Genomic DNA, 144,179 nt, shown 5'->3' with positions numbered 1-144,179 from the left:
ATTCATATGATGATTTGGTGCAAAGTATTAGGCAGATCAATTTATATGTCCAGCAGGGAGAATTCCTTGAATCTGATGTTCAGCCTTTGTTAAAAATTCTACACACTCTTGAATTTATGAAGTCTCCCACCACCTACCAAATTTATCAAGCCTCTGTAAACAAATCCTTGCCAGTTCCTCTTCCCTGCAAAATTCCCACAGCAGTATTAAACCAGAGCAAACCAAATAATGTTCCAGCCACCTCCATGCAGACCGTTCACCTTAAAACTTATGCTCTGGATAATGAATCTGCCGATAACAAGAGTTCATGGGATCCTCCTTTTGAAAAATGGGAAATAGAGGCCTTAGTTTTTGAGATGGAATGTGACGAGGAATCATTTATTGATTATTACTTTGATACCAGTGAAAACTTTTTGACTGAATGCATAGATTCTGCATCCACTTTAGTTGATATGGGGGTTTGTATGAATGACTTCGTGTTCCCTTAATTGATATTTGGAAAGATCTATTGCATGAAAATTTCCCTCCTTCTGATGATTCTGGCAATCAGTTTATGCCGTACTCAGTAATCAATCATAGTTCAGTCAGATCCAGTAAATTTTCTAGTGTTAAAAGTGACAGGGATTGTGTTCTTGATTTTTCTTCTGAGCCTGTTAAACCGCATGCTGATGCATACCTGAGTGGTTTGAATGACTCCATTGATCAAGGTATCTGCAAAAGTCAAGCCTGTTTTGATATGACTGCTGAAGAGATTGATGCTTATTACTGGTATTTAAATGATGACAGGACAAGTTTTATGGAATTTTATTGCAAACAAAGTGAGGAATTGGTAACCAAGTGTTTGCTAAGTGTTAAATCCATGTGTGCGAATGGACTTTGTAAGCCTGAAGCTGCTTCTGCCTTAATAATCGCTTGGCAAAGGGTTCTGTCTTCTCATTTTCATGTTTCTCCTTCCTCTGTTAACTCTGTACTCACCTCTGGCCAGAACTCACAATCTGCAGCAGTTAAAGTCACACCTGTTACTAAGGGAGACCCAACGTGTCCGTTGCCCTTAGCAACCAGTTATAAAGACTCTGTCTTGTCAGGTTCCAACCGTCAAAGGAAACCTACTTCCTTGCAAACTGCAGTCAGAACTACACCTTGGTCCTGGCAAAAATCATTAGAAAATAAGTTGTCATCCAAAAAGAAAAAGGAAAAAATTATTTCCTACCAACTCCGATTCCAGTCGTGTGCAGCCTCCAGCCGATTCCAGTCGTGTGCACCCTCCAGCCGATTCCAGTCGTGTGCAGCCTCCATCCAAGTCGGTGCAGACTCCATGCAGCTCCATACAGACTCCAGTTGATTTGTGTCCTCAGCAATCTCCAGTCAGTCCTGAGCAGTCCCTCGTCTTTCTTTGTGGACTTTTTCATGGACTAGATTTGCTGACAGTGGGTCAGCCTGACAGGCCTGCAAAACTTTGCTCCCTGCCTGCAGAACTTTGCTCCCTGCCTGCAGAACTTTGCTCCCTGCCTGCAGAACTTTGCTCCCTGCCTGCAGAACATTGCTCCCTGCCTGCAGAACATTGCTCCCTGCCTGCAGAACATTGCTCCCTGCCTGCAGAACTTTGCTCCCTGCCTGCAGAACTTTGCTCCCTGCCTGCAGAACTTTGCTCCCTGCCTGCAGAACTTTGCTCCCTGCCTGCAGAACTTTGCTCCCTGCCTGCAGAACTTTGCTCCCTGCCTGCAGAACTTTGCTCCCTGCCTGCAGAACTTTGCTCCCTGCCTGCAGAACTTTGCTCCCTGCCTGCAGAACTTTGCTCCTTGCCTGCAGAACTTTTCTGCCAGTCCGCACAGACTGTATTGGGATCTCAGCCAACGGTCCAGCCAAGCGCTCAGCCAGCGGTCCAGCCAAGCGCTCAGCCAGCGGTCCAGCCAAGCGCTCAGCCAACGGTCCAGCCAAGCGCTCAGCCAACGGTCCAGCCAAGCGCTCAGCCAACGGTCCAGCCAAGCGCTCAGCCAACGGTCCAGCCAAGCGCTCAGCCAACGGTCCAGCCAAGCGCTCAGCCAACGGTCCAGCCAAGCGCTCAGCCAACGGCCCAGCCAAGTGCTCAACCGAAGGTCCAGATCCATGAGGTTACACAGTCTGCTGTCCTGTCTGAAGCGTCCCAACCTGTTAACTTGCCTAAAGTTATCCCGTCTTCTGTTTTGCTTGAGGTTATGCAAGCTGCTGCCCAGCCTTCACAGACTTTTGTTGCTACCCTGTCCAAGACTATTCAGTCTGTCGCTAATCCGCCTGCAGCACTACCTGAAGTTTTCCAGTTTACTGCTCAGATGTCACAGACCTCTGCTGCTGCTTCCAAGTCTGGTGACTCTGTTGCTGCTTCTGAATGTACCCAGTCTGCTGCGGCTGCCGCTTCTGAGGGTATCCAGTCTGCTGCCGCTTCTGAGGGTATCCAGTCTGCTGCCGCTTCTGAGGGTATCCAGTCTGCTGCCGCTTCTGAGGATATCCAGTCTGCTGCCGCTTCTGAGGATATCCAGTCTGCTGCCGCTTCTGAGGATATCCAGTCTGCTGCCGCTTCTGAGGATATCCAGTCTGCTGCCGCTTCTGAGGATATCCAGTCTGCTGCCGCTCTTGAGGGCATTCTGCCTGTTGCCGCTCCTGAGGGCATCCTGCCTGTTGCCGCTCCTGAGGGCATCCTGCCTGTTGCCGCTCCTGAGGGCATCCTGCCTGTTGCCTCTCCTGAGGGCATCCTGCCTGTTGCCTCTCCTGAGGGCATCCTGCCTGTTGCCTCTCCTGAGGGCATCCTGCCTGTTGCCTCTCCTGAGGGCATCCTGCCTGTTGCCTCTCCTGAGGGCATCCTGCCTGCTGCCGCTTCTGAGGGCATTCTGCTTGCTGCTTCTTCCGTGGGCATCCTGTCTGCTACCCCTGATGGTATCCCCCCTTGATAGTGCCAAGGCTTCTGCTCAGGCTAATCCTGCCAAGCCGTTTGATCCTACTGTTCCTGTCAAGTTGGGGGTTCCTGTGGCTGCTCCCCAATCTGATGTTTCCGCAGTGGCTTCCAAGTCTGCTTTTGTTCCTGTTATGGCCTTCAACTCTGTTGTTCCTGTTAGTGCTACCACTTCCAAGTCTGCTGTTGATCCTGTTGTGACCTCCAAGCCTGCTGATCCTGTTGTTCCTGCCAAATTGGTTGTTTCTGCTACTGCTTCCAAATCTGCTGGTGATCCTGTTGTGGCCTCCAAGCCTGTTGTTCCTGCTGCTGCTCCCGAGTCTGGTGTTCCTGCCGATGTTGAGTCTATTATGCTACCTGAAGTTTGCACATCCTGGAGTCCTATGGATGTCTGGCCTGTTGCTTCTGCACATGGATCTTGGGCTGTTGCACTGCCTAAAGGTCTCCAGTTTGATCTTCAACATTATTTGTTACCTGATGACCCTGAATCTACTCAGCCCATCATTTTGCCTGTTACCTTGTTTATGTTTGTACACTTTTTCGCCCATGCCCTCCTTGGCCTTGCCTTTCTGCCCAGTATGTCCTGGGATCCTGGTGGACGTGAGTTCATATGGAGCGTTCGGAGACCGCTCCTTGAGGAGGGGATAATGTCACAAAATGCATCTGCTGGCGAATTTCCTGAACTATTGATGAACTTCCTCCATTTCGCCAGCAGATGTCATCTGTGTCCTCAGAGTTTGAAACTGCTGGAAGTATCCTCTGCCACCAGCAGAGGTCTCACTCACAAGGACTGTTATGGCAGATTTAATGATCACCTGGACTCTGTCATCTGACTTTTTGGACACTATTTAAGCTGCCTTTACAGACCACTCTGTGCTAGCTCATCAAAGTCAGTTCCTGATCCTGAGTCCTAGCCTTCCTGTCTTGCTCAGCTTTGTATCTGTAATTATCGTGTTTGACCTGTTTTCTGTATTTGACTAACCCTTTGCCTAGCGATTGTATCTTGTTTGTATCTCTGGTTTGACCCTGCATGTATGACGTTCCGTTGCCTGCCGATTATAATTCTGATGCTCTGCCTTTGTATATAATTCTCATGTGTATATAGTAGTCAGGTCTGGGGTTCAGTGTGCACACTATTGTTATGCTTGGATACCTTTGCATATTATCCTATATGCAGGGGGTCCATAGCATCTGCAATACCTGATAGATTCTGCTTATGTGTTAGATTCCAGTTGCACCATTGCTTATATTACTGGCCTGACGTCTGCATGATTCTCTGCATAAACTTAATGCTAATTGTGCACGCATTCTGATGGTCAGATTCTCTGCATAAACTTATCTTGTTTATGCGTCCTGTTTGTTTGATTCTCTGCATGATCTTAATGCTAATTGTTTGTTTGTAAGCTGTGTAAGGGCTGGAACCCACAAGAGCGTTTTTTTGAGCATTTTGGCAGCGCTGCGATACGCTAGCGTTTTGCCAAAACGCTCAGCTGATGTTAATGGATGGGGCAACTTCCACAGGAGCGTTTGCGTTTCCCAGAAACGCAAACGCAGGACATGCAGCATTTTGGGAGCGTTAGCGCTTCAATGTAAAGTATTGAAACGCTAGCAGAAACGCTCAGCAAAACCTAAACTGAGCGGTTCTGCTAGCGTTTTGCGGTTCAGCACACTGTAACAAAATGAAAAATAATTCACAGGACCAATCAGGATAAAAACGCAAAACGCAAAACGCTAGGCACCCGCTGGGGAAAAAAATACAATGTTGCAAAACACAACCCAAAACGCGCATGAATCCGCTTGCAAACCGCTCAGACAAAACGCTAGCGGTTGCGTTTTGCGTTTGCGTATTTCAGTGGGTTCCAGGCCTAACTGTTTTGTTGCATAACTCTGTGCATGAACTTAATGTGCAACATTTATGCTGATTACAATAAATCTTTATGTTTATTCCTTTAATTCCAGTCTCAGTGTTTCTTGCATACTGACAGAGCAATCTTCCTTGCGATTCCCTTGCATTGCACACCAATGCAACAGAATCATGACAGTACCTAACTAAAACAGCAAACATGAGGAAGACGGACAGATTATTCGTTATCCCGGAGGGGCATAGGAAGGGCCAGGCAGCGACTACAAGAACCATAGCGGCATGGTTAGTCAGAGTCATCAGCCTGGCCTATAGGAAGGTGGGCATAACAGTCCCTACGGAAATTACAGCACATTCGACGAGGGCCGTATCGTCATCCTGGGCTGCACTCTCAAAAGTATCGGTAGACACAATCTGCAAGGCGGCCAATTGGTCGTCAACAAATACCTCATCCAACATTACAGGGTAGACCCAGCAGCTCTGTCCACAAGAAGCTTTGGAATAGCAGTACTAAACTCAGTTAATAGGACTTAAGGTCATAACTGTGACTGTGATGAATGATACATTAAATATACACTATTAATTATAAACGGTTGTTATGATTGAAGATGGTGTATGTAAATAAATATTGTGTTCTAAGCATCATAGATTGTTGTCCCGCCCTATTCTTCTGTGGTAGGGTGATAGTTAAATCCCAATCGTATGCTGCCATGGATATAGCAGGAAAACGGAAAATTGTATGCTTACCTGCCGGTAATTTTCCTTTCCTGCTGTAGACATGGCAGCATAGGGATTTCCCACCGCAAATATCATAAGTGGTAATTCGTGTACTAGAAACAAAAGCACGGAGCATGGGGGGAGGTGTCAATTTATAGATACATAGACCTGTGTAAGGGTAGGGTGTACCCAATCGTATACTGCCATGTCTACAGCAGGAAAGGAAAATTACCGGCAGGTAAGTATAACATTTTCCGTTATATATATATATATATATATATATATATATATATATATATGTGTGTGTACAGTGGCTTGCAAAAGTATTCAGTCCTCTTGAAGGTTTTTTATTTTTTGTTCACATTACTGCCACAAACATGAATCAATTTTATTGGAATTCCACGTGAAAGACCAATGCAAAGTGGTATACATGTGAGAAGTGAAACGAAAATCATACATTATTCCACATTTGTTTTACAAATCAATAACTGCAAAGTGGGGTGTGCGTAATTATTCAGCCCCCTTTGGTCTGAGTGCAGTCCGTTGCCCATAGACATTGCCTGATGAGTGCTAATGACTAAATAGAGTGCACCTGTGTGTAATCTAATGTCAGTACAAATACAGCTGCTCTGTGACGGCCTCAGAGGTTGTCTAAGAGAATATTGGGAGCAACACCATGAAGTCCAAAGAACACACCAGACAGGTAAGGGATAAAGTTATTGAGAAATTTAAAGCAGGCTTAGGCTGCAAAAAGATTTCCAAAGCCTTAAACATCCCACGGAGCACTGTTCAAGCGATCATTCAGAAATGGAAGGAGAATGGCACAACTGTAAACCTACCAAGACAAGGCCATCCACCTAAACTCACAGGCCAAACAAGGAGAGCGCTGATCAGAAATGCAGTCAAGAGGCCCATGGTAACTCTGGACGAGCTGCAGAGATCTACAGCTCAGATGGGGGAATCTGTCCATAGGACAACTATTAGTCGTGCACTACACAAAGTTGGCCTTTATGGAAGAGTGGCAAGAAGAAAGGCATTGTTAAAAGAAAAGCATAAGAAGTCCCGTTTGCAAGCCATGTGGGGACACAGCAAACATGCGGAAGAAGGTGCTCTGGTCAGATGAGACCAAAATGGAACTTTTTGGCCAAAATGCAAAACACTATGTGTGGCGGAAAACTAATACTGCACATCACTCTGAACACACCATCCCCACTGTCAAATATGGTGGTGGCAGCATCATGCTGGGGGGGTGCATCCCTTCAGCAGGGACAGGAAAGCTGGTCAGAGTTGATGGGAAGATGGATGGAGCCAAATACAGGGCTCCATATTTTTTTTTTTTTTTAACAAAACCTCATTGCTCCAGTGTGCACAGACACATAGGATAACATTTTTTTTTAGATATCCCTGTTTTATTTTATAATTAAATTTTAGTTTTTAAGTTTTTACTGTTTTATTGTCTCTGCTCAATGACACCTTCATTGAAGTTTACCAGAGCCCAAGTCTATGAATTATTGACTCTTTATCCCTTTCCTGCTCTCAGAAGCCATTTACTGACAGGAAAGTGTTTTATGGCTGTAATTACTTATCTGTGAGGGTATGCTATAGTCTGACCCAGTCCTACCCGGTCCTGAAACTATCACTTGCATACCTGATTTCAAACTCTTTCAGGCAGAGAAAGAAAAAAAAAAAAGGAACACAGCCTAATCATTTGTGTGCTTGGCACTGTACATACACATGTCTATCTCAACATGTCACATCGGTTGTCATGTTTGAGACAATTTTAGATTTTTTACATGGAGAATGTTTGCTTCTCATAAGGAATATATATAGAATATACACCCACCGATAAGCTCTACTATATAGGCTAATGACATGTCGATTCATCAACCCCCCCAATGTTCTGCCCTCACCCCCTCCCTCCTCCATGCAGTGTGTGCATGGAAGCATGCCAGCAGGTGCAGACAGAGTGCACTGTGGGGCGTGCTTCAGCAAGTATAGCTACCCGTCCTAACTGCGGCTTGCATCCTCCAGTGTCCCCTGAAGCTTCTGACCTGGCTGCTAGAGCTCCAGGCACACTGCAAAGTGACCGCTGTGAGCCTGGAGCACTAATGGCAGGTTCGGACAGCTGCTGGGAGCACTAGAGCAATGATCTGCAAACTTGGCTCTCCAGCTGTTGAGGAACTACAAGTCCCACAATGCATTTGCCCTTATGAATCATGACTGTGACTGTCAGACTCCCACACTGCATTGTGGGACTTGTAGTTCCTTAACAGCTGGAGAGCCAAGTTTGCAGATCACTGCACTAGAGGATGTAAGCTGGAGTGAAGAGAGGTAGCTATACAACCTGAAACATGCTATGCAGTGCACTCTGCATACCCCTCCCCCCCCCCCCCCCCAACATGTCACCAGTGGGATGTCACCTACCCACTTTACATTAAAATGTTGGTGTCAAAACGTCTATTCAGGTGATATACAGTTTATAGCTAAGTTCTGCATAATAACAAAAATAGGACAATTTGAAACTGGTAAACATTTATTTTAGGTACAAAGCAAAAACTATAAATTAACATTTCAAACATGTATCTCTGAAGAGAAAAATAAATAATAGATAACAAAATCTTTATTCCATAAAATATAAAACACATTTCCATCCAGTGTATAAGAAACTTGAAAATGCTGTGTGGCAGCTCATAGTAACCAAACAGATTTTAATTTTGATAAAAAGCAGGCCAGTGAAACTTAATTTCTGATTGGTTACTGGAATTCAACTACACTGTACAGGGCAGTTGTTGTGTTCCATCTATCGGCGTGACCAATACAAAGTTAGACAAAATTAATCAAACTTTATTAGAAACACTATACTAATACTGGGCATTTGCCCTCAAAACAGCCTAAGTTCCACAAACCATGTGGAAACATTCTTTTGCATGTTGGAATTGTAACCAAAACCTAAATTTTGGAACATGTTTCAGCTAAATCTTCATGCTACAATTCTCCAATTTTACACACTGCAAACCACCTCCAATCAGACCTTCTGGCACAGCATATTCTGACCCTACCACCTCTATGCCTACACCAATATCAAGACTCATCAGACCAGTCTTCAGCAGTCCAGTTTCTGTAGGCTTGCATTGCATTCTTAGCTTTCTGTTCTTTGCCAAAAGGAATGAAACCAGACATGGTTCAAGGTTTTGTTCATAATACTTTTCTTCGCCGTTATGAAGTTATTTGTATTACTGTAGCCTTTTTGTCAACTCGAACCAGTCTGACCATTGTCCTCTGAGCTCTCTAATCCATAATACTTTCTTTCTGTAGTCACTGGATGTTTTCTGTACCATTCTCTGTGAACGCTAAACACTGTTCCACATGAAAATGCAAAGATAAGCAGTTACAGAAAACCTCTAGACCTACAAACATACCACACTCAAAATTCACTGACAACGTTTTTTCCCCATGTTAGGGCCAGTGCACACCAAAAACCTCTAGCAGATCCGCAAAACGCAAGAGGTTTTTGAAGCAGATTTTCAGAGCGATACTGGGCATGTTTAGATAGATTTTCTAAACATGCCTAGCGGTTTTTGGAGCGTTTTTGTGTAACAGATTTCATATATTGTTACAGTAAAGCTGTTACTGAACAGCTACTGTAACAAAACACTTGGAAAACTGCTCTGATCTAGCGGTTTTCCACTTTCCTATACTTAACATTGAGGCAGAAACGCCTCAGAAATCTAAAAAATGCTGCAGCCCACGAGTTTGCATTTGTGGGAAAAAACGAACCGCTTTGGTGTGCACCAGCCCATTGAAATACATTACCCAAGCGTTTTTCAAACTGCTAGCATTTTCAAAAACGCTCACGAACCGCTCTGGTGTGCACCAGCCCTTAGGCCCCATTCACACTTACAAAACACTAGTGATTTTGCTAGCGTTTTGCTCTGGCATTTTTTGCCGATTAACCCTCCTGGCGGTATGAAACATTCCGCCAGGAGGCATCACAGCAGTTTTTTTTTTTTTTTTTATAAATCATGTAGCGAGCCCAGGGCTCGCTACATGATAGCCGCTGCTCAGCGGCATCCCCCCGCCCGCTTCGATCAGGAAATCCCGTTCAAAGAACGGGATTTCCTGGAGGGCTTCCCCCGTCGCCATGGCGACGGGGCGGGATGACGCCACAGACGTCAACGACGTCATTGGGAGTCCCGATCCACCCCTCGGCGCTGCCTGGCACTGATTGGCCAGGCAGCGCACGGGGTCTGGGGGGGGGGGGCCGCGCACGCCGCAACGGATAGCGGCGATCAGGCGCGGGGCGGCGGCGATCAGTGTGCTGGCGAAGCTAGCAAAGTGCTAGCTGCGTCCAGCAAAAAAACAATTATGTAAATCGGCCCAGCAGGGCCTGAGCGGCACCCTCCGGCGGCTTACCCCGTGTCACACACGGGGTTACCGCTAAGGAGGTTAATGCCCAAAAAATTCACCATTCACACCTGGAGATTTTTTAGCGATCGCGTTTTGCGCTTCTATAACACTGAGACGCGATCACAGGGAAATCGCCTGAAAATATTGCAGGCTATGCGTTTGCGTTTAGCGGTTTGGGGCGATTTGTGGCAAATAGAGCAAATCACCCAAATGAGAACGGGTCCATAGACTTTTATTGCCCTAGCACTTTGAAAAGTGCTAACGTTTGAGCATTTTGCCGAAATCGCCGGCAAAACGCTCTAGAGTAAATGGGCCCTTAGTGTTTGTTGTGTACAATAACTCAAGCTCCTGACCAGTATCTTAATGACTTTATGCTGTCACAAGATTGGCTGATAAGATATTTGCATGCATAAAGTACTATGTGAGCATACAATACCTTTTCAGAACCTAACAAGAAAAACACATTGAAAATAAATTGTCTCTGATTAGCTAAGGTTATGTGTTTTTTTTACATGCTAAATGCAGAAAATACATTATATAAATAGGGTGAGAATAAAAATAAAGGTGAAATAATCGATATGTAAACTGCTTTGGACTTCACATGCCTTGACATGTTATTCCCGAGTAAAATGCTTGTCCTTTGTATAATGCAGAAGTACTATATACTTACCCTGTACTGTTACTAATTTTGGTTTTCAATAAACTTTAATTGTGAAAAAAAATAAAAAATAAAGGTGAAATAACTAGTGAGAGAGCATTTATGGACTAGTGGCCCTAGGGCGAGTTCACAGTACTCCATTAATTGCAGGATAATTCTGCATGTCAACGCACTGTCCATACAATTCTATGGGCCTGTTCACAGTACTGCGTTGCAACAAATTCTAACTCGCTGCATGCAGGCTTTGTATTAGTCTATGTCCAGTCTCCATTGCAGTTCATACTCATAACGTGTATGTTATGCCGCTGACCACTGTGAATCCAGCCTTATATTTTTTTCCTCACCTCATATACATAATTCCTTTTTAACCACCTAGCTAGTGAAAGTACTAAAAATTAGTTTAGAACCAAGATTAATTTAATCAAGGCAGTTATTAAACTGGACCTGAACTCTTACACAGGACAAAAGGAAAACCTAGTTACAGAGAGTGACTAATGACAACTGCAATTTGATCTCTCAGCTGTGTGTCAGCTGGCTGCCTCATCAGAGCAGCTAATTTGTAAACACAGGATGTTAACCCTATGTCTGCTTCCATAAAAGCAGGAAGTAGGCACATTGCAGATTTATTGCAGGATTTGTATCAGCTGTAACAACCAAATGTTTTTCTTTAAATGTTATTATGCTGTTGCTTATCCTTTAGCGTAGAGAGGAAGTTCTGAGTTCTGGTCTGCTTTAAGTACTGTTTTTAGTTTCCTAGGTGCTGTAAGGTATTATAAAGGAAGAGTGAGCAAGAGAGAACTCATGAGGGAAGATCACTGAATCAAGCACACTGGTAAGATAACAATCAATTAAAATGTACATTTTTAGAATCAAGAAATCAGAAGTTATTTGTGGTCTAATTGTTATTGTTGCAGCAGTACCACTGATCTGTTCAGGCTGTAAGGAAGGGAAGGAGGGGGAGGGGTGGGCAAGAGTGAGGGGTCTAGGAAACAAATTATGGCAGAACATTTCCAGTAGGGGGCAAATCCTCTCCTTCCCCCTCCCTGCAGCCACCCATGCATACAAGGTCTAGTAATTACATAGGTAACATGGTTAAAATTTCCACATAGGAAAAATAAAACTTAATTTAAGGTCCTGTGCTATGAAAACTGTAATAATATTGTTAGAAAACTTTTAAAGCAGCATATTTCACAGAGGTAAATGGAGCTTTGACGAGGCAAACAGAGCTGGACCATTCCCACTGTGTCCATATGGATGACCAAGGAGGCATCATACTCGCTCTTCATATGCAGAGGTTAGTCCATATTTCTGCTACCGTCTTCGGATAGGTTTGTATACGCAAACTGCTAGGATGATCATGGCAAGGAACAGGATGCTTAGGATACTTCCCAGAAGTACTGCAAAACAACCAGAGGAACACCATCAGCCTTCATTTATAACAAAGCTGTTTTTAAATGCCTAGTTCAGGTTTGTTACTGTTGCATTGTGTTAAAAAATTAGTGAAAAAGTTAAAAAATGATCTTGCAAAAATGTTTTTTTTTTTAAGAAGAAAATTGTGAAAACAGCCTGGGACCAGGCCGCAGTCCTCCTCCCTCCATTGGGCTTTGGCAGCTAGTACAAAGGAAGAAAGACACATGCTGACTATGGCCGGTTTTACACCAGGAGGTTGCGGTGCGATGTGCTGCCCCCATGGCATCTCACCGCAGTGCAGAAAACGTCAGTCATGTGACCCTGGGGCAGGGTACACCAACAAGGTCATATGCATAGTGCCGCCCCCAGCACGCCCTTCACCCAGTGACGTACTCCCTGCACAGGAAGTACATCACTGGGACTTCTGGGTTTCCTTGACCTATTCACGTCGTTCCCCACATGCGCGCCTCCACTAACGTAGTTACATTTTCTCTCCTCATCCTCCAGGACAGCTCACCTGAGATTATCATTGATCCCCTCCCCTATGGAAACACATGCAAATGTCAATTAATTAAACAAATTAGCTCCCACTACATAGCCAGTTACCTCCTGTGCTTCCCCAGTTCTTCATTGTTTCCAGCTCACCCATGGCTCACTGCAGTTTGTTTGTTGTTTTGACTATAGGGGAGCTTGTTTGCACCTATAGTGGAAAGATAGGATATATTTTCCTCATGTGGGGGCAGTTCCTGCTTGGTATGCGGAGCGGACAGAGAGTGTGATATGACAGGTGTTTTTCATTCACTCCCGGTCGATCTAACATGCTCTGGAGTGAGTGTGTTCTATCCTCCCTCATGGCTGCCCCTGATATGGTGTCCTCTGAACACATGTAAGCGGCTGACAGCTCCTCCGCATGGCTGCCTAGGGTCGGCAGACGGAAGCTCCGCCAGTCCAGGGCGTCTATTGGTGGTGCCAGCAGGAAGGGTTCCTTTGACCGTAGGGGCAGCGCTGAGCACACGAGGACGGCATTTTAAGCCGTTGAGCACATGTGGGGCACCAGAGGCTGTCAGAAGCAGATGGAGATGAAGTAGTCTGATTCCTCTACTGTGGACAGTGATAAGGTACAGGCTGCAGACCCTGAGTAAGCAAGCACTCCGCTACAGGTACCTCTCTATCTCCTGTCTCTCACTCAGATGTGTATTCTGGTTGTGATGAACAGGATTTCTAAGCTGCACTGTGTTATGCAGCGTAGCGTTTAAAAGGAGGTTCCCTTTTAAACAGTGAGATCAGGAGCATCCCTCTCAGAGGGGATCCCAGGCGACCGTCTCAGCTGTCAGGCAGCAGGTCTCCTGGCGGAGCTCCACTCCACCGCGGTGGTTGCGGAAGTTCATCCGCCTTGAAATGGTTGCACTGATGCAAACTCATGGGGGCGTGCGTTCCATGGGAGCTCCCGGTGGAAGTCGCTACTCTGTAACTTCCGCTGGCTGTGCGGCGTCTATTCCAATAGACATACCGAGAGGCAGCAGCAGCTACTAGCAGCCCCAGGCTGACACTGCTCCAGGAGCTGCTGCTCCCTCTGCCATCATGGAGCTTTCAGGGTGTGAGCCCAGCCGCACAAGCCAGTACAAGCCAGAGCTACAGGCCTTCTATCCTGATAGATCTGAGTCTAGACTGGTGGGATTTGCTTTGCAGTACCCTATCTGAAACCTTGAGGTAATGCTTATACTTGTCAGGGGTAAAGCATGAAGGTAATAACCAGTTCAATGTTTGTCCAAATTTCAATGACCACTTTCTGGGAAGTATTTAATTTGTTAAAGAGCTTCCATTAGAGGTAATCCAGTCTAATCGGGCTGAGAGACCTCAGGTGTTTCATCATCCAATGGTTTCAGATTCCTCCTTGAGGGGAAACAGAGGCTGGGGGATGGGCACTCCCTATAGCTTTGCTAAAGGATTGCATGTAATGCATTTGGAACAGTCAATTTTGAGATTGCTGGTTTGGGCCCCATCTGCGCTGCACAGTTTTTTTTTGGTGCGCTGCAGTTTGATTCGATTTATTGGGTTGCATGGACCATAAATACATGATTAACTTCATTGGAAATGAGTATAAAATACTTTACAAGATAATGTCTTTAAATCTTTTCTAAAATGAGGTATCCCTTGCAGGATACAAGAACCTTTATAGCAGGTAAGTGGTTCCTCAATGGAAATTACTCAATGTATTTCAACTTTGACTACAGAGTTTCCTACTGAAGTACTGGTCACAGTACAAGGATTTATTAATCCTGTATTCCTGTGGATGGCAGGTCTGTCAGCTAGTTTGCTTTTCAGTTTTATACACATAATTAATCTGTTTGCAATGCTAATCGTATGCAATGATTATATGCATAGATTTTCTGACACGAGTGCATCTCAGATAAGATTAGGTGCAGTGATTATGCACATTGATTGCAATACTGCTTTTTCAGATACTTACCGTATATGCAAAGCTTATGCATAGGCATTTCAAATAGCAAGTTTGCTTTTCCGGAAAAGGGGCTGTAGCTAGTATGGTGACAAAGGCTTTGCCTCTGACGTTGGTAACTATGGTTTACACCTCAGCTCTTCCTGTTCAGAGAGCCTGCACCTATTGTATAAGTAGTTCTTAGGGCAAGACTCCCTAAGGTTGCTACTGCCTAATGAGCATGCCCTAATGGTTGCAGCTTGGATGCCTTGAATCTGGCTGGACAAAAGCGCATTAACCACCCTGGCGTTCTGATTAAATCGCCAGGGTGGCTGCGGGAGGGTTTTTTTTAAATTAAAAAAAAAACTATTTCATGCAGCCAACTGAAAGTTGGCTGCATGAAAGCCCACTAGAGGGCGCTCCGGAGGCGATCTTCCGATCGCCTCCGGCGCCCAGAATAAACAAGGAAGGCCGCAATGAGCGGCCTTCCTTGTTTTGCTTATATCGTCGCCATAGCGACGAGCGGAGTGACGTCATCGACGTCAGCCGACGTCCTGACGTCAGCCACCTCCGATCCAGCCCTTAGCGCTGGCCGGAACTTTTTGTTCCGGCTACGCTGGGCTCAGGCGGCTGGGGGGACCCTCTTTCGCCGCTGCTCGCGGCGGATCGCCGCAGAGCGGCGGCGATCAGGCAGCACACGCGGCTGGCAAAGTGCCGGCTGCGTGTGCTGCTTTTTATTTGATGAAAATCGGCCCAGCAGGGCCTGAGCGGCGACCTCCGGCGGTGTTGGACGAGCTGGGCTCGTCCAGACCGCTCAGGTGGTTAAAAGAGTTTAAGCAGCTTTAGCTGCAGTCTAAAGCATTTCCTTTAGGGCTCTTCCACACGAGGACTTCGCGTTTGATGCGTTATATTGCACTGCGTTGTGTCTTGCGGTGCGCCGTTTTCGTTGCTTACTGGTAGAACGAAAATGGCGCATGCATCACATTTATATAAATAGAAAGGAAAGAAAAAAAAAAAAATAATAATTAAGAAACATTACTGAGCATGTGCAAATAGTCCAGTGGAGCTAGTAACCAAAAGAACGCACAGCATGTAGCACTTTCTAAATGTTGCTGCACGTTACAAACAACGCAACATGAGCACTGTGAATGTCACACATACGTTGGGGCCGTTCACATTACAAACGCGGATGACCACGCATACGGAACGCATGCCACGGAACACATGCGAACGCACGCCATCTTCGTTTGTATGCGTTGCATGGCTGATCCCAGCACTGAAAGGTGAATGGGACAGCCACGCATTTTTTGCCAAGACCGCGTGCAGCATGCGTTCCCAGACCGCACAGGTCCGGAATGCATGCAGTGTGAACATCAGACAGTGCACTCTATGCACTGTCTGTCGTGCGTGTCTGCCTCCTGCACGCGTTTCCAAAACGCAGCTGGAAACGTGGGCAGTGTGAATGGGCCTTAGTCTGCGTTATTACTTTTTATAACGTGCAACCTTAGCGTCGCACTGTGAAGGAGCCCTTATGGGTTACCTAGTGTTCCCAGGATCTGTATGAAAGATCATGATAACAATAGCAGCTTTTTCTATCAATACCGAAGATTTTTGTTTTTTGTATTTTTCTAGCTATTTTCTAGACAATCTTTTGATAAGCAGCAAAAAGGAAGGAAGCTCCTAAGACCATATTGAGTTTGTCTTACAACGCTGAAGCACTTTAAGGAAGATTCTGAATCTGCAGATATCTGAAATAGTTTTCTGGGTAGGTCACTAGTTGTGACTCGACAGATCTCTTGTTGCCGATAAAAAATATGGATTCTCAAATCGAAGGTACACATACACTGCTGGGAGTAAAATCTGTCACGGTAAGACAAGATATGTGGCTCCTGGGAAGATGTTCATCCTGTCTCCCAACTGTAGCTTGGGCAATATACAGAGTATTTTCTACAGTGTGTGCATCAAACACCAAGTTAAACCTGTCAGGGCTTGCTTTGTGGGTTTGACCTAATTGGCTGATCACGAGGCATTGCTCATGCAAATATGGGAAGCCAACCTACTAACGCAGGGTGACCTGGTCCATCCAGACCCAGGCTTTCTCAATCTTACAGCCTAGATCCTGAGGGGCAACCCTTAAGTAATATACGATTTTCAGACAGCTACAACTACTTTGCTGAAATGTAGAAGGGAGAATACTAGAAAGATTTATAACCAGGTCAGGAAAACTTTTTGCTTATGGAAAGAAAGGGAGAATATTGCTTCAAATGATATTCAATTTATTTTGGAATTTTTTTTTTTTTGTAGGATGGCGTAGTTCTAGGTTTAGCAGTCCGCACCCTGCGCATGCAGGGTTCAGCATCATCAGTTTTTTGAATAGACAATTATCTACTGAACTGCATGGGGAAAAAAAAAAAAAAAAAAAAAATTGAAATTCTATGGCCAGATCCCAGCCGGTTTCCAGCAGGGTTGCTCCACCGTGGGATTTGTCACTAGTCCTAGATGTTCTGATGTCACATTTTTTTATTTAATTTTAATTTATTTTTTTGGAACCAGCAGAGGAAATGCTGATTAAGATTTTTGACCTTAAAGGTAGCTTTCCTGATAGCCATTACAACGGCTAGAAGGGTGGGGGTTATACAGGCACTGTTCATGGAGGACCCCTATATGATCATCCATCCAGATTGAATAGTCTTCAAACCTGATCCCACATATTACCCAAGGTAGATACAGCTTTCCATAGGTCTCAGGAAATCATTCTACCATTCTTTTCCACTAACCCTAAGAACGAAGGAGAGAAAAGATTGGCCAGACTAGATGTAAGACAAGCAGTTATCACACATCTAGAGAGCACTCGACACTGGAGAAGGTCAAGCCATCTTTTTCAGCTATTTTGCAGGTAGTTGGAAGGGCCTACATGCTTCCAAGAACTTAATAGCTAGATGGATTAGGGAGGTGATTACGTTAAAAAAACTCAGTAGGCAGTAATACACCCTCAGATATTAGAGCACACTCGACTAGATCCTTGGCAACCTCTTGGGCAGAGAGATCGGGAGCTTCACTAGACCAGATATGTAAAGCGGCAACATGGTCAGGACACTCAACATTTGTGAAGCATTACTGAGTCGAATTACTCTCCAGCCAGGATCAGGCATTTGGTCACAAAGTGCTCCAGGAAGTTATCCCACCCTAAGGTAACGGTTTCTCGCTGGTCTCAGGTGAGCTGTCCTGGAGGATGAGGAGAGAAAGGCCGAGCTACTTACTGGTAGTAGTGTTTCGGCGAATCCTCCAGGACAGCTGCCTTAGTTCCCAGCCCTATTTCCACTTAAGAGTTGTATATGTTTTAAATGAATATAATAACATGCTATGAGAATAAGGGATGAGCTAAGTACTCTTTTTAGAACTGGGGAAGCACAGGAGGTAACTGGCTATGTAGTGGGAGCTAATTTGTTTAATTAATTGACATTTGCATGTGTTTCCATAGGGGAGGGGATCAATGATAATCTCAGGTGAGCTGTCCTAGAGGATTCGCCGAAACACTACTACCAGTAAGTAGCTCGGCCTTTCTGCGCTGCCCACCCACTATCATTACTTTCCCTGCTGTTTCGTTGCCGCGAAAGTCTGACGGTAACGCGCTGTTGACTTTGCGGCAGCTTGGTGGCCGATCACGCGCTTCCCACGCAACGCAACGTAATTAGTATGCTAGGCCCCATTGCCTTGCATTGTCATTGCATTACCTTGCAGTAAAACAGTAGCGCAATGTACACTTGCAAGGCCTTAAAGAGGAACTATAGTGAAAATAACATAGTGAATACAATTACTGTACTTATATTTTTACAATAGTCATTTATAAATGATATACTCATTGTTTTCCCACTGTAAAAACATTCCTCTCCCTGATTTAAATTCTAAAATTGACCACAGTTGGCAAAATGGTTAGTCCTGGCAGGTAAACTCTGCAGAATGTTTGTTTACTGAGAGTTCTGTGTACAGAGGGAGATACAGGTTGCTTTGGCAGTTGAAAACATCTGTAACTTCCCACAGTGCAATGAGATTCACGGACAGGAAACTGTCAGCGATACAGGTTTCTTTGGCAGCTGGAAACAGTCCTAGTGCCAGAATAGTGGCATGCAAGTTATGCCCTTTCTAGGAACTGCTTTGGCTAATTATTTTACACATGTTGTGTCCAGGTACTCTCCCCTACCACAGCGTGTTGCAGTGGCAATTAGTCTCTATCAGACAGGCCACAGTACCCTTGGTGCAATGCGATAGAAATGCTTGAATTGATGCAGGCTCTGCAGCATATTGCTGAGCAGTAAGTTTATAGACTGTTGCAGTTCCAGTGCGCATGAGCATAGTGAAATTATGTCACACACTTCCTGCCTGGTGTGCAGGTGACTGAGGGGTTAGATGCAAGTGACATCACTTCCGTACAAGTTCAGGGGATGTAGTCATGCAGATTTCCCTGTCAGTGCCATCTGCTGCAGGGACAAATCTGCATGCAATAATGATGCGCTGTGGTAGGCTCTTCTGCCACTCGCACCTCGCACACCACCATGTGTGAAACGAGCCTTAAAATGAGTAAAGGAAACTTTGTGAATTAAGAGTTTTGGAGCTGTCAGATTAGTCATGCCTACTATTTGTGACATATGAAAAAAGAAATGTATAATGCATTTTACTCTCATGTATGTATGTATGTATATACATGTACTGTATTTTACATTTTACAATTTTTGTGGTCTTTTTAATTCAATCAGAACAGAACAATGGGGACCATATGATGTTTCAGACACCATTACACATACACATTGAGACAGTTCTAAAAATAATCCAAAAAAGCAGTGCACTCTTCTGAGAGCCCGTTTCCACTATCGCGAATTCGCATGCGGTTGCTGCATGCGAATTCGCATAGCCAATACAAGTGGATGGGACTGTTTCCACTTGTCAGGATTCCTTTGCATTTTTTCTGTGCAGAAAAAATCTGCACGGCAGAGCCATCAGAATTCGCATACCGCTATGTGAATCGCATACAATGTATTTAATAGGGAATTCGCATGCGGTATTGGTATGCAAATTTTCATGTGAATTCGCATACGATTTCGCATGGAATCAATGGAAAAGCACACAGGCACTGCCATGGTTAAATTCGCATACATCGTCATCCATGCGAAATCGTATGTGAATTCGCATGAAAATTCACATATAACCGCATGCGAAATTCGCATCCGCATGCAAATTTTTATCGCGGCGATTCCCACCACACAAGTGGAAACGGGTCCAAACACAAACCACAGCACAATACCAAAGAGCCTTCCCGATCCATCATTCCTGCACCATCCTTGAGTTGTTACAAAAGAGAAGGCATGGGTAGTACGGATGCGCTCGTCTTCTGAACAACTTGTGGATACCACTAATTCTGAAGGCTACTCAAGGAGTAGCAAAGACCTAACAGGTTAAATAACATCAACTTGGGGTAGCGCAAGAATGAAGGGGTGGAGCCAGGACCAGGAAGGTTCTATGGTAGCCGGAGCCTTCCCTCTATTTAGAAGGGCCCATTCTCGCTTAGGTGATTAGTGGCCATTTACCGCTAATCGCCAAACCACTAGAGCTTCTGAAAGGGTTGGCACAATACAAAGTATATGGCAATGATCTCACTGCCTCGATTGCTGCTGATCACGGGCGGTTCGCAATTAGTGGCAATCTAAAAACATGGTGCATGCAACATTTTTCAGCGATTGAAGAGCGAACGCAATTAGCATGCTATAGAAGCACTAATCGCGATCGCTCATAAAACGCAAAAGTGTCCAGTGATTTTTACGCATTAATTGCGTAAAAATCACCCACGCTAGGCGCTAACGTTTACAAGTGTGAATGGGCCCGAACTCCGGAGTGAGTCCCTCACTTCAGGTTTGCTAGGCCTTATTTACAAAATGTACATTACTTTGTGCACATGAACACACTGCCCCTACAACTCAGTGGGCTTGTACATGTCTCACCGCTACAGACTGTTATTGTTATGTGCTCTCTACAGCACACTTCTGCATAAGTTTCATATTGTACCTAATTTGCCTAATCTCCATGCTGCCATCCAGTGACTGAGTAAGCATTACCTTGCACTCATACTGTGCTGCGTGATCTGGTTTTCTTGTATTCCTGTATTGTCGTATTGCTGTAAATCACCCCTAAATATTGTCTGTAACCTAAACTAATTATTATTATTATTATTATTATTTATTGTATTTATAAAGCGCCAACATATTACGCAGCGCTGAACATTAATTTAGGTTACAGACAATATTTAGGGGTGACATACAGCAATATGACAATACAGGAATAATAGAAAACCAGATCACACAGCACAGTATGAGTACAAGGTAATGCTTAGTCAGTCACTGGATTGAGCATGGAGATTAGGCAAGTTAGGTTCACTCCGATGCATAGCATGGGTTCACAGTAATGGAGGTGCATGATCAGGTAGGACACAAAAGGAGGAGGACCCTGCCCAAAGGCTTACAATCTAGAGGGAGAGGTAAGGACACGAACGGTAGGGGACCAGAGTTCAGCTGTAGGTTTAGAGCACTTGTGAGGGGTAGTAGGCCAGAGTGAAAAGGTGAGTTTTGAGGGCTTTCTTGAAGATGTTGAAGGAGGGGGCTGCCCTAATGGGTGGAGGTAGGGAGTTCCATAGTGTTGGAGCAGCTCTTGAGAAGTCCTGGAGGCGTGCATGGGACTGGGTGATGCGGGGGGCGGTTAGGCGAAGTTCATTGGAAGAGCGGAGTGAGCGGCTAGGTGTGTACCTCTGAGTTAGATCGGAAATGTAGGTTGGACAGGTTTTGTGGACAGATTTGTAGGTCAGACACAGTATCTTGAATTTGATTCTGGACTGGATAGGAAGCCAGTGGAGGGATTCTAGGAGGGGATCTGCCGTGGTGGAGCGATGGGAGCAGTGGATAATTCTGGCTGCCGCATTCATGATGGACTGCAGTGGGGCTGTTCGGGTCATAGGGAGACCAGACAGCAGGGCATTGCAGTAGTCAAGGCGGGAAATTATGAGGGCATGGATGAGGAGTTTGGTGGTGGCAGAGGTCAGGAAAGGGCGAATCTTACAGATGTTACGAAGGTGTAAGTTGCAGGACTTTGTGAGGATTTGGATGTGGGAAGTGAAGGAGAGTGCGGAGTCCAGGGTGACACCCAGACAACGGGCTTGAGAGGTAGGGCGAATGGTAGTGTGGTTAACAGTGACATGCACATCTGGGAGGTTCGTGGATGGCCGGGGTGGGAAGATCATAAATTCCGTTTTGTCTAGATTTAGTTTCAGGAACCTAGCGGACATCCAGGAGGAGATGGCTGATAGGCAGGAGGAGACCTTGTCCATGGTAGTGGTGGATATGTCAGGGGTGTGGAGGTAGATCTGGGTGTCATCTGCATACAGATGATAGTTAAAACCCATGGAGGAGATAACCTTGCCAATGGAGGATGTGTATAGGGTGAACAGTAGGGGGCCAAGGACCGAACCTTGGGGGACTCCCACCGAGAGGTGGTTGGGGGTGGACGAGGACTCATTGAAGGCGGTCGTGAAGGATCGGTTGGAGAGGTAGGATGAAAGCCAGGACAGGGCGAGATCGTGAATGCCCAAGGACTGGAGGGACTGGAGGAGTAGGGGATGATCTACTGTGTCAAAAGCTGCTGAAAGGTCAAGGAGGAGGAGAATGGAGTATTTACCTTCAGCTTTAGCTAAGGCAAGGTCATTGACCACTTTGGTGAGAGCAGTTTCGGTTGAGTGGGCAGGCCGAAATCCAGATTGCAGTGGGTCTAGGATTGAGTTGGCATTGAGGTACTGGGTCAGGCGTTTGTGAACCAGACGCTCCAGGAGTTTTGAGGCAAAGGGGAGGAGGGAGATAGGACGGTAGTTGGAGGGTAGCGAGGGGTCGAGGGAGGATTTCTTGAGCAGGGGTAGTACAGTGGCCTGCTTGAAGTCTGAGGGGAAGTTGCCTGTGGATAGGGAGAGGTTGAACAGGGTAGTGAGGACTGGGGCCAATTCCGTGAAGTGAGGCTGGAGTAAATCAGAAGGGATGGGGTCAAGGGGCGAAGTAGTGGTATGGGAAGTCTGCAGTAGGTGGTTGACTTCCTCGGTGGTAGTAGGAGTGAAGGTTGTGAGGGGAGGATAGGGTGGAGGAGGAGCTGGTTGGGAGGGGGTGGGAGGTGAAGATCGGAGATTGGATATTTCTTGGCGGATGGAGACTATTTTGTTGGTGAAGTGGGTGGCTAAATCTGTGGCAGAGAGGGAGGAAACTGAGGGTGGGGGGTGAGTTTAAGCAGGGAGTTGAAAGTGGCAAAAAGACGCCGGGGATTGGAAGCTTGTGCTCCGATGAGCTTTGTAAAGTATTCCTGCTTCGCATGAGCAAGGGCAGTGTGGAACTGCAGCAGGTTGGTCTTGTATTGTAGGAAATCCTGGTTAAGTCTAGTTTTTCTCCATTTCCTCTGGAGGTTGCGAGTATGGGTAGTGCGCCAGGGCTGGAGGTTAGGGGGTCGGTGGCGGCGAAATATTGGTGGAGCAGCTTTCTCTAGGGCTGATGAGAGAGTTTGGCGATACTGAGCTGCAGCAAGATTAGAACAGGTTAGGGTGGGGAGAGTGGAGGAGAGGGCATGGAGGGGGTCAGCAAGGACACTAGGGTTGAGCTTGCGTAGGTCTCGCTGCCATCGACCAGGTGGGTGGGTGGGTAATTTGGAGGTGCTTTCCGTGAGGAGGTTGAAGGTGAGAAGGTGATGGTCTGAGGGTGGAAAGGGTTCCATGTCAAGGTCTGCAATGGTGGTGGATTTAGTGAATATAAGGTCGAGAGTATGACCTGCAGTGTGAGTGGGGGTGTTGGCGTGTTGTACTAGTCCAAGTGAGTTGGCAATGGTGAGTAGCCGGGTCACAGCGGAGCTCTGGGCTTCATCGATGGGAATATTGAAATCCCCAAGGATGATGGTGGGGAGGTCAGAGGAGAGGATGTGAGGGAGCCAGGAGGCAAGGTCATCGAGAAATTGTGGGATGGAGCCCGGAGGGCGGTATAAGACCGCAACAATGGCAGGGAGGGGGTGGTAGAGGCGGATGGTGTGGGCCTCAAATGATGTGAATTGTAGAGAGGTAGGTGGGGTGAGGACACGGAAGGTGCAGGATGGTGAGAGGAGCAGACCCACCCCTCCCCCGGTCCTATTGTCTGGTCTGGGGGTGTGACTGAGGTGAAGCCCCCCGTAGGAAAGGGCAGCCTCTGCGGCAGAGTCAGAGGAGGTGAGCCATAGTCAGAGGAGGTGAGCCATGTCCAGCGCTGCGTAATATGTTGGCGCTTTATAAATACAATAAATAAATAAATAATTGTAACAAATCTGTCTATTAACATTATGCATACATTGTGACTTGTGAAGTGCACATTGCATTATTTAGGGGCTACAATTTATATAGTGTGGAGGTGGCTGTGGACCAAGAAAGTGGCATGGAAAGTGTCAGTATCCCAGTTTAGTGAAGTGAGCCATTTGCAGAGAACCAATTGAGTTTATTTAACAGGTCACTTGTGACATTGACTTTCACAAGTTCCAAAGGTTAAGGGCTTGTTGCCATTACGTGTTAAGATGCAGTTTTTTCGCATTGCACGTCTGAAAATTCTGTAAGGTCATCGAAACTGGATATACAGTAGAGTAGGCCTGACATTTCCACTGTATGTGTTGCAGGACATCATTCCATGTACTGCATGCAGGGCCGGATTTACCATAAGGCACCGTAGACTTGTCCCTACAGGCGCCTGGTGATGGAAAGGCAGCTCACTCCCCTTCTTGGGTGCCTCCCTCCTTCACAACCCAAGTGGAGCATGAATGAGAGGTTACTCACCAAGCTCTCAGGCCTGGTTCACACTTGGCAATTTGGTACTTTTCCGTTAGCCGGGCGCATCCACTAGGTGGAGTTAATTACTATTACCCCTCCAGGCCGCCATGGATAGTAGGAAAAGATGTAATGCTGGTGGAGTTTTATCGCCACCTAGTGGATGCGCCCAGCTAACGGAAAAGTACTGGCAATTTTTCAGCGTTTTGCTGAGCTAATGTATCCCAATGGATACATTTACAAGCGCAAACGCGTGGCATGCAGCATTTCAGGGGCGACTGCACTGTGATTCTTGTTCTATTGAACGGGAACCACAAGTGCAAATTATGCTGAAAGAATCGCAGGATTTTGCCCGCCAGCAAGCGGCACTACAAGCACTGAGTGTGAACTAGCCCTCAGCATTCCACTGACAAGATCTCCCTCCAGTCAGGGGTACCTCTAGCTACTTAATACCTGGGAGCATCTCTAGCTACTTAGCATTAGGTAGCCAGAGGTACACTCAGTATTAGAGGACACTTGTAGCTACCTACACTGGGCAGGGGAAGTAAGAGAGAAGTGATAGTGGGGCTGGGGCCAGTCCGAACACTTGCAGTTTGGTGGGGGTTATTAGGTTCATGGAGGGCGAAGTGTAGGGTGCCTGAACATCTGTGCCTATATGCTCCTCCTGTGATGTAAATCCCTGCCTGACTGCAAGTATTTCTATATGATCCTGTGCACTGCCATCTCAATAATCTGTGCTGTATATGTTTTAGTATTTAGTCCAGCAAACATATGTATCCATAATACTGCTCTGGAGGCAACAGGCAAGGCTCTGACACAATCCAGTGACAAACCCCCTCGCTCACAGCTCACCATGCTGCATTGATTTCATTCACATCCATTCGCCAGTCATTATCACCATGCGATGAGAAAGCATGCTCGGGAGTCTATTCTTTCCTTCAGCCGCTGTAGCATTTGTATGCTATTGTGATGGGTCTGCTGAAATCTTGGAACACCGGTACCTTTCTTTCCACTCTATAAAGGTCCCTAATCATCATTACATAGCAGGTGGAATTCCCCCGCCCCGATGACCCCCTGCTGTGCCCTGGTACCCGGGATGTATGCGGCGTCTCACCCATGTTCTGCTTCAGCAGCACGTTGTAGGGTCGGCTGGGGCTCGGCGTACTGTCAGTCTGTGCACGGCTGCTGGCCACACATAGGGACAGGCTGAGGGTGACAAGGATGCATGCCCGCTCCATCCTTCTCTCCTGCGGGCCTCTCCGCAGCATCTCCCGGGCCACTCACTTCCTGGAGGAGGGGGAGGATCGGGGGCTCCACTCTGATGATGACTCTGGGAGGAGACATGCGGTGGGGTGATCCGCTTACGTGCAGCATCAGCAGAATAGTCATCATTTCTGCCTTTGTGCGCTTATTTACTGCTTACCAGATTCTGAAGGAAGGAAATGTATAGCAGTATGATCTATGTAAAACATATTTATAAAATAAAGTGTTCAGCAATGGAATAAGGCACCAGCGTGGTTAGTAATATATATTGAGAGCATGAGACCTGGACTTAGGGTTGCCAGGTCGGCTGATGGAGAAAACCGGACAGGGGGTGGAGTTAGGGTCGGAGTCAGAAGCACACTTTTATGTAGAGTGGGGCTAAGCGATGGGCTTTTTTTAAAAAAAATTTTATAGTATTTATATCGCACTGACATCTTCTGCAGCACATTACAGAGTACATAGCCATGTCACTAACTGTCCTCACCAGTAGTACTGGTCCAGTGCACATAAGAGACAGTTTTTCACCAGTAACTGCACATAAGAGACAGCTTTTCACCAGTAAATGTACATTATAAGAGACACCTTTTCGCCAGTAAATGCACATAATAAGAGACAGCTTTTCCCCAGTAAATGCACAAGAGACAGCTTTTCACCAGTAAATGCACATAATAAGACACAGCTTTTCACCAGTAAATGCACATAATAAGAGACAGCTTTTCACCAGTAAATGCACAAAAGAGACAGCTTTTCACCACTAAATGCACATAATGACAAACAGCCAGTGTTCCCAGTATATGTAGCCAGGGATATATGTGCCCAGTATATGTAGCCAGGGGGTATATATGTCCCAGTATATGTAGGCAGGGGTGTAAATGTCCCAGTATACGTAGGCAGGGGTATATATGTCCCAGTATATGTAGCCAGGGGGTATATGTGCCCAGAATAGGTAGCCAGGGGGTATATGTGCCCAGAATAGGTAGCCAGGAGCTATATGTGCCCAGAATAGGTAGCCAGGGGCTATATGTGCCCAGAATAGGTAGCCAGGGGCTATATGTGCCCGGAATAGGTAGCCAGGAGCTATATGTGCCCGGAATAGGTAGCCAGGGGGTATATGTGCCCAGAATAGGTAGCCAGCCCAGGGGGTATATGTGCCCGGAATAGGTAGCCAGGGGCTATATGTGCCCAGAATAGGTAGCCAGGTGCCCCCCGCCCCCCCCCCCCCCAGGAGGAGAACAGCGCAGCAGAGAGAGAGCTGGGAGCAGCGGTGGAGAAGGGGGGCAATCTCCCCCCCCTTCCCTCACCTTAGGGTGCTCTCTCTCCCCCGCTGTCTCCTCCAATATGATGTGCAGGCTGGCGGGTGGCTGCGGGCGGAACTTACCTCTGTGTCGCAGGCGCCGGAAGTTCGGGTCCCGCAGCCGCTGAGATTCGACTCAAAAAAGATCCGGATCAAAGATTCGAATCATTCATGAGCCGGACAACACTATTCAGACTGATTAGTGTTGTCCGGCTCATGAATGATTCGGATCTTTGATCCGGATCTTTTTTGAGTCGAATCTCAGCGGCTGCGGGACCCGAACTTCCGGCGCTGGAGAGACACAGAGGTAAGTTCCGCCTGCAGCCACTCGCCAGCCTGCACATCATATTGGAGGAGACAGCGGGGGAGAGAGAGCACCCTAAGGTGAGGGAAGGGGGGGGGAGATTGCCCCCCTTCTCCACCGCTGCTCCCAGCTCTCTCTCTGCTGCGCTGTTCTCCTCCTGCGCTGCGGGGGGGGGGCTCTAAACCGGACAACTTAATTGTCCGGTTTAGCATGCCTTTTTGCACCGGACACAGCGCACAAAAACCGGACTGTCCGGTGTAAAACCGGACACCTGGCAACCCTAGACCTGGTGAAGATGCCGAACCTTTGCTGTGATTGACTTTATAGTTTCACCAATCATTAGCAAGCTTTGGTACCCAGAAGCGAGCCAAATGCGGCCTGAATCTGCACCGAATGCGCAGCGTTTCCCCACAGGCGAGTCGCACTAGGAAACACTGCCTATTGCTTGCTGACCTAATCGCATTGTGGTGCGATTCTGTACCTGAGGGCCGCTTCCACTAGTGCGGAAATCGTACCAAATACTCAGCATTTCCCCGCAGGCGAGTCGAACGGGGAAACACTGCCTATAGTTTGCTGTCCCAATTGCATTTCTGGACGGCATGCAGGGCCGGATTTAGGCCAAAGCCACCTAGACCATGGCCTAGGGCACCACAGTAGCAAGGGCACCGAAGCAGCAGGCTGAACTTGCAAATGCTGCAATGCAGAAAGATCAGGCGACCTCCTGAGCATGGTACTCTGCTGCCAGCAGCCACCTTGCTCTATGTGCACGCTTGCATTGTGGCGGGTGGCAACGGACTTGAGCAGCATTGGAAACAGAGGGGAAATGGAAGCTTCGGCACTGGAGACGAGCTGAGAAATGAGTGACACTGATGGCTGCAGCAGTGTGAAGGCGAGCTGGCTACCTATACTGAAAGGTTGGAAGTGGGAAAAGGAGGGATTAAGGTAGTCATCTGGCTACCTATACTGGAGGGAAAGGGGGGAGGAGTCATCTGGCTACCTATACTGGAGGGAAAGGGGGGAGGAGTCATCTGGCTACCTATACTGGAGGGGCGTCATCAGGTTACCTATACGAGAGGGAAGGGGGAGGGGTCATCTGGCTACCTATACTGAAGGGAGGGCGGCTGGTGACAGCGGCCTTGGGCGGTAAAGAGTACAAATCTGGCCCTGATGGCATGAAGGCTTCCAATGCTAGGTACACACGATACAATTTTCTGACAGATTTACTGTCAGATCGATTATTTCCAACATGTCCAATCCGATCTCCAATCGATTTTCAGTTCACTTCTATGAAAATCAATCTAAAAATTGATAGGAAATCAGATTGGAAATGTTGGAAATAGTCGATCTGCAGGAAATCTGTCAGAAAATTGCATCGCGTGTACCTAGCATTAGGCTGCTTACACACTAAGACGTTACAGGAGCACGTTAGTGCGCCTGTAACGCTCCCCCAACGCACAGCAATGTAACACAAGTGGGCTGTTCACACAGCCCACGTTGCGTTACATGTAACGCTGCACGTTCTGTGCAAAGTGCAGCATGCTACAGCGTTGGAGCGGCTATAGCCGCGTTAGACTGTTTGCACATGCGCAGTGGGGGGCGGAGAGGAGGCGGGGAGAGCCAGCTACAGTAGCCGCGCACATGGCTACTTAATATTCACTGCACTGGCGGCCGCTGATTGGCCGGCGGGACCACGTGATGCGGAGTGTCTCGCTCCGCATCACGTGGTCCCGCTGGCCAATCAGCGCCACTCTGGGAGACATTATAGGACTCGAGCCGCCTAACGCGGCTCACTCTACCGTCGGCTCTTGCCGCACCATACTTTGTGTTAGGTGCACGTTATGCGACCTTAACGTGCCACCTAATGCAACGTCTTGGTGTGCAAGAAGCCTTAGTGTTGGCTACTAATGATCCAATCTTTTTTGTCCAATCTTAACATTTCTATGTAATATAAGGGACTGCCTAAATTATCCATTCACTTAAAGAGACACTGAAGCGAAAAAAAATGATGATATTATGATTTGTATGTGTAGTACAGCTAAGAAATAAAACATTAAGATCAGATACATCAGTCTAATTGTTTCCAGTACAGGAAGAGTTAAGAAACTCCAGTTGTTATCTCTATGCAAAAAAGCCATTCATTTCTATGACTTTCAAAAGTCGTAGAGAGGGCTGTTATCTGACTTTTATTATCTCAACTATTTACGTTTCCTCTGGCAGAGGAGAGGTCATTAGTTCACAGACTGCTCTGAAAGACTCATTTTGAATGCTGAGTGTTGTGTAATCTGCACATATTATAGAGTGATGCAATGTTAGAAAAAACACTATATACCTGAAAATAAAAATATGAGAATATTTTCTTTGCTGCTAATCTTCTAGTAATTATTCATAGTACACAACCAATTCATTATATCATATATATTTTTTTCGCTTCAGTGTCTCTTTAAAGGGGCACTATGGCTAAAATTTGTGTTTTTTTAGTCACTGTAATATGTATGGCTGTATGTAGAGCATAGTATGTAACATGTGTTGAGGCAGAGGAATTTTTTTTTTTACACTGACATCTGCTTTGATTACTTTCACAGTCACGTCGGCAGATTTACCTTACTGACGCGACTCAGCATAATCCATTTACTTGTAGGAGGCATCTTTCCCTGGTGATGTTTCTGCCGTTTTAGGTTTCCCCCTCTGTGCTGCCCTTGAAGGTTTCTTCTATATTTCAACTGCACAATCGTGCCGTTATACTGTTTATTCGTCCGTCGTAAAGTGCAGCAATTTATCTGCTGCGCAGAGTAAGACACATCCTCCCTCTTTGATGGCACGCAACTGCCGTCTGAGTGGAACGCATCATCACTGATGACGCTGCCCGGCAAGGACCCCTGTAGCGAAGCTGGCATTGAAACGGACATCTATTGTTGTCCGTTTCTATGGCTACCAGCCTTCGCATAGTGTAGTACGCAGAGCAGCGGCGGATTAATAGTGCAGACACAAGCGCTGTAGCTGTGTCCTGCTAATTATTGTGTAATTGCTGTTATTTTTTTGGTTTTTAACCCAATGTGTTTTTAGGAAGTTCCTACCTGAATGCTAATCTATGTAATTCCTGCTAGGTATGGTACAGCAGGCAAAGGGTGTATGACAGTGCACCTGATTGGCTGACTGGCGTCTGCTGGCTAGTGTTGGGCGAACATCTAGATGTTCGGGTTCGGGCCGAACAGGCCGAACATGGCCGCGATGTTCGGGTGTTCGACCCGAACTCCGAACATAATGGAAGTCAATGGGGACCCGAACTTTTGTGGTTTGTAAAGCCTCCTTACATGCTACATACCCCAAATTTACAGGGTATGTGCACCTTGGGAGTGGGTACAAGAGGAAAAAAAAATTTAGCAAAAAGAGCTTATAGTTTTTGAGAAAATCGATTTTAAAGTTTCAAAGGGAAAACTGTCTTTTAAATGCGGGAAATGTCTGTTTTCTTTGCACAGGTAACATGCTTTTTGTCGGCATGCAGTCATAAATGTAATACATATAAGAGGTTCCAGGAAAAGGGACCGGTAATGCTAACCCAGCAGCAGCACACGTGATGGAACAGGAGAAGGGTGGCGCAGGAGGAGAAGGCCACGCTTTGAGACACAACAACCCAGGCCTTGCATGAGGACAAGAAGCGTGCGGATAGCATGCTTTGTACCACCATGCAGTCATAAATGTAATAAAGATAAGTGGTTCAATAAACAGGGACCACGCGGCAACGCTAACCCAGCAGCAGCACACGTGATGGAACAGGAGGAGGCGCAGGAGGAGAAGGCCACGCTTTGTGAGACACAACAACCCAGGCCTTGCATGAGGACAAAAAGCGTGCGGATAGCATGCTTTGTACCGCCATGTAGTCATAAATGTAATAAAGATAAGAGGTTCAATAAACAGGGACCACGCGGCAACGCTAACCCAGCAGCAGCAGCAGCACACGTGATGGAACAGGAGGAGGCGCAGGAGGAGAAGGCCACGCTTTGTGAGACACAACAACCCAGGCCTTGCATGAGGACAAAAAGCGTGCGGATAGCATGCTTTGTACCGCCATGTAGTCATAAATGTAATAAAGATAAGAGGTTCCATAAACAGGGACCGGCAACGGTAACCCAGCAGCAGCAGCAGCAGCACACGTGATGGAACAGGAGGAGGCGCAGGAGGAGAAGGCCACGCTTTGTGAGACACAACAACCCAGGCCTTGCATGAGGACAAAAAGCGTGCGGATAGCATGCTTTGTACCGCCATGTAGTCATAAATGTAATAAAGATAAGAGGTTCCATAAACAGGGACCGGCAACGGTAACCCAGCAGCAGCAGCAGCAGCACACGTGATGGAACAGGAGGAGGCGCAGGAGGAGAAGGCCACGCTTTGTGAGACACAACAACCCAGGCCTTGCATGAGGACAAAAAGCGTGCGGATAGCATGCTTTGTACCGCCATGTAGTCATAAATGTAATAAAGATAAGAGGTTCCATAAACAGGGACCGGCAACGGTAACCCAGCAGCAGCAGCAGCAGCAGCAGCACACGTGATGGAACAGGAGGAGGCGCAGGAGGAGAAGGCCACGCTTTGTGAGACACAACAACCCAGGCCTTGCATGAGGACAAAAAGCGTGCGGATATAGCAGCAATGCTTTTTGCCGCCATGCAGTCATAAATGTAATACAGATGAGAGGTTCAATAAACAGGGACCGGAAACGCTAAACCATCCCAGATGTTCATCGGTCATGTTACTTGGTTGGGGTCCAGGAGTGTTGCGTAGTCGTTTCCAATCCAGGATTGATTCATTTTAATTTGAGTCAGACGGTCTGCATTTTCTGTGGAGAGGCGGATACGCCGATCTGTGATGATGCCTCCGGCAGCACTGAAACAGCGTTCCGACATAACGCTGGCTGCCGGGCAAGCCAGCACCTCTATTGCGTACATTGCCAGTTCGTGCCAGGTGTCTAGCTTCATGCCCGGTTTCAGGTCCAGCGGTGCCAGCCACAAATCCGTCTGTTCCTTTATTCCCCTCCAAATTTCCTCCCCTGTGTGCTGCTTATCCCCAAGGCAGATCAGCTTCAGCAACGCTTGCTGACGCATGCCAACAGCTGTGCTGCACTGCTTCCACGATCCTACTGCTGCTGGTGCTGGGTTAGCATTTCCGGATGAGGTACAGCTTTGAGATGCGTTGGAGGAGAAGGAGTCAGAGAGGTAGGTGCTGCTGTTGTTATCCAGCTGTTTGCGGCGTGGGCAACACCCGCGCCGTAGCAGGTGAGGAATCGCTGCCAGGCTCCACAAGGTTCACCCAGTGCGCGGTAAGGGAGATGTATCGACCCTGGCCGAACGCACTCGTCCAGGTGTCAGTGGTGAGGTGAACCTTGCAGGCAACGGCATTCTTCAAGCTTCGGGTTATTTAGCTGACCACGTGCTCATGCAACTCAGGCACTGCAGAGCGCGCAAAGTGGTAGCGGCTGGGAACCACGTAACGTGGGATGGCCACTGACATCATGCCCTTGAAGCTGTTTGTCTCCACCACTCGATATGGCAGCATTTCGCAGGCCAGAAGCTTGGCTATGCTGGCTGGCTGTTACTGCCACGGCCCGGGGGTCATTTGCTGGCAATTTCCTCTTGTGCTCAAACATCTCAGAGACAGACAACTCAACCGTAGCGCTGCACACCGAAGGGCTGTTGGTTGTTGTGTTTGATGAACACTGGGAGACCTCAAGAGCACTAGTCCGGAAAGTGACAGTGTCAGCATCGTCTGATGTTTGTGAATGTTGTGAACCACGCAATGGCTGGGCTACTGCTGCTGCTGAGGCGGGTCTGGTGGTGAGTCTGGTGAACCCAAGGGAGGCAGTGTTGCTGGTGGTACCCTGTCCTGCCGCGTTTGCCCACAGAGTGGGATGTTTGGATAGAATGTGGCGGCTCATGCTGGTGGTGGAGAGGTTGTTAATACTTTTCCCCCTGCTCAGGCGGGTCTTGCACACCTTGCAAATCGCCATGGTAACATCCTCAGTGCAGTCTTCAAAGAAAGCCCAGACTTTAACTGGCTGAGGACTCGGACCTCGTGCGTGATGTGCTGGTGCTGCTTAACCCACTGCTGGACGCTTGAGAGGTCATCCAAGTAATTATCTGGTCCTGTTCTTTTGGATCTGTGAGGGTTGTTGTCCTGGACAACATGGGCAGTATTGAGTGGGTTTTCTTGGGTGCTCCCCTGTGGCCTGTACGTGAACCGTCAGGGGAAACACCTCTTCCCTTGCCCCTCCCTCTTTCACCGGATTTCTTCCTCATTTCACTTATCCTTAAAGTACACGCTGACTGGCAGCAGTACAGTGGCAGTACAGAAATGCTATACAGTGGTGGGTGAGCGGTGTACCACTATTGTCAGCAGTGACACAGAGCACAATGCTATACAGTGGCGGGTGAGCGGTGTACTACTGTTCCCAGCAGACACAGAGTGGAAGTAAACACAATGCTATATAGTGTGGCTGAGCCGTGTACACAGAGTGGCATTAAACACAATGCTATATAGTCTGCTATATAGTCACCCCGAACAGGGTGATGTTCTGCAGAACCCGAACAGTGGCAAACACTGTTCGCCCAACACTACTGGGAGGGAACGCAGATTTTAGTACCTAAACACACGATACAACATGTTTTCCGGGGTCGGACTCTGAGGCACATACAGATGGTCCCGATCATCATCCTCATCATACAACTCTTCTCCTGAGTCTGACCCACCCACCACCTCTGCCACCCCAACATCCCCAGACACAGACCCCTCATCGTCCTCAACATTAACTTGGGATGCTGGCCTGAGCCAGACCTCCTCCTCCACATCAGGCCCCATCATCTCCTCAATGGCAGCCCTCATTAATCGCTCTGGCGACGGACTGATGGACACAACGTTCTCCTCCGGGGAGGGCTGCTGCTGACCACTGGCTGCTGGGGTGGATGTTATAGCTTGCGTGGGGCGTTGGCTGTTGCTGTTGTTGGGAGTGCTGCTCACAGCGGAGGTCTCTGGGGAACTCATGTTGAGCTCATATAGTGGTTGACGGTGAGTGGAGTATTACTGATCCCAGCAATATACACACTGACTGGCAGAGTACGCAATGCTATATAGTGTGGCTGAGCGGTGTACACAGAGTGGCAGTAAACACAATGCTATATAGTCTGGCTGAGCGAGCGGTGTACTACTGTTCCCAGCAGAATCAGAGTGGCAGTAAACAATGGTATATAGTCTGGCTGAGCGGTGTACACAGAGTGTCAGTAAACAATGGTATATAGTCTGGCTGAGCGAGCGGTGTACTACTGTTCCCAGCAGAATCAGAGTGGCAGTAAACAATGGTATATAGTCTGGCTGAGCGGTGTACACAGAGTGTCAGTAAACAATGGTATATAGTCTGGCTGAGCGGTGTACACACAATGCTATATAGTCTGCTATATAGTGTCAGTAAACAATGGTATATAGTCTGGCTGAGCGAGCGGTGTACTACTGTTCCCAGCAGAATCAGAGTGGCAGTAAACAATGGTATATAGTCTGGCTGAGCGGTGTACACAGAGTGTCAGTAAACAATGGTATATAGTCTGGCTGAGCGAGCGGTGTACTACTGTTCCCAGCAGAATCAGAGTGGCAGTAAACAATGGTATATAGTCTGGCTGAGCGGTGTACACAGAGTGTCAGTAAACAATGGTATATAGTCTGGCTGAGCGGTGTACACACAATGCTATATAGTCTGCTATATAGTGTCAGTAAACAATGGTATATAGTCTGGCTGAGCGAGCGGTGTACTACTGTTCCCAGCAGAATCAGAGTGGCAGTAAACAATGGTATATAGTCTGGCTGAGCGGTGTACACAGAGTTTCAGTAAACAATGGTATATAGTCTGGCTGAGCGGTGTACACAGAGTGTCAGTAAACAATGGTATATAGTCTGGCTGAGCGGTGTACACAGAGTGGCAGTAAACACAATGCTATATAGTCTGGCTGAGCGAGCGGTGTACTACTGTTCCCAGCAGAATCAGAGTGGCAGTAAACAATGGTATATAGTCTGGCTGAGCGGTGTACACAGAGTGTCAGTAAACAATGGTATATAGTCTGGCTGAGCGGTGTACACAGAGTGTCAGTAAACAATGGTATATAGTCTGGCTGAGCGGTGTACACAGAGTGGCAGTAAACACAATGCTATATACTCTGGCTGAGCGAGCGGTGTACTACTGTTCCCAGCAGACACAGAACAGTAAACAGAATGCTATATAGTGTGGCTGAGCGAGCGGTGTACCACTATTCCCAGCAGACACAGAATAGTAAACAGAATGCTATATAGTGTGGCTGAGCGAGCGGTGTACCACTATTCCCAGCAGACACAGAACAGTAAACAGAATGCTATATAGTGTGGCTGAGCGAGCGGTGTACCACTATTCCCAGCAGACACAGAACAGTGAACAGAATGCTATATAGTGTGGCTGAGCGAGCGGTGTACCACTATTCCCAGCAGACACAGAACAGTGAACAGAATGCTATATAGTGTGGCTGAGCGAGCGGTGTACCACTATTCCCAGCAGACACAGAACAGTGAACAGAATGCTATATAGTGTGGATGAGCGAGCGGTGTACCACTATTCCCAGCAGACACAGAACAGTAAACAGAATGCTATATAGTGTGGCTGAGCGAGCGGTGTACCACTATTCCCAGCAGACACAGAACAGTGAACAGAATGCTATATAGTGTGGCTGAGCGAGCGGTGTACCACTATTCCCAGCAGACACAGAACAGTGAACAGAATGCTATATAGTGTGGCTGAGCGAGCGGTGTACCACTATTCCCAGCAGACACAGAACAGTAAACAGAATGCTATATAGTGTGGCTGAGCGAGCGGTGTACCACTATTCCCAGCAGACACAGAACAGTAAACAGAATGCTATATAGTGTGGCTGAGCGAGCGGTGTACCACTATTCCAAGCAGACACAGAACAGTGAACAGAATGCTATATAGTGTGGCTGAGCGAGCGGTGTACCACTATTCCCAGCAGACACAGAGTGGCAGTAAACAGAATGCTATATAGTGTGGCTGAGCGAGGTACACAGAGTGGCAGTAAACAGAATGCTATATAGTGTGGCTGAGCAAGCGGTGTACTACTATTCCCAGCAGACACAGAGTGGCAGTAAACAGAATGCTATATAGTGTGGCTGAGCGAGGTACACAGAGTGGCAGTAAACAGAATGCTATATAGTGTGGCTGAGCAAGCGGTGTACTACTGTTCCCAGCAGTGACACAATGACAGGGGGGACCCTGGCTAGCGTGGCTGGAGCGCGAACTACCCTGCCTGCCTACCCAAAGCTAAACCCACAGACAAATGGCGGAGATATGCTGTGGTTCGGGTATTTATTTACCCGAACCACATGACCGTTCGGCCAATCAGAGCGCGTTCGGGTCCGAACCACGTGACCCGTTCGGCCAATCACAGCGCTAGCCGAACGTTCGGGGAACGTTCGGCCATGCGCTCTTAGTTCGGCCATATGGCCGAACGGTTTGGCCGAGCACCGTCAGGTGTTCGGCCGAACTCGAACATCACCCGAACAGGGTGATGTTCTGCAGAACCCGAACAGTGGCGAACACTGTTCGCCCAACACTACTGCTGGCCAGATAGAGGCAGGATATTGCTCTGGCTGGAAGTTAGCAATTGTGTTTGTTGCAGTTGGCATTCAGTTTAGAGGTGGTGGGGTGAGTTCCCTGGAGGTGAGAGGTCCAGGGCTTGCCCGCACTTCCCTCTAGGTGTCGCATGGTGGTTTGGGGGCCCCAGTGAGTGAGAGAGACCTGGGGCCCCTGGGCTGTCATGTGGACCAGTGTTTGTGATTTTAAATTTATTTTTTGCAGCTTCTAGGATGCGGTTGACAGGTGAGTGGTTAGGGAGAGGACCGTGTGGGAGATGTGCCTACACGGGGCGTCCCTGTAAACGACGCAATTCACGATTGCGTCCAACCGAAGCCTCCCACCTGAATGCTAATCTATGTAATTCCTGCTAGGTATGGTACAGCAAGCAAAGGGTGTATGACAGTGCACCTGATTGGCTGACTGGCGTCTGCTGGCCAGATAGAGGCAGGATATTGCTCTGGCTGGAAGTTAGCAATTGTGTTTGTTGCAGTTGGCATTCAGTTTAGAGGTGGTGGGGTGAGTTCCCTGGAGGTGAGAGGTCCAGTGCTTGCCCGCACTTCCCTCTAGGTGTCGCATGGTGGTTTGGGGGCCCCAGTGAGTGAGAGAGACCTGGGGCCCCTGGGCTGTCATGTGGACCAGTGTTTGTAGTTTTGGTGAGCTCCCGGCTGTCATCGGCTCACCTCTTCCTCTGCTGTAAGCAGAGCTGCGCACAGAAGCACTGGCCCTGCATTCTCTCATCTTGCCCCACCCGGCTACTTTTTCATGCCACCCGGCTACTATTTCATGCCACCCTGCTGGAAAAAATTCTGGGGCGAACACTGAGCATGCAGGACTTTTTTAATCGCATCAAAAATTGGTATTGCATGTAACATGGCATAGAAATCGGAATCGCATGTAGTAAAAGAGCCCACAGCAGATTTAAGCAGCACGCACCCAAATCCTTAGCATGGCTAAAGGTGTCCACACACAATTTTACCCTAATTTTATTAAAATGATAGGTTGTTCTGAGAAATAGAAAGTTTTTTTTTTTAATTGATTGAGACATCTGATCAAATTTACAGTTTTTCTTGATTTTTGAGATTGTACATGCAGACCAACTTTACCAAGAATTGTACGGTGTGTGTTGATTGTCAAATTGTGTTCAATCAGAGATTACATTGTATATAACTATTCAGTACAAACCAAACTTTGTTGTCTGTAGCTACTCTTTACAGTTAGATGCTGACTTCAAGGGACCCTGAGCAGTGGGCTAAAATGAAAATCTGGACTTACCTGTGGCTTCCTCCAGCCCCCGTAGCCCGTGAGGTCCACTGGCATCCTCTTCCTCCCTTCCGTGGTCCCGCTATTGGCACCGGTAATCAGGCAACTTCTACTGAAGTCACACGTGCGTGCACCCAGCACGTCATCACGCAGTTTGCTGTAAGGGTCCTGCACATGCGAGGTTCAGTCTTTAGAGACTGACCACCACTTCTCAGAGTCCCTTTAACCATTTCAGCCCACAGGTTGTTTCTACCTTATGGACAAGAGGAGTTTTCACATTTCATTGCTTCTCCCTTTCATTCCCCAATAACTTTATCACTACTTATCACAACAAAATTATCTATACCTTGGTTTTTTTTTCGCCACCAATTAGGAATTCTTTATGTGATACATTATGCTAAGTATTATTTTATTCTAAATGCATTTTAATGGGAATAATAAGAAAATGGAAAAAAAATATTATTTCTCAGTTTTTGGCCATTATAGTTTAACCCATTCAGGTTCCGTCGTTTTCACGCGAGAAATGTTCACCTCCCATTCATTAGCCTATAACTTTATCACTACTTACCACAATGCACTGATCTATATCTTGTTTTTTCCGCCACCAATTAGGCTTTGTTTGGGGGGTACATTTTGCTAAGAGCCACTTTACTGTAAATGCATTTTAACAGGAAGAATAAGAAAAAAATGGAAAAATTCATTATTTCTCAGTTTTCAGCCATTATAGTTTTAAAATAATACATGCCTCCATAATTAAAACTCGCGTATTGTATTTGTCCATATGTCCCGGTTATTACACCGTTAAAATTATGTCCCTATCACAATGTATGGCGACAATATTTTATTTGGAAATAAAGGTGCATTTTTTTCCATTTTGCATCTATCACTATTTACAAGTTTAAAATAAAAAAAAAATATAGAAATATTTCATCTTTACATTGATATTTAAAAAGTTTAGACCCATAGGTAAATATTTACATGTTGTTTTTTTTTATTGTAATGGTTTTTTTTTTTTTATACTAAACATTTTATTTGGGTACTTTTGGGAGGGTGGGAGGTAAGCAATAGATTTATAATGTAAATGTGTGTTAATTTTTTTTTTTTCAGGTGTAATATTACTTTTTGGCCACAAGATGGCGGCCATGAGTTTGTTTACATGACGTCACTCTAAGCGTAGCACGCGCTTAGAGTGACGCATCGGGAAGGAGACGGCCAGAAAAAGCTCAGCTTCCGAGAGAAGCTGTCGCTTTTTCAGCGGGGGAGAGGAATCAGTGATCGGGCTCCATAGCCCGATACATTGATTCCTTGGCTACCGAATCCGCGGCCGGGAGTGTGCGTGCACGCGCACGATCGGCCCCGGGGGCGCGCGGTAGCGCACATAGTTCCTGGACGTAGAAACTACGTCCAGGAACCAAAATAGGTTAAAAAAAATGTAAAACTGTGGATAAAAGCCACACATTTTATTTGCCCATTTGTCTTGGTTATTGCAACTTTTAAATTATATCCCTAGTACAATGTATGGTGACAATATTTTATTTAGAAATAAAGGTGCATTTTTTTAGTTTTACAACTATCACTAATTACAAGCTCATAATTTGATAATAATCAACCCTCTTAAGATGCATATTAAAAACATTTTAGTCCCTAATGTCTGTAGGTGTAATTTTACTATTTGGCCACAAGATGTCCTCGCGCATTACTTTCTATTAGCGTACTATAAGTATGCAAATAGGAAGTGTTACTTGGGAAGTGACGCAGACATCTCTTTGATTCGGGGATTACGGGGACCTAGAGTGGAGATGAATGAATGGGAACAAAGTTCCCATTCATTAATCTAACGATCGGCGGCAGGAACGGGCGAGTGGGAGGGAGTGCGGCGGCACGATTACCACCAAATCTGAGAATGATCACTGTTTTTGTGATCGTTCAAAAACAGTGATCATTCTCTCGCTGTACAAGAACAGATTAACTTCCAATCTTCCTGTCTCCGGGACCATCAAGCACGCAGCCCTGCAAAGTGCATGGACGTGAGTTTAATGTCCCTGCAGCTGGAGCATCAGCAGCCACGGATGTGAGACTTGCGTCTGTGCGGCTGAAATGGTTAAAGAGGAACTTTAACCAGTGATTGAAATCCCAATCAGTAGCTGATACCCCCTTTCCCACAAGAAATATATACCTTTTCTCATCAGGGACATCTGTGTGGTTGATACTGTGGTGAAACCCCTCCCACAGACTGATGTCATAACCATGGTCCTGAACATTTTCTGTCTTGAACAATGTTGCATTGTGGGAAATAACGGCCTTTTTCCAACTGCCAAGCAAGCAATATCTTCCTCTGTGCATAGAACTCTCAGAAACGAACATTCCATACAGATCACCTGGTAGAACTAGAGATGTCACCACCAGTGATACATTTTAGAATGTAAATCAGGGAGAGGAGAGATTTTACAATGGGCAAACACTGACTAAATATTCTATGAGGGCTCATTCACATCTAGGGCATTTTTGCACCGGCGATTTTGAAAATCACCCTAAAAAGCTTGTGCAATAATTCCCTATGAGAGTGTGCTCATCTGAGCGGTTCGCTTCCGATCCGCCTAGCAAAGTGCTGCCTGTACCATTTTCTGAGCGTTTTCGCTCAATAGTAGGTATAGGGAGATCGCAAAGCGCATGAAAAAGTTCTTTGTGTAGTGATTTCCCCAGCGCTTTGAGGAATAAATACATTGCATTTATTCATTTCCGGGTCAAAAGTTCACATCCTGACTTGCGTCAGGAAAAAATCCCGCAGGGCTCACCTGAGCGCCGGGAGGGGGGGAAAAAATCGCTGGCATCAGTGATTGCAGTTTTAGATGTAAACAAAGCCTAAATGAATACTGTAAAAAAAAAAAAAGCAATTGTATTCATTATGTTATTTTCACTTCAGTTCCTAAGACTATTGGGGGCAGAATAACTGCAAGGGAAAGATTTTGATTACAGCTGTGGATGTAAGAAGGAAGGCGTTTGGGACGGGTAACACTCCCTATATGAATATTCAGTTTTAGAGCAGCAATAATTAGACAGTCCATGTCTTTTAGTCCCTGTAGTTAGCCAAAACCTGGAGTGTAGAGGATTAACAATCTAATATGTTGCTCTTCGAGGTGTGACTCCCTCCTAGCACATGATATCTGGAATATAATTGCAAATTCAGTGCAGGACAGGCACTGAAGATATGAAATCTTTATTGATCACATTGGATAAGAGATTTTGCATCTTCATTAGTGGTGCCTGTCCTGCACTTAATTTGTGACCCTGGAGTCCCTGAGGTGTGACGACTTGGGCACATGACTCTCCCATACATGGGTGCTTCTTTTACTCTCTATTGCTTGAAATATAATTGCCACATGGTGTGGCCTGTGGTATTCATTATGTAGAAAATCCATGGACTTCCTACACAAGGCTCCTAAGACAGGATATCACAGTTGTTATTATGTATTGTATTTGTAACACGGCAACATATTACACAATACTGGACAATAAACAGAGATATATAATGGCAGACAGACATAACGTATCACAAGGTTATAGAACAAAAAATATATGAAACATGATCATGCGGCTTGGGAGCTGGTTGCAGAGAACAGTAATTCAAGTCTGAAATTGTCCCTAGGAAGGTGCAAGTGACGAGGGTGCACAGTTACAATGTCTTACAATCACCATAACAGTTAGGGCCGGTTCACACTTGTTTAAAAAACGTATCCGTGGCTCCATTTTTGGCCCGGACAAAACTGGAGCCATGGATACCAATGTTAAAAATAGCAGCCGTCTTCACTCACTCCAAAAAACGGATCCACTGGATCCGTGAAGAAAAACTGAACGGAGAGTCCGGACTTGTCGGGACTTTACGGGCCCCGGATACAGAGAGGGGTAGTGAAAGGCAATACAGAAATGGATCTCCCTCTACACAGGCTATTTTGCACACAGAAAACGGAGGGAGATCCGGATTGCCTATTGCCTGCTTCTCCCCTCAACGTCACCCCCATAGATGTCCCTAGGTAGCCTGAGGGGGTAGCAGCCAGGAAGGGGAGCAGCAGGCACAGTGGTGGGGAGGGGGGTCGGACCCCCCTCCCTCACCTTGGTTCCTCCGTCTCGCTCCCCCTCCAGCTATGTGCGTTATAGTAATCGGCAAAAGTAATCAGCGAGCAGGGAAGCAATTACCTTCCTTCCTCTGCTCGTGCGTGACTTCCTGCAATGCCGCCCTCTCCCTGCAATGCCAACCCCTTCCTTGCTGCAACCCCCTTCAGCATGGTGGCCCCCACCCATGGCTATTAAGGGACACAGACACGTTTTTTAAAACATAAACGGACTGGAGACGTGCTGCAAAAAGGCAGCACGGATCCGTTTACGCTACGGTTTAGAAAACAAGATCCCGGACAGCGGATTTAATTCTGCAACCATATGAAGTGTGAACCGAGCCTAAGTGGAAGCTGTTGAATTCTGGGCAATCCTCCTCTTTTATTATAGTTCCAGTCATCTTGGGCTTGTTTGATCACCTAGCTCTGACAGTTCATTTCTTCATTTGCTTTGATTTATATTTGTGTTATGTAATATTGGTGTATATTGTTTAATGCCCACTAGTTAGTGAGTTTTTGGTGCTTGCTGGTTTACTTTTTCACTTTAGGTTGACATGTTTTAGCTTGTACAGCACACTGTTCTCAATAAAAAAAACTCCTTCATAATAATCCTGTGTTGCATCTTCAGTATGATGCTGCTAAATACATGTGAGGCCAGTGACACGTTCACTTAGCCAGTATCAACAGAAAACATGCATAACGCACATAAGAGTTTGATTTGTTTATTTTGTTTGTATTCGATACAATATATGATTGTTTTCAGGAATATAAAACATGTAGGATAAACAAATGGAAGGAATTTGATTAAAAGTAACAGATTAAGAGATCAGTGAACGTTTGTCAATATATCCGCAAAACGTTTTGAGTGCTACAGAGAGAAACGGATGTGTTTTAAAGGCAGGAATCCCACTTGAGCTGTGTAAAATGGCCGAGATTTTCTCCGGATGATTCTTTGTGTTTTCTGCACAAGTCGTTTGACAGTCAGACTGTAGCTGACTGTCGGCAATGGGGATCTCACACAGTGGCAAAACAAAGGTATCAAAACCAATATTTTTTTTCCTACACAAGGTAAAAAAAGGCTAATTTTAATACCTGGCCCCAAATGTCCATAGGAAATCATTACTTGCGTTTTCCCATTGCGGGAAAAATGCATGTGATTCCAGTGTAATCACTGCTTTACAGTTTATTTTATTTAAGTATTGATATAGTACCAACATATTACGCAGTGTTGTACAGAGAATATTGTCTTGTCACTAACTGTCCCTCAGAGGGGCTCACAATCTAGTCCCTACCATAGTCATATGTCTATGTATGTATGTATCATGTAATGTATGTATCATAGTCTACGGCCAATTTAGGGGGAAGCCATTTAACTTATCTGTATGTTTTTGGGATGTGTGAGGAACCCGGGGTGCCCAGAGGAAACCCACGCAGACACAAAATACAAACTCCTTGCAGATGTTGACCTTGCTGGGATTCAAACCAGGGACTCAGCGCTGCAAGGCGAGAGCGCTAACCACTGTGCTGCCCATATTACAGTTACAGTTTAATATACCTTAAAACAATTTAAAAATGACAACAGAATTAGCCAAACTGCAGTAGGATTGCCGTATGCAGGTAGCGCCTCACAGTGGTACTGGTAGTAGCACTGGAGGTGCCGTGCTCATTAACCTATTAGTGCCACATGCATTATTGAGGTAACACACACATTATGTGGTAAGAAGCGACATAATAGGTTAATGGGCGGTGCTCTCCTAGCGCTAGAGCCAGTAATATAGTCATGTGCTGCCTGCTCATGGCAATTTTACCACAGTTTGATGAATTGGTGGCATCTCAAAATAAATATTTACAGGCTAAAGATACTCATCTTCTTCTAGTAATAATGATATTATATTTGTCTATAACAGTCAAAGAGGAAGGAGCAATTCATTATATATTATTCTGTTTCTTTGATGCTACAGAAACATAAAACATAACATATAGTCCAGGCATCCAGTGTTAAAGTTCAGATCCTGGGCAACAAAAAATGAGATCGTTTCATCCCCTTTGCTGCCCAGGTCAAATTTTACTTTTTTTGCCCCAGGACAATTTTCTTTTGGTTCCTCTTCTATGTGCAGCAGCCCATTCCTATTCTTTGTGCAGCCCCCTCCACCATGTCACATCCATGTACATTAGCCTCTCTTTTTCACGTACAGCTCCCTTGGGTGGCATGCTCCCACTTTCATGCGTTGCTCCCTAGCCTCTCTTTTCAATTTGTAACCTTCTCTTTCATATACAGTAACCCCTTTCTCATGTCCAGCCACTCCCTTGGGCAGCAGCTGCCTTAGGCCTTGGCTTGTGAGACCTTTCCAGAAATCCAGCCCTGTGTGCCGGCCAGAGTAAACATTAGTGTACTTGCACTTCCTGACGTTTTTTTTATAGAGAAGCGGAACACATGACTAGAGCCCCTCCACTGAGGAAGTGCACTGCACTTTCTCATCCTTTTAATGTAGGGTTTATTCACAATTCACCTGAATAGTGGAGGCAGTGCCTCTGTTCGGCCGCAATCAGCCCTGGTAATCTGGCTCGGGCACTTGGGAGGACAGCGAGGGACGCATCGGTGTTCATGAGGCTGGAGGCAGCCCAGGGTGAGTTTATTCTGCAATCTCAGTTACTTTAAATTATGACCTAGCACCTGCAATTTATCGGGCGCCATAATTTGACTTCATCGCCTAATCTCAACTTTTACAAATGCCGCCTATGGCAGCAGGGGGTAGTTTAGAGAGCTAAGGCTAAGTTGGTGGGGAGGGGAGGGGGGGGGTTAAGATTAGACAGGGGAGTGGAGTGATTAAGTTAGGAAGCGGGGGGAGTGTTTATGTTTAGGCACAGGGGTGGATTGGTTAAGGATTAGGCAAAAGGTGGGGTCTTAGGGTTAGGCATAGGTAGAGGGATGGGTCAGTGTGAGAGTAGGCATGGGTGTAGTTTTACAGTACCTGGTCCCAGCGGTTGTGTCTCCTCCACTTCCTGGTTAGTTTGCATGTGTCCTGCAGCCAGCCAATCACCATGCAGTTTCAGTACCCGGCTGACTGCAGGGCACCTGCAAACTAACCAGGAATTAGAGAAGACGCGATCTTCAGGAACAGGTAATATATAATGATGGTAGTAATGACATCTTGTTACTCAAGTTATTTAAAGAGACTCCGTAACAAAAATTGCATCCTGTTTTTTATCATCCTACAAGTTCCAAAAGCTATTCTAATGTGTTCTGGCTTACTGCAGCACTTTCTACTATCACAGTCTCTGTAATAAATCAATGTATCTTTCCCCTGTCAGACTTGTCAGCCTGTGCCTGGAAGGCTGCCAAGTTCTTCAGTGTTGTGGTTCTGCTAGGAACTCCCCTTTCCAGGCCCCTCTGTGCACACTTATTTAGATTAGGGCAGCTTCTCTCTTCTCTCTTATCTTTTACAAGCTGGATAAATCGTCCTCTGAGCTGGCTGGGCTTTCACATACTGAGGAATTATAGACAAGGGCAAAGCTGTTTGCAGGAAGAAAAAAGCAGCCTGAAACTTCAGTGCATGAGATCTGCAGGGGGAAAGAAACACACAAATGATCTCTTGAGATTCAAAAGGAAGGGTGTATACAGCCTGCTTGTGTATGGATGTATTTTCTATGTGTGGACATACTGTACATCAACCTACTTCCTGTTTTGGTGGCCATTTTGTTTGTTTATAAACAAACTTTTTAAAACTGTTTTTAACCACTTTTAATGCGGCGAGGAGCGGCGAAATTGTGACAGAGGGTAATAGGAGATGTCCCCTAACGCACTGGTATGTTTACTTTTGTGCGATTTTAACAATACAGATTCTCTTTAACATTTTAGAAATGCCTAAAATGTTAAATAAAGCTAGTAACAAGATGTCATTACTGGCATCACCCTGAGCCATAATTTTGCGGCGCTATTTTTATATGTCATTGCCAGCTATGTTTGAATTGTGTTTATCAAACGTCTTGCCAAAATCAACATGTACCAACATCCACAGTAGCCAGTAAGGACATCACTGGGGTGCAAATAATTTTGAGAGAATTGAAAATTATACTATTATTATGAAAATCTATTGTAGAATGGACTAATCAAATCTGACAGTGAAAGCATTTCATTGGTCCATTTTCAAGCTGTATAGATCTACAGTAACACTTGCATAATCCTGCATTCACTTACAATTATTTGCATAGTTCAAGTAAAGTAGAAAGTTGGCATTGATTCAAAACTTTGTGTTAAACGTCCATAGCACAGTAGTATGAGGACACAAAAATGTCTATAGACATCTGCTGCAATTTAGAGGTCCATGTCGTATGGATGCGGAAACACAAAACAGCTATAGATGTCCGAAGTCTAAGGCTTAAAATACCAACACTTCATGTTTCAAAGTTTGAAAGTGTACATCTAACTAGTGGTGCTCAGCAGAGCTCGAATATTCGAGTAGCTCGAATATTCGAGCTCTTTTTCAGCTATCCGAGCTCGGTATTCGAGCTCCGAATAGCTGTAGCTATTCGAATGGGCTATCCGAGTACACTCGAATAGCCCATTCACTATTCGAGCTATTCGAGCAAACGGCGCTATTCGAGCTCGGTACCGAGCTCGAATAGCGTCATAGCCCAGATTGATGTCCTTAGAGCCAATCAGAGGGCTCCCAGGCCCTCTGACGGCAGCCAATCACAGAGGGGGACCCTGGCCAGCCCCTACCCTATAAATAGCGGCCGCCATGTTCCGTTTCTCCATGCTTGCCTGAGACTTGTACAGAGAGAGAGTTGCTCCTTTGTGCTTTGGCTTAGCAAGTGCTCTATTGTGATCATTTACCTAGCGTTTTTGCTCACCTACACCTGCCATATACACCTATATTGTTGTTAGTTAGATAGACATTGTATTTTAGTTAGTAGCTTGTGTGTTACATTAGAGACAGCCAGGCAGCTGCTGCAAGCTTACAGGTTTAGGCCTCAGGGGGGCCTTGCCTCTGTGGGCAGCTGTCCTCTGTTTATTTCTCTCATCTATACCAGTATTTCTGCTGTCCTTTACTAATAGTATTGTAGTTATACTGTACTAGGAGTAGGACACTCACTGACTGTCACTGTTTATAGGCTACTAGCTAGCTCCTGCGTGTGTGCACTCACTCACTGTGTGTACATACTACACACACTCTATTTCCTTCTGATTACTGATAGATTATTGTTAGTTAGTTGTACTTACTGTTACTACTTACTCTTACTGTACTAGGAGTCTAGGACACTCAGTCAGACAGTCACTGTGTTCATAGGCTACTAGCTCCTGCGTGCGGTCACTCACTGTCTGAGTGTACACACACCACCCACACTCCATTTCCTTCTGATCGCTGATTGATTATTGTAATTAGTTAGTTCTACTTACTGTTACTACTTACTCTTACTGTACTAGGAGTCTAGGACACTCAGTCACTGTGTGTTCATAGGCTACTAGCTCCTGCGTGCGGTCACTCACTGTCTGAGTGTACACACACCACCCACACTCCATTTCCTTCTGATCGCTGATTGATTATTGTAATTAGTTAGTTCTACTTACTGTTACTACTTACTCTTACTGTACTAGGAGTCTAGGACACTCAGTCACTGTGTTCATAGGCTACTAGCTCCTGCGTGCGGTCACTCACTGTCTGAGTGTACACACACCACCCACACTCCATTTCCTTCTGATCGCTGATTGATTATTGTAATTAGTTAGTTCTACTTACTGTTACTACTTACTCTTACTGTACTAGGAGTCTAGGACACTCAGTCACTGTGTGTTCATAGGCTACTAGCTCCTGCGTGCGGTCACTCACTGTCTGAGTGTACACACACCACCCACACTCCATTTCCTTCTGATCGCTGATTGATTATTGTAATTAGTTAGTTCTACTTACTGTTACTACTTACTCTTACTGTACTAGGAGTCTAGGACACTCAGTCACTGTGTTCATAGGCTACTAGCTCCTGCGTGCGGTCACTCACTGTCTGAGTGTACACACACCACCCACACTCCATTTCCTTCTGATCGCTGATTGATTATTGTAATTAGTTAGTTCTACTTACTGTTACTACTTACTCTTACTGTACTAGGAGTCTAGGACACTCAGTCACTGTGTGTTCATAGGCTACTAGCTCCTGCGTGCGGTCACTCACTGTCTGAGTGTACACACACCACCCACACTCCATTTCCTTCTGATCGCTGATTGATTATTGTAATTAGTTAGTTCTACTTACTGTTACTACTTACTCTTACTGTACTAGGAGTCTAGGACACTCAGTCACTGTGTTCATAGGCTACTAGCTCCTGCGTGCGGTCACTCACTGTCTGAGTGTACACACACCACCCACACTCCATTTCCTTCTGATCGCTGATTGATTATTGTAATTAGTTAGTTCTACTTACTGTTACTACTTACTCTTACTGTACTAGGAGTCTAGGACACTCAGTCACTGTGTGTTCATAGGCTACTAGCTCCTGCGTGCGGTCACTCACTGTCTGAGTGTACACACACCACCCACACTCCATTTCCTTCTGATCGCTGATTGATTATTGTAATTAGTTAGTTCTACTTACTGTTACTACTTACTCTTACTGTACTAGGAGTCTAGGACACTCAGTCACTGTGTGTTCATAGGCTACTAGCTCCTGCGTGCGGTCACTCACTGTCTGAGTGTACACACACCACCCACACTCCATTTCCTTCTGATCGCTGATTGATTATTGTAATTAGTTAGTTCTACTTACTGTTACTACTTACTCTTACTGTACTAGGAGTCTAGGACACTCAGTCACTGTGTGTTCATAGGCTACTAGCTCCTGCGTGCGGTCACTCACTGTCTGAGTGTACACACACCACCCACACTCCATTTCCTTCTGATCGCTGATTGATTATTGTAATTAGTTAGTTCTACTTACTGTTACTACTTACTCTTACTGTACTAGGAGTCTAGGACACTCAGTCACTGTGTTCATAGGCTACTAGCTCCTGCGTGCGGGCACTCACTGTCTGAGTGTACACACACCACCCACACTCCATTTCCTTCTGATCGCTGATTGATTATTGTAATTAGTTAGTTCTACTTACTGTTACTACTTACTCTTACTGTACTAGGAGTCTAGGACACTCAGTCACTGTGTGTTCATAGGCTACTAGCTCCTGCGTGCGGTCACTCACTGTCTGAGTGTACACACACCACCCACACTCCATTTCCTTCTGATCGCTGATTGATTATTGTAATTAGTTAGTTCTACTTACTGTTACTACTTACGCTTACTGTACTAGGAGTCTAGGACACTCAGTCACTGTGTTCATAGGCTACTAGCTCCTGCGTGCGGGCACTCACTGTCTGAGTGTACACACACCACCCACACTCCATTTCCTTCTGATCGCTGATTGATTATTGTAATTAGTTAGTTCTACTTACTGTTACTACTTACTCTTACTGTACTAGGAGTCTAGGACACTCAGTCACTGTGTGTTCATAGGCTACTAGCTCCTGCGTGCGGTCACTCACTGTCTGAGTGTACACACACCACCCACACTCCATTTCCTTCTGATCGCTGATTGATTATTGTAATTAGTTAGTTCTACTTACTGTTACTACTTACTCTTACTGTACTAGGAGTCTAGGACACTCAGTCACTGTGTTCATAGGCTACTAGCTCCTGCGTGCGGGCACTCACTGTCTGAGTGTACACACACTAAATTTACTTGTGATTACTACTGATTATTGTAACTGCTAGTTGTACTTCCTGACTGTTACTACTTACTTACTGTACTAGGGGACACTCACTCAGTCACCTCACCAACCAACCCACTCCATTAAAGTACCCCACTTTTCACCCGCCCTTTTAAAAAACTTTTGTCTATACGCCCAAAACATTGAAGATGTCTGGAAGTGGCAGCCAGCGCGGTTTGGGCAAGGGGAAGGGCAGCAAGGGAATCAGGAGGAGAGGGAGCAGCATTGTGGCAAGCCGCGGCCGCGGGCGCGCCACCATGCACAGTTCCGCAGCAGCAGCAGCAGCGTCAGTGGCTAACATTCCTCCCATAGCCACTGGCCGTGGACGCCTTGGGCGCCGCCCAGCAGGAGCATCTGCAACTCACGCTGCAGAGACACAGCAGCAGCAGCGTGTAGCACCTGCTCCCATTTTCCTCCAGCCGGGTCGGAAACGTCCCATTGAGGAAAAGGATGCAGACACTGTGGTGCAACTCATGACGGAGGATGAGCAGCCCGCCATCAGCTCTGCATCCGAGGCCTCCACCCTCACCACCACCACCACCCCTGTTCGCAGCAGCCGCCCAGCAGGGTCTGGGGAGGAGGCCAGTTCACCGTCACTCGCCGACCTGTCATTCAGCAGTCTTTTGACCCCAGGCATCATGAGTAAATTGTCTGCTGTTGTTGGCGATCTTGAGGAGGAGATGCTGATGGGCACTTTGGGGGATGAGGGATTGGACAGCAAGACTGTGGCGACAGTCAAGCAGCCCATCCATGCATCAGGAGAGGAGTTTGGGGGGTCCTCATCCCAGCAGGACATGTTTCAGGAGGGGGAGGATGATAATGACCCGGTGACAGACAGAGACTGGGTGCCACCACCTCCAGGGGATGTCGTCCTCAGCAGCTCTGAGGAGGAGGAGGAGGATGCGCTTGTGGGCCTTGCAAGGAGGCGCATCATTGCAAGCATTGGCAGCGTCCCACACCCTGCTGGTGTCTCAGGCTCAGCAGCAGCAGCATCAGCCAGTACCAGCACCAGCCGCACCCAAGCCCCCCCCCCCCAACCACCACAGGGAGACAGGCAGCAGCGCTTCCATGCCGTAGGGGGATGTTTAAGTCACCAATCTGGCGATATTTCACCATGCCCACTGTGTACAGCAAGTACGCCACTTGCAACCACTGTCAGCGGAAGTTGAGCAGAGGTGCAGACCCCTTAAAGTTCTGCACCAGCTCGCTCATCAACCACCTTGCGGCTAAACATTTCCACCAGCATGAGGAGTTCCAGAGGCTGAAGGCATCTGGTGCTGGCAGTGGCACCACACCCATCACTGCACAGCCTTCAGCAGCAGCAGCAGCAACAGCAGCCACCCGCCCTCCTGCTCCTCCAGCAGCACCAGCAGGAGTGCGGAAACGCACTGCTCCTCCCCCCTCTGCAACTCCTGCCGCCGACACTGAGGCCTGTTCTGGCAGCCAGTCCTCAGTGGCCTCCTCTGCTGTGTCTGCTGATTCCTGTGTCAGCAAAAGGCCACGCCAGAGCCTTTTGAGCGAGTCCTTCCAGGGGGTGGTTAGGGCTCTGCCTCCCAGCAGCCGTCGCGTGCGGCAGCTGAACGGCTTGCTGGCACGGGCCATGTGCTCCCAACTCCTGCCGTACACGCTCGTGCAGGAGGGGAGCGACATTCGTGCGCTGCTTGCTTGCGCAGCCCCAGACTGGCAGCTCCCCAGCAGACACTTTTTCTCCCGCAAGGCCATTCCTGCACTGCACCGCTTTGTGATGGCCAATGTGGAGCGAGGGCTGGAGCACGCGGTTGGTGAAAGGGTCCACGTCACCATGGACTCCTGGAGCAGCCGCTTCGGGACAGGCCGCTACCTGTCCTTCACTGTCCACTGGGTCAGCTTGGTGGAAGGGGGTGAGGATGGGAGAGCAGCAGCGGGCACAGCAGCAGCAGCAACACAGTGGGTGGTGCCACCCCGCAGGCTCAGGGGAACTGCAGCAGGTTCCTCCGATCCTCTGCCATCCTCCGGCACACCTGGCCAAACCCCCCGCCTCAGCAGCAGCGTGAAGGCCCGCCACTGCCAAGCGCTGCTGCACTTGGTCAGCCTTGGGAAGACCAAGCTGACGGCAACCCATGTGTTGGCCAAACTCCAGGAGCAGGAGAGGATTTGGCTGACCCCCAGAGGCCTCAGAGTCGGAGAGGTGGTGGCCGACAATGGGGCCAATCTGGTTGCCGCAATACACAGGGGAAACCTGACCCACATCCCCTGTCTTGCCCACGTGCTGAACCTGGTGGTGCAGAAGTTCCTGCGCACCTACCAGGGGATGGGCGAACTGCTGGAAACGGCAAGGAATGTTGTGCGTCACTTCCGGCGCTCGGCTGCAGCCTGTGCGAGCCTGGAAGACGTGCAAAAGGAGCTGGATCTGCCACGCCATCGGCTGATCCTTGACGTTCCGACTCGCTGGAACTCCACCCTGGCGATGTTGGAGCGTCTGGTTGAACAGAGGCACGCTGTCAAACAGTACCTTGCCCTGGCCACTGTTTCCGCAGCTCTGAGAAGGGACAAGACCAGCAACTTCCCGTCCATCGTCCCCGATGATGACTGGAGGCACATGCAGCAGGTGTGCTTAGTGCTGGCTCCCTTCCTGCAGGCCACAAACATGGTGAGCAGGGACCATGCTATGGTCTGCGAGTGGGTGCCCCTGGTTTCTCTGCTGAACAGGGCCCTCGATGCTTTGCTGGAACAGGGAGCGGCAGCCTTGGACCAGCAGGAGCGGCAACCAGCTGCGCAGTCCACCTCTGAGGGGGAGGAGGAGGAGGACTTGGTGGAGGTCCCTGACCTGGCTGCTGATGAGGGGGATCAGCACAGCGCAGCTGAGTTGGTGCGGGGGTGGAGAGAGGATGAGGCAGCAGAGGAGGAGGATGAGGACAGCACTGACGTCGATGTGCCAGCAGACGTGGCCCGCCTCTTCCCAATGGCAGCGCACATGCTGACGTGCCTGCGCAGGGACCCCAGGGTGATCCAGATGAAGCAGAGGGAGGACATCTGGATCAGCATGATGTTGGACCCACGCCTCAAGGGGAAGTTGAGCCAGTTCCTGCCGCCTGCAGGAGGAGACCCAGCGCAACAAATAAGGAGCTTGCAGCAGGCCCTTGTTGAGCGCTTGGAGGAAGCCTTCCCCCAGCCTTCCACCCCCACTGTCCAGCAGCCAGCACAGAGGCAGCAGCAGGTGCCTGCATCCAGCAGCAGCAAGCGCCCCACAGACCTGCTGTCTCTCAGCCACGAGCTCTACAGGACTGTAGAGGCTCCGGCAGCAGTGACTAGAGAGGAGATGCATGCAGCAGCATCCTCCTCCGGTCACAGCCAGCGCCTGACCCGCATGGTGGCTGACTACATGGGGTCGTACAGCGGGCTTGACAGCGATGCCCCTGTTGATCCCATGGAGTATTGGGTCAAGCGCATGGAGATCTGGAGCGAGCTGGCGCAGTACGCCCTGGAAGTGCTGTCCTGCCCCCCTTCCAGCGTGCTGTCCGAGCGCTGCTTCAGTGCAGCTGGTGGCGTGGTCACCGAGAAACGCTCACGTCTGTCTCACAAGTCTGTGGACAGACTGACGTTTCTCAAGATGAACCAGGCGTGGGTGGAAGGCGAGTTCCTGGCCCCTGTTGTCGGCGAGAGGGGGACATGAACTGGCTGCCGGAACCATCGTTAATGTGCCTTACCACCCTTTACCACCTCCTGGCTCCTGCTCACTAAGCCAGCCTGGTTCACTTTGACTATTACGTCGCCTGCAGCCACACATTTTACACCTACAGTGGGCTGCTGTGTACTGCCCTTCTGCTGTCTGTCTGTGTTTCCCACTGCCAGGGTACACAGATGATTTACCTTCTGCTGCCACTCTGCCACCAGCTATTACGTCAAACAATAGCTGCTCGCCTACTCCTCCATTCCTCCTCCTGCTGCTGCTGTCTGTCTGTGTTTCCCACTGCCAGGGTACACAGATGATTTACCTTCTGCTGCCACTCTGCCACCAGCTATTACGTCAAACAATAGCTATATTGGTTGCAAAACCAAAAACCAAAAAACCATAAAAAAAAAAAAAAAAAGGTTTAATTTTTCTGAGGTGCCCGGGTTGAAAACTGTGTTGTCCCAGTTGTGTATTGGACACAATGTGGGCTGCACGACCGCTGTCTGGGACCTCCTGTTGTGTTTATTTACAGCCCTGGTATCACCGCTAGGTACCAGGGCTATTATGTCACGCTGCCTACCTGCTGCCACACTCACACTGCTCCTCCATACCTCCTCCTGCTGCTGCTGCTGCTGTCTGTCTGTGTTTCCCTCTGCCAGGGTACACAGATGATTTACCTTCTGCTGCCACTCTGCCACCAGCTATTACGTCAAACAATAGCTGCTCGCCTACTCCTCCATTCCTCCTCCTGCTGCTGCTGTCTGTCTGTGTTTCCCACTGCCAGGGTACACAGATGATTTACCTTCTGCTGCCACTCTGCCACCAGCTATTACGTCAAACAATAGCTATATTGGTTGCAAAACCAAAAACCAAAAAACCATAAAAAAAAAAAAAGGTTTAATTTTTCTGAGGTGCCCGGGTTGAAAACTGTGTTGTCCCAGTTGTGTATTGGACACAATGTGGGCTGCACGACCGCTGTCTGGGACCTCCTGTTGTGTTTATTTACAGCCCTGGTATCACCGCTAGGTACCAGGGCTATTATGTCACGGCGAGCTGCCTGCCTCATTGACTGCCTGCTGCCACACACTCATCCTCCTCCTCCTGCTGCTGAATTTACCTCCTGCTGTCTTTGTGTTTCCACTGCCAGGGAGCACATACAATGGCGCTTCCAACATGCGTGCGCCCACCAGCTATTTGTTACGCTCAAAAATAGATGCATTTCTTTAAAAAAAAAATTGAAAAGAGAAATACGTGAAGAAGAATAAGACTATATTGAAAAGGAAGGAGGAGGAGGAGGAGGAGGAGGAGGAGGAGGAGGAGGAGGAGGAGGAGGAGGAGGAGGAGGAGGAGGAGGAGGAGGAGGAGGAGGAGGAGGAGGAGGAGGAGGAGGAGGAGGAGGAGGAGGAGGAGGAGGAGGAGGAGGAGGAGGAGGAGGAGGAGGAGGAGGAGGAGGAGAAGGAGGAGGAGAAGGAGGAGGAGAAGGAGGAGGAGAAGGAGGAGGAGAAGGAGAAGGAGAAGGAGAAGGAGAAGGAGAAGGAGAAGGAGAAGAAGTATATACAGTAACACTACTGAACAAAATTAAGGACACAACTTCTCTTTCCACATTTTTTTTTAAAGGAACATCCCCACATAATCACTTGCTGTTGTTACTTGGAAAAAAAGAGGTTTCTTGCATCATTCACCCTCAAAACAAGTGTTGGAAGCTATTTAAGGCCAATTCGAATAGTCAGCTCGAATAGTTAGCTCGAATACCGACTCGAATAGTGAGCTCGAAGTCCGAGGTCGAATCGAATAGTAAAAATTATTCGACTCGAATATTCGAATGACCTCGAATAATTTACTATTCGAATTCGACCAAACTCGAATTTTAAAAAGGGGTATTTGAGCACCACTACATCTAACTACTTCCGTACCGGCAGTCTCTGGTCCCTTAAAGCGGTATAAAACCCTGACATAATATTCAATAGAAACATGTTTTCCTAATTCTTATATGCCATATGGTTAGCATACTTGCTTTTGTGCATAAGTATTATTATTCATTTAGAAATGATACATTCCCAAAGTTCACTTTTTTTACTCTGAGAGCTGACTTTGCATTTTATTCATAACTGCTTTATTCATGGTCTAACTTAAAGTGAACCTAAAGGCAAAAAAAAAAAAAATGAGATGAACTCACCTGGGGCTTCCCTCAGCCCCCTGCAGCCGATCGGTGCCCTCGCAGCTCCGCTCCGATGCCTCTGCACCCGCCGGCGAACACTTCCGGTTTCGCCGTCACCAGCCGACAGGCATGGGAACGCGAGTGATTGTTCGCGTTCCCAGCCTGTATATCGCCCCCTATGCTGCTATTGCGGCCTCCTGGCATCGGAGCGGAGCTGCGAGGGCACCGATCGGCTGCAGGGGGCTGAGGGAAGCCCTAGGTGAGTTCATCTCATTTTTTTTTTTGACTTTAGGTTATCTTTAAGCATAAATGCTTTCTGATGCTTTCTGATTATCTCACTGTCTTTAGGAGACCTGGCACTGTCAGAGAAGGCTTTGTTTACATTCCTCACTTGATACAATTAAACACAAGATAACATTATCTGCAAGTTCGGATGCGTCCAGCTTTGCTGACAGGGAAGCTTCTAAGGCCTGTGTTAACCCTTTGAATACTGTTCTAGTAAAAAAAAATGCTGGTTGTATATAATATTCTGTAAATAATCTATTAGAGCAAAGTAGAAATGCTGGGTTATATTCTGCTTTAAAGGACTTACGAGGCCAGATTTGCAAAAAAAACATAAAAAAAGTTAGATACCTGTGCGTGTTTGCAAGGCACGGAGGACGCCGTCCGCGCCCTCCGTGCCGTTCTGCCTGGTCCCCGCTGCTTAATATGCCCCCGAACGACCCCCGACCGCACGGCCCGGGCTCTCTAGCCTTCACAAAGATGGCGGCCGGTGCTGGCCGCGGCTGCGCAGTCCGCATAGCCACGAGTGCGGCTGCGCAGTTCTAAGGCCACCTCCCCGATCCACGCTACTGTTACGTGGATCGGGGGGTTGGCCTTAGAGCTGCGCAGCCGCACTCGCGGCTATGCGGACTGCGCAGCCGCGGCCAGCTCCGGCGGCCATCTTGGTACAGGCTGGGGAGCACGACCCGGGCCGCGCGGTCGGGGACCGTTCGGGGGCATATTAAGCAGCGGGGACCAGGCGGAACGGCACGGAGGGCGCGGACGGCGTCCTCCGTGCCTTGCAAACACGCACAGGTATCTAACTTTTTTTATGTTTTTTTTGCAAATCTGGCCTCGTAAGTCCTTTAAGGACCAGAGACTGCTGGCACTGTAAAATGCTGTCTCCCAACGAATCGCCGCACATACCCGCAGCTCTTGCCGGTCACGTTGCTCTTCCATCGCCGCAGGTCCCTCTCTCTGCCGTCTCTATGATGGCAGAGCTCTGTGCAACAATCAGCTCCTGAACCTGTCCAACAATGTAAGCCAATGGAATTGGCTTACAGTGATGACAGGGTCATACTGACAGCAGGGCGAGTGGGTTGCGGCGAGGACAGAGCAGCAGGACCACAACGATTGTTGAAATCTACTGTCAGAGCCACACAGCCAGAAGCAGAGCGTAGATTTCAACTGCGTTGGTCCAGAAGTGGTTAAAGTAAAGCTCCAGATAAGCAGCTAAACTTTCAACTAAAGGGTGAAGCCGAAAGACAGCTCACCCCTATATCTGGCTGTACTTCTGTCCAAGTATTCCCCTGACAACCTATTTATTTGGACTTGTAATTCAGTCTGTGAATATTGCCTGAGCCCCAATTACACCGTTTTTATTGTAATTTGGGCTCCAGCTATTGCCGGAACCCACATTATTCAGTAAGCGCCGCTATAGCCGTATTTCACATTACAGCCTATGGTGGCATCCAAATCCTGTCCGCTGCACTGAGCCCAAATTAGCTGTCTCATAAAATTATGTCTTTCTAATCAGCAAAACACAAGATTTAGAAAGTAGCAAAATGAAAGTATTATGCAGGGCCGGATTTACAACTCAGAGGCCTGTAGGCAAACCCGCCCCTAAACACAGGCCACACCCCCAAGGAAAAATATGCTGAACTCTTATTCCTGCCTTATTTCACTAACTTTCCTGAGAATCTTACATTTTAATTCCTGTCCCATATCCTCCTTAGTGAAATGAGACAAGGATTAGGATGTAAGCTCCTGAGGTCAGTGATCTGAGGAGGGGGGGCTGCCTCTCCCACGTGCCTTACGGAAAATCCAGCCCTGGTTTTATGTTTTGAGAGCATAATGCGTCCAAAAACTCCTTTGGTACTCCATAAATATGGCTCATTAGTCAGGACTTGGAAGTAGCATGTTCCATATTGATTGCTGGATCAATACTGGACCATAATTGGCACTCCTGCGATCCCTCTAATGTAGCTGCCCTCTGGATGGTGCTGAATGTTCAGTTGTTGCCTAGTTATATTCTGAAGTTGTTGTTTAGAAGTACATAATGTTTGAGATTAGCTCACAAAAGTGCAACAAAGAGAACCGTAAAAAGTTATATTCTGATTGGCCATTGTCTCTGACAACCATTTTTTTAAAAAAATTTGTATCTATTTTTTTTTTTACATCCCAGGGTACTAAGGCCCCATTTCCACTGCCTCCAATTCCCTGCACAAGAATTGGGAAAAGGAGTTGCAGCCTATTGAAATCAATAGGGTGCTTCTGATTTGCATGCAGGGGAGGAGGGGGGGGGGGGGGCACAAGTGCAACCTGATGCAATCCTTGCACATGACATCCAAATTGGCATTGGCACGGCAGGGCGATTCAGATGTGTATGAGTACCTCGCCAGTCTCAGAGATGCCAGCACTCAGTGGGAAGAGAGCCTAAGGGCCCTTTTACACTTAATGCGTTGGTATGCATTAGTGTACGTTAGTATGCGTTTTTTCCATAGCAGTGCATTGTGAAAAAGCTTTTAGTTAAAATACGTATAGTGGGAACTGTGCCATAGGAAAACATGGACATTACTTGAAAATTAGTTTTCTTTCAGTTATAACTGAGAGCAACTGATTAAGTGTAAAAGGGGCCTTAGGCCCCGTTTACACTTAATCAGTTGGTATGCGTTAGTGTGCGTTAATACGCGTTAGTGCGCGTTGGTACCTATTTTTTCCATAGCAGTGCATTGGGAAGAAGATTTCAGTTAAAAAGCGTTAAGTGTGAAAGGTGCCATAGGAAAACATGGGCATTACTTTGAAAATCAGTTTTCTTTCAGTTATAACTGAGAGCAACTAATTAAGTGTGAAGGGGCCTAGGCTCCTTTTACACTATATCAGTTGCTGTCAGTTGTAAATGAAAGGAAACTGATGTGTGCAGTCCAGTGTCTATGGTTCCCTATTTTGTGTTTCTCTGGATGTATAAAAAAGGTGCACTACGTGAGTATGGCCACTAGGGAGCGAAAGCAACTCATGATCATACATTGGAAAGAGGCCAGTCACGGTCTGTGTCCCATTGAATATTTTACTTTATGCACAGCACTTGAGGAAACGCTTGGACCATGACATTTTTCCTCTAAATTGCACTTTTTAAAGAGACTCTGAAGCAAATAAAATTTGCCATTTTTACCTTGTATTTCACTTTAGAAGTCTCAGCAGAGGTAAAGTGCCGCATCCCTGCCACAAAACGAAGGCTTTAGACCCCCCAAATTTCCGGAGGGCAATACGGGCATCGCTTCTTGAAAGAGGCAGAGCTTTCTGCGGTAGCTCTGACTCTACTGATGTCAATCTCCGCTGATCGCCGCCTCTTCCCGCCCCTCACTCTTCCTTCACTGAGAGGGGCGGGGAGAGGCGGAGATCCGCACGGCGATTGACGTCAGGAGAGGCAGAGCTGCAGCTGAAAGCTCTGCCTCTCAGGGAAGCACAATGCACGACCAAGATGGTCGTGGATGTTTGCCCAGTGATTTGGGGGGTCTAAATCCCTCGTTTTGCTGCGGGGACGTGGTGGTTTACCTCTGCCGAGACTTCTGAAGCGAACTACAAGGTAAAAATGGCAAAATTTATTCGCTTCAGAGTCTCTTTAAGCAAAAATTAATTTCAATGAATTTGGTTGCCTTCCCTAACTACAACACTGGAGGCAGAGAATTACAAACCCTTTTACTGATAATAACAACATACATACAGTAATTGTGGTTATGGTTTGTCTTTAGCTATTTACTTGGTGTTCAACTTTAATTGCCCATTTATGACAGCTGAGGAAGGGAAACTTAACTGGGGCTAAACAGGAAAAACCAGAAGAACTAGTGAAATATTTAACAGAACGAAATTAGGCAGTGTTTCCTATATAACGTCTTTATGGCAATTTTGAAAGGATGCATCGTCTTTTGAAGGCTTGAAAGTGTATAATAATGTGACTGTATACTTTCTTCCAGCGACTTCCTATTAGGACTGTGCTGACTGAACTTCCTCAGTGAGAAGTGAAGCCTGTATAAAGCACCATAGACTGACTCTGTTGCTCTGTAGATGAGTCTGCCATGCACTGGGGCAGGATGGGCGTGGCTAGGGGGCCATCGTCATGCACTGGGAATTAGACTGCTGGTCTCTTGCTGAGTTTTCTGGCCGGATACACACTGCGAGTCTCTGTAAAGAAAACAATGAGCTCAAAGATTATTGCATTCAAACACAAGGCACAGCTACCAATGCAGTGCCATAGTTCAGATCATGTTATGTGGCCTAGGATGGTTGTGATTAGTGGTACCAATGATTCCAGGTTGCATGCATCCAATCAAAACTTCAGGAAGCCCTTGTGATTTGCCAAATTCCAATCTGCAAACAATTTTTATTAAATTTGCATGCAAGCCAGAATTATTAGCATTTTATAGTCTATCTATAGTTGTTGTGAGAGCAGGCCTTTATTGTGCCTCAACTTTAATAATTAAACTTTCTTTATTTTCACATAGAGCTCCCTCTCCACTATGCTTACCCCTAACCAACCCCCCGATGCCTAAACCTAACGATTCCCCCTTGCCTGACCGCAACACCCCCCCCCCCCCCCCGCAATGCCTAAGACCAACAACCCCCCCTTGGATACCTAACCCTAACAAACCCCCTACCCTAATGACCCCCCTCCCCACCAATGCCTAGCCTTAACCATCCTAGTAATGAAAACAATTTCTAGTAATAATAGTTTTGGATTCCAAGCTGGATATTGCTAATTGAAAAAACAAATCAACTAACGGTCAAGTATGAGGGCCCTCTAGGCTGCAATCCGCTTCAAAAGGTAGATCACAGCCTTTTTGCCGATCGCAACAGCACAGTGCTATTTTTCCACTAGCACGATTCATTTTCCTAAAATCCTGCTCAATTTTCATTGCGGTTGTGATCATATACCCGTCGGATTGCGGCAAAATTGCCAAAGTGGAAATGGAAGGTACAACAATTGCAATGCAGCGCAATTGCGCTTGTGATCACGTTACCTAGTGGAAAAGGGTTCTAAGCTATCATTCATAGCTGGCAAATCCTTGCTGTGGTGTACCTCTAGAAAGCTATTTTACTATAGCCCATGTGACGAATGAAGAGCATATTTTAGCCATTGTCATGGTAAACTCTTTATGACTCTACCACCAACTTATTTCTACTTTACCATAAATCATAGCTTCCGTTACCTTTAAATTCCTGCTGATTTATTTACATACGTTATATCTTATTGAATATAACTCACAGAAGTATTCACCTGTTTGAGGGACCCTGGAGTCCAGACTAATTTGTAAACCATATAAACTGGAATCCAGATGAAGGATGAAGCTGCAATAAGGTATCCAACAGAAATGGTCCATTGTGGATATTGGTAATCAAATAGCACCAATGGTGGCTGATCCATGAAAGAGCTCACTATAATGAACTGATGAGAAAGAAAATAGAGTTACCTTATGTCAATTCATGTTGCCATTTCTTCCATTATTACCGGTATTTGAATTGCTAACAAGTCTAATGGAGGTCATACATGGTACAGTCATAATAAACCATTGTTCTGAATGATCTATTATGTTGATTACATTAGCAAAAACTGGATGTGGATGTTTCAGCTTATATTATTGATCAATTTCAAGAGCCTTTTTATTAATCAGCCAGGACAGCATCATTACTTACCTATGAGGGGCTGGTCCTCCAGCTTACCATCCGTATGGAGTTTACCATGTTCCCCAGGGAGCGAGTGCAGATTGAAGCTTCTGGCAGTGTTGCACTCTCCCGGCCGCTGCATGGCATGCTAGGAGAAGGCGGTCATCCAGCCGTACTCACATCAATGTACAACATCTCTTGGCACCCATTGTGGTGGCCGGGAGAGAGCATCACCACCCACAGGAGTTTCAAACTGCGGTTGACCTCTGGGGAACATGGTGAGCACCATACAGAGGGTAGGTTAGAGGAGCAGCGTAGGTAAGTAGGGACTGTTTCCTCAACCCTGCCCCACCAACGGAACACTCTATTATGATTCTCTCTTATACGGAAGTTCATTTTATAATTTTTCAAGTACAGGTGCCTAGGTTGCTTTTAAGGTGTATTTTTAACACTTTGGGCTTGATTCACTAAGATAAATAGCATGCCTTATCAAAGTTAACACACCTTATCAGAGTAGCATAATGAGCGCTACGAACCCGCAGGGGCTCGGCAGGACGAGTGGAGCTCTCGTCATTGCCAATTAGCACGCATAAGTTTGCCATGCTACTCTGATAAGGTGTGTTAACTTTGATAAGGCATGCTATTTGTCTTAGTGAATCAAGCCCTTAAGGTGCGAACACACAAAACTGTTGCATGTTGTTGGCACTCAACTCCTCAAGCAACTGTCTGTACAGGCCGTTGCATTTATACTTGTTTATATTTTGTTTATATTTGTGTATTCTTGCTTGTACAAATGAACATGGAACCTTCAGGTATGTATTCATTGTTATTAAGGATGACCCAGATTTGTTGACGTCCATCATTTTTTTTCTGAAGTCTTAACAAACTCCTTCTCATTTTCCCACTATGGGCAGAGACACACCGCAGAGCAATTTTTGATCTGTTTTTGTTTAAAAAAAAAAATTCTCCCATTGACTTGCATTAAAATTGCCACAACCGTGATTTTTTGAAAAATCGCAATCCCTGCAATTTTGCTGCGATCTTACCATGATTTAAATGCAGGTCAATGACAACGTGTTTTTAAAAATGAAAACGTATCAAAAAGCGCTCTGCAGTGTGTCTCTGCCCATAGTCAAGTAAGGAAGCAATGAATTTGGTGAATCCTTACCATACATTCATACATTGACTCCAAATAGGTTAACTATCTATCAGACGCCTTACTGCCTAAAGGCTTGACACCATATACTACTAGAACTTTAAAAACTGTCTAAGACACAGTCAATAGATAGAGTGTAAACTTGTGACCCAATGGAATTGTAATATTGATTAACCACAGAAGCAAAACATGTTTATAAAGTAAATATACTCACAGCTAAAAATGCTGGGCTGATTGCTACCCAGCAAATTCTCCAATACAGACCAGGGGAGAAACCCAGCATTGACTTGACATCATTACAGAACCTTTGTATGCCTTTGAAAAGGATGACATAAAGCACCTTAATTATTATTATAAATTGTATTTATAAAGCAGCAACATATTACCCAGCGCTGGACAATTAATACATACAATGATACAAAGGATTACAAGGTTATACAACATAGGACAAAACTATACAGGGTAAACAGTGTTCAAAATACATGTTTGTGCAATTTTGGGCTGGTTAGGAAGGCCCACTAATACAAGTACGAGGCTTTCATAGGAAAGAAGCACATGCTCATGAAGGAATACACTAGAGAAGATAAGACCCTGCCAAAAGCTTACAATCTTAGGGATTATATCTAAATTATTACAAAATATACTTTGTTTGCCTTATCAATGTTATTGTAGGAAGGAATAGGTGTAAATAATGAAGATTTTAAGATAAACAAAAGATATAATAGTGAGCAAAACAATACACATGTGGATTGTCTGCAACTGAAGTGATGTGTTCATGGAGTTCTAATGTTGGCGTCCTGTCATCAGAGAAAAGGAAAATGGGGATGTGGCTTACAGATCCCAGGTCAGTATACTCCTATGTTACAAAAGTGTTTATATAACTATCAATTAATTATTAGTGAGGAATGAATAGGAATACACATCAAGTAGGTGAATCACATTGCTAAAAACTGAGTGTGGATTGATTAGAGTTTTGATGATTCAGAAAAATACTTATTGTTAGCAACACTATTCACTATTGTTGTTTGGAGTTCTGGCCAGTTTGCTACACTCGTTAGTCCTTAGTGTTCCTTATGGTGGCCATACATGGTACAATAAAAACGTTTGATTATCCTGTTTATTCGATCTAAATGATCGAATGAAAGTTGAAAATATTTTTTTTTAATCAAGAATTTGAACGATTATCCCGTTTTTTCGAGAAAATCAGATCGGACATGCTGGAAAAATCTTTATATTCAATCTAACGGAATAATTGAACTTAATTTTCTAATCGAAAAAAATAAAAAATTGTACCATGTATGGCCACCTTTAGTGTTCATTTTCAAACTATTAGCAGAAAAGACATTCTAGGAATTAATTTAGGCTAGGTTCACAGAGGGACGTTGCGTTGTAATGCGATGTTAAAGTCGCAAGGCAGCAATACAACCCAATACAAAAAAGGTGGTAACACACATTAATGCTGCATTGCTGTAGCATACAGTAGGTACAGTAAAGCATATAGGCAATAAAAAGTATGCTTTCCTGTACCTAGTAACGCGTGCGTTTAGAGAATTTAGTCTGTCTAATTCCCCCTCATCTGTGACTAATCACAGCTGTAATTTGATCTCAGCTGCTTCCATGAAAACAGGAGGTAGACACACTGCAGATTTATTTGAGGATCTGTATCAGCTGCAACAAAGAAATGTTTTTCTTTAAAAGTTAGTATGTTGTTGCCTATCTTTTAGAGCAGTGAGGAAGTTCTGAATTCAGGTCCGCTTTAACGTTTAAAGCGGATCCGAGGTTAAAAACTCACTATAACAAGTAACTTGTCTATATATCTTATCTAAAGTTTAGATAGTTTACACAGCAAATCTAGCTGCAAACAGCTTCAACAGTTTATGATTATTTATTCCTGTGACACAATGAGAGCGGCCATGTTCTGTTTGTCACATTATACACAAGCAAGCTGATCTGTATCTCCAGCCCTCAGCCTGTGAAAACTTCACTTGCCTCTCCTCCTCCCTCTTCACTTCTGCCTCTGAAATCTGTAGCTAGTAACCTCCTCCTCCTCCTCCTGCCCAGACTAAGCTCCCATACAGTGGCGTACCTAGGGCATTTGACACCCGGTGCTAAGTATTATAAGACCCCCCCCCCCCAAAAGTAATGGGGCAAAAAATAGGTGGCGCTATAACATGCGGCGCGCCGCGGCAAAAAAATGGGCGTGGCCATGACTGGATGAGGGCGGAGCTAACTGTAATTTGACGTGAACCCGGGTGAGAGTGATATGGAGGCTGCCATATTTATTTCCTTTTAAACAATACTAGTTGCCCTGCTGATCTATTTGGCTGCAGTAGTGAACTGAATCACACCAGAAACAAGCATGCTTGTTCAGGGTCTGTGGTTGAAAGAATTGGAGGCAGAGGACCAGCACGGCAGCCAGGCAACTGGTATTGCTTAAAAGGAGATAAATATGGCAGCCTCAATATTATTCTCACCTCGGGTTCCCTTTAAAAGTGCAATGCAAAGACAGTGGACCCAAGTTTTGGTGACCCTTTCCCCAGAAAATTCACATAATTGTGCAGGTTTTCTGAAGAAAATACACGTAATGTGTGCAGATTTGCCCAGAGAATACGTTCAATCATGTCGGCAGATTTGCCCAGAAAATACATGCAATCATGTCTGCAGATTAGCCCAGAGAATACGTTCAATCATGTCGGCAGATTTGCCCAGAAAATACATGCAATCATGTCGGCAGATTTGCCCAGAAAATACATGCAATCATGTCTGCAGATTTGCCCAGAAAATACATGCAATCATGTCGGCAGATTTGCCCAGAAAATACATGCAATCATGTCTGCAGATTTGCCCAGAGAATACGTTCAATCATGTCGGCAGATTTGCCCAGAAAATACATGCAATCATGTCGGCAGATTTGCCCAGAAAATACATGCAATCATGTCGGCAGATTTGCCCAGAAAATACATGCAATCATGTCGGCAGATTTGCCCAGAAAATACATGCAATCATGTCGGCAGATTTGCCCAGAAAATACATGCAATCATGTCGGCAGATTTGCCCAGAAAATACATGCAATCATGTCTGCAGATTTGCCCAGAGAATACGTTCAATCATGTTGGCAGATTTGCCCAGAAAATACATGCAATCATGTCGGCAGATTTGCCCAGAAAATACATGCAATCATGTCGGCAGATTTGCCCAGAAAATACATGCAATCATGTCGGCAGATTTGCCCAGGAAATACATGCAATCATGTCGGCAGATTTGCCCAGAAAATATATGCAATCATGTCGGCAGATTTGCCCAGAAAATACATGCAATCATGTAGCAGATATGACCAGAAAATACATGCAATCGTGTGGCAGACCTGTCCACAAAACACTTCAATCGTCAATAGTTGCCCCCAGTATAGCTAGTATAGTTGCCCCCTGTATAGCTAGTATATTTGCCCCCTGTATAGCTAGTATATTTGCCCCCTGTATAGCTGCCCCCAGTATAGCTAGTATAGCTGCCCCCAGTATAGCTAGTATATCTGCCCCCAGTATAGCTGCCCCCAGTATAGCTAGTATAGCTGCCCCCAGTATAGCTAGTATAGTTGCCCCCAGTATAGCTGCCCCCAGTATAGCTCCCCCCAGTATAGCTAGTATAGCTGCCCCCAGTATAGCTAGTATAGCTGCCCCCCAGTATAGCTGCCCCCAGTATAGCTAGTATAGCTGCCCCCAGTATAGCTAGTATAGCTGCCCCCAGTATAGCTAGTATAGCTGCCCCCAGTATAGCTGCCCCCAGTATAGCTAGTATAGCTGCCCCCAGTATAGCTGCCCCCAGTATAGCTAGTTTAGTTGCCCCCAGTATAGCTAGTATAGCTGCCCCCAGTATAGCTGCCCCCCAGTATAGCTGCCCCCCAGTATAGCTAGTATAGCTGCCCCCAGTATAGCTAGTTTAGTTGCCCCCAGTATAGCTAGTATAGCTGCCCCCAGTATAGCTGCCCCCCAGTATAGCTGCCCCCAGTATAGCTAGTTTAGTTGCCCCCAGTATAGCTAGTTTAGTTGCCCCCAGTATAGCCAGTACAGCTGCCCCCAGAATAGCTAGTATAATTGCCCCCAGAATAGCTAGTATAATTGCCCCCAGTATAGCTAGTTTAGTTGCCCCCAGTGTGAGGAAAGCCTGGAAGGAGGGGTGGCGGGGAGGGGGGCCGGACCCCCCACCTCCCTCACCTGGGTCCCCTCCTTCTGGCGCTTCCCCCTCCTAATTAGCAGCAGCGGGCAGGAGTGGCGAAGAAGAATCACTCACCTGCTCCTGGCGATAGCGGCGGCGCATAGCGTCATCCTCACGCGACGCTGGTCTCCGACTTCTCTGTTGCTCACTGTGCTTCCGCCAATCAGGAAGCACAGTGAGCGGTGGAGAAGGCGGAGACCAGCGTCACATGACGATGACGCTATTTGCCATCGCCTGGAACGCAGGAAGGAGGTGAGTAAGTCCTCTTGCCCGCTGCTGCCAATTAGGAGGGGGAAGCGCCAGAAGGAGGGGACCCAGGTGAGGGAGGTGGGGGGTCCGGCCCCCCTCCCCGCCTCTTTCCCCGCCACCCCTCCTTTCCGTGCTGCTTCCCCCTCCTGTCCTGCACATTACACAGGCCTCTGTGGGAGGCCTGATGACACCCCCTGGGGCGCCCGACACCCGGTGCGGGGCGCCCCCTGCCGCCCTATGGTAGGGACGCTACTGCTCCCATAAGCCCTTGCTACTAAAGCTCAGAATGCCAAGGTTCTCTGGAGAAGCTGTGGGCGAGGCTTGTTTAGTTTATAGGGAATTAGAGTATTAAAACAAAAAGTATTTGGCTTGAGGAATTCCCTATAAACTATATGAAAGGAGCACAATTATGCAGTGAGTAAAAGTTTATCTCGGATCCACTTTAACTTTTGGATGTTCATCTCATTTAGCAGATCCCCTGTGATTTGCCAGATACAAACAATGCAATGTAGGTGACACACAGTACAAAACATTTAAGGGTCCAGTATGGATCACATGACTTAAAGAGAATCTGTACTCTAAAATTCTTACAATAAAAAGCATACCATTCTATTCATTATGTTCTCCTGGGCCCCTCTGTGCTGTTTCTGCCACTCGCTGCTGCAAACCTGGCTTGTAATTGCCAGTTTTAGGCAGTGTTTACAAACAAACTAACCAGCTTGTGATAGGCTCACATAAGTAGAGTGTGTGAGTCATACAGAGCCTGCACGGGGCCTGGAAAGGGTGTGTATAGCTTATATCCAATCACAAGCAGCCCTGCACATTCCAGTCTGACTGCCTCAGCTCGAAAGCGCTGACAGAGGAGAGAAGATTAGGTCATATAACAGAGATAATACAGTCACTGTGCAAGTAGGAAAGGCTGCAGTAAGCCAGACCACATTAGAACAGGCATAGGAACTTATAGGATAGAAGAAATAAGGATGAAAATTTTGTTACAGAGTCTCTTTAAGCACTGCATAATGTAAATGATTCCAGAAATTACACATCGTGATTGCCCCCTTATTAAACGCTGGTCACCCAGAAGTGTGTGTCTGTAGTTGTGGTTGTGTATCATAGACAACAGTCAAGAGTTGAAGTCTTACCATAAAACCATGATACAGCAATAGCTTCTAAAAACACAACAGCAATTATGGAACAGCCAGCTCCAAATTCCTCCAGAAGCTTTACAACATATGCACCTCCCTGATAAAATCAGTAAGAAAATAGCATGTAAAACATTGTATGATACATCATTTACATTCATAAACACATTAATTAGCCTAATATGGTGTCTTAGGACATCTGGAGTGAGAGGGATATGGAGCTTGCCATATTTATTTCCTTTTAAATGATACCTAGTTTATTAGCTTCTCCAGCTTTAGCAGTGTCTGAATTAGGGATGGTCGGAATGCCAATTTCCGATTCCGCAGTAAATCCGCATTCCGTCATGTACCGATTACCGATTCCGCTTTCCGCTACCAATTTCCACATTCCAATGCGGCATTTCCGCCGGAAATCGCGGAAATTCCGCCTGACTTTTGACATCAATTTTCTCAAAAACTATAAGGTCTTTTTGAAAACTTTTTTTTCCATCTTGTTCAGAAGATTCTGTTTAATAAACCCTGAAAATTTGGTATTTCTAGGACTTACGGGGGCTTTGCTATTAACCGCTAAATCGGCGGGTTTTTACTGTAATGTAAAATGCAGGAAATAGGCAGATGCAGATTTTCTGCATTTTACATTACAGTAAAAATCTGCCAACTTTAGCGGTTAAATCGATGTTAAAGTCGGGTGGAATTTCCGCGATTTCCGGCGGAAATTTCCGATCGGAATTTCGGAAATTGCATTTCCGCGGAATCCGAATGAGCATCCCTAGTCTGAATCACACAACTGAAACAAGCATATGGCAGATCTAGTCAGACTTCAGTCAGAAACATCTGATCTGCATGCTTGTTCAGGGTTTATGGCTAAAATATTAGGGGCAGATGATCAGCAGGACAGCCAGGCAATTTGCATTGTTTAAAAGGAAAAAATATTGCAGACTCTATATCCCTCTTACTTCAGGTGTCCTTTAAAGAAAACCTGAAACAGGAGAGAGAAAAAAAGTAATACATACCTGGGGCTTCCTCCAGCCCCTTACAGGCTGATCGTTTCCTCGCAGTCCTCCTTCTCCTCCTGGATTGTCCGTTATGTACAATTTTTTCTCTCCCCCCAAACTCAGGTTTTCTTTAAAGGACTTCCGAGGCCAAAGAGACAAAAATCGATTTGTACCTATATCATTTTTTAATCCATGGAGGAGGCCCTCCGTGCCCTCCGCTCTGTTCCGCCGCCAATGTATACTTTTTACTGCCCCCAGGTCGGGTGCCGACCCCACCCCACGGGTCGTGTGCTATTCCACTCCCAAGATGGCCACCAAGCTGAGCCGCGGCTGTGCAGTAAGCATGGACGCTAGTGTGGCTGCGCAGCTCTCAGCCCTCCCCCAGCTGTGTACTCGTTCCCAGCGTCCTCCTATTCTTCCATCGGGCATGCTCACATCGTGGCTGGAGGAGGGCTGAGAGCTGCGCAGCCACACTAGCATCCATGCGTACTGCGCAGCCGCGGCTCAGCTCGGCGGCCATCTTGGGAGTGGAATAACACACAACCCGTGCGGTGGGATCGGCATCCGACATGGGGCAGTAAAAAGGATACATTGGTGGCGGAACGGAGCGGAGGGCTTTCTCCATGGATTAAAAAATGATACAGGTACAAATTGATTTTTGGTTGAACAGCGAGGAGAACGCCAGCGCATACCACTATGGCTGCATCCGAAATGACCACCAGCTCAGTGTGCAGCACCTAAATAGATTTTCTGCACACTTTGCATTCAATTCATATGCAAATCTGCTACTACTTATTATGCAAACAGGAAACTCAGGAGGAGGGGCTGGGAGCAGCTAACCTGACAGTTACATAGTATGCAGGGCATGCATTTTTCAGTCTAGCAGAGGCGGTGTATGCCTGTGCGATTAACCATTGAATTGCAGCATGTGTTTTGGGACGCGCAGATTTCCCCCCACCTTTTCTTAACTTTATAACTATGTAACTGTCAGGTTAGCTGCTCCCAGCCCCTCCTCCTGAGTTTCCTCTTTGCATAATAAGTTGTAGCAGATTTGCATATGATTTGCATCTGAATTGAATGCAAAGTGTGCAGAAAATCTATTTAGGTGCTGCACACTGAGCTGGTGGTCATTTCGGATGCAGCCTTAGTGGTATGCGCTGGCGTTCTCCTCGCTGTTCAACCAAATGTAAGTTACACATTTTTTTTTGCTTAGCTGCTCCCAAGGTTTTAAGTATATGTTAGGTCACTTGCCCGGAGGTTTGCCTCACCGTGGCGCAAGTGTCTAGTATAATATACTTTGCATGCAAACCATATTGGAAGCTAAAGTTCCTCCTAGTTTAATAAATGTTAGCACTTGTCTTGGATGCAGGGCATGCATTTTTCAGTCTAGCAGAGGCGGTGTATGCCTGTGCGATTAACCATTCAATTGCAGCATGTGTTTAGGGACGCGCAGCCTTTCCCCCCACCTTTTCTTAACAAATTGATTTTTGTCTCTTTGGCCTCGGAAGTCCTTTAAGCCCCAGCAAAGCAATATAAAACACCTGCAAAGTGCACCCGTTTGAATGGGCCCTTAAAGTTTAAGTATATGAGTTGATTTTACATGTTTTTTTCATTTATTTAAAGCCTATGAGGCTATGACAATTTCTAACTTTCGTCAACAAGCATTGCCCTTAGGTTGTACTAACTCTTTTAAGAACTTTTTATTGAAAAGCAGACATCCTTCTCTACATTTTGTAGGTTATGTCTAAATCAGCACACAGCAGGAATCCTTGAATCTCAGTATCACCATTGTAGGCCTTACACGAGTTAAAGTGCTGAGCGAGCCAGTAAAGCAGACAGTCACCAATCCGAGAACAAACAGTTCCCTCTTCTTGCCCAGAATGTGTGGATATTCATCCATTATAGCAGTGATGACAGCTTCAAGACCTCCAAACTAAGCAGATAGAATGAACAGAAAACATGTTAGTATGGGAAATGCTGAGGACTCAAATTGTTTTAAGAAAGCCTGAAGTGTCTTTTAGAAAGAGACATTTGTAGTTAGGTTTCTTTAAAAGTAGTTTTAATGCCCTCTCAGTGAAGTCATGCTCTAATACTGGTCCCTTTGGTGTCACAGAGGGTCCTGTTACTGAATTAGCTTACATATAAATAACATCAGCCGTGCATCCACCCAAATTATAGGTGCCCCCAGATTCACAGCAGTGGCTGAACTGTAGCCCTGTGAGGCAGACTTGGGGCTAGATGGATTTTCATTTGACTTTGAGGACTCTAAGAAGTCAGCAATATCCTACTATCCCCATGGAAAAGGAACCAGCTCAATGCTACCAAAACCATTGATGTACAAAGTATCTATAATCGCTTCTTGCAGCTCATAAACTGTTCAACAAAAGAAAATACAGCTTTGTTCTGAATAAAGTCAGATTTTAGAACACTGATGTAGTGATCATACTGTATACAGCTTAGTATGCAGCCTTACCACATGTATCTCTTTATAAAAGTCATGTAAGGGTCACTTCAGTCAGTATCTGAGCACTTCATATTACTTTTTTTTAAATTAAAGTAAAAGAATGAATGTACCAAAGGGCCTAAATATAAAGCATTTATAAATATACTCACAAAAATTCCAATGTACTTAGCAGAAATTGGGTTTATAGGACCATCTAGCATAAGTCAATACAACAGCTTTAAATTCACACTGAAAAAAAGAGTCCCAGGTCAATTAATAATTTACACAAATAAACAGGAATTCTGATGATGCATATTTTACATCAAGTCCATCATTTGTCTAAGATATGTAGGATATAAACCTGCTCATAAATGAGTATATCCACGATTGGACCCAAATATACCAATGCGATTTGCCTTGATGTCAGCTGGGAGTCTTAACCACATGTCTTAGAATACTTGAAAGCAATACAGGGGGCCAATTTACATTGATACATATGCGTCCAATCAGGGATATAATAATTGCATGTGTAAGATGCAGTTGCATCCACTGGAAGCTACTGATTGGGATGAAGTACAAGCCTTGGTTACAGTTCCTCTTTAAATTGGGGTGTGACCGGGTGTGTGTGTGGGGGGGGGGGGGGGGGGGTTGGGGGCCCGGCATTTAGCTTGGGGCCCTGGCTGGGAATTGGGCAGCAACAAAGGGCTACCAATGCCACTTTAGGGAAGAGGGGAGATGCCTGTTAGTGGGCCCCGTTGTTAATTTTGCCTGAGGGCCACATTGTTAGTAGAACTGGCCTTGAGGAGGGCAGCAGGGAGCATTTAGCCTAGATGCTCGAACAACTGTCTTCACTAATCACATAGGCCTCAATTCACTAAGCAGTTTAGACTAGTCTTCTGATGGTTTTTAGTCTACTGATGGTTTTGTCAGTTGCATCAAAGGGGAATTCACTATTGCCAAATGTTTTAGACCTTTTTTTAGACCTAGTCTAAAACATTTGGTAATTAGGTGGGTAAAGCAGGAGAAATGAATAAAAGCAATTCACAAACAAGTAGCTATGACTGACATCCTTCTCCTTTGATGAGCTTTTCTCTGCATACAATTAAACTCCTGCATAATTAATTCAAAAGGTTCCATCCTCACATTTAAAATACCTTACATAATTACTTTGCCCACAGAAATCAGCTGGTCTAATCTCTGTCAGGAAAAAGGGGGCGTGGTAAACTTCTTGTTTGAATTGTGTAATTACTGAATGTTAGAACAGGTCTAAAAACAGGTCTAAATCATTACACCAAACTGTCAGTAGACTAAAAACCATGTGTAGACTAGCCTAAACTGCTTAGTAAATTGAGGCCAATGTGAGGCTGAGAATGGCATGTACTATCAATACTGGAAATTTGCACAAACGTTTGCTTTGTAGAGCATTAGGAATTTCTGTTATTATCTACTAGAAATGTTGTTGTACATTACTGTAAAACAAACTGTACAACCAGTTCTGACTACATTTCTGGAAAACATTGGCATAGTTTGTAAATGGCACCAGCTGACTTACTGTACTGTCCAAACCAAGCGTGATCATCATTAGGAAAAATATGATGGCAAAGAATGTTGAGCCAACCATGTTCGCAATGGCCTCTGGGTAGGTGATAAATAGCAGACTGGGACCTAGAAAACAAAAAGATATATGCATTGTGTTTTTACAATCCAATTTCTCTTGCATTTTGCAATTTTTACTAGGAATACAAGAAGAAAAACAGAAGAAATGCAACAAGCAGGACGTTTGTGGCCAGGCAAAATCGGATTGCAATCTGACCGCAGTATTATAAAAGATTCCTGCAATTTTATTTAGTTGGCTGATGCCCTTGCATTTTGTGGTTAGCATGCAATCCAAAACGGATTGCAAAACACAGCAAATGACTTTCAGTATAAAACAGTCCTTGCTACTGATGGGCTTGGTTCTAAATGGCATGTTCTATAAAGTCACATTTGTCTGTAATATAGCTGATCCATGTACACTTGTTATTTTGTAATGAATCCTACAGAATGTAAATTCCAGACCTGCATGATAGTTCTGGATAAACGGATGTGTTTCCCATAGAAGCCTATGTATGAAGCGCATCTGCTCCAGACTCTAAGCAGGCCACAACAGACCACCAGAGTGAATCCTGCACTGTCTGCTCTGGCTGGCCATTAGAGGTCTTGCTCTAGTGTGCAATGGAATCTACTGGGCATTGATTCTTCCAAAAATGTCTGATCAATTGAATTTTGATCGATTTTGTCCAAAAATCTATTGAAAGTATTGAGACAGCAGGGTGAAATATCTTTGTCAATCAGTGGTGGGGAAGGAGTAACCCTTTCCCTAATCAAGGTCTGCTGCTGCCATTCTCCTAGCAGAATGACACACATTTGCAAATACATCATATTTCTAGGGTAGTGTACAGAGGCGCTGTAAATACTGTAATACTATGTGTTTGCCAATGTGTAACATTCTGCTAGGAACTTGGCAGAAGTTGTAAGGGCCGTTTCTAGCTACAATGGGTCCCTGGGGCAAAAGTAACTTGGGGGGCTAATGCCCCCCCCCTTTCCAACCAAACCACCCCCAGGGCCCCTGAGACAGCTGCCAGGCCTAATCCAAACAAGTTGGTGTCCTATTTGGGGACTGTTTTTGAAAATTTACAATGCTTTTGTCCATAAAGGAAACATCAGGAAATAGTAAAGAAAAATGTGCAGAGGCCGCCGACCTGGTCAGTGGCTGCTATGGAGGTGACCCTGGGAGACCAGCTTGGAGCAGAGCTGTGAAACATAGGCTTCCAGGGGCTCGAGAAAGCCCTAGGCAAGTAGATCTGATTTTTTTTTTTTACTATTGCCTGATGTTTCCTTTAAGCAAACTTGAAGTGAGCTGTAAAAAAGTTAGATACCTATTTAGAGGGAAGCCTCTGGTTTCTATAGAGCCTTCCTGGTCCACTATCTGTGCCACCACTATCTCCTGTTCAAAATTGGCACCGTCGGGACTTTTTAGAAGGCTCTGGAAGCACTCCCATCCCTGAGTGATTCTTACAACGAGCGCATCCATACCATGCATGCGCGTATTTTTTATCAGTTATCTTCTGCACCTATAACATCTTGTAATCAATACAATAACACACAATAAAACAAGACAAGACAAGACAAATAACATTTATATCACGCTTTTCTCCTGGCGGACTCAAAGCGCCAGAGCAGCAGCCACTAGGGCGCGCTCTATAGGCAGTAGCAGTGTTAGGGAGACTTGCCTAAGGTCTCCTACTGAATAGGTGATGGCTTACTGAACAGGCAAAGCTGAGATTCGAACCCTGGTCTCCTGTGTCAGAGGCGGAGCCCTTAACCACTACACCATCCAGCCAACAAAAATGCAAAACCCCCATTATCCAGCACCAACAGGGATTGGCTGATGCTGGATAAGTGTAGTTGCTGGTTGCTTGAAAATCAATGTTAAAAACAGGCCTAGCTTAAAAAAATGTACTATACCCCACACTGTATACTTACCATAAACTCTGTATTAAACACTTCAATTTTCCCCTGTCAGCGCTCCTCCCATTAATTTGCCAATAACTTTATCACTACTCAGCACAAGTAAATGATCTATATCTTGTTTTTTTCACCACAGATGAAGCTTTTTGTGGGCAATACTTGTTTTCAGTAATTACTTTATTTTCTATGCATTTTATTGGCAAATACACACACAAAAAAAGAGAAAAAAATACACTATTTCTCAAATTCCATCCCCTATAGTTTTAAAATAAGCAATGATACTATAAAATAAAACCCACCCATTTTATTTGCCCATTAGTCCCGGCTATCACAACATTTAAATTATGTTCCTGGTACAATGTATGGTGACAATATATTATGTGGAAATAAAGCTGTATTTTTCTGTTTTATTTTTTTGGTGTCTCATCAATTGTTAACCCTTATGTCCAGGGGCGTAACTAGGCCCCACCGGGCCCCCCTGCAGAATTTCAGAGCAGGCCCTTCCGGAAGTGACATCAGCCGTTAGAGCGAGAAGTCTGCGATGGACCGCACGGAAGAAGGTATGTATCTGCCCGCCGCTGCCCGCTGCCCACACACTGTAACTAGCTGGAGGGGAGCGCAGAGGGGAGAGCCCCGAGGTGAGGGAGAGGGGGGAACTTCGCCTCTCCCCGCCAACTGTGGCCAAGGCTTTCCCCTCATGCTGCCACCCCTCCAGCCCCCACAAAATGGCCCCAAGCAGGCCCCAGGGGGGGGGAGGGGGAGGGCGGGCCCCCCTGCGGGTGCAGAGGCTGCAGGGCCTATTGTTACGCCACTGCTTATGTCCTAAAATAACAGTAATATACCCTCATGACATGCATATTAAAAAAAAAAAAAGCTAAGTTCCTAAGGCTACTAATTACTGTTTTTTTGTTTGTTTGTTTTTTATGTTTTTTCCCCCTTAATTTATTTGCATGGTAATTGGGGTGGGGGTTAAAGGGGGGACTTTGGAAGGGAATAATGATATTTCTTTTAGTGAAAAAAAAAATCTCTGGTATGTAATTTAACTTTTTGACACTAGAGGGCGCTAGAAAAACTTCCTGGTTTACTTTATTATGAATTGGCATGGCCCCTGATCGGGGTCATGTCCATTCATTACAAGCACTGCAATTGGTTCCGGGAAGCTTTGCTTCCCTTCCTCAATCGCCAAAATGGAAAACTGCCGGGGTGTGCAGGGCTGCAGCCCTTGTGACCCCGTGGGTACCGCCACTTAAACACTGGATGAGAATAGAAATCGACCAATTAGACTTTAGCGGTGCCTATCTGGACAAGAGTACTCGTCCAGATAGGCTTAAAGAGAACCTAGAATTGAACTTTATCCCAATCAGTAGCTGATACCCCCTTTTACATGAGAAATATAATGCTTTTCACAAACAGACCATCAGGGGGCGCTGTATGACTGATTTTGTGCTGAAACCCCTCCCACAAGAAGCTCTGAGTACCGCGGTACTCTGGGCAAACTGCCACAATATAACAATGTTCACAGACAGGAAATAGCTGTTTACAGCTGTCTCTAACGGCCAAAACAGCTAGGAGCAGCTACATAACCTGCCCACAGTAAAAATGTCACCATGTAATACATGTCAGAATGTGAATCTGGGAGAGGAAAGATTTTACAATGAGCAAACACTGACTAAATCATTTATACATAATTATGGTAAAAAATGAAGCACTTTTTTTACTACATTATTTTCACTGGAGTTGCTCTTTAAGTGGTTAATGTTGAAATACAGTAATGAAAAACAAATTAAGGCAAAGGACAGACTTAATGTAACAGAGGTTTATTACTGTATAAACAGGTTTAAAAGTAGATTAATGCATCCTGCAAGGCCAGAAATTTTTTTCTGGTTGATTGAGAATTCTGGTTAACTGAGATTTGAATATTAAGGATTTTACAGTAATATAAAATGCTGGAATGGCATTGCTCACCTCTATCTTTTGCTACGTCTTCCACTTCTACATCACGCATTTCAGCCATATAGCCTAGTACTGTAAAAATCACAAACCCAGATAGGAAGCTTGTCAAACAGTTCACCACACTGGTGATAATAGCATCTCTGAAAGAAGAGAAAAGTAAAATGAATTTGCACTGCAGCATGTCAGTTATGTTTACTGCCTACAGGATATCTGAAAAGAATCAAATATAGCAACTTAAGTACCAGCGGTCTCTGCCTCCTTAAAGAGAACCTGTACTGAGTAAAAATATTTAAAATAAACACATGAGGTAACTTCAAATGAACATTGCATAGTGACCTTGCCATCAGTTCCTTTTAGAAGCTCACCATTTTCTTCTGACAATAATCCCTTCCAGTTCTGACAATATTTTGTCAGATCTGAAATATATCAGTTGCTGTCAGTAAAATATCAGTTGCTGTCAGTTATAGCTGAGAGGAAAACTGATGTACCAGGTAATGTCCATGTTTCCCTATGGCTCAAGTGGGCGATGTTACAGTTTAACAGTGTGCTGACCAGAAAGCTGTTATGGGTAATGGACATTTTCAAAATGGAGGACGGAAAATTCCCTTGATCACAGTGAACAAACAGGACGCAGGACAGGAGAAAGACACCGAGGAGTAGACTACATGGAAGGTAAGTATGACTTGTGTATGCTTATTTTGACTTTTAATTTTCAGTTCAGGTTTTCTTTAAGGACCAGAGACCCCAGATACCATAAAAGGCCACACACACCCACCACAACTGCCATCCACACTGAACGCTGGCAACCTCAGACCACCCACTCTGCTGTCTCTTATGACGGCAGAGTTTTGACAGCCAGTCAGGAGCCACTTTCATTGGCTCCTGAACGCGTGATCAATGTAAGCCAATGGGAGATGCTTACATTAATCGACAGTGTCAGGAGCCAATGAAATCAGCTCCTAACCTGCTCACCTGGCTCTGCTGTCATAGAGATGGCAGGGCGAGTGAGCAGCAGCGGGAAGAGAGTGACGCAATCGGTGGGAGCGTCGAGAACGGCGGGAACATGCAGCGGCAGTGGTCAACTGAAATCTACGCTGTGGAAGCCACAACCGCATCAAAACAGGGCGTAGATTTCAACTAGCATCCTCCTTAACTAGATATACAAAGAATCTAAGTTAACATAACAGCTGGATGTTAGGGTTTATACTATCACTTTTGATTAAGGAACTTAATTACAAATACAATGATCACTATTCAATTACCAAATAATCAATAATACAATCACCCATATTCAATTAACTTTTCTACTCAGTTTTCCCCAAGAGATGTCTTGTTATCTATAAAAAAAATAGCAATTAATGGTTAAAAAATGATATCAAACTTATTTACAGTATTTTTTGCTTGTTGTAAGCTTAAAAATGTTTTATTGATAAGGTGAAATATCTGCTGTGAAAAAACTCAGGAGAAAAGTTAGGTGCATAGTGGGGCCAATGCATGGCAAGAGGTGCAGCTAGGGTAATTTGAATGCTTTAGGCAAGTGACCCACTGTCACAAACCCATCCATGTCACTAGAGGGCTTCACTTATTTAAAGAGAAAACAAAGTGAAGAGATAACCAATTGTATCTATTAACCAATTGTATCTATCCTCCTAATCCTAAAAATGACTTTTAGATATCCCACAGTTTTATGTTATGTTTACTTAAAAAAGCAGGTGTATTGTTTTGTCTCAGCTGAATGTAACAGCCTCTTTCTGTGTCTCATTATGCTCAAATATATGAACTATTGACCTTTTTTATCTTTCCTTTCCTGGCAGAGAACTGGGCTTCCTAGAGCTAAGTATTTATGGCTGTAATTCCTTATCAGTAGTCTGACTTGGACTGGAGAAAAACAGTTGCATAGCTGAATATTAACTCTTTCAGGCAGAGAAAGAAGAAAAGCATCACAGCATATTTATTTGTATGCTAGGCACTGCATGACTATCTCATCATGTCATGTCACTTAATGTTCCATTTAATGCATTTATCCATCAAAGATATTGTAAGCTTTAAAAGAACTTTTGATTTTTAAGCAGGTGATTTTAGAATTGGCATTGATAGAAAAGCTCAGGGTCGTTCCTCATACTATCATACACCTTTACATTGTGTCTGTTTACAGACGGCCGAGGCAATAAACCTACGATATTGTTAATCAATTCATGTTGACCTGATTCTTTGTTTTATGAATAAGGTCATCGCTGGTATGAAAATTGAAAGTAATGATTTAGTTGTAACATTTCCTCTGAAATAGCCACCATGCTTTCTGAAATCATTGTATGACCTTATACAACTTTGTTCCATGAGTCTGCTGACCTGGCTCAAGTGCTCAGGTGAAGTCAATGGAATCATTGCACCTCATTCAGTCCACAGCACCCAAGACTCATGCAACTAATGGAAATAGCTGCAAAAACAACCTAACACCCTGGACTGATTTCAAAAGTATTAGTGAGGAAGAGATCTCAGACATCCTCTGTCGTCTCCGCCAGACAACCTGCGACCTGGACCCTGGACCAACTAAACATATGCTGAAATGCCCTGACCTGCTTGGTCCAGCATTTCACAAAATAGTAAATTGCTCTCTGCAAGCAGGGAGGTTTCCTACCTCTCTAAAAGAAGGAATCATCAAGCCCCTTCTTAAAAAACCTTCCATGGATCCAGATGCTATGAGCAGCTACAGACCTGTCTCCAACCTCCCCTTCTTAGGTAAAGTTATTGAAAAGGCTGTCTATCTGCAACTTGAAACCAGGCTGTCAGAAAACAACATCCTGGACCCTCTACAATCTGGCTTTAAGAAACACCACAGCTGTGAAACAGCCCTCATCCAAGTCTGCAACGATCTGCTCATGGCAAGGGACAGAGGGGAATGCTCCATCCTAATCCTGTTGGATCTCTCAGCTGCTTTTGATACAGTTGACCATGAAATCCTGCTTAACAGACTGCAGGAGTACTGTGGCATCAGTGGATCAGTCCTCCAGTGGTTCAGATCATTCCTGACTGACAGAACACAGAGAGTATCCCTAGGACCTATAATGTCCAAACCTGCACCTCTACAATTCGGAGTGCCACAAGGATCAATCCTATCCCCTCTGCTGTTTGCAATCTACATGTTGCCACTCGGTACACTTATCCAACGACATGGCCTGACGTACCACTGCTACGCCGATGACACACAGCTATACCTGTCCTTCAAACCTGGTGGAACAGACCCTACCCCAAAAATAAACTCTTGCTTAGCTGAGCTTCAGGCATGGATGAATGATAACTGGTTGAAACTGAATGCTGACAAAACTGAGGTCCTGTTTGTCCAAAGCCAGTGTTCGCCATCAAAACAGCTCTATCCTAAAGCACCACCAATCAGGATTGGGAATTCAGACATAAACAGCTCCAACCTTGTGCGCAGCCTTGGCGTACTAATCGATGGGGAATTGAGTTTCAGAAACCAAATTTCATCTGTAGTTAAATCTTCCTTCTTTCATCTGAAGAACATTGCAAAGATTAAACATCTGATTCCCCCAGAGGATCTTCAAACCCTAGTCCACGCCTTCATCACATCACGGCTGGACTACTGCAATGCCCTTTATGCTGGCCTCCCCAAAAAAGACCTGCGTCGCCTGCAATTAGTGCAGAATGCTGCTGCCAGATTGCTAACAAACCAGCCTCGCCACTGTCACATTACACCGATCCTTCGCTCACTGCACTGGCTACCAGTAGAATGGAGAATACTCTTCAAGATTGGACTGCTGACATTCAAATCCCTGCACAATCTGGGCCCTGGATACATGAAGGACTTGCTGAAGCTGCACCACACCTCTCACAACCTCAGATCAGCAAGTTCTATAAACTTGGTCACTCCCAGAGTGCACCTCAAAAAATCTGGAGACAGAGCCTTCTGTCATGCTGCCCCTACTCTTTGGAACTCCCTACCACATCCAGTAAAGACAGCACCATCCCTGGAGCTATTCAAATCCAGACTGAAAAGCCACCTGTTTAGCCTGGCATTTCCAGATTTATAAAATTCTTCCTCTGTACCACGATGGTCGGAGCCATGCTTATGCGCTTTGAGTCCCACGGGAGAAAAGCGCTTTACAAATGTTATTTGTTGTTGTTGTTGTTGTTGAATAAGCAGGGATCAATAGTCTGCTTAGCGCTACTCATTAGTGATAAGACACAGTTGTAAACACAGTTAAAGGCTGGTTCTTAACAGAAAAGGAAGTAGAGCAAATCTATCAGCAGTCCTGAGCTCATGCACCAAATTAGTCATTAAGGTCTTTCACCAGAGACTCACAACGGATGCTGCTCTAAAATAACAGGAGAAATATTCATCTTAGGCAGGTAGACCTCAGTGTAATAGTAGTTTCAGACTAGAAATTCAGCCTACTAAAAATTACTGTATTTCTACAAAGGAAAACTCAATGATTCATAACTCCATACTCCCTCCTCTTTTCCCTTGCTTGTAATCAGCTTAGCTATGAAAGATTGCTAAAAATCACGGGACATCTGCAGGGGGTCGATAGAAGCCCCAGGTAAGTAAACTCTTCTTTTTAGCTACATAACCACCCTGGCGTTCTATTAAGATCGCCAGGGCAGCTGCAGGAGGGTTTTTTTTAAATAAAAAAAAAACTATTTCATGCAGCCAACTGAAAGTTGGCTGCATGAAAGCCCACTAGAGTGCGCTCCGGAGGCGTTCTTCCGATCGCCTCCGGCGCCCAGAATAAACAAGGAAGGCCGCAATGAGCGGCCTTCCTTGTTTTGCTTACATCGTCGCCATAGCGACGAGCGGAGTGACGTCATGGACGTCAGCCGACGTCCTGACGTCAGCCGCCTCCGATCCAGCCCTTAGCGCTGGCCGGAACTTTTTGTTCCGGCTACGCTGGGCTCAGGCGGCTGGGGGGACCCTCTTTCGCCGCTGCTCGCGGCGGATCGCCGCAGAGCGGCGGCGATCAGGCAGCACACGCGGCTGGCAAAGTGCCGGCTGCGTGTGCTGCTTTTTATTTCACTAAAATCGGCCCAGCAGGGCCTGAGCGGCAGCCTCCGGCGGTGATGGACGAGCTGAGCTCGTCCATACCGCCCGGCTGGTTAAGGTTCCCTTTAAAGGACAGCCAAGGGGACATGTGAAATGATCAGTTAGACATGTGTATGTATAGTGCCTAGCACACAAATAACTAGAGTGTGTTCCTTTTTTTCTTTCTCTGCCTGAAAGAGTTAAACAGGTATGCAAGGGACAGTTTCTGTCCGGGTCGGGACTGGGTTGGACAGGGACTATAGAATAGCCTTTACTGATAAGTAATTATAGCCATAAAACACTTTCCTGTCAGTAAGTGGCTTCTGAGAGCAGGAAAGAGACAAAAAGGATCAATAATTCTTAGATTTGAGCCCTGTCATACTTCAGACAATGAAACCATAAAAACTAGATAAACTAGATATCTTAAAAAGCAATTTTTAGGAGAAAAAGGACAGATACAATTGTTTTTCTCATCAGTTTATTTTCTCCTCCAATGTCCATAAGCTCTTCTATTTTATTTGTGTTGTGAAATGAGTTTGAATCACACTCTTCTTGGTGATGGTGGGGGAGGGGGGTTGACAGGCGGTTTAATGTCCTGCTCTGACAGGCCTACGAGTAATTTCAGAACTACCTTTTCTTCTATTGTTAAACGTTTCAAAATGGTTAGTTAAAGTTGCCATACATCAGGCAACTTGGGGGCGAATCGACCATCCAGTTAGATAATTATTGTCGATAACTTTTATCGAATCGGATAAAAATGGGTGCTGAGCATGACCGATCGACGATGCGACCAATTTCAGGCCGAAATCGGTTGCATGTATTGGTTGGACATGCTGCAAGATGTATGGTCAACTTTCTCAATCAGGTGCGCATCGATGCGATATCAGAACGAGTAATGTCACACACTATCAATGTCAAATATGATTTGTGTAGCATTCAGATATGCATTAACAAATTGATACATTTTTACTTTTTTTTTTCTGGAGGAACCATTTCACTGAAAAAAATATGATTTTGTGATTACTTTACAACACTATAGAAAATCACAAAACACTTGGTAAAAAAAATGTGCTTGACTAGAAAATGCATATTTGTAGCATGAAGCTCTTTTCTGAGGTCCTACCTATAACAGTTGTTGTTGAATGGATTATAACTAGCAAGTGCTAAAAGCACTCCAAATCCTGGTCCCAAAGAGAAGAATATCTGAGCAGCAGCGTCCACCCACACCTGAAATGGAGGAAGAGAAATTCACATTTTTTTGGTTAAAGATTCCTTATTATGTTGCAGTAAAACTGAAGCCTGGTACACACATCAAATTTTGATTGGCTAATTTTACCAACTCCATGTAGCATTGAGGGCCAACAGATCTTGAATACCATGAACAGATTGTGTAGGTACATAATACATGGAGGTGGTAAAAGTGGTCAATTAGTGGCCTTTCAAAATTGGATGTGGATGAACATAGCAGACACTAATTCTTGTGTACTAATGTTCATTAAGGCAGGTATTTTGTGGATAATATCTTGGTTTCAAATCACTTTTTATTTTATGTGTAATTCATGATTTTAAAATGTTAAAATGAATTATAGTGCATGTTAATAAACATTAAAGTGGTCTGAAACTCCGACATAAGATTCAATAAAAATGTGTTTTTCCTACTTTTTATTACTCATACAGTTATCATATTTGCTTGTGTGCATAAGTAATATTGTCTGATTACAAATTACAAGTTTCCAAAGTGTAGTTTATCTTGCCCTGACACCTGCCATTGCATCTTATTCAAACTTCTTTTTTTAATTTATTAATATCTTCTAATTAGCTATTCTGAGCTGTTTGTGTGCTTGAAGCACATAGAGCTTCACAGAGAGCTCCTTTTCACTTGTTACACTGTGTTTACACACATGTATCAGCATTGCAATGCAAACAAAGATACTGTTATCTCCAGTTTGGATGCGGATTGGAAGCCAAATAGCAAGACAAAGTGCTTTGTTTAACTAACTATTTCAGTGATGTTCTGGTAAAAAAAATTCTGGGATAATAGTTTTCAAGCCGTGAGGAATCTTTTAGAGCAAAGTAGAAATGCTGACTTTCAGACCACTTTAAAGAGTAACTGTCGGGCATAAAATCAAAAATCAATTCTTTATTTTTATCTGGTAAACAAGTAATAAGGATGCTAACCAGGCAATCCAAAAGTTAAAATCACTATTACCTTTCTTGTTGATAAAATATCATTACCCAGTTTACCTGACTCTTACTTGGTACACACAAAATTTGGTACACAAAAAGGAAGTTGCAGGGCATGCTGGGTTGTCCTTTTTATGCTGCTCTACTTCCCCTCAGACTTAACTAATGCAGCCTGATTGTCTGAAGTCTCTTTTCCTACTGTTTTCCCCTCCCACACCTCTGTTCCTCTCTGATTGGCCAATATTCCTCATGCTGAGACAATGCATTTTCTATACTGAAGGGCAGGTAAATCAGGCAGAGGAGAGTAAGGGAGAAAATGACATCAGGATTGTTTTCAAAATAGCCACAGTTGAAATGGGAAATGTTAGGAAGGATTTTCTCTTTTTTTTACTGTAGAAAAATCACTATGTAACGATTGTGGAATTATCTCCGTGGTCAGCGCACAAGATGTGCGCTGACACTGCGGAAGTCCTCCACAAGCGTATTAAACGATAGAACCCAGATTTGGTGCAATGCACCTGTAGAGAGAAAAGTAAGTACAGAAACAGAATGTATGTGTGTCCACCAATCTAGTCGCCACCCAGCGACGGTGAACACACAACAGCGGAAACCAAGTGGGAACGCAATCGCAAGAGTGGCGATTGCCAACAGCGACACAAGACTGAAAGAGCACAGAGATAGAATGTATGTGTGTCCACCAATCTAGTCGCCACCCAGCGACGGTGAACACACAACAGCGAAAACCAAGTGGGAACACAATCGCAAGAGTGGCGATTGCCAACAGCGACACAAGACTGAAAGAGCACAGAGATAGAATGTATGTGTGTCCACCAATCTAGTCGCCACCCAGCGACGGTGAACACACAACAGCGGAAACCAAGTGGGAATGCAATCGCAAGAATGGAGATTGCCAATAGTGACACAAGACTGAGCAAGACAGAGCACAAGGCTAGCAAAGACACAGCTAATAACCAAGATCAGAACATCAAGGGAAATAACAAACGCTAGCTAAACGCGAACACCACACTCATTCGCAACAGCGAACGCGTTTAAGCACGATCACCGCGCGTTAGGCACACAGTGATAAGCGTGCCACCCTAACTAACCAAAGTAACACAAACACGAAATAGAGAACGTGAACGCTTGCTAAACGGTTACCTCACCGAGCCTACAGCAAGTGTTCGTACCAGACAAGACAGACAGAAGGAGTAGCCAGTAGCAACCGCAGCTCTGGCTTACACTCCCAGACAGAGTACAGAAGGAACCACCGCCGCTACCGCTAGAGCGGATGCGTTCCAGACAGACAGAACGATTTCCTGTCGACCGCCGCTGGCGACAAGACAATTGCAAGACAGAAGGAGTAACCAGTAGCAACCGCAGCTCTGGCCTACACTCCCAGACAGAGTACAGAAGGAACCACTGCCGCTACCGCTAGGGCGAGTGCGATCCCAACAGACAGAACGATTTCCTGTCGACCACCGCTGGCGACAACACAATCGCAAGACAGACAAGACAGAATAGGCAGTACAAATTAAACACAAACTTGACTGCACTAAATAGGAATGCAAGGAGCACTCCCCAAGAATTAGCTACACTAAGATAGCAATGGCTGACACTCCAGGTGAGTTCAGCAGGAACAAACCTCTATGACCAGCAAGGAATTCTGAGAGCATAAGGTATTTATACTGCAAGCCATCAAAGGAGGCAGCCAGGCAATTTGCATGACAAGTGTATGCAAATTCCTGACCAGCAGAGCAACTCTGAAACTTGCACAGTATAGACAGGTCTCTTTTCCAGAGACCTGCAGCACTCAGACCTAAAGAATGGACAAACAGCTGTCTGCCCATGCAGACAGCTGAGCAGATCATTACACACTGAAATCGAAATGTCAACAGTGCAATACATATGTTATGTAAGTAGAGCAAGTATTTCTCTACTGATAATTTTTTTTTCTGAGATAGTATGGCTGAAAGCCCCTCTTTAAAGGTGAACTCCAGATGCCTATAGAATCCCACCTACACTTTCCTGATCCTCCTCTGATTACATTCACTGTAAAATATTTATAAAACTTGTCGATACCTTAAATTAGCTTTACATTGACTGGTGACATCATTTTAGCCCAACTGCACTATCCAAGCAGCAGGGTAATATAAACAATTGATGCTGCTCTTCGTATCATCTCTCTGTTGGGTGATATCAGTTTGCAGTTTTCCCTAGCTATTTTTAAAAAGCACCTTCTTCTGTTTCATATGGACAGAAGAAGGAGGGCAGATTGTTAGTGCTCGGTACTGGTGGTGGACAGGCGGCCCCCATTGAGTCACATCTGAGTGTGGCCGCAGCCATGCTCAGGTGTAACATGTCGCCTGTATGCTGGGTAATGCCACCTGGGTTACTACTGGGTGACAGACAGGACACTGAACTGCCCAGCAAGCATGCAGTTCAGGCTCCCATCTAAAAGAGGCCTAAGTGTGGCAATATTTAGGTTTTCAGTAAAGAAAGCGTACAACAATTTGATCTTTAACTTTACGTACAACCGTTCTTGCATCTTGCAAGTAATTCAAATTTTAAAGGGGTAAATCTCTCCCCACTGGAAACATTTACAGTACTCAGTCCCATTATTTTTTAAAAAGTTCCCCATTTTATTGTCCGAACTACAGTACATCACAGAGATAATACACACTTACTGTAAATTGCTGGCATTTTTCTATTATATGTTCATTTCTGGACAGTAGAGGAGGTTTATGAAATGTTAATGTTATGAGTTGATACAAATTTTGTTTCAATTTGGCCAATCAAAATCACATTGCTGATTTGGATTGGCTCAGTTTCAAGCTGCATGCAATTTGCAACAACATTTGCATCAACTAAGTAAAAATTAACATCACACTAATCATCTTTACTGCACTGTTGGAGCATTTATTGGGCATTTTAAGATAAATAAGCCGGCTTATGTAATGAATGACATTTAATATAGAGTTACTTACATTGTATCATAGCAGATTTCTTGTTTTATTTTTTACAAGATTTGTTTTATTTTTTTTTATTGATGAAAGGTAGACTGTGACACTGACTGCTTAGAAATATTTATTACATATCAGAAAACATTTCAGATAAAAAAAATGGAAGTAACATTGATAGGAGAGAAAATAAAAAATAACTTGGGCTAGCACAGTTCAATAATAATTTTTCCTGCAACATTAAAGGGGGTTGTAAATCCAAAAATGAAAAAAATTCCTAAAAATATTAGTGCCCCAAATATGGATTAAAATAAAAAAAAATTCTAAAATCTGTTCTTATTCCCTTTTTTTAAATTTTTTTTTATAAATATTCACCTTGTCTATGTGTCTTTGCTGAGCTGTGCAGTGCCAACAGGTTTTTCCCCTAAAATACAGTAACAAGCTTATATCAATATGCAAGTAACAGAATCTTCCCATTTCAGATACTATAATAAGGACACCAACAGTAAATTAACACTGAGCTGGGTTAAGCAAAAAAACAAAAACAAAGGGGCATAAGTGATGTCACTTTTGGCATCACAGGGAATCAGTAAGTATGAAAACCTGCAGAAATATTATTTTCTTTTTTTTTTTCATAGCACATTTCTCTTAAATCTGACAGTAAACACTAAAAGCAACAGGATAGTTAAGGTAAATAAATAATTTCTTAGTGGATGATTAATTTTAATGTTTTCAGTTAATATGGCGTTTTATCCCACTTTAAGGTAATTATTACAACTGCGTGTTGGTTTGCACAGCACTGACCAGTTTATCCAAGACACAAACATCATGCTATTTAATATTGTAATTTAAATCATAGAGACAATTGAATTTCAGATTTTGAAAAAGGTCTCTGGTCTGTAATTACAAACAGGAAGTCTATTATGGCCAATGCTTTACAAAACACAGGAGAGCCAGCATTAATACAATAGTGGATGAAATGAGATGGGTAATTGAATGAAACATTTACATTTGCAAAGGCTGGCGCTGTCAGTGTCTTTCTCTACATGAAGCGCTATGATGTTTGCTATTCAAGTCTGTCATCTGCTTCAGTCTTTCTGTGATGTTCACCCAGATGCTGGTATACTGGCAGGAGTTGCATAAAGCAGATGCGGCATGCATCCCCTGTAGTATTTCTTCCTAATGTCAGCTTTTTTTAAATAGTAACAGAAAAATGTTACACTTTTAATTAAAGTGAACCTCCAGAATAAAAATCTACTCTACGCTGCACTGAAAAGGCTTGGTGTTTCTTTAACAGTTTCACAGCATCAGAACTTTATTTTTCTTATCCAAGCCTCATTTTTGGCTGCACAAAAGCTATGCTCCGCCCCATCAAAGACAACTGCCCAGGCATTTTTCCCCTGATACTGTGCAAAGCATGATGGGATTTCTGATGTTGTTGTTCTCGTTGCCTAGCAACTGGGATGAGTGATCAGGACACAGAACAGTTGGAACTGTGTTTCATGCTCCCTGTGACCGCCTTTCAACCAAAAACATGGCTGCCCCCATGAAATCCCAAACATTTGCCTGTTCTTTTGAAACAGGGTGGGTAAGAGATTATATTACCTATCTATTTTAATTAACATAACTAATGTAATTTAATGACAGTATGTTTGTTTAGGCTGAAGTTCCTCTTTAAGTTTGTATTAACCTCCCTGGCGGTAAGCCCGTGCTGAGCACGGGCTATGCCGCCGGGAGGCACCGCTCAGGCCCCGCTGGGCCGATTTGCATAATTTTTTTTTTGCTACACGCAGCTAGCACTTTGCTAGCTGCGTGTAGCATCTGATCGCCGCCGCTACCCGCCGATCCGCCGCAATTCCTCTCGCCGCGGCCGCCCCCCCCCCCAGACCCCGTGCGCTGCCTGGCCAATCAGTGCCAGGCAGCGCTATGAGGCAGATCGGAGTCCCCTCTGACGTCACGACGTCGATGACGTCGGTGACGTCATCCCGCCCGTCGCCATGGCGACGGGGGAAGCCCTCCAGGAGATCCCGTTCTTTGAACGGGATCTCCTGATCTCCGATCGCCGGCGGCGATCGGAGGGGCTGGGGGGATGCCGCTGAGCAGCGGCTATCATGTAGCGAGACTTTGTCTCGCTACATGAAAAAAAAAAAAAAAAATTAAAAAAAAAGATTTGCTGCCCCCTGGCGGATTTTTTGCAAACCGCCAGGGGGGTTAAAGTAGTACAACGTGTAGAGCATCCATTACCCACAGAACACATCCCGAAACAGGCACATAGTTCCTGCTGTAGCTAAATGTATCTTTTTACTAAGGCCCTCCATGCTGGAGATCAGGGAGATAGGGTAGTTTTCATAACCATATGTGGTGTTGTTCCTGATAGTCTGATGTAGCGTGAAGGACTTCTACCACTTGTTTTTAGGGAATGTAACATTACATGTTCACCAAGTTACCGCAAGTCACATTACACATACACTCACCTAAAGCATTATTAGAAACATTTGTTCAATTTCTCATGAATGCAATTATCTAATCAACCAATCACATGGCAGATGCTTCAATGTGTTTAGGGGTGTGGTCCTGGTCAAGAGAATCTCCTGAACTCCAAACTGAATGTCAGAATGGGAAAGAAAGGTGATTTGAGCGTTGCATGGTTGTTGGTGCCAGATGGGCTGGTCTGAGTATTTTACAATCTGCTCAGTTACTGGGATTTTCATGCACAACCATTTCTAGGGTTTACAAAGAATGGTGTGAAAAGGGAAAAACATCCAGTATGCGGCAGTCCTGTGGGCGAAAATGCCTTGTTGATGCTAGAGGTCAGAGGAGAATGGGCCGACTGATTCAAGCTGATAGAAGAGCAACGTTGACTGAAATAACCACTCGTTACAACCGAGGTATTCAGCAAAGTATTTGTGAAGCCACAACACGCACAACCTTGAGGCGGATGGGCTACAGCAGCAGAAGACCCGATCGGGTACCACTCATCTCCACTACAAATAGGAAAAAGAGGCTACATGTCCATCCCTTCATGACCACCATGTACCCATCCTCTGATGGCTACTCCCAGTAGGATGATGCACCATGTCACAAAGCTCGAATCATTTCAAATTGGTTTCTTGAACATAACAATGAGTTCACTGTACCAAAATGGCCAGTCACCAGATCTCAACCCAATAGAGCATCTTTGGGATGTGATGGAACAGGAGCTTCGTGCCCTGGATGTGCATCCCACAAATCTCCATCAACTGCAAGATGCTATCCTATCAATATGGGCCAACATTTCTAAAGAATGCTTTCAGCACCTTGTTAAGGGGTCAAACACCATATTAGTATGGTGTTCCTAATAATCTTTTAGGTGAGTGTATAGTATACACATTAGGAAAATTCACCTCTGAGGAAGCAGTCTGTTTGAATTGAGAAACGCACATTAGGTTGTGCTCGATGCTTAGAAAGAACCGTGACTTCTCTATCAGTAGTGTTTTTCAGTTATTTTATTTGTTCCTTTCCTTTCCATTTTGTCATTGATTGTAACAAAAGTTACATTTTAAACTGGTTCATATCCGTATTTGTGTTTGCCTTTTTTTTAACATGTGTGTCATGCTTATTTGTTTGATAAAGATCATGTAGTAAATTGTTGCTGTGTTACTTACTGCGGTGTCTGTCAGCTTCTCCCAGTTGGGTCTCAGGTAGAACAGGATCCCCCTCCATGCCCCAGGTAGTGTAGCACCTCGGATTAGGAGAATGAAGAGGACCACATAGGGAAATGTTGCTGTCACCCATACCACCTGGAATGCAAAGCCCTGGGTGTGACTGAAGAACTGACATTTTACAGGACCATTTCTCTTTGGCTCACACTCTTCAGAGCAGTATTTTTCTATGGCACAAACATGAAGATAACTTTTCAGTGTTTTATGCTTTGTGCAGCTGACTACTCAACCAGGAAAAAGACATACGATGGGCCATATAATATTACCCTTTCTCCTAAGCTTTCTCCAAGGAGATATTTTTTCATCTTATCTAAAAAAACTTTTCAGCAACAGAAACAGTACTAAAAGGTAGGAAAAAAGGTACTATAAAACATTTCAATTAATTTTTTGCTTGGTTTGAACTTTAAAAGTATTTTATTTTTATGGTTTGAAAATATCTACATCGCGAAAATTCTGCATAAAAGTTAATAGGATATGGGCCTATGAATGTGTGTACTAAATAATAGTGTGCCACTTCTAGGCTACAAAAATAAGTGCTTACTGACAGCTTTAACCCTCACACATGCACTAGAGGAACTTGGCCGCAGAGGACAATTAAGGCTGACTCAGCGAAGAAATTAACAGATCTCAGGCCTGGTGCACACCAAAACCCGCTAGCAGATCTGTAAAATGCTAGCAGATTTTGAAACGCTTTTTGTTATTTTTCTGTAGCGTTTCAGCTAGCATTTTGCGGTTTTGTGAAGCGTTTTTGGTGTAGTAGATTTCAGATATTGTTACAGTAAAGCTGTTACTGAACAGCTTCTGTAACAAAAAACGCCTGCAAAACCGCTCTGAACTGCCGGTTTTCAGAGCGGTTTGCGTATTTCCTATACTTAACATTGAAGCAGAAACGCATCCACAATCCAAAAAATGCCTCACCCCGGGAGTATGCGTTTCTGCAAAACGCCTCCCGCTCTGGTGTGAACCACCCCATTGAGATACATTGACCAAGCGGATCCGCAGCCGCGAGCAGCTGCAGAAACGCTGCAAAAGCCGCTCGGTGTGCACCAGCCCTCACAGGTATACAGATCTCACAGGTATCAGCATGGCAGAGCAATTGTTTTTGTGTTTACCTCTCCTGCCAGAAGGTGCTGCATCATGTAGAGCCCCATCTTTGCTCCGCCCCTCACTGAACAGTTCATCTAACTTGCTAAAACCTGAGTGACATGTAGGGGCATAACTACAAATCATGGAGCCCCCAGAAAAACTTTGATGAGGCCCCTCCAATGTTCACACCCTTTCCCTTGCCTAACCTTTGTGACCATCTCAGCCTTGGGGCCCATCTCACAAGGGTCATAAAACAAGTGTGGCCATCATGATCTTCACACCCATAACAGTGTAGCCACACAAACACCTGATCTGAAGTATAGTCCTCCTAATCCGAAGAAGGGAAGGTTAGTAGTTGCTCCCTCCCCCAGCTCTGGGCCCCCCTGCGATCTCAGTGACTGCTTCCCTTTAGTTACGCCCCTGGTTACTAGATGCCAAATGTTTTCAACCATCACCAGGCTCAGCATTCCACTGCTAAGATCTCCCTTTAGTCAGGGGCACTTCTAGATACTTAATACTGAGGTTCCCCTAGATACCTAATACTTGGGGACACCATCAAGTATCAACTTAATATTTTGGGTAATTCTGGCTACCAAATACTAAGGGGCACCTGTAGCTACCTGTGACAGGCGAGATAATTAAGGGAGAGGTGACAGCTAGGCCAGCCATCACACTTGTAATGTGGTTCAGTGTGGCTTTGAAGGTTCATGGAGGGTGAAGACTAGGGCACCACAACATCTGTGCCTATAGGCTCCTGTGAGGTAAATCCGGGCCTAGGAGTGACTTTTTATTGTTCCAATGTTCTTTTTTCCTAATCTAACTTTTGTATTTAGGTAGGCGTTATTTAGCATAAAACATGACAGATGAGCGCTACACATCACCTGTTCTATCCTGGTGCTGAGATATGGTATTTACACAGTGGAGCAATGGCAATGTCAGTCTGCACTGGGGGTCAGGGAGTGGTGGTGCATCTTGCAAGGGTCATAAAACAAGTGTGGACATCATAAACGTCACACCCATAACAAGTGTAGCCACAAAAACACCTGATCTGAAGCATGGACCCCTTTATCAGAGGGAGTGAAGTAGTAGATGGGGCCACCTCACAGCTCTGGGTTCCTTGGAGCTGCTTCCCTGTAGTTATGCCCCTAGTGACATTTCTAAATAGCACTCGTTCCCCACAGTGTTGCCCTAACGATTGGGCACAAACACTATGGGCCACACTGATTGTGTGTTTTTTTCGCACTTTAAGACACTCCTAATGGGCACAAATAAATAAAGCTGAGAGATAAGTCTTGATAAGAATGTCTTTACAGGACCGTTCAACGTTTCTAGCAAACTTTTGCAGTGCTTGGAATCACTTTAAGTAGTATATGGAAGCCATGTGTTGGAACATGGGGACATAGACTACCCTCAAGGATTTGTTGTTACATTGTCAAGAGTATATGTTAGAGTAGAGATATAAAGAGTAGAGATAGACAAACAAGTCCTAATAAATTTGATTTGATGAAATTTGTTTTTGTTAATTTATGCAGCTTGGAATTCAAAATTATTAGCTACTGCATTTGTTTAGTCCATTGGCTCCACAAATCTGCATAACATTAGCATATAATTTGCATCAACTCAAACTCATTAGCATCCTATTGACTATCTCTAGTTTTGAGCTCAACCCAACCTGGAACACGTATGCAGTCTGTGATTTACAGGAAGACATCACTGCAGACTGTTTCTTACCTTTCCAGATGTTTTCACTCCTTTCCACAAACTGAAGTAAACAATAGTAAAAATGAGAAAGAGGCAGATGAGAAGCTGCCAACGCAAGCCACCAACATGATCCAGTCCATCTGCTTCATGTATACCCAGCACATGCCTCCTGCAACAACACAGACACATACATATGAGGCCATAGAATTCCATTAATTCTATGACAGACTGGCTGTTCTCAGTTTTACTGACAAATAGAACAGTGACTCTAAATTTATGAACACTTGACAACAGTGGACAACACAGGGAACATGTGTGAGCCAGCAGAATTAACTGGATTTTTTGAAAATGTCTCTGTTACTAACAGTGGTGTAACTACAATTCATAGGCCATCCCAGTGAATACTCCAATGTCCACACCCCTTTCCTTGCCTCCTCTTGGTGCCCTTCTCAGCCTTGGGGCCCATCTCACAAGGGTCATAAAACAAGTGTGGCCATCATGATCTTCATACCCATTACATGTTTAGCCACAAAAACGCCTGATCTGAAGTGTAGTCCACTGTACCGGAGGAAGGGAAGGTTAGTAGTTGCGCCCCCCCCCCCCCAGCTCTGGGCTCCCCTGCGATCTCAGTGACTGCTTCCCTTTAGTTACGCCCCTGGTTACTAGATGCCTGATGTTTTCAACCATCGCCAGGTTCATGGAATGGTTGCTGAAAGGTTAGAAGAATAGAGCTCATGTATAAACCATGACCATGACATCACACTGTGGAAGGGATTTTCAACACAATATCAACCATACAATCCTCCCTGGGGATCTATTCAAGAAAAGATAAAGTTTTCTCGAATAGGGAGTGTCGGCTACTGATTGGGATGAAGTTCAATCCTTGGTTAAAGTTCCTCTTTAAGAGTAAAAGCGATGACAGAGCACTTCAGTTTAGAATTTTCTTATTAAAACATCAATTTTGTTAAGACCATGGAGGCTTCATTCAGGTATAACAATTGTTTGCAAAATGGACTAGTGATTGTGTAATGCATGTGAATTTGTTGTAATCTAATGATCTGCTCAAGAAAACTTGAGCGATAATTAACATATGAAAACAGCTTTAGAGGAGTGAGTTCTTAAGGTGCCCATACACTCGTCAGATTGGCAGCAGATAGATAAGAAATGCATCTGATGATCTATCTGATGCGTTTTTAGAACATTTTTTACCAGGATAGAATTCCAATAGATTTCAGTTTGAAATCTATTGAAATTCGATCTGATGGCATTTTTTTGCCATCAGATTTCCATTAAGGCCAATGCAAACTGATAAGCAATCTCATCAGATCGACCTAAATTTTCCACCCAGCCAGTTCGATGGAAATCCATCGAAATCGATCGAAATCGCCCATCGATCGGTCGATTGGCCAACCGATTTGCAAACGATCAATCGATCGATCGATCGGGATCGATCGGTCGGCCAGAAAATCGGCTGAGTGTAAGGGTGTAAGTGTGTAAGGGGCCCATACACTCAGCCGATTTTCTGGCCGACCGATCGATCCCGATCGATCGATCGATTGATCGTTTGCAAATCGGTTGGACAATCGACCGATCGATGGCCGATTTCGATCGATTTCGATGGATTTCCATCGAACTGGCAGGGTGGAAAATTTAGGCCGATCTGATGAGATTGCTTATCAGTTTGCATTGGCCTTAATGGAAATCTGATGGCAAAAAAATGCCATCAGATCGAATTTCAATAGATTTCAAACTGAAATCTATTGGAATTCTATCCTGGTAAGAAATGTTCTAAAAACGCATCAGATAGATCATCAGATGCATTTCTTATCTATCTGCTGCCAATCTGATGAGTGTATGGGCACCTTAATTGTTACAATGTTCTTTTATCCTAATCCAACTTTTGTATTTAGGTAGGTGTTGTTTAGTGTAAAACATGACAGCTGAGCGCTACACTTATTACCTGTTCTATCCTGGTGCTGAGACACAGGGCCATATGCAATTCACTTTCTTCTAGGAGATAATTTTTCATTTTCAATTTAAAATAACTTTCCAGCACTTTTCAACTAAAAAAGTACAAAGAAGTAGGTGAAAAAGTAGTATCAAAATTATTTTGAGTATTTTCTTGCTTTCTGGTGGCTTAAAAGGCATTTTATTGACAAATTTCAAAATATCACCTAGGAGAAAACTCAGGAGAAAAAGTGAATTGCATATGGGCCACAGTATTTACACGATGGAGCAATGGCAATGTCAGTCTGCACCTGGGGTCAGGGAGTTAAAAAGATGCTTGAGAAGGGGGAATCACACTCATTTTTTTTACAATTTTTTAGGATCTTCAATGGAAACTCCTGCAACAAAATGCCACTCACACATACTCCCCACCCCCTCTCTGAAGAGCAGTACACGCTGGTTGGCTTCCAGCTGAATAGCATGCACAGGGTATGTACACTACAGTGCAGTGGTAATTTTAAACCTGACACCTCACACCTAAAATGATCTGTACAGATCATTCCAGGCAACAGAATTAATAATTTGTAATTTTCTTGTTGGTCCTGAGGTAAGATTAAAAAAATGCAGAAACGTCTTGTAGTCTGGAATTCTCTGACAGAAAACTTGAGCTATTCTTCACATATGTTTTAGAAGCATCTTAAAGCAATTTTTTTTATTAGGCTTTTATTTGTTCCCATATGTTGATCCCATATGTTTTCCGAGTTTATGTATGTGGATAAACTGCATTATCACTGCATGAAAATCATGAATGGGCAGAAAATGAAACCACTCTAAGGGCCCGTTTCCACAAGTGCGGCGCGATTTCGACAGGAAAATCGCGGCAACAAATCCACATGCGGTTGCAGTTTCCTTGCCGTTTCTATGCGGATTTTCACGCGGAATCTCTCACGGTTTGCACGACGCGATTTTAACCATGTCAATGCCGGCAAGCATTGACATGAGTTTTCAAGCGGAAACGCACGCGGAAACGCCGGGAAAACCACAAGACAAAAACGCTTGCGGTTTTCCTATTAAATTACATTACCAACGAATCGCGTGCAAGTGTGCGGTGTGCAAATTCTGATGGGTCTGCCGTACAGATTTTTTCTGCACGACAAACCGCACACAATCCCACACAAGTGGATTGTGTTGTCTATGCGAATCTGCATGAAGGAAATGCATGCAGATTCGCTCTAGTGGAAAGTAGCTTCCTAAATGTTATTGGGTCATTATTCAAAGGAAATTGCACTTTCATTATAGAATTTACATATAACATAGAGAGAGATGGCCCGAACGGTTCGCCGGTGAACGGTTCCTGGTGAACTTCCGGGGTTCGCGATCGCGGAGAACAGCAAATCTTTCCGGAAGTTCGGTTCGCCCCCATAGGGCATCATGAGGGTCAACTTTCACCCTCTACATCACAGTCAGCAGGCACATTGTAGCCAATCAGGCTACACTCCCTCCTGGAGCCACTCCCCCCCCCCCCCCACCTTATAAAAGGCAGGCAGTGTCAGGCTTTGTACTCACTCGTTTGCCTGCATTAATTAGAGAAGGAAAAGCTGCTGCAGACTCTCATAGGTAAAGCTTAGTTAGGCTCTTGTAGGCTTCTTAGCTTGCTCCTTGCTAATTCTTATTGCTAAAAAAGCACCCCTCAACAGCTCTTCTGAGAGCTAATCTTGTTCTTGTGATCTTTTTTTTTTTTTTTTTGTGTGGCCCACTGATACTTGTGTTGCATAGACAGCCTTGGTAATTCCTAGTGTGTGTGCCACTGCCAGGCCCAGCAGATTCAGTGACTACCTGTGTGTGTGACATGTGCACATTGTAATACCCATCACTGCATATACCTACCTGTTGTTCACTGTGCACCCACCTACCGTTGTGAGTGCGCGCAGTGTCACTGTGCCTGTCTGGTACCTGTCTGTGTGTGACAGGTGTACATTGTAATACCCATCACTGCATATACCTACTACCTGTTGTTCACTTCAGTGCACCCACCCCCATACGTGAGCACACGCAGTGTCACTGTGCCTGTCCGATACCTGTCTGTGTGTGACACGTGCACATTTGTAATACCAGTCATTGCATATTTGTTCACAGTACCTGTGTGACCACAAGCTGTGTAATATACCACTCTGAGCATACCTGTTAACTGCACCTGTGTGACAGCTGCACATTGTATTGTAATACCAGTCATTGCATACCTTTCACTACATCTGTGACTGCACATTGTATTATACCTGGCAGTCAGTGCATTTAAATGGATGGCATACTTGCCCTCCATAACAGATTCTCGTTAAAATATTTAAAATTGATTTGTCTCATATACAGCAGGGCCTCAAAAGTCCTCCTGTATTGTTATTTTTTGTCACTACCTCGGGACTTGCATGCCATGTCTGCTGCCTTCCTTGGATGTGTGGTTGTAGCCGTTTCTCAGGCTCCAACTCCGGACCGTAATCGAACCCTGACTCCCCAGCCGTACGCTTTCTTTAACAATGGTAGAGAAAGTACCATCGACAGTATGAGCAGCGATGGACTACTGGGTGCGCAGGCTTGACCTGTGGACAGAGCTGTTACAATTTGCCATCCAACTTCTGTCTTGCCCTGCGTCATGCGTCCTGTCAGAAAAAACCTTCAGCGCAGCTGGAGGCATTGTCACTGAGAAGAGAAGTCGCTTAAGTCACAAAAGTGTTCAGTACCTCACCTTTATCAAAATGAATGAGGCATTGATCCCAGTGGGCTACTGCCTGCCCGAAGACTAAGTCACTCCCCACACACAGCATCTCTGCCTGCACGCCGTGTGACTGCCTGCCCCAAGACTAAGTCGCTCCCCACACAGCACCTCTGCCCGCAGGCCGCTTGACTGCCTTCTCCACCACCACCTACAGGGTCCAGGACTCCAGGTGGATTCCTTAATTTTTAAGGCCACTATACTACTTTTTCTGGTGCGTGTACATGCCTGCCTAATTTTTCTGGCTGCACTGCAGCTGCAGCAACAAAACAAAATGCATGTACACCCAAGATAATAAGGTCGTTGCTTCATTGTGGACAGACCAAATTTGATCAGCTGGACAGTCACTGTTGTCCTATCATTGAGCTACCACAGCCCGGCGACCATATGGGCTTGAAAACCGCCACGGCCTGCACTCTCGCCATGGTGCGCACCAGTCCAGCACGACCGTCACTACACAAACAGCTGTTTGCGGTGTGTTACACAGTGAGTTTGGTGTGTCAGTGTGAAGCAGTACTCTAATTACACTCCCTGATTGATGTATACACATGCAAGATGTTTTAAAGCACTTTAGGCCTGCAATTTAGCATTCAATGTGATTTCTGCCCTTAAAACGCTGCTTTGCGTCCAATCCAGTCGATTTTTCCCCGGGACTTTTGGCATCTATTACACTCATCCATGCCCCCTTCCAGGTGTTAGACCCCTTGAAACATCTTTTCCATCACTTTGGTGGCCAGCATAAATGTTTCTAGTTTTTAAAGTTCGTCTCCCCATTGAAGTCTATTGCGGTTTGCAAAAGTTTGCACGAACCGAACTTTCACGGGAGTTCGCGAACCGAAAATCGGAGGTTCGGGCCATCTCTAAACATAGTTAGGTGCTGCACAAATTCTTTTGTAACTTTATATCAAAATATATCTTTCATTTTAGTTTGCGGCTAGCTAGGAATTTCCAATACGTACAGTAAGGCCAATCTGCAGGCCTTTGTAACAATAGTAACTGTATTAATTTTGTAGTATAGATTGCTCTTAAATATAACTGCACAAAAGCAGGAGCCAATGTTGCTTATCTTTAATACCTGCACAAATCCATTGGACCATTGACTGGCAGCAAGCATTACTATTATCTATCAGTTTCTATCAGAAACACTATAAAATGGCTGTGTTTTATGTGCACAGCATAGAAGTAAGCATGCCGAAATAATCCTGACAGTATACAGAGCTGAAAAGAAATGGGTCGTGTTTTTCTACTGGTCAGTGGATATTTTTGTAAGTGGTTAATTATAACAGATTATTTATAAATTGGGGAACTTTCCAAAAATCTAAAAATTCAAGAATGCTTATTAGGTGAAACAAATATGGTCAAAGCAAAACTCTACCAGTTAATTCATAAAAAATAAAGATAATGCCTTTTTTAATTTTACTCTTCTACGCATTTCAATTTTTCTGCTTTAAAGCGGAATATAACCCAGCATTTCATCTTTGCTCTAAAACATTATTTTCAGCATATTATATGCAACCAGCATTTTTTCTTTTTTGCTAGACCAGCATTGGAAGGGCTACACACAGAGCTTGAAAGTTCAGTGCAGTGAAATGTGGTCGCATCCGAAGTTGTAGATTATGGCCTCAATTCATCATTGTCTTTGCGATAACTTTTTCCAGTTTGTTAAATTACCGAATTCAAAGTTTATCAATTTCTAGTTGTATTCATCAGGGTTTTTCTGCATTCGGTGTGACTTCGATAAAATATCGGTAACCATTCGGTAAAGTGTCGATATTTCCATTTTACAGCAGTAATTTCACACAAGGCGATAAGATTCCCATGGAATTGTGGGTAAAAAGGCAGTCCTTTGAACACCACGTAGCAACATTCCGAATAGGGCTTAACACCTGGACCAGGATTCTGGAAGTGGCTTGGGACAATCCCACAATTTCGCCAGCTACGGCTTGATAGGAGCCTTTTCTGAAAAAAATGTAGTGCAGCTAAAAATTTAGTTCACCCTGGCACTGTTGGGTTCTCTTACAAGATGATTCAAGAAAAATGCAGATGACCTGGTATAGCAAATAAATCCATTCTTTTGCAAATTGATATGGTTCTAGACCTTATTCTTGCCCTTCTGCACCTTTGAATCACTCTCAGCTGATACATAACCACTTCAAATGGCTCCATCTTCTCTGTCAGCAATGATCTGACAGGAATAACGACAGAGCAGTGAAGGGGATAACTAATTCTAAATGTAACGCTAAACCACGCCCACTTTCATTTTCATTGAATTGCACTTTCTTCCGTTTTATCGCATCATTATCGAATGATTACCGAATGCTCGCTAACAGCTGTAGATAACTTTGATGAATCCTGAAATCAACTTATCGAGTTTAGTATTTTACCAAGCTGTCGGTAATTAATTCGATAAGTCTTGATGAATCGAGGCCCATGTTATCTTGTGTTTACGTAAATGTATCAAGTGAGCAATGTGACACATTCTCTGACTGTGGAGAAGCAGCTCCACACAGACAGAGAGTCAAAGCAGTCTGCCTTCAATAAATAATGAATAAAACCAGTCATTAATAAAATGCAGTCAGCTCACAAAGCAAAAAACTGTATTTTTGGGAACTTATAATTTCTAAATGAATAATAATACTTATGCACAAATGCAAATATGATAACCATATGGCATATAAAAAGTAGCAAAACATGTTTTTATTGAATATTATGTCAGGGTTTTAAACCGTTTTAAGGTATGTTATGTCTGAGTACTGCATTGCTATACACTTAGTTGAATTCACTTACATGCACTTACGTATAAAACTCTTCAGCAGGGGATCTGGAATAATTGTTCCAAGATATGTTGCTCTTTCCAAAATAGTTAGTGCAGTTTTCTGTATTCCATGGATTGTCACAGCTTGTCCATGGCAGGGTAGTAGAAAACGAGGAGTACAAATAATACAAAGCCCAAGCAATAATGGTGTTGTAGTAGAAGGACACATACAAACCAATGATGCATATTGCAAACCCAATGCCTAAACAAAAAGAAAATGAGATATGATTTAATAAGTGCAGTTACTGAGGCTAGTATGGCAAATTCAGATCCAGGCAGATAACCTGATAGCCACATGGAAATCAATTCCCTTCTCCCATCCCATCCCCAACAGCACAAAATTCTCATTTTGACGTCTTCTAGACCATACATGTCAAACTCCAGCCTGAGGGCCAAATCTGGCCCATGGTGCTAACAGATGTGTCACACAAGTGATTTCCCCAGTTTGCATTATGTTTGGCCCACTCTAGACCACCAGGGATGCTATATTGGAGGTGAAGCCCTATAGAACCATGGAGGCCATATGGGGGAGGAAGGGAACCGTATAGGGAAGGGAGGGGGCCACTAGATACCAGGGAACTGTATAGGGCGTGGATGGGGGCACTAGATACTGGGAAACTGTATAGGGGAGGTGCCACTATATACCAGTGAACTGTATAGAGGAGGAAGGACCACTAGACACCAGGGAACTGTATAGGGAAGGGAGGCCCACTAGACACCAGGGAACTGTATAGTAGAGGTAAGGGGGGGGGGCACTAGACACCAGGGAACTGTATAGTGGAGAAAGGGGGCCATCAGAGACCAGGAGACTTTATAAGGCAGGGAGGTGGCCACTACACACTGAGGTTGGCCTGCGACTTTGTCCTAGTGTTCATTTTGGCACCCTTTGTATTTGAGTTTGACACTCCTGCTCTATAGTATACTTTGTACTTTAACTTGAAAGAACACAGACTGGGAACATTCATATGTGAGAGAGGAGAACAAGTGGGAAGATTGCAGCTGCAGGTTGTTGTGGGAACTACAATGATGGTCAGTAAAGGAGTTTTCAAGTAGTCTGGTCTCTGAAGAGGAATGAGATGCTGAAGGCACTGGGATGACTATTTAGTATGACTGCCTAGTTTCAGCCTAAACACCCCCTCGTCTCATAGCAGAGGAAAACAGAACACTACTGAATTTCAGTCCAATATGGGAAATCTCAATTTAACATTATAGCATGTTACAGATCTGTCCTTCATGTTTATCAATAACTGCTTACTTTTATCTTTACCTTTAAAGATAGGACAGATGCGTTTCCATATGGATATAGCGCCAGTTCTGTGAAATTGTCCTAGAGCCAGCTCCATGTAGAAAAGAGGGACACCGCCAAAAACGGCCATTATTGTATATGGAATTAAGAATGCTCCTAAAAAAAGAAAAGAAAACAGTACTTGGATATATGGTTTATCATATGATGAATACAATCATCATAAAGGAATATAAACTAGAAATGACATATGAAGCCTTGCGCAATGACACCTGGAACAAGACACACATGTGACAATATTAACTTGATAGCAGATACTGTATGTGACTTCCACAGAGTCTCACCAGTTGATACCTTGATCAGAGAATAGCAGTTAAAGAAGACCTGAACTCTTGCCCAGGACACAAGAAAAACAGAGATAAATGCACCCTGTGCATTTTTAGAGAGAAGAGCCTGTCTAATTCCCCCCATCTGTAAGTAATCACAAGTGTAATTTATCTCTCAGCTGTATCCGTGCAGAAATTCAGCAGTCCTTAGCAGACACAACTAATATGTAAACACAGGATGTTAAACATCTGTCTGGTTCAATGAAAGCAGGAAGTAGACACACTGCAGATTTATTGCAGGAGTTCTCTAAGCTTTAACAAATTCATGTTTTTTTCTTTAAAGGTTATTATGTTACATAGTTACATAGTTATTTTGGTTGAAACAAGACATACGTCCATCGAGTTCAACCAGTACAAAGTACAACTCCAGCCTGCTCCCTCACATATCCCTGTTGATCCAGAGGAAGGCGTAAAACCCTTACAAGGCATGGTCCAATTAGCCCCAAAAGGGAAAAATTCCTTCCTGACTCCAGATGGCAATCAGATAAAATCCCTGGATCAACATCATTAGGCATAACCTAGTAATTGTAGCCATGGATGTCTTTCAACGCAAGGAAAGCATCTAAGCCCCCTTTAAATGCAGGTATAGGATATGCCATAACGACTTCCTGTGGCAATGCATTCCACATCTTAATCACTCTTACTGTAAAGAACCCTTTCCTAAATAAATGGCTAAAACGTTTTTCCTCCATGCGCAGATCATGTCCTCTAGTCCTTTGAGAAGGCCTAGGGACAAAAAGCTCATCCGCCAAGCTACTATATTGCCCTCTGATGTATTTATACATGGTAATTAGATCTCCTCTAAGGCGTCTTTTCTCTAGACTAAATAAACCCAGTTTATCTAACCTTTCTTGGTAAGTGAGACCTTCCATCCCACGTATCAATTTTGTAGCTCGTCTCTACACCTGCTCTAAAACAGCAATATCTTTTTTGTAATGTGGTGCCCAGAACTGAATTCCATATTTCAGATGTGGCCTTACTAGAGAGTTAAACAGGGGCAATATTATGCTAGCATCTCGAGTTTTTATTTCCCTTTTAATGCATCCCAAAATTTTGTTCGCTTTAGCTGCAGCGGCTTGGCATTGAGTACGATTATTTAACTTGTTGTCGATGAGTACTCCTAAGTCCTTCTCCAAGTTTGATGTCCCCAACTGTATCCCATTTATTTTGTATGGTGCTAGACCATTGGTACGACCAAAATGCATGACTTTACATTTGTCAACATTGAATTTCATCTGCCATTTATGTGCCCATATAGCCATCCTATCCAGATCCTGTTGCAATATGACACTATCTTCCTGAGAGTTGATGATTCTGCACAATTTTGTATCATCTGCAAAAATAGCAACATTGCTCACTACTGCATCTACTAGGTCATTAAAAAAATAAATTGAAGAACACTGGACCCAGTACAGACCCCTGTGGGACCCCATTGCTAACAGTCTCCCATTTTGAGTACGATCCATTGACCACAACTCTTTGTTTTCTGTCCATTAGCCAGTTTCCTATCCATGCACACAAACAACGCATGTTGTTGCTTATCTTTTAGAGCAGTGGGGAAGTTCTGAGTTCACATCCGCTTTAATCCAACTCACTAAACAAAAGATGCTGGACAGATTTGTAGCAGAAAACTGACAGGAGTACTTTCATGCTTCTGCCATGAAATGATATTGTGGTGCCACCGGCAGTACAAGAGATGTATTTTTAGTATTAGAGTCGCAGTGCTCCGTTTTTACTAGTGTGATGCGATTATTATGAAATCACAGTTGTACTGCCTGCTGCTTGCTATGTGTCACTGCCCTTCTGTTCTATTTAGTACAACTGAATTGGACTTTTTTCTTCTGCATTTGGCAAATTGCAGTGGAAAACGGCCTTGAGACCCCTACACACACCTGCTTTAAAGAGGAACTTCAGCCTAAACAAACATCATTGTCATTAAGTTACATTAGTTATGTTAATTAAAATAGATAGGTAATATAATCTCTTACCCACCCTGTTTTAAAAGAACAGGCAAATGTTTGATTTCATGAGGACAGCCATCTTTTTGGTTGAAAGGAGGTGACAGGGAGCATGAGACACAGTTTCAACTGTCCTGTGTGCTGATCACCCCTCCCAGTTGCTAGGCAACGTGAATTATAACATAGGAAATCCCATCATGCTTTGCACAGCATCAAGGAAAAAAAGCCCGGGCAGTTTTCTTTGATGGAAAATGCAGCTAAAAATGATGCTTTGGTAAGAAAAACAAAGTTCTAATGCTGTGAAACTGTTAAAGAAACACCAAGCCTTTTCAGTTCTGCTGAGTAGATTTTTAGTCCGGAGGTTCTCTTTAAGTCGGCTGAGGTGGCTGATAACAACCGTCTCAACCAATAATCAGATGGGTGTACAACAGCCCCCAATGCCCAACCTGTGAGTGATCTATCTGTTGGATCTGCTCATCCCCAGTGATGTTGATTCCCCGACGATCCCATTGGTCGCACTGCTTCCCATCATGCACATGCCACTCTTCGTCTTTCCGTCAACCCCCCCCCCCTGCTGCATAGCAACACAGCTGATACACCTGTTTGCAGCCTGGCCCAGCGATGTTGCCCAAGGGGATCAGGTCCTGATCTCCAACGGGTGACATCTGTCAAAGGTGTGTACGCACCTTTAGCAATATTTGCCTGTTCACAGTAAGTAACAAGAAAGAAAGCAAACAGCAAAGGTGATACCTAATAATAATATATTGACAAAAAAAGATGAGGATTGGCTATTGGGTGCATGAGAAATTACAAACAGCTTTATTTCATATCAAAATATCAATAAAAACCAACAAACCCACACATCCCCCTAAATCTCATAGAAAAACTATTAAAATAGATAGCTCAGGCCCCCCGGACTCCCACCTAGAGAAAACATGAGGCTGCAGTCCTCAAAAAATAGCTGTGCGTCTGGGGGCGTGTCTTGTGGCGTTCGACCGCTCGGCGCGTCCTGGTTTGCATTGGCGGACGTGGGCGGTGACGCGGGCGGGGGTAGGCGGGTCGGGGATTCATGTGGTGGTGTTTAAATACGCCGTCATGGCGTGTATACTGTATACTTTGCTGTCGGCCTTTGAAAAAGCCGTGAGAGGTGGCGAAACATGACAGACCTTTAGACAGCTCTCGGCTCCCCCTGGCACTACCCCTGGAGCTACTGAAAACCTACTGGAAACCTCTTGCAGGATCCATTGAACTCTTTGCAGGCTTCATTCGATCCCAGCCTCAGGATGGTAACTATGGACTGCCATGTTGCACATGCTTAGCTGTCTGGCACTGTGACCTATATTGATGCACTTGGTTTGCTACTATCTGTGTCAAGCGCTTCCATCTATTGCTTTGCTTTGCATCAAGTATTCACTGCTGTGACTTTCCCTGCGATTGGGGGATATCCTAAGACATCAGATCGTGACTCTACCTGCTGCTGTGTGTCTATATACATGATGCCATTGCTTACCAACATCTGGGCTTGATGAGTTTACAGCTTCATATTGGTGTGGCTGATCCCACCTTTTTCCAACATATAAAGGAATATGCATGCCTGTTTAGGACCTGCATGTGACGTCACTGCGTACTAATCCTCTTGCTTGACAGACTCATAGCTGTGCATCTGTGTGGCCTACTTCACTCAGTTTTACCTTGGAGTCCATCTGAGGAACAATACTGTCCTGTATGCTTCACCTTGTGATTACTCGATTCACCAGCCTGCAAAAGTGGGACCTATTTTTTGAGGACTGCAGCCTCATTTTGTCTCTAGGTGGGAGTCCGGGGGGCCTGAGCTATCTATTTTAATAGTTTTTCTATGATATTTAGGGGGATGTGTGGGTTTGTTGGTTTTTATTGATATTTTGATATGAAATAAAGCTGTTTGTAATTTCTCATGCACCCAATAGCCAACCCTCATCTTTTTTTGTCAATATATTCTTATCATTGGCAGGATGCATGGGATTTGATATTATAATTTATTACTTATTTATGGATAATGGTACATCCCATTTGACCATTTTTCCCCAATCTTTGAGCTATTTTATACACCTAATAATAATACATGACAGATTATTATAATATGTGCTCTTAATCTTTTGATAAGTTGATGCACTGCATGCTTGCATGTTGCATAATGCATGTTATAGGGCCGGTGTAAAGCTACGTACACACATGCGACAACGATCGTTCGTTGTGAACGACGAACAAACTTTTAATTGATGAAATAACGACCTAAGTAAAAGTTCGTTTTTTAAAAGTGTGTAACGATCTGATCGTTAGAACGAACGTTACATCACGTAAAGCAAATATTGCGCTTGCACATAAAAATGAAAAGATCCATGGAGAAATAGCGAAATGCGCATGTCAAGCCTAGTACGAATGACCGTTTCCAACGATGTACTACTTTTGCAAACGATCGTCGTTGGAAAAAATCTGCCAAGCTAGATCGTTCGTTTTTAACGATCTAGCTCGTCCGTCGTTAGACTTAATGGTCGTTGGCTGCTTTTTTTTAAACGATCGTCGTTTGAAACGATCGGGGAACGATCGTTTCAAACGACTATAGTCGCATGTGTGTACGCACCTTTAGGAGACATACTCATGGGAGTCTCTGCACATGTAAAATTATGCACTTTTTTTTGCTGCGCAGCATATGAAACTAAGTAAAACATTGCATTTTTTTTCTTTTGCTAACGAAGACCACAAGATACGATAACAAAGGTTTCAACTTAGCTATAGGGATAGTAGTGGTTCCTGGATGGTTGGTCTGCAGTGAATATCAGCACAAGAGTATTTGCATGAGAGTGTGCAAAGGGTTGATTGATTTTACTGTTTGATTGGCCACACACCCTCTAACACCTCCATTTTACTCACTTGAGGAGATGAGCTTAAATTATGTGTCTTTAGAACGGAAACATGTACCAATTATGAATATGCATTGTAAAATACCTTTTGGATTCTATATAATAAAGTACAGTATTGAGTTCCATAATAACATAAAAGTGTACAATAAAAGTTCTAAAATCATTTACAAACAATCAATGTAGAATAGATAAATTGACTGTGTTCATATGTAAAAACATACAATATGTGCCTTCAGAAATTTACTAAAAAAAAAAAGCAGAAGTCAATTTACAAAATCTACTAAACAATTTAACTTAAATAAAAAAATATATATATTTTTGTAAAATTAATGACCCGCATATATTTCATATGCAGATGCCGAATAGATACTGTTAATACTCATATATTTTAGGGTACCTTCAAAGCCTTGTAGTGACAAATGGGTTAATTCCCCTGGGTCTAAAAGCTTTGAAGTGATTTTATGACGCAAAGAGAAAAAACTTCACAAATTTTTGCTTTTGTCTATTATGCTGGTGTAAATATTTAATAACTTACTTTACATTATTAATAATAAAGTAGTAAGTAAAGGAATACGATTATAATATATGATGATGGTGGTGATGATAATTTTGTACACTTGCATACTAAAAGGGTTTACTTCTGGGATTATTGAACAAGTGCCCAAGGCTCAAATTAAAAAAAAATAAGAAAGAAAAAAAAAAGATTGATTTTAAGTGGGTTGCATACAAATTTACATTGAAATGTGCAGCCCTATGCTTTTTAATTATTAGGATTCATAAAAATGGGTCAGAATAAGCAGATCCATGTACTGCTTCAAAACTACAGTTTCTACAGAAAGAAATTAACAAGTAAACCTGTAGAATAAAACTAAAGTAAATATAGTATTATATGTACGAGAGACAAATATATTTTCCTTTGTATGCAGTTTGTCAAAATACAAATACATATTTAGCAAACTCAGTGCAACCCTTCTTGGACCAGAAGACTTCTCCAGGCCTGGTTCCAGATGTAATTAAAAGGGGTGTTTTGGAAACGGGTAAAGCCATTTTTGTATTGTAATAGGCAATATTATTATTTTGGGTTTTTTTGAATGTTAATGGGAAAGACAGGCATTATACTTAATAAGATGCCAGGTGTCTGTGTCCACTTGCATCTGTGCGTGCCATGACCATACTGCGTAGGCGCAGGGCCCACACGTGGGGGGCATGGCTGGTAGCAGGCACAGACTCTGAACAAGCATAAAGATCAGATGTTTCTGTCTGGAGATTGGCTGAATTTTCTGCATGCCTGTTTCAAATGTATGATTCACTGCTGATGCCAGAAAAATCAGTAGGGTACCAGGCACCTGGTATAAAAGGTTTAATTGGTTTAAAACCAAATAAATATGACAGCCTTTATATCACTCTCACTTAAGGTGTCCCGTAAAGAAAGGGAGAAAGCTGACACATCCAATACAATTCTTTATTCGTTTTCTATAAAATCAACCAGTGTTTCAGATTCAGTACCAGGCAGGGCCCCCTTATCAAGGCAAAGTTTGCTCATAGGCAAAAATCTACAAAAACAGAGAATAAAAATGAAAAACAAAATCAGGAACCAAACCAAAACATTGGATCAAACCAGCACCTCCAAAACCAAGAGTGTACATAAAATAAAAAACATTGAAGAAAAGAGTGCTCCACATGAACCAAATGCGTGAATAGAGAAGCCGTGAAATTACCCCTATGCTAAAAAAAGGCCATGAACTTAAAGGGACCCTAAGCGGTAAATAAAAACAAAATTTGGACTTACCTGGGGCTTCCTCCAGCCCCCCATAGCCTGCGAGGTCCTCCGGCATACTCTTCTTCTCTCTCCTGGTCCTGCTGGCGGCTCCGGTAATTGACATTGTCCGGTGAAGACTGCATGCCCGTCGCATCATCACGCCGGTCACCATAAGCCTCCTGCACATGCGTGGTTCAGTCTTTAGAGAACCCCACATGTGCAGGAGGCTTACAGCATGCTTTGCTAGCATACAATGTGTTACACTACTCAAATAAAACACATTACTAATATAAACCTCCTCATGCATGTAGCATAATGCACAGTATGTAAGCAGTGCATGTATTACCTAGGTATCGAAAGTTGCACTTTTTACACAATGCGGGTTACATACCTTGTCTAAGTTCAGCAAAATTGCAGTATGTGGTAAAACGCATCTCCTCCGGACTCCGCACAGACACAAAACCGACCTTTGTGATGCAGCTCAATGTGAATCAAGCCTTATGCTTTCTAGCAAACTGGGCCCAAGCCCCCACTAAAAGACTCTATAGGTGCACATCATATGGCTTGGGCTCTGCAATCTCCCTCTTGTGCCAAGAAGGAGCAAAGGGAAAAGGCCAACAGTGATAATGGGTTATTTGCAGAATTATTTTTTCTTCAGTGCTGTTTCATCATAGAATGTAGAAATTCTAAAGTAACAGCAGTAAACTGACAAATATTTCATGGTCTGAAAAAGTTCTGAGCCTACATTACACAAGACAAGACAAAGATTGTGCCTTTTACCTGGCAAACTCTAAGAGCCAGAGCAGCAGCCACTAGGGCGAGCTCTTTAGGCAACAGCAGTGTTAGGGAGTCTTGCCCATGGTCTCTTTACTGAATAGGTGCTGGCTTACTGAACAGGAAGCACCGAGATTAGAAACCTGGTCCCCTGCATCAGAGGCATAGCTCTTAACCAGTAAACTATTCAGACAGTAGGGAGATAAGTGAAAAATATTATGGCTAAATACCGCTTTTGCCACAACAGCAGTGATATTAACTGCACACATTGTTCTAAAGAGAAGCTTAAACTTTTGTTGGGGTACAGCATCAGTATAGCGCCACACTCTACAGTGCTGCAGTATTAATCCAACCATGTGAGTATACAGATCAGGGAAGAGTAATAATGCACCCATGCTCTGCCCTATTTAAACACACTCAGATGAGCATGAAGCAACAAGTGTTCCATAGTTACAAAGTTAGTTTAGTTGAAAAAAGACATCCATCTTTTCCAGCTTCCATTTATCTGTGGGTAACACTTAAAGCATCTAATCAAATCAATTTTAGACTATTGGACATTAGACTGGACACAATTAAAGCAATTTGTTCCTTTTTCAGTTTTTCTGGGTTTGGAATACTTTAACCTAGGTACATCTAATATATATATATATATATATATATATATATATATATATATATATATATATATATATATATATATATATATATATATATATATATATATACATATATATATATATATATATATATATACATATATATATATATATATATATATATATATATATATATATATATATATATATATATATATATATATATATATATATATATATATATATATATATATGCAGTATATCTATTTGTACATTTGTACTGAGTATCTTATTGCTTCATATACAGCATGCCTGAAATTGTATTTATAAAGAAAACTCTGTGTATTTCTCAGTAACCTGTTCATTCATGTAACAAAACTATAAACGGTGAGTACAATTCTAAAATAGTAGATAGTGTAGTATTTTGTCATTTTACCATCTAGAAAATAAAAAAACATATATTAACAATTTACGTAGAGGCAATGACTGTGTAGAAACATAAACTAAACATGAAAACATAAAAAATAGCATAAGGATTAACTACTTGCAGAAAATTCCAATCAACATATATTTTTGGAGAAGTTCAGACAAACAAAACCATGATTCTTTGTCTTAGTAAATTGTTGCTGTGGTACACGGCAAATGTTCATAAGATGTGAGTGATGATAATTATTATTTTCTTTTTACAAATTTAAGCTGAAGGAATATCTAGCAGATAATTATTCTCTAAACATAAAGCAAAGTATGTGCTACATTGGTACCATGGACAGTTTCTAAGCATGTTGAGCAGATGGGTTCAACTAATGTAGATTTTTGTGTCTCCAGAGATGTAACACAGTATTGTACACAAATACACAGATGAGAAATCCTAGCACAATTCTGTAAAATGCAATTACGGTAATTGGCTTCATTTTCACTGCAAACAAATCCTACACATAAAGGCCCGTACACACGTCGGATTTCCGCGAACGACGGGTCGTTTGAACGTCCCGTCGTTCCGTCGTTCGTGGCAGTATGAGTGGGTGCGTGTGTACAGGCTGTCGTTCGCTTGATAAGGGTGAGTTTGAGACGACCTGTCGTTCGCGGAAATCCGACGTGTGTATGGGCCTTAAGAGACAGCTATTTGAGCTCCTCACACGTTGCTTATCAGCTTGACTGGGTGGACTGCCCCTGCTTGGGAATTTTTTAACTCTTTTGGTACCGGCTACCTGTACCGGCTACCTAACCCCCCTTAAGGATCAGGTGAATTTGCATGCGAGGGGGGGGGGGCGTTTGGAGGGGTCAGGCAGCCAGATCCCGTGTGTGGCATGCTGGGCTATGTGTCCCCCCTGTAGCCAGATGCCCCCCTGTAGCCAGCAGCCTTTACTCACCTCCCAGGCTCCAGCGATGAGCCGCAGTGGACCCCTCCACTCCGACCGGCATCCCCACTCATACTGCCACTCAGTTCTGGGTCGCGGCTTGATGATGCCATCAAGCCTGGGACCTGGCACTGACGTCAGAGTGAGTGGGGATGCCGGCCAGAGCGGAGGGGAGCGATGATCGCCGAGGGAACGGCGGGACAGGTGAGTGGATCCTCTTTTTTCCCCCCTACCCCCACAGCTCTTACTAGTGATCACTGAAAAGAAGCCATATGCGATGGCCTCTGATCACTGAGGGGAGATGTCAGCTGTCATATGACAGCTTAATCTACCCTCTCGGGTGCGCATGATTGCGGCGGGATGCTTTGTTTTCTCAGACGTTGAATCTACATCCAAACAGAGCGGCAATACCACCTGCTGGATGTAGGTTCAAACGACGTCAGTCCCCATTAGGTTAAGCTCCAATTTAAAGTGAACCTGAAGGTAAAGTAAAGGAATGACATACATAACTCAAAGCAGCTAAAAAAGCACCCGCTAAATGAACTGCGGCTACCAATAGCGCAGTTTGCATAGTGGGCGGCCTTGGAGCTCGCTATTTAGCAGGCAAACATTTCTGTTGTGGGGGGAGGGTGTTAAGATTAGGCAACGCCCACCAGGTTATTAGTTGCCCTCTGGGGGGGTTATCAGTTGCTCACCAGGGAAGGTTATTCATTGTCTGGGGGTTATTAGCTGCCACAAGGGGGGTTATTAGTTGTCAGGGGGATATTAGTTGCCCACGGGGGGGGGGGGGGGGTTATTAGTTGTTCTGGGTGGGATTCGTTAGCTTCCACCGGGGGGATTGTTAGTTGTCTGGTGGGGGCTATCAGTTGCCCACCAGGGAGGGTTCTGTGTGAGGGTAGGGAGAGGTTAGGTCATAGTGAAATATCACTACAAATATTACAGATATTTCCCTATATTGATTAAGTAGTAGCATATTGGTAAATTTACCAACATTCTACTACCAACCATTTTTTTTTTCAGTTTACACTCCAAATTAGCGAGTGGCATTTTGAAATGTGCGCTGAACAATTATATCTGTAGAAACAATCCACAGCTAAACCCCATGGAGCATGAAACTAAATGGATTAGCTCACCTGCTTATGGTCATGTGACCCCTATTCACACACAAAGCAAGGGCGTAACAATAGGGCCCGTGACCCCCGTGATTGCAGAGGGGCCTGGAGGCTTTGGGTTCCGCTCCTCCTCCCCTCTGCATGCAGAGCAGCGCAGGGAACATTATATTTACCTGCTTCCAGCACCCCAGATTTCCTTGATCGCAGCAGCAGCACTCTCTGCTTCCATTCACTGTGATGCGTGGAGGAGACCCGCAGCCCTGGAGACAGGTAGCAAGTGTAATCTTACCTGCTTCCAGTGCTGTGGGTCTCCTCCGTGCATCACAGTACACTCTGCTGCCATTCACCAACGCCCTATCACATGATGCAATGGCGCTGGAAGCAGGTAAATATAACGCTCCGTGTGCTAATCTACATGTTGGGAGGGGATGTTAGTGTACACAAGGCAACTTACGCAGGTACCTGGGGCCCAGTGGGTGTCGGTGGTGATGAGAGAACTGCCACTTTCTCTTCCCCTTCTCCCATCTTAGATTACTAAAAGGTCCATAAGGAGGAGCCAAAGTTTCTACCTTGCCTAGGGCCCCATTTCATCTTAATCCACACAGCACTGAATGTTGATGATAAAATGGTGTTGATGGTATTGTCTACCTACATCCCAGTGAGAAGAAACACTCCTTTGAGGTTGGGTAGGTGAACATTTTGGACAGAGAAGAAAACTTGTTTGCATGAGCTGAAAAGGAGCTCATTAATGTCAAACTGTGATATCCATCTCTGAACTGGGAAGTGGGCCAATGACACCATTAATCCTCAGTGTACAATGCATTTTTAACATCTTCATGCAGTTGTTTACAGACAGTACACATAGGTACCTAAAATAATTCATATTTTAATATGCAACACTCTTCATTGAGTGTAACTGTACATATAGCTCTTTGGCTTTTTCCTTCATTTCATTTAAACTCAAGTCAACGATGAAATTAAAACACAAAGAAGTGTGCAGTTGAAACGTCCTTATTTTTCCTTTGGATTACCATGAGCTGGATGAATGAAGGCCTTTATATGTTTATTTTAGTACTTTTTTTTAAATATTAGGTGATGGAAATGTGTTCTGTAGTACAAGGGGCCTGATGTACGTAACAGCTGTAATATTGTTGTGCACAAACAGTGCACCACAATATAACCCTTACTACCTCAGGATACACTAGCGTGATTGTTGATACACTCAAGTAGCGCAACCGTTGATACGGTAACGCTCGTTATTACAAGTGTTACCATTAGTTACGCTTGTTATTGCAGTTATGTTGTAGCAATGGTCATGCTACTTGAGTACCCCAGGTCGCACCAATAGCATAATTTGTGGCACTTGCTGGCAGAAGTAAGGGTAATATTACCATGCGCTGTCTGTGCACAACAATATTACTGCAGTTACGTGCATCAGGCCCCAGGTGAGAAAAATGTTTAAAGTAAATAAACCACTACAGCAAAGGCCCCTGGAACTTAGGCAACCGGAAGTCTCAACTAAACGGCATGCCTGAGGAGATAATGGGGACTTTGTTTTGGGTTTTTCGGGGTGTTTGCAGGTAGCAAAATACTCACCAAGCCTCCAGGGATGTCTTGCAGGCTTCCTGTAGGTCCTAGCGGCTTCTGGGGGTCATGCATGGCTCCCAGCGTGTCAACTGACCAGATGTGGGTCAGGTGGTACTTCGGCTTCTGTCTTCTGTGTACAGAGGATGCCAGAAAGCTGCTAGGAGCAACAGGAAGGCTGCAGGACGTAGCTGGAGGCTTGGTGAGTATTTAGGAGGGAAGACTTGTTCCTCTCTCCACTCCCCGAAGACAAATCTGGATGATGTAGAGACCTTGTGACCCTCCATCTTCCTTTTCAGGATACCCCTAAGATGCTCAATAGGGTTTAGGTCTGGAGACATGCCAATTCAGAACCTTTACCTTCGGTGGTCTTGAATGTGTGTTTGGGGTTTTTACCATGGTGAGATACTGCCCTGCTGCCCAGTTCCCGAAGGGAAGGCATCATACTCTGCTTCAGTATGTCACAGTGTGTGTTGGCAATCATGATTCCCTCAATTAAATGTAGCTCCCCAGTGCTGGGAGCACTCATGCAGCCCAAAACCATGACACTCCCACCATGCTTGACTGTAGGCACACTTGTCATTGTACTCCTCACCTGGCTGCCACTACACACGCTTGACACCATCTGAACCAAATAAGTTTATCTTGGGCTCATCAGACCACAGGCCATGGTTTCAGCAAGCAATGTCTTTAGGGTGTGGCATGCTGTATATCTTGGCGTGGTCTGGTGTAGGGGTCAATCGGTCTCGAGAAAGCCCTAATCAAGGGGCAGAACGATCGTCGACCTTCCTCCGCACCACCTACACTGCATCCTGAACGTTAAGTATACGTGTTATGTCTTTTTGCCACTGATTGAGGACTGCAGGGCTAAACCCCCCTAGTGACCAGGCAATTTTTAGTTTAAAAGGCCACTGCAGCTTTAAGGCCAAGCTGCAGGGCCGCACAACATAGCACACGAGTGATTTCCCCCCCCTTTTCTCCCCACCAACAGAGCTCTCTGTTGGTGGGGTCTGATCGCTCCCCCCATGTTTATTTTTTTTAAATAAATATTTGTGTTGCCTTTTTTTTTAAAAAAAAACCTCTTCCTTTAACCCCCTTCCCTCCCTCGCTCCCTCCCTCCCCACAGCCGGCCAATTACGGCGATCGGCTGTCATAGGCTTCTGCCTATGAGAGCCGATCGCTCTCTTGTCCCCCAGGGGGACAGCCGTGTCACACGGCTGTCCCCAGTGCAGCGCTGCTGCTCATCGCAGCGCTGCACAGAGTAAATAGACGGCGATCACGCCGTCTAACAGTCTCCCGAGCGGCAATAGCCGCTCGGAGACTGAAGGCGGGGCGGAGCTCCGCCCCCCAAGCAGGAGATGCGCGCGCAGCCTGCGCGCGATCTCCTGCAAAACAGAGCCCCAGGACTTTACGCCAATTGGCGTTAGGCGGTCCTGGGGCTGCCGCCGCGGCCACGCCTACTGGCGTGACGCGGTCGGCAAGAGGTTAATGGAAGAAACAGATTAAAGTTCTTGAAGTTTTAATGGAATCTAACATGGTGAGTTGCTCCTGGATTTCTTTTCCTCTTTGTATGATGTCTTTAGTCTGCTTGTCTTCAGCTAACTGTTTGCAGGCTTTCTTGTGCATCATCTTCCTTAGAGGCTTCCATCTGGGACGATAGCCATGAAGACCAATTTCATGCAGTTTGCAGCATATGGTTTAACGACTGATAGACTGACCCTCTCTACTCCTTCAACCTCTGCAACAATGCTGCCAGCACTCAGCACTCATACGTCTGCAAAAGACACCCTCTGGATATGACACTGAGCACATGCATTCGACCTCTTTGGTCAGCCATGGCGATGCTTGTTCTGAGTGGAACCTGTTCTGTTAAACCACTGTATGGTTTCGGCCACCGTATTGCAGCTCAGTTTCAGGGAGTTGTCAGTCTTCTTAAAGCCTAGGCCATCTTTATGTAGAGCAACATATTTTTTTAAGATCCTCAGAAAGTTCTTTGCCATGAGGTGCCATGTTGAACTTTTAGTGACCAGTATGAGAGAGTGAGAGAGTGATAACACCAAATTTAACACACCTGCTCCCCATTTATATCCGAGACCTTGTAACAACAACCAGTAACACGACCCCGGGGAGGGAAAAGGTCTAACTAGGCAGAATTTTGATATTGCTCACTTTTATTGAGGCAATTTAGACATTATTTGCGCTGTGTAATTTTGATAGGATAGCAATTTTACTCTGCTATACAAGCTGCACCCTGACTACTTTGTGTCATATCTTCTGTGTTGTACCATGAAAAGTTATGATATAATAAAATATTTACACAAAATATGATAGGTGTACTTACTTTTGTGAGATACTGTAAAAAAGTTCAACATGGTAATAATGCAAACCGAAACAAAGAACCTAAAGCTACAAAACAAAAACTAATCACGCAGCTCCATTTGTATAAAAATTATGACGAGGTCTTATTCACTGTAAATTGGCATGTAAGGAATGTAATACAGATGTAACACATACTATATTATACACCGTACTAAAATTATTAAGTAGCATTTGATCAGGAATGCAAGTTTTCTCCTATGTAGATCGGTTTACGGTGGGATACTAAATCTCTTCTGCCGTTCCTTTATTATTATGTATGAGTTAATTATTCCTGTGAAAGAACACTTCAACATCAAATAAAATGAGCAGCACATTTCACTGTGCCATTACATGTTGCTGAAATGTTACTTAAATAAGGATAATGAGGCAGGCTTGTGCAGCAATCCTGAAACCAGGGACCAGGAACTTATATCTGTTTAATTATGACCAGATCAATCACTTTTACAGAAGCAAACACAGCAATTCACACTCAAAGTGAAATACGGTATATATAAGTTTTTATGCTTAGTAAAAAAAATGTAAATACAAAGTGAAATACAGTATGTACATGTTTTTTGCTTAATAATTAAAAAAAATGTAAATACAAAGTGAAATACGGTATGTACATGTTTTTCTGCTTACTAATAAAAAAAAATGTAAATACAAAGTGAAATACAGTAGAGTCTCAGTTATCTGACACTGATGGGGATTGGCTGATTTCATATAAGTGTGCCTTCTGGTTGCTTGAGACTCAATGTTAAAAATAGGCCTAGCTAATACAGTACTATACCCCACTCTATATACTGTACATACCATGAACTATATATTAAATGTTAAAATACATTAACTGAAAGTATATTATCTTGGTGGAACCGTGCAACTCAGTCTTTAAAGGACACCTGAGGTGAAAATAAACTAATGAAATAAACAATTGTATCAATCCACCTTCTCCTAAAAATGACTTTTTAAGATATTCCACAGTTTTATTTTTTATTTTAATCTACTTTTTAAGTTTTTACAGTTTTATTGTTTTTTTGCTCAATGACACATTCATTGAAGTATGCCAGAGCTAAAATCTATGAACTATTGGCCCTTTCAATCTCTTTCCTGCTCTCAGAAAACATTTCTGCTAGGAAAGTGTTTTATAGTTGTAATTTCTTATCAGTGAGGGTCACACTGTAGTCTGACTCAGTCCTGACTCAGACAGGAACTTCCACTCACATACCTGATGTTTAACTCTTTCAGGCAGAGAAAGAAAAAAAGGAACACAACATAGTTATTTGTGTGCTAGACACATGTCGATCTCATCATGTCACCTCGGGTATCCTTTAAGCACAGCAGAGCCGACAACAGCCTAAAAGGTTTTCAACACTGCAATTTCAGCTGGTTGGTTGAGACTGCTGGTTAGTTGCGTTCCGGATAACCAGGACTCTACTGTATTAATGTTTTGGTAAAAGTTTGTGACATCAGTAAATTTGATTATAAATCAGAAAAAAAGAAGAAGAAAAAAAAAGAAATTGCTTCTTGAAGTGTTTGAAGACAGGTTTGCTGAATTAGAAATAATGATGAAACCAATCCCCAAATATGTAACCGTTCTTTAGAAAATTGCTTCTTGTTGAATTTTGTACGATATTTTCTAAACTGCAAACAATTTCAGATACAGCTATAAGCAATTTAACTGCATTGTGTAGTTACATTTTTTTTAAATGAGTTTAGGAAGTTTTGGAGCATCTACAAGCACAGCAATATTGCAAGGAATAAATATACTAACAGTTCATGAAAAAGCTGCACAGCAAATATGCTGTACGTTATATATAGAACCAATATATAGAACCATAATTTATATAACTACTATTTAGAATAAAAGACAATCATCTTACTAAAAAACCTTTGTTAAAATAAGATGTCAGTGCTTTGCATGCCTTTTACACAAAGTGTGTGATTTTTCATGAAGAACAATGACAATGAACCATGCTAACAGGTAAATAGCAAAAATGAATATTTGTTGCAGAGCAGAGAAAGTGCCAGATTTTCAGCCCGTGTGTTGTAAATGTCCCCAAGTAAACCCAGAACCTGCTAGTGGCTGCATGTTTTCATAGTAAATGCACCAAACATATGACCTACCTCCACCATTCTGGTAACAGATATATGGGAACCTCCATACATTTCCCAAATCCACTGCAAAGCCAATGACGGAAAGGAGAAAGTCCATCTTCTTGCTCCATTTGTCGCGGGAATCAGTCTGACAAAGTGTAAGGGGCAAAGAGTTATTGTTTGGGGTAGCTGCATCCTGTCTAGGGTGCTTGTCTGCAGGAGCTGTGGAGTTCTGCTCTGACATGCTGTCTCTCCTGAAAACCAGGCAGGAATTCAGCTGAATAAGTGGAAGTCAGGGAGAATTTCTTTAGGCTGATGACAGGAGGGAAAGAGAAACAGGAGGCGGGTTTGCCATAGGAGGGACTCTCTCCACCTCCACAGTACCACATGCATAGGACTAATGGAAGGTTCAATCATGCTGTGTGGAAGGTATGGGCTAGATCTACACAGCATATTCATCTGAACTGCAACATGTGCAGCTGCAAGCCTGATTTTACGATAGTATTATAAAATACAAGACTTATTTACAGTTACCTGCAGGTAAACGCGATACATCGTTTTTGGTCTGTATTTCAAGGTTTTTTTAATTTATTTTTTGCATTCAAATATATATATATATATATATATATATATATATATATATATATATATATTTACAATACATAGCTTGGGCATCACTGCATGACAAAATGTACATTTGCTATCTTTCTCAAGGGCACTTGCTTGCTAAGGTAAATGCTAGAATTCGAGGTAAACCTTATACATTATCTGAACACAGTCCTCCAGTCCTCCACAATAGTGTTGATGAAACTACTGTGGACATTGTTATAAACACCTGTAAACTTGACCATTTCCAATGATGTTTTGCGGGGTCAACCTGCACCCTGTGATTGCAGTGGGAATGGGAGAAGAGGGAGGGGCTTGTCTGACTAATGCAAACTGTACCCACTTATGAAGAGCATTCTCACAGCTCCCTGTTGTCAGGATTGGATTTACCATTATTGAATGTGTCATTTGTATGTATGGCAACTAGAGCCATAAGTCCACATGCAGTCTTTTAAAAACAAACACCATATAAATACTATAAATACTTGAAATCAAACTTGCTTTAAAGTGACCTTGAAGTAGTTTCAGTGATTGGAGCAGATGAATTAAGGCAAAGTGGAAGAGTGTAAAGTGAGCTAAGCTTCTGTACTGGTCTGTGAAGTAATATATCATATTAAAAGACCAGTAGGCAGACTTTTTATTTCAGTTTTGGGACATGTCTTCTTGACTGTATTCCAGAGTGACTGGGGCGGCGTTGTGGAGCACTTTTAGTATATATAGGACTCGCTTGTCATTTGCAAGTTGTCTGCTGTTGCGAACATATACGTGTGAGCGCTCAGACCTGAGTCAGATCCCACAGTGTGTTAGAACCAGCCGGAGCTGGGAATTCACACTGAGTCAGATTCCATTGATAGCTTTAAAGTACTATTGCTTGCTATTGTTTATGTGTTAGACTAGTTCCCAGGTGTTGAGACCAAGGACCTCACACCTAAGACTAGGAGATTGCTATATTGTTACTATCATCTGTTAGACTAGTTCCCAGGTGTTGAGACCAAGGACCTCACACTTAATACTAGGATTGATATATATACTGTTACCTGTTATGACCTCTGGCTTTCCTGACTACTCTCCTGTTCTCTGATTCGGTACTTCCGCCCATCTGATTACATGTTGCCAACATTGCCTATACCTGGATACCGAATCAGTCTTCCGCTTCTGTACTTTGTCTGTCCGTATGTTGCCGAGCTGGCTTGTCTGACCTTTCTGGCTGTCACCTAGCCCCTGGGTGATCAGCCTTACTTTATACCTGTGACGCCTGCTCTTCAGGTGGTTATTAGCTGCTATATCAGGCCTATGGTCACCAGCTCCACTGGAGACCATCGTGCAGCACAGTCAGTGGATCTCTACCTATCCAAGGTCCACTGGCTGTAGTACAGTCTGATTCCCTGCCTCTCAGGGAATCATTGGCTGCAGTACAGTCTGACTCCCTGCTCCTCAGGGAATCCCTAGCTGCAGACCAATCGTCTTCTATACTACTCCAGACAGTGATTCCTGCTCCTCAGGTATCCACTGGCTGCAGTACAGCCTGGTTCCCTGCCCCTCAGGGAATCCTTGGCTGCAGTAGTGTCTATATCTCCCGCCTCACGGGAGATAACTTCTCTGATTACTGTTGCACCAAACACAATCTCACATTGGGTGTCCTGTGTCTAGCTATACTAGCATTATTGGTGATTCTGCAGATCACACATAATCAGGTATAGCATCTGTATTATTGGTGATACTGCAGATCACCAATAATCAGAAAATATCTGTGTTGCTGACACCAATCATTACAAATACACTTAATATTCCACATGACCAGAAAAATGTATTTTATTTATTGAGATTTGGATTGTTACAGTAGCAGAAAATAATCTATCAAGATTGGAAAGTAAGTGGTGAGTCAAATTAATATGAATCCTTTAATAATTACTTTGGTGCTTCAAATCAATTAAGAACTGTGGGAATAAGAACTTTATGCCGCACAGCATACATGTACAATTACCCTCACATTATACATGTAACACTGCTAAAAATTAACATTTTAAATGAAAAATAAATGTGTGATTTAATTGCTCGCCTTGAGGCTCACAGCCAGGCAGGGGTGAAATTCTTGTTCAGAGCATAATCTTTGTGTCATTTTGTATAAATGAAGTTTTTGGACTGTTCATCCTTTAAGGAGAGATCCTCTGGCTGTTGGCTGTATGTCAGGCAAGTACAAGCTGTGAGTGAGAGAAAAAGCTTTGGACTGATGAATGTTCTTTGTCTACACAAAAGCAGTCCATATGCTGATCATTGTGAGGTACCACCTTTAATTTACTGTCAGGTCACTTAATAAAAACTCTAGTCTCATCTTTATGGTTTGTACTGCAGAAATAATATTCCTTATAGTAAGCTACTGTACTAGATGCATCTCTACATTCATTGAAAATTGTGAAAAATTGCAACAAATATACATATGAGTGCTGTAACATTTTTGTCTCCAAAAAGTATCTTTTCATTTCAATTTGCAGCCTACAATGAATTTTCAATACTGAAATTGACCTCCTTTGCCAGCCTAGACTCTGTACTCTATCTGGGCATAATATATACATGCAGTATTATTGCAAAGTGCAATGAGCATAACGGGAACGCTCCTTAATTCACTTCACTCAGATTATGTGGGTGGGGCTTGTTACTCATTTGAGAGATGGCCCGAACCTCCGATTTTCGGTTCGCGAACTTCCGCAACAGTTCGGTTCGAGCGAACTTTCGCGAACCGCAATAGACTTCAATGGGGAGGCGAACTTGGAAAACTAGAAAAATTATGCTGGCCAGAAAAGTGATGGAAAAGATGTTTCAAGGGGTCTAATACCTGGAGGGAGACATGGTTGAGTGGGTTAGACGCCAAAGTCCCGGGGAAAAATCGGGATTTGACGTAAAGCAGTGTTTTAAGGGCAGAAATCACATTGAATGCTAAATTGCAGGCCTAAACTGCTTTATAGCATCTTGCATGTGTATACATCAATCAGGGAGTGTAATCCCTCCTCCCTCCTCCTCCTCCTGTCTTGTCTTGTCTTCCAGGGATTTGTAGGATGTCAAAAGCCAGCTCACATACATTGGCCAGGAATCAAACCCAGGTCTAGTGCTTGGAAGGCAGCTACGCTCACCACTATACCACCAACACTACATGCTGAAGCCAGCCTAGCATGTACCATTGTGATATACCCAAGAGAAAAATGAGCTTGCTTAGGGATTTGTAGGATGTCAAAAGCAACCTCACATACATTGGCTAGGAATCGAACCCAGGTCAACTGCTTGGAAGGCAGCTATGCTCACCACTATACCACCAACACTACATGCTGAAGCCAGCCTAGCATGTACCATTGTGATATACCCAAGAGAAAAATGAGCTTGCTTAGGGATTTGTAGGATGTCAAAAGCAACCTCACATACATTGGCCAGGAATTGAACCCAGGTCAACTGCTTGGAAGGCAGCTATGCTCACCACTGTACCACCAACGCTACATGCTGAAGCCAGCCTAGCATGTACCATTGTGATATACCCAAGAGAAAAATGAGCTTGCTTATTTGCCTAATTTGCTAAATGAAAGCAGTGGCACACATGGTGATACTGCTTACAGGCTTCAATTCAAGACTTCAGAAAGATCATGTGCCCCCCTGCATGATGCTCGTGTAACACACACAGCAAAGGGCAGCAATTTGAAGTCTGGAAGATTCCAGGGCAAGGGTGGGAAGGATGAAAAGCTAGGTGGCCATGCAATCATTCTTGCTAACCTAAAGCTTACTTGTGTCTTACAACACATTGGCTTAAGACTTTACCAAATCCAATGCTCCAATATGGGGAAGCTTCTCTGTTTGCTGTTTTTTTTTTTGTGTGGTGTCACAGTTCACTCATCTCTTCAACTACCAGAAAGGCCCAGGAGTAGTCTTAGCTACCCTAATATCTATGTTACGGCAGGGCCCTTATTACACTTTCTCTTACAGGGCTATGGAAACCGTTTTGCCCATGCGATAAAGCGAGGTGCAAAAATGAAATCATGAAAAAAAAATGAAAAAAAAACGAAGTACACCTAGCAGAGGATGGTTTCGATCCATCAACCTCTGGGTTATGGGACCACTCTGCTTACGTTTGTATATAACCTTCAAGTTTAAGAAGGGTACATGAGTTGAAATAGTTACACTACTATCTATGTTACAGCAAGGTCCTAATGACACTTTCTCTTACGGGGCTATGGCCACTGATTGGCCCATGTGGTAAAGCAAGGTGTAAAAACCAAAGTACACCTAGCAGAGGATGGTTTAGATCCATCGACCTCTGGGTTATGGGCTCAGCACGCTTCCGCTGCGCCACTCTGCTGTTTTACGTTGTAGGAAAAAGTGAGTGAGATTGCTTAGCCGTACGGAAAAATGGGCACTCCTTTGCCTACTTCATTCTGGCCTTTGTCATCATGAAAGGATCATAGAAATATATGTAGAAATTTGATATATACAGGTTTTGTTTAAAATGGCGTTAAACTTCTTGGAGGAGACTTTTTTCCTCCCTCTACAAGACACACATGGATCCACATAAAATCGTTTAGCAACAACTTTGTGCACAGTCTCTGTGGTGCAATCAGTTAGCGTGTTTGGCTGTTAACTGAAAGGTTGGTGGTTCAAGCTCAGAGAGAGAAAGAGATGATTCTGCATGGCTATCTGGGGTTCTCTTTGGACAACTGTTGAATGCAAAAGGCAAGGCTGTCCCTGGGTGGGCTTGAACCACCAACCTTTCGGTTAACAGCTGAATGCGCTAACCGACTGTGCCACAGAGGCTGTGCATGCATTTTATGTGGATGTATGTGTGTCTTTTGGAGTGTGGAAGTAAGTCTGCTCCAAGAAGTTGCAGCATGTAGCGTTGGTGGTATAGTGGTGAGCATAGCTGCCTTCCAAGCAGCTGACCTGGGTTCGATTCCTGGCCAATGTATGTGAGCTGGCTTTTGACATCCTTCAAATCCCTGGAAGACAAGATCCCTGGAAGACAAGAGAGGAGGAGGAGGAGGTGGAAGTGAAAAAAAAAAAAGCACAAGAACAAGATTAGCTCTCAAAAGAGCTGTTGAGGGGTGCTGTTTTAGGAATAAGAATCAGCCAGGAGCAAGTTAACAAGCTTACAAGAGCCTAACTAATCTTTCCCTATGAGAGTCTGCCAGCAGCTTTCCCTTCACTAATTACTGCAGGGACACGAGTGACTGTAATGGCCGGCGCTGCCTGCCTTATATAAGGGGTGGGGTGGCTCCAGGAGATAGTGTAGCCTGATTGGCTACAATGGGCCTGCTGACTATGATGTAGAGGGTCAAAGTTGACCCTAATGGTGCACTATGGGGGCAAACCGAACTTCCAGGAAAGTTCGCGTTCGCGTGCGATCGCGAACCACCCAAAGTTCGCCTGGAACCGTTTGCCGGCGAACCGTTCGGGCCATCTCAACTGATTTACTGAGCTACAGGAAAAATGGACACAGTCTATATTAGGAATCGTACGGTATATATACTTTTACATCTCCTTACCTACACAGTACATTGATGATTTATGTTTTAATGAACAACAATAAGCTACTGTATAAATCAAACAAAGGTGTCAAAAGGATAAAAATAGCTAAAATTGTTAAAAATACTGAGGAGGCAGTGGCGGACTTACCTCTGTAGAAGTCACTAGTTGTTACCTAGACCTGCTACTGTTGTATGCTCCTTATATATTCCTGATGATGTAGGGACATACCTGTGAAATGCGTTGCACCACTTTTGGAGTATGTCAATTATATTTTCTGTGATTTTCAAAATCGACAGTATATGTGTCTGCTTCACGGAGGTAAGTCTACCACTGCCTCCTCAGCACTTTTAACAATTTTAGCAATTTTTATCCTTTTGGCGCCTCTGTTTGACTTACACAATACTCGATTCCACCCTTGGTGGAGGTGTGTTACCCCTTTCTTCTGATCTACGGAGAGGGACTTCTTATTACTGAGTGGGAACAATTCTAATCTCCCCACCTGTGTTTACAGTGGTTGACTTTGAGGTAACCCTGGTTTGTGAGTATTCCTATACTTACCTTACATCATCTATTAATTACCGGTACTTACTACACTACTACACTATATTGGGCTCTCGGTGTTCATTCTTTTGTGTTTCCTTACAACACTGAGCTACTGTGTAAAACAACTTGAGTTGTGTGAATGGACTAATTTAGAAATGCATGTGAAAGTTCTCCCTTACCCAGGGCGAAATATTTGTAAGCTAATTTAGAAGTGTAACATATTCAAAAATAATGAAAAGGAATGCATTATATTTTGTTATTTATATATATTGGTTCCAAAAGATTGGATTTTTAACATGGTCACCTACTTACAAACTGGTTTGAATTTGTTTGTAAACTGAGTCCTGTATTGAACGTGATGAAATGTAGATAAATGATTTACTTTCGGACACCTCTGCATTTGTATATACAGCAGAAACTATGTTTTTGGATGTTTTCAATGTGCTGTTAAAGTGTTTCAAAATACTGATAACAGTTTATGCCATACTGTAACATTTAACAACAAAAATATGTAATAAAAATGCAGAATTGTATATTTTGTACATAAAGACTTTATTTGTATCCCTAAAATGTTGTAACTAGAGTCGTTTGTAAGTATGGGACTAAGTGTTTTTCTAATAGGAAAATAATTATCATTATCAGACAATAAAATTTCCCTAGAACACACACACACGCACACACTACACACACACACACACACACACATAGAGTAGCACTCGACCACTGACCCGCAAGCGATCCACCTGGCGGATCAACTCACCTGAGCGACGGACAACTCTATTGTGTACGCATCTCCCCTGCACAACTCGTGACATCACGTAAGCGCTGCTTCATTGTCTCACTGCCTCCTCGCAGAGCAACCAAATGCGTCATCAGCCACACAGGTGATTTTGCATCTGTTGAGCCATGCTCAGCAATGTCACCTGACGGATCGAGTTCCAATTCCTGACAGGTGACATCCATCACAGGTCTATATGCAACAAAGTTACCTGTGCAAAAAAGTGTATTGGAAACTAGTACTACTACTAAATTAAAATCTACTACTAAATCAGTTACTACTAAATTCTTTTTTTAGCTACTAGTTGGCAGCAGAACAGCCAAACATTGCAAAACCATAGACTGCATTATTACATTTTTGCCACTATATGGCAGCAACGCAGTCAGTGCCTGAACTGTACTACTCTGACGTAAACTTTCACTTTCTCTTCAGAAGGGCTAACACATGGGCTTAATGGTAACAGCCAGAGTTTATTATAGTGAAGTTATGTTTAGCTATTTTGGATCCACCTTTTCTTACATTATTCTATATTTACAGATGAACCTGTATGAAACTGGACACAGTATCCACTAGGCTGCATTCTGTGTAGTATAACCACCTTATCTACTGTACTGATTTTTCAAGAGGTTGCAGAGAGTTGTGGCTTAGGGCCTCTGATACTTTAGCTTCTTGGTTCTGGAATCTAACCACAGTGACTGTAGACATGATAGCTCCCTCCCACCTGACCATATTCCACACAGCAGACTTCATTGTACAGCGACCCCAAAGCTTACACATTGTTGTTGCTTGTGTCACTCTGACCACTTGGCAATGTCATAGCTAAAAGCTACAACAATTTGACGTTCAGCTACACAATGCCAGAGGGCACCTATCACACAACAAATCGAAGGTCCCTGGCATCCCATAACCACAAACTTATATTGTGGACTGTGGAGTAGCCAATACTGTACAGGAGCCAATGAGCCAAAAATGACTGCCTCTGCCCCAAATCACTCCCACCATCCTGATGCGTCAGTGAGGGATCAACATGGCTGATGATCTCGGCTGAGCATAGGCTAAAAGCATTTCTCACCTATTCACACACCTACTCTATTGTGCTCTATTGTGGACTAAGCCATCAGCCCTCCTCCACCCTTCATAGCAACATAACTCAGTTCTGATCTTTCACCTGAGGGGTTGAGGGATACAAGATAAGTTTGGTCCATTGCAAGGTGCAAAATAAAAGTAAGTGTGTTTTACTCAATTTGAGGAATGCAGCATCATAAATTGATTGTGTAAAGAAATTACATTTAATGGGACAGCACAGCTGGCAAATGATTGTGTTTTGATATTTGTAATATGTCACCAAAATGTGACTGATCAAAAAGCAACTTTACTCTGGAACAGTGACAGGTATGTTTGTCCTCAGTGTTCGTGTAATGATGTTTGAATGGAACATTACTAATTTGTACTGAACCACATGAATTTTAATTGAGGAAACAAACACTTTGCTGATTAAAGTATTGGCAGATAATAAATCTGCACATGCTAGCTTAGATTAACTCCTTTTGGACAGTCCTGAAATATTACATTTAGCCTGGTACATAAATTGTTCAAATGTATTTCTACTTTGTGATTCATCTTTTATCTATCAGTGGCATTGCTACAGACCTCTGGGACTGATACATAATTTGGACCTCCCAGATACAAGAACCTTGCCTGAATGGGACTATTCTCCTTGCTGCAAGAAGACCACCGAGCTTAGGCCTTCAGTCTTCTGCAAGGGCATACTGCCCTTACTTCAGTTGCAGAACTCTTCATGGCTATGAGTGTATTATACTGGGATCCAGTTGTCACAGCAACTGCTGCTCAAAATATAAGGAACCTTAAACAAGGGAGGAATTCAGCAGAGGAATACTCCTCTAAATCTCATAGGTGGTCTGTATCCACTTGTTGGAATGGTCCGGCACTTTTGGATCAGTTCTTGTTCTTATACGAGTTAGTGAAGGACCATGTGGTCAGCCATCCTCCACCTCTCACTTTAGATGAAGCTATCACCCTTTCAATTAGGGTGGATCGCCAACTTTGACAACAGTGGCAGGAGAGGACAACTTGGAGTTGGAAAGTTATCAAATCCGTAAGTAACCCCACGGTTAGCCTCTTACCACCTTCCAAGGAGCTCATGCAAATTTCATCATCAAAGCCTTCACCACGAAGTTGTTTATTTAGTTTGGTACACAGCAGAGTTGGATGCCACTCGGCACTCAGCAGAATCTTTCTGGAGGGATGAGGGGAGAGTCAATCTGCACTTGCGGGAATTATGTTGCATACATCCCAGTATTTCACCTGTATAGAGGCTTTTCCGAGTAAGCTTGGTGGCGTGCAACCGGCAAAGTAGAGGCAGAAGTGAGTTGTGCAAAATTTTTGTACGCTGAGGCAGACCGGGCACTGTCACTTTAAATGCTTTTATTTTATCTTGCAGCCATATATACATTCATTGTTGCTGTATAAACATCACATCGTTTCTTCTTATAACATAACTGTCACAAACCTTGAGTGATGGCAGTGCTGGGGTGTTGGGGACGTGGATGACCAGGGAAGAACGGACGGCACAACAGCCGTTTCACGCCTGGATCGGCGCTTGCTCAGCGTACAAAAAGTTTATTTAGTTTGGCTGGTTCTGAGAAATTGGCCATAAAAGACTATACAAAGGAAAATGTATCTAAGGGGCTCATACAACCTTCCTCTTCAGAAACTGCAGCCTTAGACCTTGCATTGATTACAGGGGCTTAAAAAAAAAATAACGATCAAAACAGAAAAATATCTTTTACCGTATTGCATAGAATTATGTCTGCTCCTGCCAAAAAAGATGCATGGGCAATGTCAACCCAATGGGTATACAGAGTACCGTAATTCAAACTAGAAGGATGTTCGAATATTTCCCCACTGCATCCATAGCTAAAATAACAGATAAAGATTTAGCTGGAATTTGACGCTTTACTTCAGATCTGCTGCATTTAAATCAACATATAAATGAAACAGTAAAACACGGAGCCTTTTCCTTACCGCTTACTGTCTGCATTGTAATAAAGCAATTTATGTAATTAAAACCTTGTTACGTGCAAAATTTGGTTTTCTGTACTTTCTAGTTTTCCAATTTAGTGCTGCAGGACATGAACGACTGAAGTGAAAGGAAATATAGAGGCAGGATGTGCTATGCTGCTGAAGCCACCAGTCTAGTCAGCATTTAATTGTAGTGCACTGTAGTTTAGGGAATTGGCATCAAACAACCTGCGACATTACCCTGTCTCAAAACTACTGAGATACTCCATTATTAAAAGAAACATGACGCAAAGCAGCCAACACAGCATTAAGTGGATCATAAAGTTTAAGATCAGCATATGCATAAGCATATGCATAATGAATGCAAAGGTTGTCCCTTCATATGTCTGAGCATCATAGTCACAAATGTGAAGAGTATTTTAGTACACACTCCATTTTGGATGAGCTACACACTTGACATTTGTTCAGGTCATAAGTAAGGCCTCATTTCCACCTGTCTGATTAGGGAATTGTTTTGGGCAACCCGCAGTGTTGCGATCTGCAGGGACATCAGCAAATGCACAGACTGCACTATCTGATGTTTCCATTTATGTATTGCAATTCACCACAGAATCACAATGCATGGTTTCCTGCATTTCTGCGCATTCACAATTAAATTTATTACAAATGAATGGGATCACAACAGCTTCTGGGAAAATCACGGAAGAATGCAGTGCTATGCATCGCAGCGGCCACCTGCATTTCCCGCAGTGCATCCATGGAAATGAGGCCTTAGAGATTGGAGAAAACTCTCACACTGACTGAAGTCTCACATGAGGGGGGAAGTGATGTCTGCCTGACTTGCACTAGGTGTTGTTCACACTACTGCGCATTGCTGTGCACATTTCAGAAACGTGAATAGTGAGCAATACATAGACTACACTGTCTGACATTCCCACTTATGCGCTTCCCATTGCAGTATCACAATGCTGCATGCATTTTTGTCCTATTGCAGCACTGACCCATTCAGTGCCAGTGAATAGGATCAGCACTGCAATGGAAAGTAGAGCTGTTGTGGTGGTGTGTTGAGATGAACACAAAGCCACTTGCATGGCCCACCTGTTGATAATTATAATAAAAAGCAGAGTAACCGCTACACATATATGCACACATATACACTGAAAGCAACACAGCTTGCTTCAAGTCTTCTGTATTCCCTACAGTCACAGATACCAATGCATCTGGCGGCATTCAGACTGTAAAGGAGCCGGTGAATACTGTACTGGTGAAACAAAGCAAATGGATACTGCACTCCAATGGCATTAAAGCCTTAAATGAGGGTGGCACCACCAAATACATCAAGAAATGAACTGGCTACCAGAAAACGCTTCTATAATCTCAAAATTATTTATTTATTTGAGTATTTGTAAATATTCCAATGTTTCAGGATCACTCTGGACCTCATTATCAAGGTAAACTAATTACAAAAGGACAACTCATTAGGCTCCATGCACTCACACACGGTAATGCTCACTGTCCAAGAGGCACAAGCGTAACGCTTGGACAATGCACAGTGCCTGAGCAAGTGCGCGGACCCTAATGGGTTGTTTTCCTTGAAAAAGGGGTCCAGAGTGATCCCAAAATGTTTGTATATCATATACAGTGGGATGGGAAAGTTTGGACAGCCTTGTTAATCGTCATGATTTTCCTGTGTAAATCGTTGGTTGTTACGATAAAAAATGTCAGTTAAATATATCATATAAGAGACACACACAGTGATATTTGAGAAGTGAAATGAAGTTTATTGGATTTACAGAAAGTGTGCAATAATTGTTTAAACAAAATTAGGCAGGTGCATAATTTTGGGCACCACAAAAAAGAAATAAAATCAATATTTAGTAGATCCTCCTTTTGCAGAAATTACAGCCTCTAAACGCTTCCTGTAGGTTCCTCTTTACAAAATATGTCTAGTTGATTTAGGTTTGATGGCTTCCGAGAATGGACAGCTCTCTTTAACTCACACCGCAGATTTTCAATTATATTCAGGTCTGGGGACTGAGATGGCCATTCCAGAATGTTGTACTTGTTCCTCTTCATGAATGCCAGAGTGGAGCAGCATTTAGGGTCTTGTTGAAAGATCCAGCCCGGACGCAGCTTCAGCTTTGTCACTGATTCCTGGACATTGGTCTCCAGAATCTGCTGATACTGAGTGGAATCCATGCGTCCCTCAACTTTGACAAGATACCCAGTCCCTGCACTAGCCACACAGCCCCACAGCATGATGAAACCACCGCCATATTTTACTGTAGGTAGCAGGTGTTTTTCTTGGAATGCTGTGTTCTGTTTCCTCCCTGCATAACACCCACATAACTCAATTTTAGTTCCATCAGTCCACAGCACCTTATTCCAAAATGAGGCTCGCTTGTCCAAATGTGCTTTAGCATACCTCAAGCGGCTCTGTTTGTGCTGTGGGAGGAAAAAAGGCTTCCTCTGCATCACTCTCACATACAGCATCTCCTTGTGTGCTGAATGGTTGAACAATGCACAGTGACTCCATCTGCAGCAAGATGATGTTGTAGGTCTTAGGTGCTGGTCTGTGGGTTGACTCTGACTGTTCTCTCCATTCGTCGCTTCTGCCTATCCTAGATTTTTCTTGGTCTGCCACTTTGAGCCTTAACTTGAACTGAGCCTGTGGTCTTCCATTTCCTCAATATGTTCCTAACTGTGGAAACAGACAGCTGAAATCTCTGAGACAGCTTTCTGTTTCCTTCCCCTAAACCATGATGGTGAAATTAAAAGAGGAGGGAAGTTTACAATTGACCACCTTAAATACTCTCTTTTTCATAATTGGATTCACCTGTGTATGTAGGCCAGAGGTCATTGAGCTTACCAAGTCAATTTGAGTTCCAATAATTAGTTCTAAAGGTTTTGGAATGTATAAAATGACAACAGTGCCCACATTTATGCACCTGCCTAATTTTGTTTAACCACTTATTGCGCACTTTTTGTAAATCCAATAAACTTAATTTCACTTCTCAAATATCACTGTGTGTGTCTCCTATATGATATATTTAACTGACATTTTTTTATTGTAACAACCAACGATTTATACAGGAAATTCATAACGATTAACAAGGTTGCCCAAACTTTCGCATCCCCCTGTAGCTACCAACAAGTATAGTGTCCCTACCAGATTTTACGAGGCAGTTAACAAAGGGCAGACTTCTGATTCAATTGCTCTGGCTTCAATATATTTACAAACACATACTACAGCCAGGATAATCCAATAAATTACAGCTGAGCCATTAACCTTGTCTTCTAGTTTGCCAGCTGCATAGTGTACTGGTAAGACTTTTTCCTTTGATTTGGGGTTTAAGCTTTTGACCAGAATTCAAATCCTGGCTCAAGCCAGTATGTAAAACTGTAAGTACTTTTTGCCTGTTTGAGTCCGCCAGGAGAAAAGCGCAATATAAATATCCTGTGTATTTCTAGATATCTGAATTTGGTGCTGTGTATCCTGCTCTGTGTGGTGGGCTCCTGGATTATATTCAATCACCACTAAATAAGCTAATGGGATAAAGTTCAAGTTGCATAAATTATCAAAATCACTACCACAGCACCGGATTACTTCAATATAAAAATTAACTTTTATTGCTCATACATAAAATAATACCAAATCCTACAAAACCCTATATTTAAAACACCCTCTAATAGGGTATTACCTGTGAAAGTCCCACAGTGCGCACTGTATATATGACCCAGGGCGATAAAAATCACCTATGCATTTGATATAAAGCCTCAAATGACTGTCACAATGTCACAATGTCCATAAAAATGTATCCATCTGTAACTGCAGTGTTCAAAAAACATCTGTATTCATAATTATGCAATAGTCCATGAGGTAGAATAAATTGCGTAAATTTCAACAATGCGCATAAACAATTGCATAGTTCGATTGGGCCTCAGTAGATATAAAGTTCGTATAAAACCGCTAACTGTGCTTAATTAATATTAGCCATGAGTGTAACACAGGAAAATAAAGTATGGAACGGTCTCACCATTTGTAGTCACCAGTTGAATTCGCTGGATATTAGATGTAGAGGTTTTAGAGACCTTGCTTCACCACTCTGGCGACGTCTCGCCTTGTGGCAATCAGTACTCCATGTCACACTCCCGGCAGCCTGCATAAAGTTTACTGTCCCAGTTAGCGTCCAACTCCTAGCGGTAATGCTGATTAGCACTGTAGCGGCATAATAGAGGCGCACGCTCTGGGACCATCACCCGTGTCGACCGGTTTCACCGGAGACGCCGGTTTTCTCAAGACACTTCAGTGTAGCTAACTGTGTAGTTTTAAAGTCCAAGCTGTAATGACATCACTTCCTTTTCCTGTAAAGCCATAATGCTCAGTATGGAATAGAAATGTCTGCACTATAGGCGCCATTTTGTTGAAGTCCCATTAGTTACTATTGCTATTTCAAAGCAGTGCTTCAAACAGGAAAAAAATAATAAAAATGACCCATACAACTTAATTCCACAAAGCTTAATACAAGAAGTGAATGTTAAAAAGACTAATTTGCAGCATCCATGCTGTGGTTCAAATAATTTGATCAAAGTATACCTACCAACAATCATATAAATGCATATCATATGCAGAAAACCTACCCATATTCATTTCACATATATATTGCCATTTAGTGGCTTCAAAAAATATTGCATGGTGTAAGTTTCCACTAGTTATTTATTTATTGTATTTATAAAGCGCCAACATATTACGCAACGCTGGACAACTAATGACTATTCTTATCATAAACAATGGTCAGTGGCAATGCTATCCTTTTAGGAATATTATATTTAATCAAAATATTTTAAATAAAATAATATTATAAATAATAGTGGGGGCCACGGAAGTCCAATATGGATGCAAAGCATCATAATTAACTAAACTATTCATAAATTATATATACACGAAATCATCATTTAAGACTATCCATACACCCCAATATCTCGAAACATCAAAAACTATTTTTTAAGATACAATATGTGTTGCAAAGCAACTGACCAGAGTTAAAGGTACGGCACTTTCTATCGACCTTCTAAAAATGCAGCATATGACACGTGGTTATTAACCTGCTGGGCGGTCTGGACGAGCTCAGCTCGTCCAGTACCGCCGGAGCCTGCCGCTCAGGCCCTGCTGGGCCGATTTGGCTCAAATAAAAGCAGCACACGCAGCCGGCACTTTGCCAGCCGCGTGTGCTACCTGATCGCCGCTGCAGCGCGGCGATCCGCCGCATGCAGCGGCGAAAGAGGGTCCCCCCAGCCGCCTGAGCCCAGCGTAGCCGGAACAAAAAGTTCCGGCCAGTGCTAAGGGCTGGACCGGAGGCGGCTGACGTCAGGACGTCGGCTGACATCCATGACGTCACTCCGCTTGTGGCCATGGCGACGAGGTAAGCGAAACATGGAAGGCCGCTCCTTGCGGCCTTCCGTGTTACTCCTGGTCGCCGGAGGCGATCAGAAGAACGCATCCGGAGCGCCCTCTAGTGGGCTTTCATGCAGCCAACTTTCAGTTGGCTGCATGAAATAGTTTTTTTTTATTAAAAAAAACCCCTCCCATAGCCTCCCTGGCGATCTTAATAGAACGCCGGGGAGGTTAAGACGTGGAGGTTGCATGGCACACAGGTCTATTATCCACCTTGTTTCGATTTGCAGCAATCTTCTTTCAATATCACCTCCCCTGATATGTGGGTGTACTCTGTCAATCACATAGAAGAAAAAGTTATTGTACTCTCTACCATGATTCAAAAATAAATGTCGAGCAACCGCCGACTTCAAATTGCCCGATTGAAACCCATATACATGGTCATAAATTCTCTGTTTAAATTGTCTGGTCGTCATACCGACGTAAAAAGCGACGCATTTACAAGAAAATAAATATATTACTGCCTTAGTATTGCAGTTACCAAAATGTCTGCATTCTATAGTTCTATTTCTGCTCATAATTTTGATTGACGATTTTTGACCCACATATCTGCATTGGTTGCAATCACCACATCTGTGTGTTCCTTTATAACTACAACACTGTTTTCGATTCTGTTGGAAATGACTCCTAGGTTATATTGCAAACCTGCATACATTACTTGTGACTCTTTTTCCCTTCTCAAACGAAAGTTTTATTTTCATCCCATAGGCAGGGCTGGATTGATCATAAGGCATGTAGGCATGTGCCTACAGGCGCCTGATGATAAAAAGACGGCTCACTCCCCTCCCAGAGTGCCTCCCTCCCTCTGCAGAGTCCTGATCAGAATGTAAATGAGAGATTTCTCACCTTGCTCTTGGCATTCCACTGACAAGATATCTCAGGGGCAAACTCTAGCTTCTTAAAGAGACTCTGTAACAAAATGTTCAGCCTTTTTTCTTCTATCCTATAAGTTCCTATACCTGTTCTAATGTGGTCTGGATTACTGCAGCCTTTCTAGTTGCACAGTGGCTGTATTATCTCTGTTATATAATTTAATCTTCTTTCCTCTGAAGGCTTTGTCGGGCTCAGGCACTCAGGCAGGAATGTGCTGCTCTGCTTGTGATAGGATAGAAACTTTACACACCCACGCCCCCTCCAGGCTCTGTGTGAGTCACAGACTGAGCTCCTCTCAGCCTATCACATTCTGGTAACAGCCATGTCTTTTGTTTGTAAACACTGCCTAAAACTGGCAATTACAAGCCAGGATTGCAGCAGGGAGTGGCAGAAACAGCACAGAGGGGCCCAGGAGAACATAATGAATAGAATGGTATGCTTTTTATTGTAAGAATTTTAGAGTACAGATTCTCTTTAATACTGAGGTACTTCTAGCTACCTAATACTTGGGAGCACCTTTAGCTACTTAATACTGAGGGAACTTCTGGCTACCTAATACTAAGGGGCACCTGTAGCTACCTATGACAGGCAAGGGAAGTAAGGGAGAATTGACAGCTGGGACAGTGAGCACACCTGCGGTGTAATTTGACAAGTGTATGTAGGTTCATGGAGGGCGAAATCTAAGGTGCCAGGAGATTTGTGCCTATTGGCTCCAGTGATATAAATCCGAGCCTGCCCTTAGAGAGCTACGGTACTTGACTGCATTAAACAGGCTATAATCACCAACTGACAAGGAGTTCAGCATCTAAAGACTAGTTCTTTGAAAAGGGTCAGATCTGACTTCATCTGCCATCATCTTGTCGTTGGAACTGAACTTTCCCGTCCTTCTAGACATAGACGGTCAATAAGTACAATAATAACATCTTTAGTCAAGCATTAATTTTTTTTAAATCAGGAAATATAAAAATGTTACCAGTAAATATAGCTATCATACCTGGAGAAAATGAGACAGTCCAGCTAATCCACTTGACAAGCCTCCATCTCCCGCACAACAGGTATTTACCTACAATCCTCCAGTAAGGACCAACAACCATCTTAAAGAGAACCTGAACTGAAAATAAAAAGTCAAAATAACCATACACAGGTTATACTTACCTCCTGTGTAGTCTACTCTTCAATCTCTTTCTCCTCTCCTGCGTCCCATTTGTACACTGTGATCAATGGAATTCTCAGTCCTCCATCTTAAAAATGGCCATTACCCCATAACAGCTTCCTGGTCAGCACGCTGTTAAACTCTAATATCACCCACTTGAGCCATAGGGAAACATGAACATTACCTTGCACATTCAGTTGTAACTGACAGCTACTGATATACAATATAACTGAGGGCCCGTTTCCACTTGCGCGGTTCCCGCGCCGAATTCGCAGAGTTTGCCCGCTGGCAAATCGCGTGGGGAAACTCTGCCATAGGGAACAATGGCACCACCAGCCGAATCACTTGCGTTAGCGATTCGGCCGGCATTTCCATCCGAATTGGTGTGAATCCCATAGCTGTGCATGGCACGGCTGATGGGATTCGTCTGCATATCTGCAGACCCGGAAGTGCCGCCGCGCGTCTTGGAGACGCGTGCGGCACAAGTGGAAACGAGCCCTGACAGCAACTGTTATATTTCACTTCTGTCAAAATCTTGTCAGAACTGGAAGGGATCGTGGTAAGAAGAAAATGGTGAGCTTCTGAGAGGAACTGACGGTGAGGTTAGTATGTAATATTTATTTGCAGCTACGTCATGTGCTTATTTTAAATAATTTTCTTCGCTTCAGGTTCCCTTTAAGAATTGTCAATGTTTTATTCGTCCATACATTGCAACATACAGCTTAAATATATATATATTTCCGAACGGTATTCCACTGTATTCAGATGGATTACGCCATTTACATTAGAGTCACTACCTCCTACTTACGCAGTTAATTGCAAAGCTCAATACATGCGATCTTCACCAAATTTGCCAGACATCTTCAGGAGAATAGTGGGAATAAGTAAAAAACAAAAAAATAAACTGTGGAAATCCGTGGTATTGAGTTCCGCGTTCTAAATCTGAATGCCGAATTTCCATGTGGAAATCGGAATTCCATAGAATTGATTGCTCATGCCTTCTTTTCACTGGAAGAGTTTACCCAAAATTTGGCGGTAAAAAGAGTAACTGTGATACACTGTATGTACAGAATGGTTGCTTTGCAAATCATTTTTAGAATGCTTTGTGACAGGTACATTTTATTTGTGGATTTGTTGTTGACAGGTACACGTTAATCATTTTTGATTATTAATATACTGCTATACTGCTACAATCCAGTTACGAGTAGTGTTATTGCCACTGAGTTTAAACTCTTTTGCATGAATGGTGACAAGGCAAAAATCCACAGCACATAGACCTAAACAAACATTTCATGTGAAATTTCTTTCGCCAGATCTATTCTTCTCTTAGGCAGATTGGTTGTGCAGTTTTTTTCTCCAGCATGTAATGGATAGGAGCTGACAGTATCTATGAGAATATCCGTGTCAGGGAGGGAAGACCTGTCTATCCAATGTTACTTTGCTTTAAGCCACAAAACCAGATTTACAAGAGCAAAGATTACACATTGCATAATATCAATAAGTGAAGCGCAGCTCAGTAACACTCACTGTCTTATTAACATCCCAAACTGATCCAAAAACACAAAATACAGAACACTACAGCAAATCATGGGTGCATCATAACCGTCAGTTTATTTCAGTATTCCTGTGGTAATAAATATGCCAACATTTTGCAATACTACTTTTCCAATCAGAGATGCTAGCAACTCATACATTCCAGATCTGTTCAGATAATTACTGGTGAAATGATTTCAGAGTTTCTTCTTCTTCTTTGTATTTTTTTATTTATTTAGCACCAACATCTTTGAACATAAACCAAATGAAATAGTGGGGAGCACAGATACATTCGAAAATCTGTACAATCAGGACATCCAGTAGTACAAATAGTTGATGTGTGGTTTGAGACATCACCAATACTGGTACATGTTCATATGATAAATTACAGCAGAATTAGAAACACTAGGAGGAGGCCCCTCCCCCTTGCGAGCTTAGGGTTTTGGGTTGGAGACATTAGTGAAGGAGACACAGGGGTTAGCCTCCAATGTTCCCTATAGAAATATATAGGCCTGTGTGAACAGGTGTGTTTTGAGAGTACATTTGAAGATTTCTAGGCTCGGAGCATGATAGATTGGCTCTGGGAGAGCATTCCAAAGAAGAGGTGATGCTCGTGAAAAGTCCTGGATGCAGGAGTGAGAGGAAGTGATCAAGCTACAGGAAACCATAAAACACATAAGCAGTTAGTGGTCCCAAAAATCTTTAAGAAATACTTTTTTTTGGAAATAAGATCATCGGTCTTTTTAAATTACAGTGAACTTGTGCACAGCAAATAATCAGCCCCATTTGAGACCACGACTTCTACCTATTAATTTTATGGTCAGCCCATGGAATAATACTTGTTACAAATTCTGTTGGATATTGCTAAACGTGTTCGGAATATAAGGTGGTGACAGCTATAGAGTTGCTTGTGGGACCATCACCATGGCAATATTTCATTACAAAGAGTTCAAGGGATAGAGGCATGGCTGACATACAAGTTTAGGTTAATGCTGTACCTGTTAGGAATCTTATTTTACATAGTGGTATTTTGCAACACCTCACAGTTGATATTGCATGCAGTTTCTCAGTTTACCAGTAGTGTTGGTCAGCAGGTGGCCCTCCTGCAACATATTCTGGACACTCATTCACTATGACCTCACTTGTTGTAATGGGATTTATGGACTCCACCCACCTAATAACATTGCCAGAACCTCAGTTCTGGTTGGTTGTCCTGTTGCTATGATTTTGTGCTCATTGCTCTGCAGGATAGGAATATATTATTAAGAGTGGAGTTAGTGAAATATGGGGCTGTTCACCACATTCAGGACACCGCCATCTTGAACTGCTTACCAAAACACAGCTGTTGGTCACATTCCTGCAGTGTTGGGAGAAGACCAAACCCCACCTACACAATCAGGTTGGATTGACAGTACAACAAGAAGAAAGTACAGTAGAGGAAATAAAGGTAATACACCATGCCAGGGACTTGGTAAGGATGCTGTCAACTAAATTTCAATCTGTGAGCACAACAGATCAGAAGACGAGCAGGGACTAGTAGGCAAATCTACGGTTACTTATATCTTGATTCAGTAGAAGTTAAGGTAAAAAGATAAGTTGAGCAGGAGCTACGTATGCAGACATCTTAAAGAACAAGCAACACCCATGCTAACCTAAAAATAAAAAACACATGTCAGCATTAGCTTGGCAAGATGGCGACTAGGATTTTCTGCTTTTCCTTTATAAAATTCACAGGAATCATTACGTGGATAGCACAATACAACTGTTATGTAAGTAGAAGTAGCATTTATCTACTTAAAAAAGAACTCCCAGCATACAACTCTTTGGCACTGTTTGGCACTAGGGCCAGTGCTCCTAAAGTATGTGATAATACAACCCATAAAAGCAGAAAAAGTTTTGCAAGTTTTGAATGCAGGATTAGCATCTTTATCACTTAATACACTCAGACCAGTTGCTGTTGAAATTTGATTTTTATGTTGACAATACTGCTTTAAAGCACATAGGAAGTTTGAGGATCCATATAGCAACGAGTCCCATATTTAAGCAAGCTTTCTAGCACAAACTCAAAGTTTCAGTGTCTAACCATTAGTTATAAATCAAAACAAAATAATTCATCAGGTAGGGTTTACCGATTGTTACACAAAGTGTGTAATGCATGTTGCGCAAATAGCAGGAGTCCTACTAAATACACAGCAAACACAATGCTGGTATAACACTCAATATGCAAATGGTGTAAATTAAACTATACAAGCAACTTTGTGTAATGCCCCGTAAACCTTAAATGCACGGCACGCTCTCTATGCACATAAGATTAACTGATTGTTTCTGAATATACCCATGTCACGGACGGTTGCGGGGCCGCAGGCGCGTCCTGGAACCGCCCGTGAAGAAAAAGCGATCGCACTCGATTCCCTGCATCGATTGCGCTTCAAATCGATACAATCTGGGTTGAGTGTGTAGGGGCAGCTGAAGTCCTTTTCTTAGCAGAGAGAGAGAGCACCATCCTAAAGGCTGGATGGCTCTTTTGATATGCTAATGAGCCTGGGCCCAGAGAGTCCCTGGCTTCAAGCTGTGCTGATGGCCCATCCATCAGGTATAAGGTGACAAGCACCATGGCAGAAGCAATCTAGTTGGGCTAAAAGCCAGACCCACTGGCTCATTCCCAGCAGGGGAGGCGACACCTCGCTGGCTGCTCCAAACTTCAAAGAGCCTTTGCCTGGGAATAACCTGAGTCTCATAGCATATCCATAACTTCCCAGATCTGTCATATTTCTGGGGTTCCTGAGATGGCAGCTTCGCCAAACGTGGGGGAAGTGTAGCATGAGCCCCGGTGCTGGTTCTGAGGAAGTTTCAGAACATTCTGAGGTAAGGACTGCCAGTTAGGCAGTTTGAAAATGCCCTGATGATACCACAGGGGTCCCACCCCTCATGTCTGGTATCAGGGCGCTGGGTAAATCGAGACAGACCTGAAAATGTTAATAAATCCGCCCTGACCTGTACGGTTCTGTGAGATAGAGCCCATATATGGGTAGATATGATTTCTAGCCCCCAGGACAAGGGGAGGGCTCATCTCATCTTCTAAGGGGGTGTATGGCTCCCCACCCTTACTCCCTCCTACTGAATCAGGGGCATAAGAATGGCAGAGGACCCAAACTCAGTATCCTCCACCCTGAAAACACCTTGAACTCATCAGGTGCCAGCTTGAGGATATGCTGGCATCCACCTGGTCTGAACTCTGAACTCTGATTGAAACCCAGAACTCTGTTTTCCCACAAAAAGGACATCTTTCCAGGAACTAAGTATTTTTCTCCCTTCTTTTATTTTTTATACTGGCTATTACTGTCTTAATAATTGTGATTTTAATAATTGTCTGTATATATTAATTATTTATATTGCGTGAATAAACAACTTTCTCCAAGTCATTCACTGTCCGCTGCCCTGCTTATCAGCACACACAGAACTGATCCCGGGTCTCTGAAGATACGCTACTGTTTGTTTGTTGTTGGCTAGACAGAATATCGTGTGTTTAACCGTTTTATTCGCAGGACTAGTCAGTTAGTGGGCTCCACGGTCCCATGGTAACCGCGGTGGTGGCAGTTTACTCTGAACCAGTGGGTGAAGTTGTAATCACCCGTGTCTCACAGGCTCCCTTCTGAGTTGTCTGCGGCTAATTCTTAACGGTTCCTGCGCATTGACTGCGACCAGAGTTCGCACGATCTGTGCGCTGGCACCGTTTAGAAGGCTAAGTGCGGTCAGCCACTAGGGCTCCTGTGACAGTGTTAGGCAGCGGTTGGGACCTGTGTTGTGCTGAAAGTATCTAAGATAGCGCTAGCGCTATCAAGAAACGAACTAATTCGTTGGTGTAGCTGGAAGGCAATATATTTTTTATATATACAGAGAGACTGTGTAGCCAGTACCCCTCCCCAAAAGTTTTATTTTATTTGGCATGGAAATGTCCGGGAATTACCAGAACATGTGCCTGTCGGACCTGCAAAATCTTTGCCAAGCGAGAGGCATTGACGTCGGCCGCAGGAAACAACAGGACCTGATAGCAGATTTGTCCAGATGGGATACCCAGCAACTGCGGGAGCCGGGAGTGTCCGCTGAGGTGGATACCAGCCCATCTGACAATCGAGGGGAACCAGAGGCTGAAGATCCTAGGCGTACAGAGGTTGAGCATCCTGCGGGCCCTGTTGCAACAGTTACGCCAGAGACTGTCAGTATGGACCCCAATCCCAGAGTTTCTGACAGTACTCGCCCGGAACTGGCCAGTACTGGACTGTCCGTTTGTACTGATCCGCTAATGCAGCAGGCATTACAAAAGCTGATGGACACTGACCTGGACAAGTACCTGCAGTACATGCGTGAGGAGCGCCAATCTGCTGAACGCCACGCTGAGAGGGATGCCGCTGAGCGAGAACGGGAGCGCCAATGACAGCATGAGCTAAACATGGCAAAAGTGCAACAGGCCAGCCGGAGTTCACCGCCCAGCCTCCCTGCTGAAGGAGCTGCACCACCCGTAAGTGCAAAATTTAAATTTGCTAATATTGAAAAAGACACAGACATTGACTTGTTTTTGCGGTCTTTTGAAAAAGCATGCCGTCAGTATCGTCTGTCCCAAGACCAGTGGGCCAGACATCTGACACCTTTGCTGCGCTACAAAGCGCTTGATGCCTTCGCAGAATTGCCTGCGGAGAAGGATAATGATTATGCTGCTATAAAAGACGCTATCATTACTAAGTACCAGCTGACGCCAGAAGCCTATCGGAAAAAGTTCAGGGCCTGGCAGAAAAAGTCTTCTGATTCGTACCGAGATGTGGCCAGCAGCTTGCTCACCACACTACGTCAGTGGACTCTAGGCCTCACCAAAGGGTCTTATGGCGTCCTGGAGGACTTGATAGTCCTCGAACAATTTCTGAACATTTGCCCTGCTGATGTACGACAGTTTGTGTTAGAACGCAGGCCGGCTTCAGCCACTGTCGCTGCAGACCTTGCTGAGACTTTTGCAACTACCCGGGTGGCTGACACCCGCAGAACTGTCCCATCCAGCTGGAGAGGAGGTCAGCCCAATAC

The 144,179-nt window shown here is 44.2% G+C and overlaps 1 protein-coding gene across 2 annotated transcripts; it reads right to left on the bottom strand.

The window, feature by feature from the left end:
* Positions 1-59,727: 59,727 nt before the first annotated feature.
* LOC137553915 (sodium-dependent serotonin transporter-like) lies at positions 59,728-119,795 on the bottom strand. Of its 2 annotated transcripts, XM_068271471.1 has the most exons (13): positions 119,652-119,795; positions 102,767-102,901; positions 101,482-101,701; positions 94,001-94,139; positions 91,127-91,261; positions 83,465-83,568; positions 77,316-77,443; positions 73,393-73,505; positions 71,199-71,330; positions 68,403-68,502; positions 63,014-63,114; positions 61,258-61,425; positions 59,728-60,164 (listed from the first exon to the last, which is right to left on the bottom strand). In XM_068271471.1, the coding sequence occupies exons 1-13, from the start codon at positions 119,737-119,739 to the stop codon at positions 60,084-60,086; spliced, it is 1,644 nt and encodes a 547-aa protein (XP_068127572.1). In that variant the 5' UTR covers positions 119,740-119,795; the 3' UTR covers positions 59,728-60,083. The 2 variants fall into 2 exon arrangements, with proteins under 2 accessions (XP_068127572.1, XP_068127573.1); XM_068271472.1 differs by lacking the exon at positions 119,652-119,795 and having other exon boundaries at positions 101,472-101,701; positions 102,767-102,855.
* Positions 119,796-144,179: the final 24,384 nt, after the last annotated feature.

The sequence above is a fragment of the Hyperolius riggenbachi genome, chromosome 1 (assembly GCF_040937935.1).
Source record: "Hyperolius riggenbachi isolate aHypRig1 chromosome 1, aHypRig1.pri, whole genome shotgun sequence".
Taxonomy (NCBI): domain Eukaryota; kingdom Metazoa; phylum Chordata; class Amphibia; order Anura; family Hyperoliidae; genus Hyperolius; species Hyperolius riggenbachi.
Note: the sequence above shows the minus strand (reverse complement) of the source record. Positions and strands in the feature narration are given on the sequence as shown.

Coding starts and splice junctions, on each gene's coding strand:
- LOC137553915 (XM_068271471.1), bottom strand. CDS start 119,739: ATGGACTTTCTCCTTTCCGTCATTGGCTTTGCAGTGGATTTGGGAAAT. Junction 77,444..83,464: donor TTCAACAACAACTGTTATAG/GTAGGACCTCAG, acceptor CTCTTCTTTCAG/AGATGCTATTATCACCAGTG. Junction 60,165..61,257: donor CTCCAGGGTCCCTCAAACAG/GTGAATACTTCT, acceptor TTTTCTTTACAG/AGACTCGCAGTGTGTATCCG.